Raw genomic sequence first — 115974 nt, forward strand, 5'->3', positions numbered from 1 at the left:
CAGCAGGACTGTGAGAACCTGCCTAAGCAAAAGATCTGAGAATCTTGCCAACAACCAACAGTCAAGGGGAAGCAGAACAGAATATTTTTCTTTTTAAACCTGCTAGAATAGTATGAAATCCCATGTATTCAGCGGGGAAACATTTAAACCTTATAACACTGGTATTTCTCCTCCCTCATCTCTTTCATTACCCATGGGTAGTTACTGCTCCATCTTTAATACAGACCAATTACAAGCACAGGTGGGTCCCAAGCCACGTACACAAAATTCTTTGATGATTAGCTCTATTGCTTTGGTGCCAGTTAAGCACCAAACTCATAGTTTGGATCTCAATCTACTGCTGCCTTTGGGCAGGTCCAAAGGATTAGCTGGCTGTTCCTTTAAGGGTGTTGAAAGTGGATGCTGAAAGCAAGCCAGCTAGAAATGTTTTCAAAGGAGGTGTCATCGGAGCAAGCTGAAATACCAGAAGAACAGGAAAAGCACAAAAACCAAATATAATCCAGTAGCTGCAATACAGACTGGACAGCCAAAAGAAAGACTGGAGATACTAAGAGAGGACCTTTCCTTTGGAAGTTCAAAAGGAAGAGCTCCAGCAGACAAGGTAAGATTATATATGAACTTTGCAAATCAAAAATCCTGAAGTGACAAGGGAAAGGGGGAGAAAAGAAGAGAGCAGTTGGGTAGGGAACTTGGAGGCTGGGTCAGGCTGTGTGGGAGAAGAGCTGACATCCCTGGTGCTAACCAAGAATGGATGGGGGAAATGAGAAACAGAGAAGGTTTTGCTTGAGAATGACACCGAGTCATCCCACCATCTTTCCAAAAGTTAAGAAAAACCCTATAGAGTTATAAAAGTCAAATTGACCATAAGGGGTGACTGAATGGGTACAATTTGGATACCTCCCCCTTAACCACCAAAGTACAGATATCATTGCCAGAGGTTTGTGGTTATGAATGCAGAAAGGAGAAATTATACCAGCAGCTGGCAGAGCTGAGCGGGGGCTGCAGCAGAGCCCTTTGCCCCCAGCAAAGGACTGGGGTGTGAGGCAAGCACGCACCCTGCTGTGGGCAGAGCAGCACCCACCTCCCACTCCCCAAGGGCAAAGCAGCCTGCCCCTGCAAGCCCTCAGCCCACTGCATTTCCCAGCTCAGCAACAATGGCAGGTTTTTCCTGCACAGCTGCTTAAATCAGGTGGGAAACTTCTCATCTGACTTACCTGCCAGCCTGACCAGGTGCCTCAAAGAGGTACATGTCTAGCAGAAAACCCCAAACAGTGTATGTGCTGGGACTGGAGGGATGCAGTGACTGGGGCCCACTTAAAGTTTTTCTATATATAGCTCAAAACAGAAATTACTGCACACGATGGCACAGCCCTGCTACAGATGGGCAGCATCACAGGTGTGGTACACAGCACCCTGCAAGCCCTGGGAATATAGTGGTTTGCCCCTCTCACCTCCCAGGGTCCAGGACATTTTGAAAGGATCCATGAGACCTGCTGCCTTCACATCACACAACCTGCCAGGGGGAGAGCAAACATGGCAAGGCCTGAAACAGACTAGGGCAGAGAATCTAGGCTGGCAAATGAAAAGTATAACCTGGCTAAGTCACAGAGCTAACTTGTACAAATGTTCTTCATTACAGTGCTAGAGATGCTTTTCATCCCTCCTCTTCTTGATGCCTTTCTCAGTACCATGAGGCGCTCACATGGCATTAGGGTGCTGTAACAGTTTAATGATTATGATGTGAAAGGGCAGCGAGGTGACATTATGGTGACTAGATGAGCGTGATCCTGGGCAGGGCCAAAACTGGTCCTGCCAAAGCCATGTCTGCAGCAGCAGCTATTACAACAACTGGGGAGGAATGAGGGGAAGAAATGCTTCTTTCCTTGAGCGCTCTGAATGTGTCTCGCATTCCTCCCATACACATATTTCCTTTGCTGGGGTCATCTTGCCCTCTAGTGGTTCACACTGCAGATAAGTTCATTTATGCTGTAAATCCTGTGATGTCAATGGTTCACCCGTTATGTGTAAAATTAAATATTTCAAATTCCCTTTCATCTGCACACATTTCTTAGTGCATCAGACCATTAGTAAAATGAGCTATCACAGTGTGATGTTAGAAAAGAAGATGCATAATGCCTGCTGCCTTATACATTATATATCACACCCTATAAGAGGACTACATCACTCCAGATTCAATGGACAGAGGATCAACAGGTACATGAATATTTCTGGCTGTTTTGGAAGAGATCTTCCGTCAGCTTTTACAAAAGAGTTTGAGGAAAAACACTGCAAAACAAAATACTTCATTTTTAAGATTAAAACTTTTGCCTGGAAAAAAAAATCTTAGGAGGTAAATAGGTAAAAGTCAAAAGCAGAATGATGGAAGTCCTAGCTGGTAACAAGCACCCTCCAGAGGGCTCCAAAAGATAAACTGTATGCTTTTAGATTCCTGACATTGCCTATACCAACAGGAATATGGAGTATAACATTGTTTTCTTTGTGTGCCCCACAATCACACCCATTTTGACTTCTCTTTTGGCTCTGTCCAGCAGAGTTGCAAAGTTCAATCTATTCCCTAAGTCTCAGGTAGAGACAAGAACAAAAATATTGGTTTCGTTTCATTTTAGTGTGAACTGTTACCTTCAGTGACAACAAATGTTTTTTATAGATTGAAAATGGGATATCTAGATCCAAACTTGACTTCTGACACAGTTAATTCCAGCTGAAGATCTGGCTTGACACCCTTTCTGTATTTATTAGCAACTCTCATCTGCTGGGCTCCAGAGTTACCAACTCTCCATACCAGGAAAGCCATGCACGTCTAAGAGGTGAAGGAGAAAAAACAGCAGCAATTGTGAACTAGTTACTCATCAGTCAACAAGGTACTTGGCTGTCATCAGTCATGGCGTTGAGTGAAGTCTCAGTGCTCAGCTGTCTTCAGTGACTTTTCTCTAGAAAGGGTTTTCCTGTGGTTAGCTTGGTCATTGCAGATAGAATGACAGTGTAATTTGTCTTCCAGTTAAAGATCTTCAAAGTCATTCTTTATAAACTATGTACAAAGACAGAGAAACAGCAGACAAATGTAAGGAAAAGCTGTTTACTTTAAAGTTATGAAGAAAAATGGCTTCTGACTGCCAACCTCTAATGAGCACTCCTTAGCATTAGAAACCACAAAATAAAAATCAGTTACAAGATGTCTTTGCACTTGCGTGGGCAGTATCATCCTTCTAACAACCTTCCTTCTCAGCTTTGCAACAGAGGCCATGGGCTGCTGGAAGCTAGAGAAAAGCAACACCTGGACTTTTCCCACCCTGATCCTCTGCCTCTATGGATTCTTCTACATGATGAAACCATCAGAACCTTTCCTAACACCCTACCTAACAGGACCAGATAAAAACCTGACTATAGATGAGGTATGGTTTTACTCTGCCCTTTCTTTTATATAGAGCAGCAAAAATGAAAAAGGAAAACTTTAAACAGAGTTTTTATACACATTAAAAAAAACAAAAAAGCACAACTGTAACCAGCTTCAGCAGGTTACAGTCCGCAGCAGATGGCATAAATAAAAGATCCGTTTAATGGATTTAAGATCCATTTGCCTGCTCACCAGTCACATGCTGCTTCAGTGTAGTTATATATTTCATGAATTCCTTCAGAGCGAAAACTTCCATATACAAAGCCATTTAAAATAAATGAACTTCATTTCCCTAAGAATGACAACCCAGAGATTTCCTCTTCTCTTCTAGGTTATGAACCAGATTTTCCCAGTTTGGACATACTCCTACCTTGCACTCCTTTTCCCAGTCTTCCTGATTACAGACTACGTGCGTTACAAGCCCATCCTCCTCCTCCAGGGCATCAGCTTTATCGTCACGTGGCTCTTGCTCCTCTTTGCACATGGCGTGGTGGCCATGCAGGTGGTGGAATTCTTCTATGGAATGGTGACAGCCACCGAGGTCGCCTACTACGCCTACATCTACAGCGTCGTCAGCACCGATCACTATCAGAGAGTGACGAGCTATTGCAGAAGTATCACTCTTGTTGCAGCCACTGTTGCTGCCGTGCTGGGACAGCTGCTGGTTTCCTTAGCAGGTGTATCCTACTTTCACCTTAATGCCATTACTTTGGCTTCTGTGTCCCTGGCATTTGTGTGTTCATTTTTCCTCCCAATGCCTCAAAAGAGTATGTTCTTCCACAGGAAAGATGCCTCAGAGCCTCTCCCGGGACCAGATAAAGTTGTGGCTACAGTCAGCTCCGACAGGCCACCGGGCCGCCAAGAGGACAAGGGCTCCGTATCTGCTGACAGGGGACCGACAGCTGAACATCAGGCTGATAATGCCAAGCCCCAGAATCATGTACTCAGGGTACTGGTGCAGCTGAGCAAGGACCTGAGGGATTGCTACAGCTCCAGGAAACTTCTCTGCTGGTCCCTGTGGTGGGCTCTGGCTACAGCAGGCTTTAACCAGGTTCTGAATTATATCCAAGTGCTGTGGGACTTCAGAGCCCCCTCTCACAGCTCTGCAGTGTACAATGGGGCTGTTGAAGCAATAGCAACGTTTCTGAGTAAGTTAGTGTCTAAGCATTGATCACAAATGCAGTCTCTGAAGTTTTACTTTAGAGCACTTCTGAAGTGCCATTCCATTGCAGACGCTCCAGGAAGCCAGTGTATGCATTGTGCAATCAAGGCCTAGTTCTCCTACATACAAAACAGTTAAAATGCGAGCTGTGCTATTTCTTTTTTAGGACTGGGACGCAGACTTTACAACCAGCTGCTAAATCCATTCAGAGGCACCTATGTTTCTTTGGATCAGGTTGTTTGGTTGTTTTTTTTTTTTCCCCATTCAAGAATCATACAGTTCCCCTAACAATGGTATCAGCTTACACAAATGAGAGTTTTTGGTAAATATTTTACACAAAAAGAACATAATCCTCTCATTAAGATCTTTTTCTAGTTAAATACTTTGTGCTGCAGGATGGGAAGAAGAATTTTAGTCATTCCAAGATACAGAGATTTGCAGAAAAAGACCTTATTGAATTCATTTTGCTACTAATGGTAACTATTATGTTTTTGCACCGGAAGCAGATGCCCACACCACATAAGCAAGGTAATGTTATTGAAAGGTAATGTCAAAGGATATCACCCCGATTTGGCAGTGTTTCATATATTCACGTTGTGCTGCTGTAGAGAACTTGCACAAGACATTGGGGTGTGATCCACCAGGGAAAATAAACATGCCTATATCATAGCTGGTCATTCAGGTTACCCTTACAGTCCTTAAGGAAAAACAAATACTTCTAAGATTAAAAATTACCCTCGTGCTGAGGTACGCAACTAAATAGTTGAATGACGCATTAGGAGCACTTAACTCTTGTAGTAACCACTCCTCGATGAATTCCTCTTTCTCATGGAATTGCCTATTTCTCAATGTAGAGGTGTAGAAGTTTTAAAATTGTATGAGAGCCCTAAGATGGATAGTCAGGTGGCTTACATTCGCAACAGAAGCGTCTTTGTAGCAGGCCCACCAAAAGCAAACAGTGGCTATCCTTTCTCGTTTCCCTGAATATGCTCACTTGATACCTCACAAAACTCCCTTTTTTGACAGTTTATCCCCTTTATGGACTGCACAGAGCAAAATTATTAACCTAGAAGATTTACTAGCTTAGCTATAAAGTAAGCTAGTACAAGCTGGAAGACTTGTTCTTCTTGAGCTCCAAACTGTGTTCCTAGTTTTCTCCCTAGAGATACATGCTGGGTACAGACAGCTAAATGATGAATCCTTCTCCATAACAGTTTATCCTGTGAAGTGGAATATGTCATTAAGAAAGGAATGGCAGAGACTTGATTTATGCAGTTGTCTAAAAATGACCATTCATCTGCATGACTTCAGAAGTGATGAGAAATGCTGTCAAAACACTTCAGAACTGCTCCACTTCATTATTCAGCATTGCCTTTCAGCATGTGAGGGTGGCAAGACTTGGCTATAGAACAGATACAACATTTACTTTTTTTTTTCTCTCTCTTTTTCTAGGCTCAGTAACATCTTTCATAGTACAATATATGAAAATTAACTGGGACCTTTTTGGAGAACTGGCTTTAGGGATCTTCTCTGCAATAGATGCTGGTTCTCTATTTCTCATGCACTTCACTACCAATATCTGGGCATGTTACGCTGGCTATCTTGTTTTCAAGGCATGCTATATGTTCCTCATAACAATAGCAACGTAAGTATGAAACCTCTCAGCACTGCAATTATGTGCAGAATACTAACTGTACTTTAAGTTTACTTTGGGTATCCCTCCTTTTACTCAGAGGGAGCTGATCTAACTGTTTAGGTAAAGACAAGGACGCTTAAATGTCTAGTTACGTTGTTTACATTCTTCCGAACAACCATAAAAGAAAGTTATCAAAAAGGACATTGAACACTTACCTAGGCAGAAACTAACAAGGTACAAGGTATCTTTATTACAAAAGGCAATGGTAAGAGCAAAACATATAGTTTACTTTCCTCCTTCTTGGCACGGAAGATGCAAAGTGAACAACAGGGACAAGCATGCCTTGACAACCATCCTTGAAGATCCCTTATTTCTAGACCACCTTGCTGATACACTTTTTAGCAAGCTATTAACTGCATGAATGCAAGAAAGGATTTGGTATAGAGTGTTCCCCAACATAACTTTATACATATAATCCTTAACGATATTATGATGTAAAAAAGGAATAGAAGAGCACATTGGACATATAAACACAGGATAGATCTCTTAGGAGACACCAAGCTATTCTGTTGTCAGAAATAGAAAAATAATACAAAAACCAAAGATTATATATTATGGGTGCAATAAATCTAAAATATTGTTATTAGTCTAGTTATTTTATTGATTGGAGTGTCTTTAGACATACAACACTATTTCATTAACAAAAATACCAGATGTATTTTTATGTCAAAAGCCAAAATTATTCAGATACCATTTTAAAAAAAAACCCTGCTAAAACTATAATGCATGACAAGATTATGCCTGTCTTGAATGAAGCCAAGTGAATCCTCTATTTTAATTTTGGTGGATTGTTAGCGTGTTATAGTGGACCACACCCAGACTATTTCAACATATTCTAAAAAAAAAAAAGCTTGCACAAAAAAATCCTGCTAAAAGTAAAGAGTACTGCAGGAATTACACACTTGTTCAGATAGAAACTTTGGAGGTAAATATTGCAAGGAAAGAAGTTTTGATTATTGTCAAAAAAGATGTTGCAAAGAAAATCTGCAGGCTCTTGACAGAAATAAACAGTATGCTACCTCCACTGTCAAGCCACAAAGCAAAAAGTGTCATCACAGAGAAGCTGGTCAGAAGATACCCATACTGGCCTTCTAGTCTAAGCCCCCAGCAAGGGCAGAACTCCTGCCAATGCCAGATCAGGTGATTGTTTTGTCTGGCCAGGTCTTTGACAGCCTCCAACCATGGAGACTTTACAACCTTTCTGGCACAGTCTGTGAAGGTAGAAAAGGAACAAAGGGGAAAGTTAAAGAGATCTGATATTCTACTAGCTGAAGATGATCACCAATAGCACGGTTTGGAAAAGCAACACAGGCAAGCACAAAAACATCAAAATACATTATGGTAGTCAAGACATTGTTTTAGAGAAAGCAAGGAGGCAAACAAACCAATGCACCATTTACTCTGTCCTTGATATATCATCTGCGTGAATCGCTTCTCTTCATCAACTAAATGGAGAGCAACACCTTTCTACCCAGTGTGAAGTAACTGACCTGCCAGTCTCACATTAGGTTCCAGATTGCAGTCAATCTGAGCATGGAACGCTATGCCTTGATGTTTGGATTCAACAACTTCATTGCATTGGTGATTCAGACCATTCTTACAGTAGTCGTCGTGGATTCAAGGGGCCTGGGTCTGGACATAATGTCTCAGGTAAGTGCTATTAACTTACTTCCTATTTACTGTTTAGCCAATTCATGTTCAGAAGTTTTCCAAGAAAGACATTGCTATGCCAAAGGACAATTTAATTCCCTCGGTCTTATATAGAAATCTAGACATCTTGCTTTTACCTTGTGTCAGCCATCAATCTTCCCTTTTGCCTTTTAGAACAGCATTTAGGGTTACAGATGCTGGTCTTTGACTTTTTAAGGGCAGATACACCTGAATGTAAATAATCAGGCCCTGCTATCTGACCAGCTTTTGCTAATTAACAGAACACCCTCTGCCCAAAAGTTCAGGCTGGTTTTCTCAGATGCAGAATCAACATGACCGTATGTTGTTAGGGGAGTTCAAGACCACGAGACACAGCCTGGATTATTGGAGTTATTTCAGCTTAAGTGAAAAGGACACCTGCCTTCTAATTCCAACTCAGGAGCAAACCTAGCCTGTATCTCAATGTAAATAATAATAGAGTTTTCTGCCCATAGTTTGGGCACTTAATTTGGGATAGGATATCCTATCTCTCAGCAGTGTCCCTAACTTCAGCCAGCCCAGTTCTACTCATGTTGGAGCCAACTAAGACATCCTGACTTCTGCATTTTCTCAGCTGGGATCTCAGCTGGAGCAGCTTCCTACTCCCACGGATTTGAAGACGACTAGAAGTTATTCAGATATTCTGCACAGAGAAGGCAAAATTTACTTAAAAAGATTAAAGATTGACTTAAACTTAAAAGCTTTAAAATTAAGGACAGGAGTATGTAGGACTTCATAAATAGCCTTGCCACTGTTGTGGCATGGCATATTTACTGAAGCCAGTGTTGTGACAGCACTGAAATGTGCAAGAGTAAAAAAGGACCAACTCAGAATCTTCACTTACATTATTCATTATTATGTAGGTGATGAAGCTACGTCTACATTTTGCACTAATAGAAAAAATCCTGTTCCAGTTCCTATCCTTTCCCCTCCCTGATGTTTATTAAGAGGCATAAGGATCAGAAGCAAGGGGCAGTTCTTCATTCAAAGGCCTGCTTTTTGCTGGAAAAGCTAAGATTTTGCTTAATCACAAAACAAAAACTTGAACAGAGAGAATCTGTGCCAGACCACAGGTAAACAAAATACTGGAGTGCCTATCATCTCCAGAAGCAGCGTTTCCCTAATGTGTTTTTCATTAATTCTTCTGCCTTTTTCTCTCCCCCTCCCAGTTTTTAGTTTATGGTGGCTACTTTGCAGTCATAGCTGGGATTTTCTTGATCAGAAGCATTTGCATGCTTGTCTCAAGCAAATGCAAAAGGAAAATCGCAAGATCTTGCAAAGATCATCTGAACCATGCTGAACACGAATCAAAAGAGCAGATTGTAACTGGCTATACGACATGGCTGTAGGAGTCGGGCAGACAGGCTCACATGGCCAGGCCCTCATGGGAGAAGAGCTCTTACTGCAGCATGCAGGAAACAGCAGTGCAAGATGAATGCACAGCACAGCCCTGAAAAGCTACACTGAATAATTACAGTGCTTCATTGCAACATATGCCAGCTAAGATCTCGCCATAATGGCAGTGTGCTAAGAAGAAAAGATAAGTTGCTTTAGAATCTTATTTACTTGCCTATACATAGCTTCACAGCAGTAATTTATACACAAGAACAGAGCAACCACCTTGGCATCCCACCATGCACGATGGCAAAGGTCAGAGTTCACCCTGCCTTGCTTGTTCTAGCTCTTGTATATGGTGTTGGCAAGCTGCTTCCATGCACATTTGCTCAGGCATGTGGGTGAAGGGTCTGTCCTCCGCTTTGCACATACTTTGTTATGAACTAAGGAAGAAGGAATTGCATTTGCATCATTATAGTCTCTCCTACCTAACTACAGGCGATTCTGTGACAGACTCCCCCTTTCTAATTTAAAAGCCCACATCAAAAGCGGGCCTTTTGCACACAACGGTGCAGGAAAGCAGGGTTCCCACAACCTACCTGAGCAGGTTCACTAAAACACTGCTAAGCCACAATTGTTGCTTGGCCCACTATTGAAAGCTGCAACCTAAACACTGTACTGAGTCCATAGCAATCTCAGCCCAGAAGGGAAAAACTTCAGAGTCAAAACAAAATGAAAGACCCCCACTCCTTTCCTTGTGCTTCCAGTAAAATTAAATTCAGGACCGAGTGTCTTCCTGTTTCAACAGAAAAAGAACAAAATATCAAAGAGGTTCACTAGTATGGACTAAAACCAAAGAAGTACATTGTGGAGAAGTTTGGCTGATTCCACACAGGAAAATTCCAGATTAACACAAATATCCAAGAAGATTTATAACTGAAACAAAAAAGCTAGCATCATGTGTGCTTTTGAGTTCCAAATGAGGGAGGTCCACTGAACTTGGCCAAAGATTTGGCAAGGTCAGCGTCTCAGAATTTATCAAGAAGTTAAGTCCTATGGCTAATTTTGTCCATCATAAAGGACAGTCGGTCCAGGAAAAGTTAAAAAGAGACTATAAATGAGTTTGCATAGAGAACGCCTAATTTAATATAAATTATATCCATATGTTAAAGTTATTTCTGTACTGCTGTTTGCTTCTGGCTTCCAATGCCTACATCTAACTAATAAAAATAGAAAATACCGTGCAATTACAGAATAATATTTTTCCTATAGAGACACAATCTATCATTTGAGTGCCATCACACAGCATGTACAGGATAACCAGGCCATCAGGCCAGTCAGTGTGGGTTTAGGAAAGGCAGGTGCTGCTTACCTAACCTCATCTCCTTCTATGACAAGGTGACACACTTAGTAGATGAGAGAAAGACTGTGGATGTTGTCTACCTAGACTTCAGTAAAGCCTTTGACACCACTTCCCACAGCATTCTCCTGCAGAAACTGGCTGCTCATGTCTTAGACAGGTGTACTCTTTGGTGGATGAAAACCTGGCTGGATGGCCAGGCCCAAAGAATGGTGGTGAATGGTGTTAAATCCAGTTGGTGGCCAGTCACAAGCTGTGTTCTCCAGGGCTCAGTGTCAAGGCCAGCTGTGTTTAATATCTTTATCAATGATCTGGATGAGGGAATTGAGTGCACTCTCAGTAAGTTTGCAGATGACACCAGGTTGCGCGGGAGTGTTGATCTGCTTGAGGGAAAGAAGGTTCTACAGAGGGATCTGGACAGGCTGGGTTGATGGGCTGAGGCCAACTGTACGGGGTTCAACAAGGCCAAGGGCTGGGTCCTGCACCTGGGTCACAACAACCCCATGGAACGCAGTGTGCCCAGGTGGCCAAGGCGGCCAACAGCATCCTGGCTTGTATCAGGAATAGTGTGGCCAGCAGGAGCAGGGCAGTGACGGTGCCCCTGTACTCGGCACTGGTGAGGCCACACCTCGAATGCTGTGTTCATTTTTGGGGCCCTCACTACAAGAAGGACATTGAGGTGCTGGAGCGTGTCTAGAGAAGGGCAACAAAACTGGGGAAAGGTCTGGAAAACAACTCTGATGGGGAGCAGCTAAAGGAACTGGGGTTATTTAGTCTGGAGAAGAAGAGGCTGAGGGGAGACCTTATTGCTCTCTATAACTACCTGAAAGGAGGGTGTAGTGAGGTGGGGTTCAGTCTCTTCTCCCACGTAACAAGTGATAGGATGAGATAAAATGGCCTCAAGTTGCACCAGGGTAGGCTGAGACTGGATATTAGGAAATAATACGTCACTGAAAGGGTTGTCAAGCACTGGACCAGTCTGCCTAGAGAGGTGATTGAGTCACCCTCCCTGGAGGTATTTAAAAGATGTGTAGGTGTGGCTTAGGGACACAGTTTAGTGGTGAACTGGCAGTGTTAGGCTTACAGCTGGACCCGATGATCTTAAAGGTCTTTCCCAGCCTATACAATTCTGTGTATATTCAAGAAGCATTTGGACAACGCCCTCAGACACATGGTGTGGATTTTGGGGCTGTCCTATGCAGGGACAGGAGTTGGACTCAATTATCCCTGCAGGTCCCTTCCAACTCAGGAGATTCTATGATTTGTACAGACATATGTGTTTTTCATACAATTGTCACATACTGCAACTGGACAAACTGCCCAGAGGCAAGAGAGGAGGCAGTATAAAAGTATTTGTTTCAAGTTGCACAAAGAAGTGGTAGGATTTGACCAAATGAACCCAGCTAATTTTCTAGGCTTTTTGTTTACTGTTGTGCATTGTGTGGACATTCTGTGTTCTAAACTGGCTCTAAGCAGACAGCTTAACCAACACAGCTGTTAAAGTGGGAGATGTATTTAGTCTCCACTAAGCAGGAAATATCTTTTATTACTGCAGAACTGAGGGCATGATATTCCTACCTGAAGAAATGGAGACAAAGTCCAGTAGAACAAGAACTATTTTGTTTTACTTTTCCTTCTGAGTAGGAATCTTCTTTTGAGGCATTTAGTTAAAGAACTAGGTGCCAGTCCTAGACTAGAAGCTATTGGAGTTTGTGTTTAAATGAAGAAGAGGAACTTATTATTTCCACCTCCACTGTCTTAAACTGCCTTTGGTACAGAAAGTTCACAAATATTTCTCGCTGTAGCTTCTGACAAAAGGAAAGGAATCAGCAATGTATGAAACCTTTTGCTATTATTAAAAAAAATGGTAGTAGTAAACTGGAGGAAGGGAACTAGAAAAACTGATAGAAATAACCATAAAAATTCTTCCATTCTGAGCTGGTCAGAGGTCACTGCCTTACGTGTAAATGGGATAGCACTAAGGAGCAAAGGAACCAAGCAGACACAGTGTATTTGGTTTGCAGCTGTGGAGAATACTATCTTCAGAAAACATATAAGACTTTAAAAAAAAAATCAAAATAATGTATTCCTGTTCTCTCAAATTTCCAAAAGAAAGATTCTGAGGTTGGGAGTTGGGTGGAACATTGGGTGAGGGGAGGAGGAATAGGGAAGGAAGAGGGTAGATCTTAGGAGTATTAAGAAGGACATGACACATTGGAGTCAGAAACAACAGCAAAAGAAAGGTAAGGCCTTACATTACCCTGGGTTTTCAGCTGAAAATTGGTATTAACCCAGCAATCAGTTAAAGATTCCATCCAAAACAGTAAGAGGCACACATCTACCTGTGTGTTCACGTACATACCCACGCACTCTTTGGAGAAGAGGTAGTTGAGGCTTGGCAGGTTATGAGCAAGGCTAGAACCGCAGGCTCTCTAGTTCTGCAGGAAAAGGAAACAGAACAAATCCACCTCTCCTTGCAGCTTTTAGTATTACATGCTTATCTTTCTCCCAGCATGCTAAAAGCTTCCAAGTAAATGTGAAAATCCAGAGCTGAGCACATTGCTTCCCATAGCTACAACCCTCTCTAAACACAACTAACTACGTTTGGAACATTAGCGGTTTTAGGCACAAGTCTTCCGTGAAGATACAGTCCAGCAAACTGATAAGGCCGGTTCTGGCCAACAAGGCAGCAAACAGATTGTATCTTCATATTCAAAGCAAGCAGGTATCAAACCAAGCATTGCATGTGTTACCAGAGAAATGCTAGTCAGCAGCCACCTTTCAGCAGGGCAGATGACCTTCCCAGTGACATCTTCTCCATGGTGGCTCTCCTTTCTCAGAAGCCATTGGTAAAGAAAGACGGAGGTGGAGGCAAGCCTGGCTTCTCTGAACACTTGCCTGCCTGGTTGTACTACACACTAGAAAGAGCATGAGAAGTTTCCATAGCTATGGAAAAAGACCAGGCTCTGTCCAGCTCACAAAGCTGCTCTGGGTAACGTGGGGCCCCTCCTGCCACGGCTACAGCATTTGCTCCCACTGTCAACACACATTCCACCAACAGGCTTCACGATCAACTCCCTCCTCTGATGAACCTTGGAAGACATAGGGAGTCCAGTAAAAAAAAAAAAATTGGGTAAAGGAATGCAAAGCAGCAACATTTCTCTAAAGCAGTTATGTTTTGATTTTTAGATTAGAAGCTTCTTTTCCTGTTCATTTGCCCTTAAGTGACAGATTGGTCTTTATATAGAAGTCATTCCTGGCCCACTCATAATATATGGTATTCTCTGTCCTACCTCCTCGCGCTCCCAGCAAAGCCAGGACAGTCAGCAGAGATCCCGTGAGCCCAGAGGCCACTGTGCTGTGTGCAGGGGAGGGTCAGGGTCAGCCCAAAATGTAAAATGGGTGCTGCATCTTACCCATGAATCAGAGACCAGAGCTTTTAAAGGTGTTCATTAACACAAAAATGCAATCAAGTGATTGCTTTCTTGCCATGTCAGTTTTTATTAATCATTAGCTACTGTGAGTCTTAAAGCTTTATCTTTATATTAGTTTGCTGACAAAACCTGTAAAGGAGAAAGCTTCCCCCACCATCTTCATGGACAAGTTCTGCAAGCAAGAGCAGCTGTTTTGAATTATTATTATTATTATTAAAATTCTGTTAATATTTTATCAAGTTTAGAAAGAACTTTTAGGGAACAAAGACAGAAATTTCTTAGCACCTCCAATCCTAAAGGGTGGTTTCTGACTTCCTTAAGACAGAAAGTCATCCTTGGAGGAAACTGCACGAGTCCACAGCAAATGTATGGCAGCCACAGCTTTGACAGATAATTTACCTTTGGAGTTATTTGGAAGTGTGCTGTCCTCTCACTTGCTCAGTGCATTTGGAAGGGATGTGAGATTTATGCTGATGTCATGGATCAGTTCAGGGTTTAACATGTTTTTATTTTTAAAAGATAACATATCAAAAGATTTTAAAGCAGATATAAAGAGCTAGGGATAATACAGGCTGTTGTTTATATGTAGATACAATGATTTGTAAGAGTAAGATGACAGTCAGAGGCAATCACTTGAAATCAAGTTTCAGGGTTAGGATTGATTTTTGGACCCTTCCTCTGAGGTCATAGAAATAATACCTTAACAACATACTATTTATGCTAGGTTTTAATAAATATAATCTCACAGTGCAAGTACAAGCACTTTTGATAAAGTGCCTGCTATAAAATGGAATTCAATAGTTTAAAAGAAATAGCTTGTAACAGCTTGATTAAATATTAGTCAGTGCTTTGCTTTCATTCTTTTATGGTTTCAGAACATTCTTGTTTCACTTGTTTTCCAGGAACAGTGGAACTGACTTTCTAAAGCAAAATGAGTAAAATCAGCTTTAAAGCCCCAGATCTCTTTAGACTTCTTTTTGCTGCCAACTACAGTGAAACAAAACAAGTTCCATTCTTTTCCCTTTGATCACTTTCAAAAGTGAAGTCAAATTTTTCGTTTCTAAGTCTGAGCAGGTACCACAAGCAGATAGTTTCCTGCAGCTTTATTTACCCACTCAGATAACAGGAGTGCAAGAAATATGATGAGTATTAAAGTATTTTGAAGAAACCAAGCTCACAGTGGGTTGTGAGCTGGCTGGTGGCTTTTATTGTCTACAAAAAGGCTTGCACTTCTGTCGTTCCACTTGGCGCTCGGGCTGCAAATTAACAAAAAAACAGCCTCCTTGAGCATGCTGAGAATGAGCTTTAATCTCACAGTTTGCCCACTCATTTATTCAGAAATGAGACTGTAATGGAACTTTATTCTTCCACTACGACGCATCCAATGAATTCTAAGCACGTCATTAACAGCCTTTGATAGAGACTGGAGTTAACCACCACCAATGCACCTTGATCCAAGTTGTTCATTTACAAGCTGCATCTGTGATCACTGGCAGGTTTAGTGAAACAAACATTAGCTGAACTAGGGTTAGTTAAAAAGTAAATTTATAAATCTATTTTTACCTGCTGTGAAGAGCATATTTATAAATTCCTGGTGTGCTTATTTCTTCACTCTTTTTTTTTTCCAGGTAGATTATGGATTGCTGGAAGGGAGCCGTAGGCCGCAGCTGGATTTATCCCACGCTAATCATCTGTGCATATGGATTTTTCTCCACAATGAGGCCATCAGAAGCTTTTCTCACTCCTTACTTAACTGGACCAGACAAAAACCTAACAATTGAAGAGGTATGTAACTATTCTCTTAAGTAATAACTAAAATGCATAAAGCATTATGTCTTACAGCAATAACTGAAGGAGAGGTAAAGTGTTCAACAATACAGGTATATTTTATCTAGAGACTCATATTTAAAATACTTCTGGAAAAGAACGTAAGGACTCGCCTCTTTTGCAGAACGTTCAAAACTCTAAAGTCCCTACATTCTTAGGACTTTGAAACCACTTTGGTGGATGTTTAAGAAATGGGTACTTTAAGCAAAATCAGGTCAGCTAGTTCCTCTCCCCACCTAGAACCCCAAAGGAGGAGCAACACTAAGACTTATTTATACTTATTGTGGAATTCATTACACTGACAGTGATGTAGTGATTGCAAATCATAAGAAACCAGGCAGACTTCCCTTTATGAGCTGTTAGATTATTACCTACATTCCAAGATTGTTTTATGCATTCATTACCCTCTGGAGGTCTGATTCATATATAAATTTTTTAAATTTATTTTTAACAAAGCATGCATTGCAGATTTCCTTGCTCTGCTCTTCTGTTCAGCACTGGCTGCTTCAGGAGTACACTTGCCAACAAAAGGGGACATAGTTAACAAGTGGCTGAGTCATGGAGCTAATGGTATAATTAGAAAACAGAAGCTTGGTACACCCACGTACAGCTAATACGAAGTACAGTCATTCCTGATGTGCAGTAGCAAATGTAAAGGTAGAACCTGCTAGCACAGTGGGAACCCAAGGTTTCTTCTGAAAAAAGGTATTCATGGTTTGGGTTGTTGGCCTTTTTTTTTTTTAACTACAAAGGGAAATTTTCTCTTACATAAAACACACAAATAGCATGATAGGATGCCTTAATTCTGCTTTCAACAAGAATCCTTAACTCAAACATAAGCGTAGTACAGATACTGGCTCTTTCAGTCAAACTCACCTCTTGTGAGGTTCTTGCATACGTTTCAGTCAAACACTTAAAAATTCTAATTAAGGTTCAGAGAAACAAGTCACCCAGAAAGATATAGTGAACCTGCTCCTCACCATGCAACTCACTCCAGTACCAGTTCAGAAGTAAAAAGATAACCAGCTACTATTGTCCCTCCAGCATTTGAAACAATTCCTTTCTAGTCTAACTGCTTAAGCAGATTTAATGATTTAGCCCGTCAGCAACTAAGCCCCACCCAGCCACTCACTCACTCCCCCCTGCTGGGGTGGGGGAGAGAACCAGAAGAGTAAAAGTGAGGAAACTCCTGGGTTGAGATAGACAGTTTAATAGATAAAGCAAAAGCTACACGTGTACAAGCAAAGCAAAACACAGAATTAATTCAACTGTTTCCCATCGGCAGGCAGGTGTTCAGCCGTCTCCAGGAAAGCAGGGCTCCATCATGCGTAACGGTTACTTTGGAAGACAAATGCCATCACTCCAAATGTCCCCCCCCTTCCTTCTTCTCTCCCCAGCTCTATATGCTGGGCATGACACCATATGGTGTGGGACATACCTTGAGTCGGTGGGGTCAGCTGTCCTGGCCGTGTCCCCTCCCAGCTGCTTGTGCACCCAGCAAAGCATGGGGAGCTGAAAAAGTCCTTGGTTAGTGTAAGCACTACTTAGCAACAACTAAAACATCTCCACATTATCAACACTGTTTTCAGCAAAAATCCAAAACATTGCCCCATTCTAGCTACTGTGGAGAAAATTAACTCTCTCCCACCCAAACCCAGGACAGCAGAGAATGAGTGATCATGAACGGATACCGTAGCAGGTCCAGCAGTTACTGGATAAGACCTCCCCCAAACTTGCACAAAGGGACCTTTCTCTATGACTGTATCTAAGAAGGGGATACCCCTGCCACAGTTGTAGTCAAACTGCCTGGAAGCACTGAGCTTTAGTGGCAACAGTAGACAACACCTTCCAACCTGAATGCAGATCAGGTTTAGCGGGAAAAAAAAATTCTTTTCAGAGCATCTATGCATTGAAGGCCAACTGAAACTTATCAAAATGCTGTTCCATTAAAGACTGATTTACTTCTAACAAATGAAATTTGAAGATAATGTAGAAGGTGAACATAGCATAGTAACAGTTACACACTTACCAGTTCCCCATCGTAAGACGCATATGCATTTTTGTTCTAATTCTAACAAAAAGAGAGGTGATGAAAGGTATACAATGACTCATGTAAAAGTTAAAATTAAATAGGCATTCATTTTCAGCTACTGTGGAGAATAGCATTTGATGCTAGACAGACTTTCTTCTGACACAGTTATCACTGCTTAGAACAGCTGCACATCAAAATCTGCCTTCTTCATAGGCCTTTACTAGAATTTCTTTTTAAGCCAGTCTACCTGTCTATGTAGTAGAGCCTAGCGTCACTATCTTTGCCTTTTAAGGAGTACATTTACAGTTTTGTAGTGTAAGGCAGTTTAAGTCTGCACAATTCACATCATTCAATGTTTCCTGTCATCACAACTACATTCCTTTAATGCTATAATCAAAAAGTATCAAACCCAAAATTTTAGACGAATTTTAAAAAAAATATTTCTTCTTTTATTTTCTTCTAGGTTACAAACCAGATTTTCCCAGTTTGGACATACTCCTACCTTGCACTCCTTTTCCCAGTCTTCCTGATTACAGACTATGTGCGTTACAAGCCCATCCTCCTCCTCCAGGGCATCAGCTTTATCGTCACGTGGCTCTTGCTCCTCTTTGCACATGGCGTGGTGGCCATGCAGGTGGTGGAATTCTTCTATGGAATGGTGACAGCCACCGAGGTCGCCTACTACGCCTACATCTACAGCGTCGTCAGCACCGATCACTATCAGAGAGTGACGAGCTATTGCAGAAGTATCACTCTTGTTGCAGCCACTGTTGCTGCCGTGCTGGGACAGCTGCTGGTTTCCTTAGCAGGTGTATCCTACTTTCACCTTAATGCCATTACTTTGGCTTCTGTGTCCCTGGCATTTGTGTGTTCATTTTTCCTCCCAATGCCTCAGAAGAGTATGTTCTTCCACAGGAAAGATGCCTCAGAGCCTCTCCCGGGACCAGATAAAGTTGTGGCTACAGTCAGCTCCGACAGGCCACCGGGCCGCCAAGAGGACAAGGGCTCCGTATCTGCTGACAGGGGACCGACAGCTGAACATCAGGCTGATAATGCCAAGCCCCAGAATCATGTACTCAGGGTACTGGTGCAGCTGAGCAAGGACCTGAGGGATTGCTACAGCTCCAGGAAACTTCTCTGCTGGTCCCTGTGGTGGGCTCTGGCTACAGCAGGCTTTAACCAGGTTCTGAATTATATCCAAGTGCTGTGGGACTTCAGAGCCCCCTCTCACAGCTCTGCAGTGTACAATGGGGCTGTTGAAGCAATAGCAACTTTTCTAGGTAAGTAAAAGATCGTTAACAACTACTTCTGACCCATCCTGTGCTGATGGCATTCCTCAGCAACGTCTTTGGTGCCTTTCTGTTTGTTTCCTGTGAGGAGCAAGGTCAACAGCAACAGCCTCCAATATGTAACACCCACATAGTGTGCAAAGCATGTTTTTACTGCACAACTTTATCAGTGGGGTCTTCAAAAATAATCTTAAAAAGACTTGTACGTATGTTTTCCTTCTTAGGGCACCTCATTCCACCAAAGTCTTAAGAGTTTGAGTTCACAGCTCTGTTTACATCATTATTTTAACCCCAAGCAAGCTGTTCAAAAGCCCTGTGCAATGACACCTCACCTGTTCCTCCCTCAAATACAACTTTAGCTAGGTGGTTTAAAAATTAGAAAAGAGCATATTAACAGATAGACTGCTCTAGATGGTCTGTTTAGACAGTGGATTCAGGATCATTTCAGTATGAGCGCTCCTGAACAAATACTCTCTGACTGCATCTCTATCCTGATCAATAGTTTGCCTCTGGATGTGACATACAAGGAGAGGCTGAAAGCACTAATTGTTTAGCCTTGTGAGAACACGGTTTCTTATTAAAGTGCATAAGTACTTGAAGGAAAGGAGTAAAGAGGACAGAGCCAGACTCTTCCCAGTGGTGCCCAGTGACAGGACAACAGGCAAGGAGCACAAATTTAAACAAAGTTCCACTTAAATATACAAGAACATTTTTATAAGGGTGATTCAACACTGGAACAGGCTGGCCAGAGATGTGGACTCTCCATCCCTGGAGATGTTCAAAACCTGGGCACCATCCTGAGCAACTTGCTCTCATCTACCCTGCTTTTAGCAGTTCTAGACAAAGTCCAGAGGTCTTTTCCAACCTCACCGATACTGATTCTCATTACAGTTACTTGGTCCATCCAAATGGCATTCCTCTTTGGCCACAGAACAGAAAGCATATGGGTTAAGTGCAACTTCTTCATTTAAATAGCTGTGCAATACCAATGGAGTCTCATTTTTAAGCTCACATTAATACAGTTATATCTCCTCCTTCATAGTAGGAAATTTATCTCACATTTCTACAGGGAACTCTCAGATTCCTCTTCCTCCCTGCAATCAGCATTAAAATGCATTTTACTGAAGCTACCCCAAAACTTCTCAGACTGCTGGCTTGAACAGTATTCCCAAAGGCTTTCTTGCTTTTACACCCTCTGGCACTCGATACTATTTCAGAGTACAGAAAGCACTCACAGTACTAGGAACCTCTGGATATAGCAGTGATAGGCCAAAGGAGTAGGCCTGCTATGACCTTCTGAATTCTGATGAAGAGCACATGCAACCAGTAAATGAAGTTCAATTTTGTACTAGTGCGCTAGCCTGCCTGAAAACATCTGGGCAGCTGGCGCTCTCTGGACTCCCATAACCCGCTGCTGTATAACCTGGCTGGACCAAAACTTCTCTTTGCATTTGAGCTACTACAGCATATTGTGTTTCAACGAGCTTTCATACACCTACAGGAGGCTCTGTGCTAAAGAAGCATAAAACCCCAAAACCATAGCTGGATAACCTTCTTGCAGCAGTAAACAGTTTTTCTCTAGAATTTATATGGAGAGAAAAGTAAACCTCATGATTATTCCAGATATTTAAAAAAAAAATCAAGGCACTGGAGTTTGTTATACCATATGACGCTCAAGTAAGGGCTTTTGTTATACACGATGGTCAATAAGCTATTGACAAATACAGTTCATAAGATTTTTCAACCAGAAACTGGAAAAGATGCTTTCCTAAAAAAAAGCAAAGCATGAAGGACTGCAGTAGATTTTAATTTCATAATGATCTTTACATGAAGGAATTAGCTCCATTATGCATGTTTTGGCAGAAAATGCTTGGTGGGATTGTTCTTCTCTTTGCTTACAGCTTTCAAAAAAATGGAGTAACAATAAACCGTACACTGCTGCCTCCAGCCTTAGGCACGAGGCACTTTCTCTGTAAAGGCTCTGCAAGCAAGGTTAAGAAAAAAAACCCAAAACAAACACACACCACACCCCAAACCCCCCCACCCAAAAAACCCACACCAAACCACCAAACAGAAGACTTCCACACCACTAATACAAAACATAAGCCACACCGTTAACAAAGCCCATTGTGGCTGCAACAGTCTCAAGAGCTCCTGGCATGATCCAGGATGATAATGTTTCAGAGTTTTGATTATTACTTTCAAATTTTTAGGTTCAGCAACATCCATGGCAGTTGGATATGTCAAAGTAAACTGGGATCTTTCTGGAGAGTTGGCTTTGGGAATTTTCTCTGCAATGGATGCTGGTTCTCTGTTTCTCATGCGCTTTACTGACAACATCTGGGCATGTTATGCTGGTTACCTTGTGTTTAAAGCATGCTATATGCTCCTTATAACAATAGCAACGTAAGTATAATACACAACTGTTCTAATTGAATTGATTTAAATCAGTGTCACATTTTAAATTTATCAATTTTACTGAAATTTTTCCTAGAAATAAGATTTTAAATAGGTCATGACAACAGCACGTACTATTTCTAGCTTATATAAAATTATAATCTAGTTTATAAAAAAAAGTTTATAAAAAAAAAATTACCTAACCATTACAGTAGGTTACTCCAAGTCAGAAACTACCTTATTCTGCATTTGGCTGTTCAATGATCTAGGTACAAATATTCCTTAGATGATCAAATAAACATACATAGGTCTTTATTTCACAAAAATATCCACTCAAATAAGTAAAGTAAGTAGGATGCATGGAAGTGCTGAAGCCAGAAAAAAAAAGGGATTTCTGCCAAAATGAAGCTGGTAAAGCTTATTAGCCAAGACTGAAGAGGCTTTATCCTATGAAAAATCCACTGTGCACATTAAATTGTGCCCAAACTTCCTCACGTAAGTCAATTGCAAGCCTCCATGTTCTCCATAGCTTAACCAACCTGTACATCCATTTTCAGGTTTCAGATCGCTGTCAATCTAAGCATGGAGCGTTACGCCTTGATGTTTGGCTTCAACAACTTTGTTGCACTGGTGATTCAGACAATTTTAACTATTGTTGTAGTAGATTCAAGAGGTCTGGGACTGGATATCAGCACTCAGGTAAGTTACGTTACTCACACTGCACTCAGTTCCCCTATCCTCCTCCAAAAGAGGATTCTACTCCAATATTAGCCTTTGAGAAGCTATTAGGGAATGGGCTATCTTAGGACAGTTACTGACTTGGAAAACAGGTTTAAAGTGAACTGGCAGTAGCTACAACCTACTTGTCCTCTAGTCCTGCTAATTTTGCATTTCTCCAATAACTTTAAGAATATTTTCATAGAGCAGAAGGGAAAGACCACCACCTATTACTCACGTGGTGGTTGATTTTGTTTGTTTTTGTATTTAAAGGCTTACTATTCACAAGTTTATTGTCAATATACCCTAAACAGAAGCAGGAAGCAAGCTGAAGGGCAATCTGTGGGTCTATTACTAGGGTAATTCTAAATGACAGTTTCCTTGGATGAATCTTTAAGTTACTGTAATTCAGCAAATTAACAAATCTCATGATTCCCCATTAAATCTCTGGATTTAAAATTTAAACGTACATACTGAACAAGGTCCAAGCCTCCAGCTTTCACCTTTTCAGAGAAGGGACAGAAAGCGCAGGGCAGCTGTCCTCCTCCCTTATTCTCTCCCCCTCCTTTTACAACCACAGACTTCCTACAGTATGAAGGCAAGCAGCCAGACTTCTTGAATCCTTTCAAGATGGGATCATTTTGGGCATGGGTGACCGGGAAGGGAAGGTGACCATGGAGGAACACCCCTTTAGTTATTACCTAACAGCAAAACCAGTTTTTGACTCTCCTTCCTCCCCACCTCCATTTCCCAGTTTCTCATTTATGGCAGCTACTTCACAGTCATAGCTGGAATTTTCCTGATCAGAAGCATATACACCATTATCTCCATCAAATGCAGAAATAACAGCGTGGCTGGTGAAAGCATTGATCATTAACAAAGGAGACAAGAAGAATGGCCGCAAGCAACAGGACAGAAGGCTGCATCATCTGAACAATGAATTAGGAGAAACAATGCTCAACCAATTTCACTGATCAATGGTTAAACAGGCTGTTTATACAAGCCTACATCACAAAGAGCTTCATCAATAGGATGATGCATTTTGCCTATTTTCTTCACCAGTAGCTCTAATACCAAACAACCCTCAATCTTTCATTTAAACTAAAATTTAATGATCTATTAATGCTCGATAAGCACAAGCAAGTGCATACAGATGCCTGAACCTCACAACAGAACAACTTACAGGACACAACCTTTGAACTGCTACCTCTACTGTGTGTTTCAATTAAAGGTAATTTAGTCATAGGTTTAAGACCTTCAAAAATTCCTAGATGTGCTGGTTTTGGTGGGGATAGAGTGAATTTTCTTCACAGTAGCTGGTATGGGGCTCTGTTTGGGATTTGTGCTGAAAAGTGTTCATAACAAGGATGTTTTTGTTCCTGCCGAGCAGGGCTTACACGCAGTCAAGGCCTTTTCTGTCTCTCACCCCACCCCACCAGTGAGGGGCTGGGGGTGCACATGGGGTTGGGAGGGGACACAGCCGGGACAGCTGACCCCAACTGACCCACAGTATGTCCCACACCATATGGCATCACGCTCAGCATATAGAGCTGGGGGAGATGGAGGAAGGGGGAGGGCATTCAGGGTAATGGCATTTGTCTTCCCAAGTAACTGTTACACATGATGGAGCCCTGCTTTCCTGGAGATGGCCGAGCACCTGCCTGCCCGTGGGAGGCAGTGAATTAATTCCATGTTTTGCTTTGCTTGTGTGCAAGGCTTTTGCTTTGTCCATTATTTATCTGTCTTTATCTCAACCCAGGAGTTTCCTCACTTTTACTCTTCTGATCCTCTCTCCCCCACCCCAGCAGAGGAGTGAGCAAGTGGCTGGGTAGGGCTTCATTGCCAGCTGAAATTCAGCCACAACACTAGAGAATCTAGAGAAACAGTTGCCTCACAGCAGCAAGGTGATCTGTTGGAAAGCTTGTCACAGAAACCTTTAGAAAGGCTTAAGACTTTCAGCTGGAAGTTGTGACATGCATTTTGAAGCAAGTTAACAAATAGCAATAAACCTTTTTTTTCCAAAAAACACTACTATATGTTCAAAGGTGGATTACTACAATGCTACATAGCACGGCGATGCTGTCACTTCAGTTTACAAACAGCCAAATGCAGTAATTTCAGATTCCACCCAGACCATGCACTCCTCAGAAATCTGAGGTTCCAGGACTAAGAAAAACATGTCACTACATACAGATAAAGTGCTAGTGATGCAGTGACAGATTTACTGTGAATTTGTTGAAGATATACGAACACAACACACTAAACTTCCCTTTGAGGGTCTGTCTGGATAAGCATATGCATTAGTTCTGTCTGACAACTGTCATGACCCACATGCTTATCTTTGGAAGCAAAAACCCTTCTGAACTAGATATTTATTTTTAAGCCATGGGGAGTCACTTTAAGTGGTGGTATTTAAGTAAGACTGTCTTGTATAGAAATTAAAGATTAGATATAACTTAAAGCTAGTTATGGAATGTTCTTTCAACTATGTTCAGTAACGTCCACTTTGGAGTCAACTATCAGACAACAGCAAATTCCAGTGTGTTCCTTTACCACAACTTACAGATTTGCCAAGAGTCAGAACTAATGTTTTCTCCAATTCAGCTTACAAGTAAAAATCATTAATTCTTCTAAAAACATAATTTTTAGAAGCTGCTCGAGCTTGCCTTTATGCCTTAAAAAGTTTTCCCTTCAAGAAAGCAGAATACTTGCACCACATTTGTAATTATTTTTCAGGAATTCTAGCTAAATTTGGTCCTTTTCAAATTAATTTCTTGCTTCAGCATTCATTTGAACACAGCGCTTGGGAGTTTAGAGCCATTAAATAACTTTGAAGTGCGGAAACTGAGCATCACATCTGCCTTCTAGAACTCGGGATGTACCTCTTACAGCATCTTCTGACACACAAGAGCTGACCTATTAGGAGTAAAAGTATTAATCCAGAAGATCCCAAAATTAATTTCTGTATAAAAGGGCTAAAGTTATCAAGTGCTTTAATGCTAAAGAAGCTACTGAAAAGCTAGCTGAAGTATAGCTTTTTGGCAACTATGCTAGCTGCATGAGCAATTACGTGAACAACTGTAGAGATTTCTACGACAAAACATTTATAATCATGGGTGAAGAATCCATTTTGGAAATACAGCTATTTAAAAAAATCTAATCAACAAAACAGGTATGGTGTCGGTTTCTGCTCAATACAAAGGACACTCAAAACAATAACAAGATCTTCAGCCACTTGTTTGGAGTTTGACAAACTTCAAGTTAGTGAACACACACTAAACAGATGTGGTTGTGTATGACAGAAGTTGCCAACCTTTCTTCTGCATTCAAACTGGTTACAAAAAATAAGGTATTCCACTATTTCTATAGCATCACCTAAAACTGCATGCCTTGCATACTTAAATGAATTTCAGTATCTCATCAGCTTCATTAGGATCACAACAATTTCAATAGATGACCTCATTAGCCCTTGCCCAAAGCTTAATTTGCATCAATTTAGGTGAAGGAAGCACAGGATTGTTCCTCTTCCACAAGGCTATTCCTCATCTCGTTGATTTGGTTGCTTTGGTCCAGTTCCCTGCAATAAGCATATTTAAGCATTCCAGAAGTCCTTCGGAACCCTTGCAGCTCCCCACTCTCTACTACATTTATGTGTTACTATCCCAAACCAGGTAAGGTCAACAACAGGGAAGAACTACAGCTATTTATACTATGCTAAAACACTGGTGAAAGCAAGAGCATCGCTAACACCCTGGAAACCCTCAATTGCTGGAGATTTTAGTGAATTTCCCAAAGAGTCTTGGGAATTAAGCCATACACCATACTCTGTCCAGCAGTCCTCATCAGAAGGAAAAGAAAGACTTCAAGTCTCTTAACTTGAAATATGTCAATAGGACAAACCCAGACATTTAAGCGAGGAACGCTACTATATAAGCAGCTTGTATAACCTGCCTGTCTCCTGCTTTGGGATCTTCAAAGCTTAAAAAAAGTATAGAAATTACTACCACCCCATAGGCAAGCAACAGAAGTCAAAAGCACTGGCATAAAGAGTGTCTACAAGCAGTGGTTGAGTCTTTCAGCTCCCCTAGAAATAAGCAGATCTAACACTCAGGCAGTCAAGTACAAGGGAAATGTCTTACCTTTAAGAATTTTCGTATTTGCCTCAAGTGGGTTTGCACATCCTTTTGTCAAAAGTCATGCAACAGCTGATCTTATTTATTCCTGTTATCTTGAAAGCTGTTAAGAGCTTTGTTCTCTGGCTGGTCAGAAACCTTTAAGCTTGCAGGTTTTGTATTCATAATATATTTACATTATTTTCTTAGCTCTGATATTACACTTGAACTCAAGCCAGTTACGTCTGTGTTTTAAAACACCATCACCAACTACTCTGATGCAAAGTTATATTTTTCTTGAACCTTCTTACTATTACAGACTAGACAAGCCAGACATTTTTTGCCCCCTCTACAAATTGCATTTTAGTATGACAGAAAATATTCCAGTAAATAAAAAAATTGATGAATTTAATATTCCACAAGAGGTCTTACTAATATATATCAATTTTTAATAAAGAGAGTGCTGTTACATGTGTGGTACCTTGGCCTGCTATTACACATACTGTTCTGATCACAACTAAGTCTTGTTCAAAGACTGTCCTTAGCTACCCATAATTACATGTCTTTCGCAGCTAACCATTTCTCAAGTAACTACTCTCCTCAGTGCTTCCAGTGTCCTTCATTGCACAGCTATTCTGTCAAAATAATCCAAGTTCACTTAACATTTTCCTGTTCAATAGGTCACTTCACTTGAGCTAGAACAGCAAGCTTAATCACTAGGACACAAAGAAACATATCCAAGTAAGGCATGCAAAAATTTTAAGCTTAACTCACCTTTAAGCATATTGCTTCTGATACACAGATGAGTTATCAGACTCACAATATGAACATTTTAACACAAAAAAGTGTTATTGCACAGAAATAATGCTACACAATTTTTTTTTCTAATATTTATTTTTTTCACCTGCAAACTGTAGCAAAACATGATCAGCTTTATTATGCAGACAGATATCCCTCTAACATTAGAGATTTAGGCATGTATAAATAGAAGAGCTCTTAGGAAAGGAAAACATTGTGTTGAGAAATGAACAAACCTTCAATTTAACTTCATGACTTCCAATACCAATGGTTAAAATGATGTAGCTCATTCATTCCAAGAGATACAACAGCACCTTAAAGTGGCTGATCTATTTCCCAGTAACATTTTTCACATAACAATGTGTTAAAGTTACAAATACTGATATGCACAAATAGCTATTTTCTAAGAAAAATATGTACAGTACTGCAGCATAATGAATGTGGTATCTGCAATAACTTATTAGCCAATTTTAATATACATGATACCGCTACTTTTTACCTGCCAGTTCACAGGTTCAAGGATGTTACCACAGCCCTCTGTTTTGCACGTTATTACCTGGTGGGGGGGGGTTGATTTTCTTGGATTTTGTGGTTTGTTTGGTTTTTTTAATTTTTTAAAGGTACACAATGCAGGCTTTTATTTTTACTTCTTAAAGACTTCTTTTGTGTTTAAAGCTAATATCAGTGAAACAAGACAACAGTGCAAGAGGCGCAGAGATGTTATGTGACCACATAAGAGTTCTTTTGGGTAAAGTGTCTATAAGGCTATAAGAAAGGATTGGTTGATGAGCTTCCCGTTGGAAATTGTCCTGTTGGTGCACCAGCCTGGGGGAAAATGAAAGAAGAAAAATAAGAAAAATATTCAAGATCTTTTCCATATCATAAATCATATATGCAGGATACATAAAAAAGAAACAACCTATTAGGAAATTTTTCTGGTTTATGTTGCAGCCTTTTTTTGTGGTTCTCTGAAATGACTACTGTAAAAGCATAGTATACAAGTACCTCTGTTTTGATTTTAACAGTCTTAAAGATGCCATGTCATCATAATATTGAATTGCACTTAGGAGATTCACATGCTGCCTTCCCTTATTTGAAGCAAAAACCCCCCTTTGTGTCTCTAAATTAAGTGTTACAGATTATGCCCCTTCAGACATACAGAAGTTATTAATATCATGCAACAACTCACTCACCATAAAAGGGTTACTAGATACTCCAACAGCTGCAACTTGTCCAAAAGGAGTTACTACAGGCTTTGCCTGTCCAAATGCAGCAAAACCTGCTCCTTGGAAAGATAAGTAAAAATATTAATATTAGTAACCAGTCTTCAAAGAGTTCTTTGCTGCAGCTTCCACACAAAAATAAGTGAAAGCTTTGAGTGCACAATCAGGATAATTGATCCTACTTAAATACTATCGGGAATACAAGTGGAAAAAATATGGCTAGGCTTTGTTTTATTTTCAACTGCTCAGAACTAATCAATTTCCAATTTTTACATATGCACTTTTTTCAATGTTATTTTATCATTTAAATTTAGGGAAAAACTACTTTCCAATTTTCTCTTGCCTGTGTTCTATGAAGTTAGCGAAAGTGTTATAATCTGCTGCAGACACTCCAGATATGAAGACAAAACAATCCTTCTTGAATAAAAACCCTTTAAGCCTGGGAATACTTATTTTTGTATCAGATTATGGTAAAAATTCAGTTATGTCACTGCACAGTGCCAAGTCAGAAAGCTCAGCCAAAGAGCCAAAACAGAATGTGGGAATCCCTTATCAATATTATCAAGTTCATATGAAAATAAATACACACCCATTGTTGCTAACTCAGATAATTTTCTCCATGTTTCTGATTTAAACAAGATTATCTAAAATGTATAGACCTACCATTTGGCTGCTGAGCAAAAGCAGTCTGTTGAGGGAAAGCTGCCTGGGTCGGGAACGTGGGCTGCTGGAAGTTGCCACTAAAACTAGTAGGAAGACTGTAGGAGGCAGGAGTTCCAAATCCTGCAGGCATGCTCATGGACGCAGTACCAAATGTTGCTGCTGGTAGGCAAAAAATAATATTCAATTATTTGTAAGAAATCACTTTTTTCATGAGACGAATTACTATAATGTGATGTTAAGAAAAAGTCTCCTAATGCCTCAGTGACGATACAAAGTTAGGTTCAACTTCTACACTGAACTGATTCGTTAGCTTGGATCACCACCAACATGGTGCATAATTTACTTTTGTGCTTTAAAAAAATGAATGAAATGATTTAAAATTTACTAGATCCAGCACATTCAGATATACTTTCTGAAAAGGAAATTATTTTTTATGTTCTCTGTGTTATCATATACTTCCCGCAGAGTTTTTCTGGTAAAAGCCCATACACATCAGAAGCAAGCACTTTCAGGCAGCATAAGCCCCTCTGTTTTTCTCCTTCTGAGAAAAGCATGAAAGGATCTTCCTTACTTCAAGCTGCACTACAAGAAGTTACAAGTGAAAAAAAAGAGCTAAAGGATACATGCATCCCCTCTCTCTTCATCCCATCCTTAATGTCACTTTAAGGAAGTTTTTACCATGCATATTATTTGCACACAACGTTCCTATTGCAAACACTCTTACTGTTGAGGTAAGACTTAAAACAAAAAAACCCGAAAACTTTTCATCTGATTCTCTGCTGAACATTTCAAGTAAAGAAAACACAGCTCGTGTGCTATTCCACATGCCTTCAACAAATAAACAGGAGCACATCAAGTGCAAAAGTGTAGTAACAAAACCATTATTCAGTCTTTTGGGAGTTATTCTTGAAAGGAGAAGCGTATAGAAGGTTTTTTTGGTACAAATACAGACACCAGGCATTTTATTCATGGAACATCAGACAGGACTTTTAAAATATTACAAGTTAGGTTTTATGCAAGCTCAACTGTTTAAAAAAATAATATATTTAATGAATATTGGGATAAATTTTTCAACTGATAATTACACTGAAGTACTCAAGGGCAAGACATTATACACACATAAACTGCTGACAAAGTACACGCAAAACTGATGTACTAACATTGTTCTCAAGTTACAGATAGCAAAGAAACCATTCCACAGGAAAACTTGCTAAAACAGCAAAACAAAAGCACACAAAAAAAGAGCACTGATATCCCAAAAGGCATCAAGCTACTGTTGGTAGAAACTTCAAGAGTCACTCAACTTGTTAGCATTATATTGTGACCATGGAGGAGATCAATAATGGTTTTGTTTTAGTTGCTTAATAGGTTGTCTATGTATGTTCTCTCCCTTTGTCCGTACCCGCTCCATTTTAACACACAAAGTCTTGTGAAATTCTACAGAGAACCAGATAGCTATCAATAAGCTTTTACAAGCAAGAACAATTAGCCACAAGAAACTTGATACCAAATGTGGCCACCTACCAAAATGAGCCTGAGGAAATATGTGAGAGTGCATTGCTCCCGAGAGGCCTTATGGAAGCCACAAAGAGACCAGACAATGTCAAATCATTTATACACTCTTGAACAGTTATTTCTTAATTTTTTATATATATTTACACACACAAAAATATACACACATATGTGTACCAAACAATTTGTCCATAGCTTGACCAGCAATAGATTAAGCTAAGGAAACCATTAGAAATAAAACGCTACAAAACAGATCTCCCATGTAATAAATAGCAAAGTTCATGCAGAAAGAAAGCTTAGCATAAAAGGACAAGCTACAAGTTTACACCTTACACGGAAAGGGGTAGAATGTTATCTTTACTTATAGTCATTATCTCCATTACCTAGTACATATATAGCTGCCAAAGGGTTGGAAACTCTGCAAGCCAAGGACAGCAGTTTAGAAGGTGGAAAGATAGAGTTGCCATATTCGAACAAATTTATCTAAAGAGGCTAAAAGTTCTTAATGATGATCCTAAACAGCACAATTAGAAATGAGATTAAAATAAGGAAAAAGATATTCAGCTATTTAATGCCCCAAGTAAGTTTAACGGCATAATATCTCAAAAGGGACTGAAACCAGAATTCATTTCAGCAGAGGACATGAATTTGATCAACTCAGTTTTAACTCAGCCTGATCAGTTTAATTAAATCTACCTAAAACTCTGAGCAAAGCACAACTCAGTGTTAAAATTAATACATCAGCAAATTTAAGTCTGTGGGAGTCCACTTAACCAATAAGAGTGCCAAAATTTAGCAGTGCCTTTGGAGAGGAAAATTAGCATAATCTAATAGTCATTTAAATCCAAGTTCAGTGTTTTGAAGAAAAGTACAAGTGTGTTTTTTAAAAAGTTACGTTTTTGTCTATGCAATTATGAGTCTACAGAATCGTCCCCCAGAAATTTATGTAAATCATGAGTGTAAAGATTATATTTAAACATGTGCTTTACTGTTTTAAGAGAGAAAAAATAAAGGACACCACCAATGTACTGAGTAAGTGGACTGGTAAGGAGCTAACAGCCCAAAAGCCTTGTCTTTTCCTGGTTCTATCCCCAGCTCTTTGGTTTTGAGGGCTTTAAAGGCTTTGAAACAAAGAGAGGAAAAAAAAAAAAGCAAGTGTACAAGCTTAGCAGCAGGGCTTTCAAGATCCCTGATTTCCAGACAACCTGTGATGAAGCATGCTTCAAAGCCACAGTTACAGTCTTGGAGGGTAGTCAACCCGTAATACACAGACTACAGGTAGCTTAGGTAGTTTTTAGAAGATCTTAAACAGATCCTTCTGACATTTTTCATGGGCACCATTTGAAATCCTAGGATTGGGCCAGAAACAGGAAACCAGTGTCCTCAGCCCAATAAGAAAACATCACTTACCTAAAATAAGTTGATTTCGGCAGCCTATTCATAAATATTGTACTCTACATTGGACACACACACACACAACATGTCAAATAGACTAGACACAGATAATACAGAAAACCTATATGGAACAAAGTTACACACTATGAAAAAAAGAATCAATGCAAGTCTTGAAAGTTTCCCCAACACTCTGGGTTTTTTTTCTAACCTGTTGCTCCTCGGCTATTGGTCTGGAATGGATTTGTTGAAGGTGCCACTGGGGCAACAGGGGCAGCTACAAATGGATTTGTGGAAGGTGTTGCTGAAAGATTAAAAACATTTCATTTAATATAGTCTTTTAAAAGTAGCAAATCTGACTCACATTAGGTTTATACAGCTTTTATAGATACATAAATATCTAAAATTACATAAAAAATTAGGAATTGATAAAATGCTTAATTTGAAATGCATCACAACAATTCTTTTTTGCACCCTTTAGTAACTTCAATATCACTAGTGTTGAAGTACAGCATTATCAACAAAAAATTAGTAAGATATTTGCTTAGAGTCCACAAAGGGTGTTAGTAACACTTATATACCTCCAAACGGAGCAGGCACACTTGAAGATGCAGGCTGTGTCTGTGCAGTAGCAGCCACGGGTACTGTTCCAAAAGCATTGCTGAAAATAATTCATACATTCAGTGAAGTCAGAATTGCTTGTTTAACAATTAAATACAACTTACAATTATTACTGTTGGTATGTAAAAGAAAAGGAATGCTTACGTGCAGTTTGCAAACTGCAATATAATTCATGGTTGCCAGGAACAAAGCCCCTGATGCCAGGGTCAGGGACTGTAACTATTGCTGAGCAATGAAAAGTCCTCTCCACCAACAGCAGGAGAAAGAATATTCAACAGAGGCTATCAGCATAAAGGTTGCAAAGCATAAGCTTCAGGGGTGCTCGCAATACCAAGCAGAGCTATAACAGGCGTTTGGTATTTATTACTTTAATGAACTAAAAAATATAATGTGAATGGTCCCAACTACTTAATTATCTGAATTTTTTTTTGCCAGGGATGATGCTATGATTTTCAGTATACATGCAAATATCCTGTACAGGAAAGTGTTACCATCTAACAGCTTAGCATGTAATGGCTAGAAAGGTGCAAAATTCTGCTGACAGCAGGTATTCTTAATTTTCTCTTATAATATCCTATCAGACAGTACTGCTATTATTTAAAAGAAAGGATGCAGTTTCAGTAGTACCTCTAAAGTCATTCAACATTTCCCTATTTAGATAAGAAATTAAACCAGATTTGAGAAACAACTTTGAGCTGCTTTTCTGCATATTGCTGAGGTCAGTGTAGAAAGTACCTAACAAAGTACCTGCTAACGTTACTGGTGGACGTATATGCGTTACTAGAGGTTGCTGTGGAGCTGAACACACTGTCTAATTCTGCTAGAGCTGCATACTTGTCTGAAGACGCACTTGACTGATTTGGGGCTGATAGTGCAGGACCTGCTGATGCTGACACCACTGTACTGAAGCCACTTCCTTGCTCACTACCACCTAGAAAGAAATCAGATTAAAAGTGATGAACATGGTTTCACTTTCTGCCCTACCAACATTGAGAACTAAATGAAAGTTCATGGACAGTTTAAGCTTCAGGCTTAAAAATTAAATATGCACTATGGCATACAGCAAAAAAAAAGATGTTTAATCAGCCATTAGCTACTAGAAAAGTGTCATCCTTTTATAGATATTCTGCAGCTCCAGAGACACTCTGGTTTCCCTGGAAAATAATGACTCAGTACTACCATCATTTTCAACTAGAAAATTTAACAGAACACATACCCTCAAATTATCCATTTCAGAACAAACATCTACATTACAAACCAATCCAAGTTTTTATATGCCTTTTGAGAAGAAAAACCTAGTTGTTCTTTAATTTTTTTCTCCTTAACTTAAAATCAACTAAATCCAAGTATCACTGCTACTAGTTTATAAAAAACTAAAGCCAACTCTTTTTGTGGCAGAGAGGTAGGAAAGCTACCCTGGCAGTTCTCTGCAACAACTGTACTTCTCCAAGAGCCTCCATTATAGGTTTTAGCACAAATATGAAATACATACTTATATTTTTATTATTGCAGTAATAATTATTTCCACTTAGAGGTATTCATCTTGGCAGCAAGTAGGTTTCCAAAAAGCAGTATCTTCTGACATCCTTTTGGCGCGATGTTAGTCTTAAAACTTACATCTTACATGTTAAGGATACACTGGCATGAAATTCAACTGGTAACTTAAAGAATGGACACTTTGAAATACAGTTACCATTTTGAGATGCACAGCCACCCTTATGGTAAGTATACACATGGAGAATAAGCAAGTCAACAAATGAAGTTTAATACCTTGCCCTGCACTGAAGATATTATCTAAATTAGCAAGAGCTGCATATTTATCAGCTGACTGGAGGTTCGGTTTATTCACTGCAGCTTTACTGGCTGCAGTTGCTGTTGTGTTGCTCTGAGAAGCATTGAAGGCTCCAAAATCAGCACTGGAGGATTTGGGGAAGTTTTCAAAGTGAGCAAAGTTAGCGTTCACCGATCCAGCGCTTCCACCTGTAACAAAGTTAAACATCATCAATGCTCCAAAACTAGAGAAAGTCTCTTCAACTCTAACTGACAGCACAATAATCCCACCTCTTTGTGGTTACATGAGGCAACATGTTCCCCTACCCCATCCCACACATTTAAGACCCTTTCCCATTTCCTTCAAAGTTACATTGGGTCATCATAAAAAATAATTTTTTAATATTTTTTCAGTCTGCAGATCAGGGACAAAAAACCATCAAGCTTCAACAGCTTAAATCACAGTCATAATTTGGTCTTGAAAAACTTCATGCTATTTATTAGCTGTTAAAGTAATTTAAGCTGTAATATTTTGCTAGAAAAAAATGAGTATTTGCCTGAATCCTTAATATTCAAAATACAGAAGCTTCGTTTTTGTGTCATATGTTCTAGTGAATAGCTACTATTTGATTTACTTAATGGTACAATGTTGAACCATTTCAGATGTCAGTCATTGTTCCAAGAAAAAAAAAAAACAGTGCCTAGGATTTCAAAAATAGTATGATTCCATGCCAAGGTTTAGAGAGATAGTTTAATTCTCTGTTCTCAGATTTTTAGACTACATCCAATCAGGAAAGTGATGAGGGGGAAGACACAGCACAGCTCTTTTTATACCAAGTCTCCACTGATGTCAGAGATACATAAATCAATTTTTAAAATCTTACTGATGTCCATACAACTGAACTTCAGTTCAAATATGAAACCAGGAGCTTCCATCTCTTCAGCGTCCAGATAATTTAATCTGGGCAGGTCATATACTTAAATTTAGATGAGTTGTTCCATTAAGCATACATATCACATTTTATAACGGTTGAGGATTCCACTCATACTACAGAATACACAACTTCAATAGCATAATCAAGAAATTAAAACATATGCAACAGTAGGAATGAAAATGCTATACTACAATGGCATAAAAAGTAGCAAGCTGAGTTTTCCACTGCGTGGAACTTACTGTGTACAGCCTGGAGAGGAAAAGCTGAAGTAAATTCACCAAAACTGCAGCTAGATGAAAGCGTTCTGAACGCTGGACAGCCAGAAATTGTGTGTGGGTTAAAGTTAACATAAGAAGGGAGAAAGAAAATTTGAAAAAAAGTTTAAAACGACACCACACTCAAAAGAAAAAAAAAGGAAAAGAAAGTCAGTCAGCCAAAGATCTGGACAAACAGCAAGTGTAAGCTCAAGCAGAAGTTCTAAAGCACGATCAAATTAAAGGAAAGCAAAACAAATCCTAGCAATAGGCTCTACACATGAAGTCAAGCATACTGCAGTGTGTGCATATGTTATACACAGACACACCCTGTTTTTGGTACTGTTATGTGCTTTTGGGTCTACTGAAACATTTCTCTTACAAGATAAAGAGTCAATTCAATATTTCTCAAAAGCAAGTATGGTTTACTTTTTCCATAGTTATTTCAGGTGTAGAGCTAACAAACACATAGTGCCAAATCAGACTTCTGAGTAGCATTAGGAAAAAAAAGAAAAAGAAAATCAACACCAAACAGAAGGAATTAATTTTGAGTTTCCCCAGAGCTTCAGATGGCTTGATTGCATTAAAGCAAGCAGATGCAAGAAATAAACTCAAGTACCTTCCAACATAAAGGTAAGGATTATTTCAATGAAGTATTAATCAAAAGTGCTAGGAGTTCTACCTGTATTTTGGGGCTGAAAATAAGACTGACTTGCTGTGGGGAAACCTCCAGAATTACTCGAGCCACTAGACTGTCCAAATGCATCAAAGTTTGCAAAACCTGCATTTGCAGAGTTCTGCGCTGTAAATTGCAAAGGAACAAAACATGTTAATGGATATGAGAAATAAACACAAAAACAGATGTATTAACTGAATTCATGATCATGACAGCCTCCAAGGGTTACGTCCTACCTTGTAGTTTCTTTTTACATGAAAAAATGTGATATTCTACAACTGAAAGTTGTCTTTCAACAAGCTTTTGCAAATCACCTTCACGGAGTGGTACCAGTTATTGCTACTTCTCCTCATATATGCTACTACTCACAACTGCATGACCTGATGAAGTCCAGTTCAGCTTAACCCTAGAGTGTTTGCAGTGGCTGGTCAGGGAAAAACAGCCCAAAAGTACAGAATACTGACATATACCAATAGAATCAAAACCACATATCATTTTAAATGCTAGTTTCTAAAATGAGAATTTGTGGACTAACTGAACACTTCTTTGAGACTAAAAACTAGAAGGTATTCTTGTAACATAGTGATGATTTGAACTCCTCATATACAAAGAGCTTCTTCATTGGGTGAATTTAGTTTCGCACCAACTTGAATAGTTTTGGCTAGGTTTATAAGTTAATTTTGTTGAAAAATTCATCTTTTAAAAAACTAAATCAGTACAGAAATATGGAAAAATCAATACCAATATCAAGCAGATAGCAATCAAACTGTAACCACAACATAAATCTAAGGAAGTTTCAAATAGAATTTCAGTTTTCACCTTCCTTTCATGCCATACTATAGGAAAAAATAAAAGCTAACACCCATCTAACTTCAAAGAGCTGGACGTTCAAACATCCATAGATTCAACAGGAATTGCATGCCTAAGTAATAAGCTCCACAGAAAGTCTTGAACATTGTTATAAGGGAGAAGGGAGAAAAATGTTTTTAATCAAATGCAAACCAAACCTATATATATAGGTAACTTGAGCTACCATCTAAAGAAAGCCAACAAAACACCTTCTGGAATAATAGATGCAATGCATTGTATTTTTGGGTCAGGATTCGTTTAATCTGCAGAATCCCTCCAGGATAAGTATATACATTATGTATTATATGACACTGTACAGATTATATAACTATATAAATTATGCTGATTGTTTAAGTACTGTTACTTAATAGCCACATAATGCTAATAAGTTGCATTATTTCACTTCTATTTAAAAAGCACCTGTACTACAGATTTATAAACTAAAGGGAAACGCAAAACTACTGTATTCCACAATGCTGCTAACAAACAGAAGCGCAAGTATTTCTTCACAGGGGATACTGGGAGAGAGGGTGAGGTTTGACTTGACAATACTTTTTATTAGAAGTGTGTATACATGTGCATACATATTGGGTTTACATGGCACGGTTTTGGTAGCAGGGGGCTGCAGCAGCAGCCCCTATGAGAAAAGATCAGAAGCTGGCCCCATTTCTGACAGCCAAAACAGACCCACTGCTGCCCAAAGCTGAGCCCATCAGCAATGCTGGTGGCACCTCTGTGGTAACATATTTAAGAAAGGGTGAAAGACACTGTGCAGCAGCTGTGCAAGAGTGGAGCGAGAAAAATGCAAGAGAAACAACCCTGCCAACACCAAGGTCAGTGAAGGAGGGGGAGGAGGTGCTCCAGGCACTGGAGCAGAGATCCCTTTGCAGCTCATGGAGACAACTTTGGTAAAGACTGTGGTTGCCCTCCTGCAGCCATGGAGGACCATGGGGGAACAGATACCCACACTGCAGCCCATGGAGGACCCCACACCAGAGCAGGCAGAGATGCCCTGAAGGAAGATGGAGCTTGCAGAAAGCCCACGCTGGAGCAGGCTCCTGGCAGGACCTGTGACCCTGTGGGGGGCCCATGCTGGAACAGCCCATGCTTGAAGGGCTGTACCCCACGGAAAGGGCCCACGCTGGAGCAGTTCTTGAAGGATCTATTTGTATCCTTTTGTTTGTAGCCTATTGCAGGTGAGGGACACCACAATGGAGCAGGGGAACAGCATGAAGAAGGAATGGCAGAGATTAAGTGTTATCAACTGACTAATTCTCATCCCCCATCCCCCTGCACCGCTCAGGGAGGAGGTAGAAGAGTCAGAAGTGAAATTGAGCCTAGAAAGAAGGGATGAAGGTGGTTTTAGTTCTGTTTTTATTTCTCACTATCCTACTCTATCACTAACTGACAATAAATTAAGTTAATCTTCCTCAAGTCTGTTTCGCCCATGACGGTAACTGGCGAGCAATCTCCCTGTCTTCATCTTGACTCAAGTCTTTTTCATCGTATTTTCTCCCCTCATCCTGCTGAGGAGGGGGAGCGAGAAAGCATCTTGGTGGGCACCTGGCAGCTAGCCAAGGTCAACCCACCACAGCACAGAAGTCAGTAAGCAGGGGAAGGGGAACACAAAACAAAAGCCCAAACAAACGAACAAAAACACCAATAAGAAAGCAAGGTCTCAAGAAAGTTCTGTCCTAAAATGTTACCTTTAAAGTGTGCAAGGAGAAAAAGCTGACAGAGGAAAAATAGTTTCTATTATACCCTCTGTATTGGTTCAAACGGCATTCTACAGAAACTCCAAATTCCATAGTTTGGGTTTTTGTTTGTTTTGTCTTTAAACCAGGAGCTTTTTAAGAGGAATAGATTAAGAATTTAATTTGCTTTAAAGTGAAAGCATTGCTTTAAACCTGATGCATCAATTAGACAGGGGCTACATGAAGACTGACATTTAATTGACCAAATATGATTAAGTACATAAACATCGCTCCTAGAACTGTGACAAAATTTTTCATTTTAACCACTCACACAGACTATTATGCCACGAATCTTAAACGAAGTATTTTTTGGGTCTAGATTAAAAACTAGAACATACTATATTACAGGCCACTTAATTTTATTGCAATCAGCTGACAAAGTATGATTTGCAAGTGGACCCCCATTAAAACAGTAGAGCTGTAGACTCTTCTGCAGAGCATTCAGATGTTAATCTTGCTTTATTTTATGTGGTAAAGTTCAAACTTATGTAAAAGCGGCACAAAGGTAAAGACCAGGTAAAACTTGTACTTTCTGTACCTGAACAATATGTAGATTGACAATTCCAAAATGCAGCTCTCTGCAGGGAAACCCAAGAACAACCCTAAGTTAAGGGACTGCAGTGGATTGCAGATCGGCACAGATTTACAACTGCTGTTGTAACTGCAGGTCAATGGGGCAGTACAAAAGCTAGCTGGCTAAAGCTGGCTCAAGTATGACAGCACCATGGCAATGCAAGCTGCCCCTACAATCTTTGCATAGTTTCTTCTCTGAGGTTTGCACTAGGTAGAATAAAGGCATGAAACATTGCAAAGCCAAGAAAACCTAAATAAAGTCCACATATATTCAACTACAAAATTGAAAATAATTCTCCAGAAGACAATAATTATGTCGTACTATTTTATTTCTTTTGGGTAAAGCCTCTTCTCCCCTCTTACCTATCACAGCATTGTGCTGTGTCACTACGCTTTTTTTGATCTTTTGTGCAGGTCTTCTATTCCATTAGTTAATGGAAAGTCTACATACTAAAAATTATCTTTTTGTTACCATTACCAGTCTGTCAACTACAAAGAACAGTTACCATCATCTTCAAAATCTCATTATTTTGCAGAAGTTATGGAACTTTGTAAATTAAATAGACAGTAAACGTAAGGTCAGCATGTTTCCCCTTCAACACGCAACAACATCCTGTGCCAGCTTAGAACATTAGAAAACTCAGAAAAAAGGAACACATCAAAAGTTGCACTTCCTGCATAATTTTCAAGCTTTACATATACACTTTACAGATCACAGCACAAGTCTGTTAACATTTTCCTATCAGCTGCTGCACTCAGGTTGTGCCTTAATTGCAGAAACAGTAACTTATACTGGAAGACCTTAAATTTGCTGGTGCTCTTCAGTGATTTCTTTAGTTAATCATAGTGAACATGAAGGGAAAGAGAAAAGTTCATTCCCTGTAGGCATATCTAAAACCAAGTCCTAAAACAAGAACACTGGACCATAAACTGCAAAAGTAGTGCTGCACTAAGTGCAAGTTCTTCCATCCTCTGCTGTAGCATGTGATTGCTAACAAAAATTACATGTTTGTACAGCTCCTCGAATGAGCATTTAAAACTCTTTTTTGCCAAAGCTGGCAGACTGGTCAGCTCTCCTTGTGTTCCAAAGGGAAGAGTCTATAACGTTTCATTATTAGTTTCAGTTAACACTACCCTGTGGTTACTGCACATAGCACAAGCCTTAGAAATGTTTTACCCTTACAAGTCAGAAAACACCTTCAGATAAACCAGTCTGCAATATACATTCAACTACCACATGCTCAGAATTAGATTTTTGTCTTTTAGAAACTGATTTACCAGCCCTGAAACTGTTTTGGGTTCTAAAACTAATGGCAAGGAGTAATGGGAATTACCACAAAGGTTAATTATTGAAACAGAAAACAAGTCAGTACAGCTGAGCATTCCTCTCAGTTTTTATTTTCATCACTTATTTCAACCAGAAATTAAGACTTTAAGATTGTATTTTTTCTTGAGCGTTCATATTGCTTTTTATCCTTTTAAAAATTACCCAACAGAGGTGCAGTGGAATTTTACCTGGATTTGGAACATGGTATTGAAATGTTGCTTTAATGGAATTTCCATCTCCTGAACCCCACGAGGAGTAATTACAGGTATATAAATACAGAATCATTCAGCAACAAGTTTGGAAAGAGTGAGTTATTAGAAAGAATTAAAGATATGCAGCCTCTTCAGTAACACTGTGCTGACTGGCCAATGTTGTACAAGGTCTCCCAGTTAAATATACCTCCAAAAAGATGATTAACATGAAAACTTATGTTAAGGATTCTACCAAATCTACTGCAACAACAATTCGTATTCTGTATTATTGAATTCAGCCAGCTATTTCACAACATACTTTTTTTTGAAGTTAACTCTGAGATAGCCTTGATACTTTGCTCAGTTCCCCGGGTGGGCTTTAAGTCCCCTCCATCACACTTCTTCCCAGCTGTTAACAATTTCAGGACTGATTTGCAAGAAATATCTTATTCTTGTTGGCTTAGCAGCATCAGTTTCTCTCAGAAAAACTAGATGAAAAGCCCATTCAGACAAGGCAGGCAAAGGTACTTTCCCACAATTACAATGCAAGTTAGCAACAACATAGTTCAGTGACCACAAAATCAACTTTTTCTTTAGGAGAGACTTCTATGGCTCAAGATCTTTGGCTGAAAATAAACCCTGAGGGCTCAATATATTTTACTGAAGTCATTCTTTAAGAATTCAAGGCCTACCCCCACCCTCAGTCAATACATATGCTCAAAAAGCTTGTTTATTCTTCCTGAAACTACAGAATACTACCCACACAGATAGTATTCAGTTTTCAAATAGACACACACACAAAGAGGAGGTCATTCTTTAAACTGAGGAAGCCTTTGTTTTTCCTTTTAAAAAATTGACAGTTATTGTCAATACATTTGAACTCCCTTAATATCCTTAATATCTGCTTTCTTTCCATGAACGCTCTTCCTAATAATTTTCAGAAAGAAAATTGAAGGTCTAATATCAGCTTCTCCCTACATTATGTTACTCATCCTCTCACTCTCTCCCCTGAAGAGTCTAAAGTTCTAGTAGTAGGCAGGAACAGTCTAATCATACATATAGAAAATAGCTATAGCAACTCCCGCTTCAAAAAGCAGGATTATCAGCCTTTGTCTTCAACCTTTCTTTATAAAGATCTAAAGGAAATCTTGAGCAATACAATCTCAAGGCACAGAAGTTACATATACCTCGTGAATAAGTTTTAGTCTAAAAGTAATCAAAAATTAAAATTACATTTTACACTATTAAAATGGATACGCTGCTCAGAATACTTACCTGTATGACTGTTGAAGTGTGCAAAATTAGCAAAATTTGCTGTAGCAGTTGACTGAGGCGGAGCAGCAGCAAAGATATCTGAGCCAAGGTCACTGAGGAGGTCAAATTGTTTCTTTTCTTGTTGCTGCTGTCCTTGAGATCGAACTACAACAGGAGACTATAAACAACATTTCAATTAGCTAGTACAAAAAAGCTGATATTTTACCAAACTGATTTTTAGAAAATACTAGAATAGACTACGCATATTTAACAAGCTATTTTTTCCTGAAGTTCAAGATGCTGTATACATCACAGACCCTCCTTTTACAGTATGAGGAAGACAATATATTTATGCTACTATGGTGGCTTTGAAATTTTCACTGCATTGGGGAAACAAAAGTCTTTAGCATTCACTATAGGAGAAAAAAATTGAAGAATTCCATAGCAAGGCTGCAAGCTGCAAACTTCTACTATTTGAGTCTTAAGAGGTCCATTCAAGAGCTGCCTGTATCCTAGAGGTAAAACATTTTTAAAAACCTGTCTTCCCTCCAAAATCTAAGTACATAGTGTTGTTTGGCTTTATATAACAGCATACAGACACTCCCTGAAAGCTTCTTAATAAGACAGGTCCAGAATTCATAGCAAGTAATAATGAGCATGCATGCTTTTCATCCACGTATTCATGAATCTCATAGTTAACAGTATCAGCCTTTGTTTTTTTAAATAAAAAAGAAACATAAAAACATATCACATTAGATTCAAAGTTTTAAAGCTATTTAAGCAAAAGATATTCATAACTACACTTGTCAATCACGCTGGAAGATTCTGCTTACTGAAAATAACTATTAAAAAAATCTATTTGGTCAATAGAAACAAACTTAATTTAGAACCTGATCTGCAAACATCTGCATACTGCAATAAAATACATGAAATAAAGTTCTTTAGCGATCATATTATTAGACAACAGTTCTTACGTCAAAAACTCATGTGCCACTAAAAAAAAAGTACTGCTGACCAGTTCTCTGCTCTTCAGCTGTCATTACTCACTTGGCTAGGTGTGCCCTTGTTTAAGTGCAGTGTGGGTGCAGCTTCTCCCAAGAGGGATTTGAGTGGCTTCACCTCAGGTGTGCTGCTTGTACTACTAGCAGAAGACCCCGATATGGACGCATGGACTGATGCCACCACCTTTGCTTGCTCTGGAGGAACATACCTACATTCAAGGAGAGCAATGTTTTTAGAGGCTTACCATGAAAAGTTCTGTTCAACATTCGTAAGACTCAAGTGAGAGAACTGGAAGATCTCAGCTTTGCTATTTTAACCACTGATGCTGCAAAAAGTCCTATCAGTAGCTTGCAAAATACCCATTATTTAAATATGCCAGATATTTTTTTAAAATGAACTAGAATTCCAAGTTATCAATATTTTATAGCACTTTTATAGCACAAACCACACTGCTTCCACCTCTTAGTAAAAGCCTGCAAACGCCTTACTTTACACTGTTGTTGACATCCCCTTAAGCCACTTCTGTTCCATCAATATGAACTACACAGAGAAACTTCAAATAGTTTGTCTTCTCTGAGCTCTGAACAAAATCCAGAAATGGTTTTACTTTACAGAGCTGTGCAATCTAGTCCACTGAGCACACAAGAAGGAAAGCACGCTCAAACACACGATGATAACAGTCCGTCTTCACTTGTCATAGATGTAGTCTTTATAATTGTAAAGCTATCTTACCATCTTTTCTTCTCATATTTTTCCTGTAGAAATTCCTTTACTTTCTGTGGATCCCTGAAGTCTGGAATTGCTGATGATCTATCGTCAAACAGGCCTAGCCAAATCTGTTTGCACACCTTATAAAAAAACACAACCATGGGTTAATCAGAGAAAATACCTTCATTGAAAACCTATTTAAGTTTACAGTTGTTAATACATGAAACCATTAAAAAGTGTGTGGCTGCACATCCTTTGTTCCAGACTGAGCTGCTTTAACAACTTACTGGTGCACCATGTACCGGTCTGAAAGACCATCTGTCACAGCAGGACAAGCAAATGCTAGCATCCAATTTCATGAGTACATACTACAAATATTTTGCAAAACAGTATTTGATGGTGAAGGGGCAATGCACCTGATATCTACTTGTGATCTTTAAGACACTTCTCCTTCATCTAATTCTACATATTACCTTACCTGTACTTCAGGATTTCAACTGTTTCAACAGATTCCATATGCCATAAGCCCCAGATGGTAGCTTTTAAAGGATCTGACATTTAGTATTTATAATTACTATTTGAGTATAGGAACTTTTTTTAAAAAACAGCCTTTCTTACCATGATGCAGTTTCTATGGTATCATATACACTTAACTTGAGTGAAGATATGAAAGAAGGGGGGAAAGTATTCTTGCTCTGCTTTAATTTTCTAGGTGTAGTTGTGAGCAAGCAAAAGTTGAAGCAATTACAAAATTCTCAGTATGCTCAGCTTCGCTTCCTGACCAAGACAAGAGGAAAAACGTGACTGTTCTCTAAACAAGACACAGGAGTTGCCACACTTAAAATATTTTCTTTAAGCACTTTAAGACTATTCTGCAAGTAACCTGACTATGTACCCAAACGATATACCAAACATTAGCTACCCTCCAGAAACAGACTCTTACCATTTTAAAAGGTTTTTTCCAGAGAAGCAGAGTCAAAAAAAGCTTTGTTTTTATGATGTATACCCTCTCTTCCCACATGCTTTCTGAAATAGTACTGACCATCCCTCTTACATGCCCCCTACAAATGTTGCCCTCTCTCCCTGCAATAGTGGCAGGTTTTCAGCCTTGTCCCCATGACCTTCAGAGGAAGCACATGTGCTAACAAGCAAGAGCTGCATAAACCAATTGCCCTGAATGTTGGCAAGTCAAGGTAGAAGCTGTAATACTTCCACTACATCTTCCCCAGAGATGTTTTCTTCTTCTCTACCTGGCCAGCTAACGTCACCAAACTTGCAGCAACGTAGCATCTTCAGGAGCACTAGTTATCAAGTGTTATCTTATAGGTCATTTCGAAGATTGCTTAGGATTAGAGAGATTAGACAGACAGCGTAAATATATATTTTGTACTCGATGTCTCAGTTTTATATAGCCTGCTTGTATGTCCAACACTCCAGTCCTTGCTGTCATCTATTCACTAGAGACACAATGGGAAACAGATCTAACTATCAAAGGATAGCTCCAAATTAGTGATTTAAACTCTCATCTAAAAATAAGTTCAGTAGTTCTTACTTCAAATACACTCAGCTATTCAGCATTCATTCAGCAATTATACTCCACAAAAGGGTTAAGTTCAACGCACTAATTACAGTTTGCAAATTTAAACAGTTATTTGCGGTATGGTAGTAGATTAAATGAAACTGAAGGTATTTAATACTAATACTTGTTCATACAAAGTTAGAAGATATAAATTCAGTCAAAAAAGTCGCACGTCTGTTCTAAAATAATAGCCAATAGCATGAAGCGCTATTTTAATAGCAGTAATCTTTCACATAAGAGCTACTTTTTGCTGACAAAATTTATAGTCAGAACATTTATCAGTATAGCTTTAAATATCTGCAGTCAATAGTCTGATGTGGGCCAGCAGTAGTATTTCTATACTTAGATTTGTGAGTATAACTGTACCAACTAGTAGGCACATGATTGCTAGGAGGAAGAGAAGTCCTGCTTATGGCTAATTACAGAATACCTGGCAGCAGGAGTTGGTGGTGTCCAAGTCTACAGCAGTCCCCTCCCACCCTGCCCCCCCACGACACCCCCAACTTCAGTATCGGGAGGAACAACAGGAAACAATACAGAGAAGAGTTGTGCCTAATTTCAGAGAAGCAGAGACAGATGTTGGAACAGCCCTTACTTGATCCCGGCACCTACCAGAATAATGCTCAGGGCTATATTATGATGATCAGTTTGCATCCAGCCTAAGATGTGCTAGCAAATGAAGAGGGGGTCCTCTTCCCCACCCATATCAATCCATTAAATTATTCCTCCTTCTCCTACCACCCAAAACAAGTCAGATCAAAGAAACTCATCACAATTACCATATCACTAGTACCACTCAAACCTGTACTGAGATCAGCTCACAGCAACAGCCAAACCACAATCCAGTTTTTCACCTTTCTCCCTCCCACTTTTCTGCTTCATCCTCACCCTGAAGTGCGTAAGCATTCAAGGACGGGGGAGGGAGGACGCCAGAAAAAAAACCCACCTCCACGTCAAGTACTCTCACAGCTTCCTGACCACTACAGGCGATTGCTACAAGAAATTTGAAAACAAGGTCCTGTGTGACTTTAGATCATTTACCAGCTATGCAGATATAGTAGATAAGTTTATGAGTATGCAAACAGGTATGACGGACCGCACTGCCTAAACGCACTGTTGGTTTAAAGTGATGCAAGCTTCTTAAGGGCATCAATTCTTGCACTGCATTGCAATTTTTGGAAACCTTCAGAGCGCAGGCTTCTAAAAGCATTTCCTGGAGCAACTAATTTCTTCCAAATACTTAGAACAAAAGCAGTAACAACTGAAATATGCCTTAAGTCACTATTATAACTTACTTAAACCTGCCGGGCACTGCTTATCGGTTCTCTGTTACTGGTAGCAGAGAGAACAGTATTACTAATGGGCAACACACAACCACCAAGCAAAAGAACCTAGACTTAGCTGCACACGCTTCAGCAAGGAGTTCTCATTTTAACAGAGTCTGACAGCAGTAGCTATACAAACACAGGTTAGAACGCTTACTTTACCACACCAGAGATGCAAATTAAAATTTTACGTAGGTTTCTTTACCTAAGAAGTTCGCAGAGAAAGTACGATTTCTTACAAACCTTAATTACAGACAAGTCCTTTAGAAAGCCAAATTTTAAAGCTTTAATATCACACAAGAAACTATTAAAAGGCACAGTTTTGTCTGTTTCTGTATGAAGTACCACACAATGCTTTGATCATCAGCAGCCATTCCAAGCAAGCATTCAGAACACAATAAAAGGCCCGTTGTCTTTCCTTGTTTGCTGGTGACCTGTCTGCTCTTTCTAGCTATACTTTTGTTACTATCATCTGACTTGACAGGGATCTACAATACTGCATTGATTATGCTTCAAGCGAGCCATAATACACAATTTTCAGCTATCTACAAAGAAGAAAATGGTAGTGTGCTGTGCAATACCGTAGGATGAAATCAAAATTGGAAATTTAAAGAAATATTGCCAGAGACAGAACTCACCTCATCATACAACTGTTTTTTTGAAACAGTTATCTTTCCACAGTCTTAAAATAAGTCACTAACAGTACTGAAATTTGTTCAGAGAGTTTGCTGTGAGAAATGTGAATATTTTTACTGATCAGGCCATCACCATTTTTTGTTTATTTCAAAGCTATTTAGAAGTTACTCTTATGATAAAGATCAAGGAAATTTATGCCATACAACTTGCTGTTGAGTTATGGTGGGGCATGATCACTCAGCATTTAAATCTTTGCTACCCCTATTATTTTATTCCCCACTACTCGTAGCTTTTAAATCCACTATCCGAATTTGACAGCACTTGAGATACTAAAAGATTAATCATTATAAAAAATTAGTGGATATGTAGAATAATCTGCCAATCCTTCAACATGAGCTTCAGTGCTGTCTGGCCTGACAGCTGCCTAGGCAGGACACCTGAACAAATTAGCACACAGTTATGCACAGCACGTGCTGACTCTTGCCCAGCCATTACTTGCAGGACAAGGGGAAAAAAGTGCAAAAAGGCAATAAAGGGCATATAAATCTGCACAAAACCAAGCTTTAAGCAACCAGTCACTCTATTAAACATGAAATTTTCTTCTTAGTTTTCTAATACAAACACTATTTGAGAAAACAAAGAAGTATTTTTCAAAAGAAGCAAAAATTCAGAACAATGCAGGCTTTGAGAAGTTTGACCTAATATCCCAAAGAGCACATATTTCAAAACATGTCTCCACTCTAACTATTCCATATATAAATTAGATTTGCAGAGCTGACTCAGAAAATGCTACTGCCCAAGTTTCATGATACATCTTAAGGTCCACTTTAAACAAATTACTCATTCCTTTGCTTTTACAGATAATAGATGAAGCAGCATCCCAACTCACCACAAAGTTACACAAGATTACTATTAAGGTACCAGGCCTAAAAATTCTACAGCTTTCTGAAATCCTTCTATATTGCACCATCTTCTTGGTAACACTCTGGTTCAGCCATTTAATATTGTTCTTTTTGCAACAGCAGCACAAATAAGCCTCTGCTCAAAAGCTCTGTTCATTCACCAGAAGCCTTGCTATACACCTCCTTCTGATAACCAAAGCTCTACTAAACAAAATGCTCAGCTTAGGGGAGAAGAGCCTGGCAAGCTGGAGCCAAGAGTAAACATTCAAGTTATGTGGAAGCCCCTAGAAACAGTGGAACACATCCAACAATCCATAATCATTGTCCACTGTCCCCGAAAAGTATAATTAGTCCATGTCCCACTGGTTCACCAATGCAGCAAGATGAAAAAAGACAGCATTGAAGTCAGAATGATTAAGCACATGCAGCATTTGAAAGTCTACTTTTGTTGAAGGGTTGACAGAAGCAAGACTTTGAAGTTTCGCCTGCCTCTACTACATTGTGGGAGCTGCAAAGTAACAAGGCAAAGCAAAGTTTTATCTTGTCAGGTAACAATAAGTAGAAAACAAGATTCAGCAGTTATCTTCATCAAATTTGAAAGCTCATGAGAATCCTTTTACAACTAGTTTGGGAAGAACAGTACCTGTTCTTTGCCAACAGGCTCCAATCCTGCAAGGGATGCCATTAGACATTTAGCAACTAGATACAGGGAAGTTCAGAATTAGATCAGTAAGTACAACATGAAGCAAAGAGGGAAAGAGAATCACAACCAGCTTCAACCTACTCACCCTGACCTAAATAAAAACCCGGGAGGTAGCAAGGCAGAAACTGTGAGTTGCCATAACTTAAATATATCTTTGAAAGGAGAAATTGGGCCAAGTGCATATTGTATGTTATAAAAGTCTTTACCTATATTTCTCTTCATTACCATCTGCACTCAACAGCTATTCTATTTGAGGGAGAAACTTTTTCCTAGCAAAACTGCATTTACCTGTCTTGTTTTCCGCACACTATTTACATTTGTAGTCCAATAGTTTGAGTAATTACCCTTGTTTTCTGCTTTAACACCAAAGGAACAAAGAACTCATCCTATTCATTGCACATCTGGTAATCCACAAAAAGTTGACCAGAAAGGCTTCCAGTTTAAAACTCAGCCTCATAGTAACATTTCATGCCTTCAGGAGTTCTAGGCAGGGCTCAAAGGCAGACACGAACATAAACATACCTGTTTTCCACAGATGTTTAGCTTTTGGTTTAGTTTCTGGGTTTGTTGTCATGTTTTGGGGCTTTTTTTGTGTATGTTTTTACAGAGTCAGGAACATGGGGAAGGACAGGCACACTAAAAAGCTGTAATGAAGAAAAAAACCCTCACTCAGCAGCATCCATCAAATTTTGCAGAAGGCCTCTGACATTCTGCAATTTCAATTATTTCTATTTCAGTGCTACATATTTCAGCTAGCAAACAACACTTTACCATGTCATAACTATTTCACTGATACAGATCTCCAGTGTGTGTGGGAAGACGGATATGGGAGAGACAAAGGCCTTCTGCTTACACAACACATTGAGCCACCATACTTTAGAAACTCCTGTTAGCATGGCTGTGCTAGTTAGAAATAATAAAAATTCAGTTGGGCAGCAAAATTAAGTTTTTGCTCATGAAGCCACCTTCTCTCGTATGCAGTGAAGGCAGCACAGCAAGGAAAAGCTATCATAGGGCAAGTTCTTCTGCTGGTAGAAGCTGCATTTCAACTAGAAAAAACACCACTAGACCTACAGCAACAGAACACTTCTTGTTTAGACCCAGACATACCATTGCATAGAAATTACACTTGTCAGTCTAGTTTAAAAAGTTCTAATGAGATATTGCATTTCAGGAGTCCGGTAAATACCAAATTAGATTTCTTCTTCTGCCCCCCAATAAAACATCCTCAGTTATGCACCAAATGTAATGCTGACAGTGCAAAGAACTACAGATTACAACACAACAAAACTATGTTCCAAAACATAACACTCGCCACAGGAAGAAAGATTTGGAAACAGTTCCCTTATGTAAGCAAGTTATAGCTTTGTTTAGTAATTCAGCACTTCTGATGTCAATATTATTCATTAATCTCTGTAGGTTAAAAGAATTTTATACCACCAGTATACTGATTTCGAAGCAAGTTTAGGTCCAGAAACTATAGCTGTTTTCCTAAGCACAGAGTCCAAGCTAGTAAATCCTTCTAATGAAGACATTGTTCTATACACAATCAGCTCATGTATCTCTATATCGCATTAGCAGAACCAGGGATGTACTACAAGGACACCTGACTGCACAGCACATTCTGTCAGGACGCGGCAGCTCTTTCCAATCCAAGGTTTCTAGGGCACATCTCGTATTAAAGCAGATTCTAGGAAAGCATTTTGGTCAGGCCAGACACCAGCTCTGAACCAGACCCATGCAGTTCTGCAACTGTAGGTTCTCCTGGAATTTAGAGTGGTAAGAAACACTTGCACAGGTACTATCAAGAGTCAGAAAGACTGGCACAAAAACAAAACTAAGCACTGATAAGGTAATTACAAGCAGCTGAGCATACCCACGTAGTATTCTATTCATTAGCTCAGGTAAACATGCTCTTTGCCCCCAGGTGAACAGATTTTTCCAAATCCGAGACTAACCAAATCATTTTCTTTCACCATATGCGTATTAGGCTATTTGGAAAGGTTCTAAAACATATGGCACTTTTCAAAAGTGTAGTAGAAAAGTTAACTTTGTAACTGGTTTGCCTCATAATACTATCTTTCAGCTTCAGGGGAAAGCTTCTGAATAAATATTCACAGCTATAACTGCAACATGAGATGAGTACCACCTCCACTTTCTGCAGTGAGTTCACTTTCTACTATCACTGCACTACTGAATCACAGGCCTAATCAACATTAGCATCATTTGATTATGACTATTCAAACAGAATCTTCTCCATACCACTCTCTCCTCATTATTCCTAACATGAAAATACAGTGTGAAAATACCTCTCTTCATGAAGATAATGAGGATGGGGAAAATCCTACCCAGTGAGTCAGAATTGCCTTTATCCTTCAACAGGACTTCAGAAGGAGCTTAAGGAACATCAGGCTGAAGATGTCTCCATTCTTGCTGCAAAAGTGAGCTAACCCCAACATTACACAAAACCAGAGTCTGGACTTCTGTTTATAGTTGCAGATGAATAAGCAACACCAAAACATAGATGTCTTCTAGTACAGTAAAGAGGTTTAAAACTGTATTTTAAGCAGAGAAAAAAAGAGTTCAAGTTACCCGTGCCAGCAAGACATTCCTTGGAGGTGTATATACAAGGAAGGAGATGGTGTCTCACACCTGAATAATCTCTTCCCTGCTCTGAATAACCTCTTCCCAAAGCAGTTGCTTTGTGGAAGGCTTTCACTAACTGAATGTTTTACCCATGTCTGTCAAAGATGTCACTTTGTGACAACCGGGGAAAAATTATTCTATCAGAGATCAGGAATTTTTTTTAATTAATTAGATAACTTAGATAATTAGATAATCCTCATACAATACTCTTTGAAGGAGTGGAAAACTACTTCCTCTAGGAAGGACTCACCCCCACCTTAATAACTACCTTATCTCAGGGAAGCTTTCTTGCTATCTTCCTTTCTATTCAGAACAAGCTCCCTGTTGTACACCATGATCTGCTCATCTGGAAGCAAGAAAGCTTACCACAGAGACCTTGGCCATGCTGGAGAAAGACTGGGAGGACAAAGTAGGAATGAGAGTATTTTACAAACTACAGAAAAATGGAAGTTAAACATACTAGACTGTAAAAGGTTGATTTATATATATAGAGAGAGCTGCAGAATGGAAACAACTGAATGTTACAACACCTAAACCATTTAGTGACTGTAGAATATGGACGTGTGAAACGAAGTAAAGTTTTGGACAGTTCCATGTTTGAACAAGTTTATCCTAGAAAATTTCATTTCTTAATATATACACAAGAGCCACCTATGCTGAAAAGCAAGATAAGCAAAGAATAAGTTTTTTTGTGAGGTCAGATGAACTTAATCAGCCCAACAGGTTATCTTATCTGCAGGTGAGTATTCCAAAGTCCAGTACCAACAAGAGAAAGCAAAATGCTTATTAACTACTGCAACATACACTGTGACAAAGTGAAAACATGTTTAACTAAGTTTTAGATCTCTAACAGTGTCTAAACCAATATCACTTCTGTTCAGTATTTGAGCTCCTGTTAAATCTACCATCTGCGATTATAAATATCTGTTCAGTGTTACTTCAGAATTAAGGCAATGCACTGCTATCCAATAACCCAAAATTAAACTTAGGACACCTTCATTTATGAGGTAACTCATTTAAATCATTGCAAGACTTTAGAGGAATAAGTACTAGAAACACAAAGACCCCTGCTTTTCAAACATAGTATAGCATTGGAGAGACATGAATTTTTTTATGTCAGTACTAAATTATGTATCAACTAAATCATTATGATCGGCAGACTAGTCAGGTCTGTAATGAGAAGGGCAACTATACTAATAGGGGATCACTTAAGGTTTCAAATCAGTGAAAAATGAAACCAGTAGCATTCTCTAGCCATTGCAGATTCAATGAAAAACTGAAATGAACACAGATGCGGGGGGGGGGGGGGGGGGGGGGGGGCACGACACACATTTTCCTTTACACTTGTGAAGCTTAAAGCAAAGTTTGAGTTTACAATCTAATCTTATGGAAAGAGACTCCAACATACTATATTGAAATCCATGAAAGATTTGTTATTATTCTCCCTGTGCAAAAAGTCAGCAATATGCTATATGTGTATATACACACATATGTACATACATATATACGCAATGTTATACAGCTTTAACATGCCAAAACAATTAAAAAAACAGTCAGAGCCATTAAGAGTATTTTATGATGCCTGGAGGAGTTTAGACTTTGTTGTAGCCATGTCTAGAGGAATCATCCACTAACAGTCATTTCAACAAATAACACACATTTACCAGGACAGAAAAGGAAATTGCTGCTTCTATTTTCATTCTTCAACCTGACAGTTATGAATGGGCCAAGTTTAAGAACGTCAAGTATCAGCATTTTTGCTAACGATGGGATTTATCCCCACAAAGCTTCACAAGAACACGTTGATAAGACAGTCTGTAGCCTACAATCAATAGTTCTACTAAAACAGAATACAGATGCAAACAAAGTGAAATAGAACTTTTTCTAATTCAGAACCAAAGAAAAAGCTTCCTCTAAAATCCTCAATGCTATAGTATGGTATTAAAATATAAACACATCATCCTCAAATTGAGGACAGCAATAGCCACGTCCAGGATCTACATGCTCCATGTGTCCCCACAGAGCCAATCCAACATTTACCTCAGATTTAGTTTTTACCTATTAAAAAGACCAAAAAGGCAGTATGCTAGAACTTCTTGTCTTCAAAGATGCCCCAAGCCACTCTAAACATAGACACTTAAGAGATAATAATCCTTAGATGAAAAAAATTCTCCCTTTCCCTGCTGTCTTCAAGAACCTTCAACACTGATATACTTTCATTAAAGAAAGAGGCTGTTGAGACTACTAGAAGACTTTAATATCTACTCTGAAGAACTACAGCTATAAGCAACAAATTTGTTTTTGTCACAGTATGCTCTTTCAGGAAACTCTGCTGCAGTCAGTCTCAAGGTCTGGGCTTGCAAGAGAAAAAAACAACACAGATGCATGTTGCCTTACGCAAAAGCTAGAGAAAAACTAATTCAGAAACACTGATCATATGAATCTAGATTGTCTGGGTTGGGCAATAACATGTAGCTTTATGGTGATAAGCTACCCAAGTGAAACAAGCTCTTTAGAAGCATCACTTCAGATGATGTTGGCTTCAAAAGACTTCTACTTTTTTCCACCAAAAAGCCAAGTTTTCCTTAAGTAGTGTTTTAAAGTTTAATTTAATATTAAATTGCCAAAACCTCTTGATATTCTCCAAATGATACTTACTTCATTTCCATGTTTCTGCAGAAACTCTATTTCCTGTTGTGTGAAAGTAGTCATTGAAATTGACTTCACTCTGTGGGGTGGATTCAAGCCCCGTCTAAAAGAAGAAGCAAGAAGTATTTAGTCAGTATTCAGGAAATCTGTCATTATACATTTATAATGTTCAAAGTGATTGTAAGTCAGTTTTAAACTCAGGCGCCATCTCTGTAAAATGCACTCATTTTGGTACTGCCAAAGAACTTAAGGCTGTGTAAGCTCACCTCAAAATAGCATTCAGCATGCTAAGTCTAACTGAGCTTTCAGGGAGACCAATGGTTCTAACTGCACAGGGCAACTCATTCTGATCCTTTCTATTGAAATTTATGAAAGCATAATTAGACTTTTTTAGAAAATGCTAAACTAGTTCCCCAAACTTGTTCACCTTTGCCTCTACCTTTCATCTCTCAATCTTGGGCCCCTCTGTTGTAGTTTTCTTTCCCACCAACTCCTCCCTCACTTCAGTCTATTCTTACTACAACTTCTACCCAACAGCTAGATTTCTTCAAGCTGAACTCCCCAGATCAGGTTCTTTCTTCTCTTGCTTTAACCCATGCTTCCTGTTTCCTCCCAACACCCTTTTCTAGTTTACTTTTTGCTCCTCCATTCACAGGTCGGTCTGTCTTCCTCCTCCTGAACACTACACAAGCAACAGCAACAAAAGCAAAAAGACAGTGGTTTTATTGTGCTCCTGAATGAGAGATACCATCACTAATGCAATAGCTCAAATCTTCTGCAGCTCTGCCTTAAGCAAAGACTGGCACCATTCTCACATTCACACCAGACTGCTGCAGCAGAGCTAACAGAAACTCAAGTCACTTGTGCTGCCAAAGCCTGACATTGTCAAACCCAGTTCAGTCAAAACCTGCAAGCATAGAGAAAAATCCTGCTGAGCAACAGTGCCAGTGTAAGGAAAAGCTTGCTTTCTTTTCAAGCTCTTTCTTTAAATACATGCTAACTACTGCTTTTGCCCACAAATACTTACAATTAAAATCAAGCCCTGTTTTGCTCAATGGAAACAAAAACATTACATCCCACACACGCCAAACAGTGGAGACACTAACTCAGGCAATACAACGGGGTTAGTTTAACACTCAAGTTAATCAGGCCTGGATTTTTGCGATACCATCTTAAAAAAAAAAAATATATACATTAACTATGAGATATCAAAGAATACAAAATTCTGTGGTTATGCATATGAGAAGAAAGTTTCCTGAAAGGAAGCTGGGGGAAAACTTTCCACGGATGTAATACAGGGCTAACAAATTGCTGACAAATCAACTGATGAGATTTAGCTTTATTGCTTATTTTTGTTACTTCACTGTAATTATAAATATGCTACAGATTGCTTTTAGGAATAAAAAAAATAATTGACATCCAAGTTAAGATGACTAGTAGTGATTATTCCAAGAACGCTAACTATAAATTAAATTGTTATTGATCAAAACAGTGAACGGCAAAAAACTGATGTTCCAAATAAAGACTTCCTATTCAGCTTTCAAATATTTTTAGTACTTTGAGTTTCTAAGTACAATAAGAAAAAAATTGTTGTGTATTTAGCTTGCAAATTCACCTTGACACAGAAATTCACACTGTACCTGTAAGACGACAATTCTGATTCTGTGTTAAAAAAATTTCCACATTTTTAGTTAAGACTTGGATACTGATTAGTATACTAAACAGTAACATTTTAGCCTAAGTTTCATTAAAAAAATAGATTTAAGATCCTCAATATCTGAAACCCTTGGATAAAAATACATTGCATTTTGCCAAGAAATGCAATGAACTTAAGAGTAGCTTAAAAACAGAAGTCATATACAAACCTATTGGCATATGAGAATTAATTTTACAGAATGCTTAAGCAAATTTTTCAAATCTGAGCATCTAAAATTAGACTCCATGGTTCAGCATCTCGACAAGGCCGCAGAAGTTTTAAGGTTATGAGAGAGGTTTCAAGAGAGTTTATTCAACTCAACCATCAGCAAATTTATTTCTTGCTGCAAAGTTTAAATTTCATGCTAAATTGAAAATAGCAATTTAACATCTTTCATCTAGTTGTAAATCAAATCCACATCTACATCACAAATAAACAACACTTATTTAAATACTCTATTATTTTCTAAGATTTTTTTAACTACATAGTAATTTTAAGATGATGCAACTTCAAAAAGTCTTCAAGAGTTCTATGCAATTAAAATTCATTGTTTCAGAACTGGTGCTAGTATTAGATGTAGTTGTTTGGGCTTTGGTGGGTTTTTTGTAGTTTTTTTGTTTGCGTTTTTTTAAACACCTTCTTGGTCTGTGCATGTGTAATTACATTTCACTAAGTGACACTGTAGAATTGCATATTAAGTGACAGCACAGAAACAAAGATGGCAACGGCCTGGCACTTCGCATAAATATTCTCCATCAAATATTATATGATAATCACTGTTCCCTTGCTTCTACAGTAAAAATAAAAGTGGTTCTGTCTACCTTAGCCTGTTCAGTTTAGTCTCCTCCTATTAAGATACACAGACCCTTGTAAACTATTTAATGACTATTTTAAAAGCTCGGGTTATTCACTAACACATTCACGTTTTTCAGCACAGGCAGTATATCTTAACTTTCATGCTATCTCCTGCTGGAAAATAATTTTTACAATAAGTATAGTTCAAGTGCTATACTGTACCTGTGTTTACAATTTAAAGGCACTGCACAAATTATTTAAGCCGTATCTACTCTACATTGATCTACAAGGGCTCTTCAAAGCATTTACATCAGCAAACACATATCTTCAGTTCTGTTAAGCAGCAACATTACACATCCTTAAAGCATAGACTAGATTTTGTTTAGGCTAACTAGAGTCTTCCTACATGCCTCTCTCTCCGGTGAAGACTGCTCTAGAATTCTAAGGTTCAAGTTATAAAGTTCACCGATTTACACATTGTATCTATGATGTGGGATAAGATGAATTCTTATTTCTTTTACACCCTCCTGCTGAAGGAGGAGGACATGCCCCACTCCTGAAGGTCAGATCACACCACAAAAGTGTCAGATGGCTTGTGTTATGAAACACAGCATGTCACCACATCAGTGGTCCAGGAAGATGGGAAATCCTGAACATAACTTTAATAACCATAAGTACAAAATTAACTATCAAGCTGCAATGCTATATGTACAAGTAATTTTAATGTTTATTTTACATGGCAAGGGTGGGGGAAAGCCTATGAAAAACCTCCTCTTATGCTAAACCAGTGCAAGAAGTCAGACTGGTACAAGGAATTCAAGTCAAGAGGCTGCATTACGCAGCATACGAATACAACCCAAAACATAATGCGTTATGTTCCTTAGATAAATTACTTTGACTCTACCATTAGAACAGCTAAAACCCTGGGTTTTTTATGATTTCTAACTAGCATGAGCCACTTTCTAGTCAGTTCATGGGTCTAATGTTATTGAATCTCCCTAAAACAAAGCAGTTGTCAGACTTATGAAGCAGAACTCGAGAAGCAAGCTGAAGTACTAAAGCTACTCTTACTTCAAAATCCTAAGATATTTTTTACCCTTCCTTACCTACAGAGGTTGCTTGATGACCCAAATGATTCAGAAATAACTCATCTGCATATGGGGGAAGCTTGCTGGCAGACAGCCAAGTACAGTTACACCTTATGAAGGATTAACAAACCTTTTTTATAGGAAAAAACAAGCTACCACTTGCTTTGTTTGTTTCTTTCAATATATTTGACAAGTGTTTTGCACAGTTCTAGCACTTTGCAGTATTCCCTATTTAACAGTAGAGAAAATGGATTATAGTCCTAAATTTAAATTGACCCTGAACAAATACTTACAACCTGTACCCGTGCAGTGGTACCAGTTACTCCTTTTTCTACTGGAGTTCCGAGGAAGACAGCAACCAAATGCAACCTCAGCGCTTAATCCACATCACAGCTATCTCCTAAGAGGCCTTGGGGAAGATGACCAAATATGACTATTCCACCATCTGCTCTTATCCAGCACACCAAAGCTAGAACATCCCACATGTAGATCCCACTCATCGCTGCCAGCTTCTTCATGCTCATCAACAGTTATTTCTGTGGAATAGCACTGTGACCAGAACTTCTAGCTATGAAACTATCTTCCACTGACCCTCCACAGAATCAGTCAGCCTGAGCTTCTAGTGACAGAGCCTATCATAGGGGCAGGTACAAGGAACATGAGCAGAACATGAGATATCTCTCCTTCAGAGAACATTGTTAAAACTGGTGCTGCCACAAACAAATAAACCTTTAAGGCCACTGATGCAAGATTCTGAAGTCTGGCGACTGAAATATTAAACACTCAAAACACTGTCAACCAGCACTGAATGTTTGTTACTACCATAATTTAGTAGCAAATTATGGTTGAACTTGTGATTGTTGGCAGAGCAGCCATTCCTGCACTCATCTCAAACAAACATTGGCAAAGTTGTTGAAGGCAAGGGTGGAGAAAAAAAAAAGTGTACTCCACTGGGATAGAGGGTCCCTTCATGGGAGGAATGGTGGGCAGATGGCTACTCAACACCACTAATGCCCCCCTGTATCAGATTCTAACACTATCTGAAGTCTAAGCCAGCAAAATCTGATCCCTTAAGAAGCAGGAAGTTAATGGGGCGAGTCAAATGCCAAGCCATCGTAGAGCACCTACATCCCCAGGTGTCTGGAAAACAAGTTTTAAAAAACCCGATGTCACAGCATTCATTATTATTTCTATGCTACTGTTATTAGCAAAAGAGAATATAAGCAGTACTGGCCATTGCTGATACTTGTAGGCCTCCCTGGAGACCCTCCACCATCTCACAAGCTCATTTATTTTTAACAGCAAAAAGCTCACATACACACTTAGAAGGACAGTCAAGGCTAATTTGACTTTTTTTTCTAGGAAAAAAACACCAAAACACACAAACCCCAGAAACAAAACAAAAAACCCATCCTTTCTGAACTGCATAGTATTCACTGTGGTATAGACATTTCCTTTGCTCTCCAGCCATGACACTGAAAGCAAGAAATACAGTAATATAGGAAATACGCTTGGAAAAAATACATATATACACACATGTATATAACACATGGAGCCATTTTCCAAACATGGTCCAAAGGAAAAAACACGACTGGTAAGTCATGCCAACACAGCCAAAAATCACCTTCACTTTAACACTAGACAGTTTTCATTTTTGCAGAGCTTCTTTTGAGGAGAGGGACAATAATTCACCACCATTGCAAAGACTTATTTTTAGTCTGTTACTAGTATCTGCCATCAAATACTCCCATCTGGCTGACACAGAAGTCTCTTAGCCAGGAAAATTTTAAATTTAAAATTTCAACTAGGAATATCATAAGCAGCCAAAGGAAGGCCACATGATCCAATAATTGTAAGAAATAGCATAAAAGGGCTTCAGCATTCCGCACAGCGACCGTATGTTCTAAACATTCTTTGTTGCTCCTTCCTGACACAAGCCAGAAGTGCAAACATCTGAACAAGAGACTTCCTCAGTAAGTTGGGAGAGTAAAGAGGGCACCAGTGAGGGAAAGGGTAGAAAGAGTGTCCTAACTATCACAGCATTAAAAAAAATATATTTAAAAAGTCAAGATTAAATACAAAATTTCCATAGTACAAAACATGTGGAAGTGGACTCTTAAGTCAAACAGCAATAGTTTCCATTCAAGAATTTAAAGACATGTTAATTTTATGGAAGTTAGGAGCAGACTGACCAGGAGTGGTACAGAAGTACTTGAAAGCAAAGATATGCACAGACAGCTGAGAAGTAAGATAGAGAGGCCTCTGATAAGACAAAGGGAAGGATGTCACTGTCAGCAGGACACATGGTAGCATCCAGAAACACAACAGACATAGCTACCAATGTAATCCTTTGAACCAAAGGACTTCTGACAAACCAGAGGAATCTCTCTGCCAACATTTCCTGAGATGCGGTTTTGCTATAATAAAGAGGAGTCTTCTGGTTTGCTATTACCATAATACTTGGCCTGAGAAGACTGATCCTCTAGAGCATCTCCTCCCACTCTCGGGAAAGAGGAAATTGTCTGTATATTTCTACACATCCTATATTCTTGTCCAACACCAAAAAGTTGAATTAGGCACAGCTTGTGTGATGCTAGTGTGCTCCCCCCCGCCCGCCACCTCCAAAGCGAACAGGGAACAAGCAGAGGTATTTTACCAGGAAGCCACTATCCACACCACTATCCATGAACCTTCTCCTGCATGCACCATGTTGCACAGCAAAACTTTTGGTCTAGTAAACCCAATCTGATGGGAAACTTAAGACTTAGGTATTACAGAAAAGGACCTCCTCCATGTTATTCATTCTTTTAACTTGCCAAGACTCACCTTCATCATTAAAATCAGATAGATCTTTTTAGCAGAGTCACTAGGTCTTTAATTTTTAGCAGTCTTTGAATAAGGGATACATACTATTTTTGGAAACAGTTAAGAAAATTGTAGTTTTTTAAAGCCAGATCTAGTAGTAAATAGTATCGGTCTCTTTCTACACATAGAATCATTCCCGGAAATTTATGATGGATCCAGAATGAAGGTTTGGGTTTGAATAGACTGTCCTTACTAGGGCAGTGAATAAACACTGCAGAAAACTTAAAATCTGAAGTCTAACTTTTTTTTTTGCAAGTTTAGAGTTAACCATACCTAGAACAACATGCCTGTCTAAGACTGATGTTAGCAACCACTTTTAATTAATTAAGTAACCTTTCTGAAGGAGACTTGTTAATGTACTAGTACTTCAACCTTGCATTGGGCACTTCATACTTGAAAGAACTGGTCAACTCGACTCCAAGAATACTTCCTGTACCAGATTAGAAAAAATTAATTAAAACAAGAAGCAATGCAAGTCCTTCACATCGCATACAAACAAGATGAAGTAATAAGATTATTAAAGCCTTACAGTAAAGAAAGTATTACAGGGTAGAATGTAAGCAGCCATTAAGCACTAAGAAGCAGCAGTACTTTTACACTTATTTGCCATTATGTGGTTTCTTCCCAAGTAATTTCCCTCCACTGTGGAATTCTACAGTGAAAAGCATTTGGAAATAAGTTGCATGAAGGACTATTCTGATAGAAGTGTTAAAAATAACAGTTTCTAGTTATGAGACAGATACAACCCATCTCTACACTAAGTCTCATCGCTAACAAAGATATTCCACTGGCTAGGTTCTAAGGTGTTAACCAATACATATGATCTTGCACACACAATTTATGAAAGCATTTCCAAATCAACATGAAAGAACAAGCCCAAATTTATTTCAAAAGAAAGCTTTAAGTCCTCTTAAGTCCTTTACTCCAGCTTTAAGGGTAGGTGTTACTAGCTGTAACAACTAAAAATGTTGTTTGAGGTTTCTTTTTTATAGCAATTAAAAATCACTGCATATTTAGAATGAAAGAGCTATTTGCTTTTTATGAGAATAACAATATATTAACAACTGTTCTTCAGAAAAGGTCCTCCTCCTCCTTTAAGCATGTTAACATCCAAATGATGGCCAACTTAACAGCCAGCGACAGCTGTCCCCTGCTTACTAGCTGTTTCACCACATCTACATCCTTTTGGTTCCTGTAAATTGGACTATGGACTTAGCAGTCCATACCTCCCAGCCAACAGATAAAAGGAACAAATCCCACAGAACCCACACTAAACATCTCTGCAGCACTCACAATCTATTTGTCTATTAAGGTCAAGAAACTTGAAAAATAAAGGAAAATATTTTCATGAAGCAGGTTTATCATGCTGTCAGTTTAACCAGTAAGAACACGTGCAACCATTAAATAAGCTCTGTGCAGTAGCTTAAAATAGTTTCACATGCCAGCACAAATAACAGTTTGCTAACAGAGCAAACAATAGCCAGAGCTGGCTGATTAAGTAGCACGTATATGTCAAAAACTAGAGTCTCTTTTCAGTTCCACAACCTGAATGCATTTTGTGTATTTGCATCAAGCCTGTTCAAAAGTCTACACAAAGTAGAAGTTAGAAGGAAAAAAACCCCAAGACTAATTAGCTGTCTAGTAATATAAAAGGCAGCTTGTTCCATGTAAATTCAGCAGAGAACTAACATGTTTGCTTTGGTTTGAATCTCAATATAATTACCAACCTTGTTCTAAGACACCAGATCTTACTTGGAAGGCCTGTGCGGGGTACTTAGTCCTTCTTAGTACGGGGACAAAAAGTAGTTCAGGCTCCTGAATGTCTTTTATGAACTCAAACCCTTAAAAACACAAGCCTGTATCTTCTGACATACTATTTATTACCCACTTTGGCCTCTCTTTGATTCTGCTCCATTCCATAAGCACAAGACCACAGTAACGTGAACAAGCAAACAGATTTAGCTACAGGAACAGTAATGCTGAAGACAGTAGGGTTTGTTCCCCCCCCCCCCGAGTTATGCATATGTAACTGAGCTTCAGAACTGACTGATCTCAGCTCTTAGTTCATAGACACTATCGCGGAGGAGGAAGGGTGGAAAAGGGAGGAGTGGAGGGGAGGCCCATGCAGGAATGAGGAACAGGAAAAATGCAATCCACTTTATCAGAGCCAATCCCTTTCGAAGGTTTATATATATAGCTTGTAGGAAGTAACAGATGTAAGAAAAAACCTTCTACTCCTTTTCTGATCAAGTATATTGAACTATTAAGGCTAGAGTTTATCCTCTAAGCCGGAGCTTAGAGAGTTATCTTACAAACTACTGCCAAGCACAATTTGATACACAAAAGGCGAGGCTGGTGAGTTAACATTATAGTAAGATTTTTAAACGTTAAGCTCGGCGTTCACTACAGGGTTAGTCTCCCCGGCGTCTTCAAGAGTGCCACGAAAGTGAACCGCTCAGCCACGTGCCCCCTTCCCTTCCCAAAACGGTTCTCCAAACGCTTAATTAACGGCACCTTCGATGACTTCCAGGGGAGTGGCGGTGCTCCCCACTCCCCGAGCCCGCCGAAGGCAGACGCTCGCACTCCCTACGTGCGGGGAAACACCTCACCAGCAGCAGCCGCAGGACGAGCCCCGGGCTGCCGCTGCCCGGCCCCGCACACACACCCGGCTAGCAACCCGCACCGCCGGGAAGCCCCCCTGGCTGCCCCCCGTCCCCGGGCAAGCCCCCGCCGCGGCTGCCCGGCACAGCCCTGCGGCAGGCAGGAAGGGCAAGCCCATGGGGGGAGCGGCCGGCGCAGCGAAGCCAGAGGCGAGGAGCTCCAGCCCCAGGAGCCGCCGCCCCCGAGCAGAGGCGTCTCCCGGCGGCGAGGCGAGCCCAGGGGGCGGCGGCGGGCAGGGGTCCCCCCGCGGCACCGGGGCCGCCCTCCCACCCAAGCCCCCGGACCGGCCAGAGGAAGGCAGCCGAAGGCCGGCACCGGCCGCACTCACAGGATGCCGGAGCAGGAGGTGCACACGAAGCTGCCCACCGTCATGTCGGTGTAGGTGGGGCCGCGCTGGTCGCAGTCGAAGCACTTGCGGTTGGGCGGGAGGCTGCTCATCTCCCGCAGCAGCTTCAGGTGCTTCTCCTCCTGCTTCCGCTTGGCGCTGGCGGCCATGGCCCCGCCGGCGAGGGGACGGCCCGGCACGGCGCCGGGCCCCGCTCACAGCCCGACGGCGGCGGTGGCGCTCCGGGGCCCGGCCGGCGGGAGAGGGGGCCGGGGCGGGGGGGAAGGGGGGGGAAGGGGGGGAAAAGGAAGGGGCGGGGAGGGCAACCGGCGCCCGCCGAGGAGCCGGGGCGGGAGCGCGGTCGCCGCTCGCGCCGGCCAGCGGCACCGCGAGAGAGGGCGGGAGGGGGCGGGCCGGGAGAGGCCGGCGGCGGTGCCAGGCCCGGGGCGGCTGAATGACGAACCCAGGCGGAACCTGCGCGACACCTTTATGAGATCAGCGAAAGAGATGGCGGCGGAGCCGAACGCGCTTCCCCGGGGGCAGCGCCCCCTCTCGGGTGGGAGGACGCACTCCCTCCGCTACCGCCGCCGCCCCGGTCCGGGGGCCAGGGCACAGCGAATGCCGCCGTCGCCCCCCACCCCAGCGCTCCCACCGCCCCCGGAACGGGACGGCCCTCGCCTCCAAACGCCTGGAAAGCCCGTCACGGGAGCTCGCGAGAGCGGGGGCTGAGGAAGGTGGTCTTGGAGGAGGCTCAACAAAGCCTCGCCTAAGCTCCCGGGCGGGAAGGTTTCACTGGGGGGGCTGCAGTGTGGCGTCCGGGGAACAGGCTGGTGGCCGTGGTGCTTCCCGAGGGCCCGGGTGTACACTTAGTGCGATTTTCACAAGGCAGCGGGATTTGTGAGGGGGACGTTGTTATGCGTCTCTTTTTCGTAACGGAGATGAAAAGCGCTGAGTTTCCCCTTGGGAATTTGGCTGTCGGTGCCCGGCTGGACGCTTTCCTCATCAAAGGAAAGAAAACAGAGCCAGCAGTCACGTATATCTGCTGATATCCTTGAGGAACCCTTGGCTCTGCCTTGAACTCAAATCTGCCGCTGATCTACAAAATATGCGTTTGTTCCTTACGAAGGTGCCTAAAGGAATATTCTTCAACAGAGCACAAAATATTCTGATAGAAAAAAGAAATTCAGTGTACTTTATCGGTGATTTAATTTGCAAAACTTCCTGGCAACACTGTGTGATTAAAATATTTTAAGGTTAAATGATTCCCAATGCTGTCTATTTAAGGTCAAGTTTTGCACTTGTGACATCAGTGTATATGTTAGCACTAGCTTTTGTAGTAGGAGCAAGATCTGATCTGCTGTATTTTCCTCATAGTTCTAGTTATAAAAAAAATGTAGGACTAGGTGTTCAGCATCAGTAGTTTGGCATTCCTCTGATTCCTCTGGATGTGCTGATTTACATGAGCTGATCAACCAGTCCTAAGTTTTAAACCCAGAGTATAATGCACAGATTTCAAATTTTCCTGATACGGATGGCAGGAGCTGTTAATACTGAAAAATCAACATCAGGAAATAATAAAATAATCACAAATGCTTAAACAGCATTCTTAAAACTAAACATGAAATATTTCCAGTCTTGTAAGGACCAAATTCTCACTGCTTCCTCTAATTTTTCACTTCTCTCTGAAATGCTGACATTCTTGTTTTTCAGAAGTTTTCAATTTTTTTTGCCTTGTAGAAAACATGCTAACATTGGAGATTTGCCAATGACCTAAATGACCTAAAGTAGATGACCTAAATTTAGAAAAAAAAAGTTTAAAGGTTAAAAAACAAGGGTTTTTTCCTGGAAAATACTTTGGAGAGCAATGATCGGCCACACCACCTGCTGCAGCAGAGAGTTGCTACATACAGTTGGGTTTTGCTTCATCAAGAGTCAAAGGTGCTTTGTAACTGAAGCAAGAATGTCCAACTTCAATTACTTGTGTTGCAAACGTGCTTACTTGAATAGTTCTTCATAAAAACAATATTGTTGTCATTGAAGTTGTCATTAAAAGGTGGAACTGAGCTCCCAGGGAAAATCCTGGTACTGTTTAAGTCAATCATGCAGATCAATAGGAGTCTAATGGATTTCATATTACTCTAGAGCAGGCTCTAATTTGCTTCATGAAAAAACAGTACTGACATTATTCACAGTCAGCCCCAAGATGGATTTATGCTAGTAGATAAATGACCTTTATTAACATTAATTTGGTTTAGAAATCACTTTTTAAAAATACCAAGCCTCTCCATTCTATCTCTTATAAAGCCAATTTACCCCAGCAAACTGCATAAAGAGACTTCAGAGGGTTGTGAGGATACACCCTTCTACAAATATCCATAAGCTCTCCAAGATCTGGATTCTTCTAGAGACCGTGAGCAGATCTGCTCCAAATCTTGGGTTCCTACAATCAAGCATCTAAATCTCACCATCTTGTTTCTCATAGGAACCAGTGCTTGAGAAATACAACTACCTATGTATAAATGCATGTGTTACACTGTTGACTTATATAGGTCTGAAAACTGGCTGTGTTAGCTTCCAGCCCTGTTTCACCTCCCCGCAAGCAATAATGTAACTTGGGCTGCTCTTCCACTCCCTCCCTTTCTATTTTTTTGTTGCTCACAGCTAGCATTAATTTCCTCAGAACAGATGGCTTGTGTTTTGCTAAATTAGTAAGGGGGGAAAAAATCAATGAATAAAAACTCTACTCTTCAGCTTTACTCTTTGGTTTTCTTTGCCTGATATATTCTTCTGTTCCTCTACCCTAGGACCGGAACTTCCTTTCCAACAGCTCCTCTGTCCAAATTTGTTCTTCATTCTCTCCTCCTAACGACCAGACTTTTGTGGTTGGAAATATACTGGCCCGCTGTTTATTCTGGAAGTGCTTAATCCCTGCTGCACCTGCTACAGTTTTTAGCATTAAAATTAATGTCTTAACAAGAGGTAAAACAATGATTCCCTATGCTTGCAACATAAAAAACAGAACTTAAAAGTTAGCCCAGTCATGGGTAATAATATCTGAAAGTCGTTGCCTCAGTAAGCCCTTAAATATGGGCTAATAGGGTATAAATCATAATATACAAGCACATAATCTAGGGGACTTATTGTCAGGACCAAAAGAAATAAGAGTCTAAGAACATACATTTGGGAGATGAATAAGACATTCTCTGTTTGTCACTAGGATTGAGGTCAATAATATCCATTTTAAAGCAATTAACCCAGCAGGCTAAGTGACACGAAAATTATCATGCTGAAAGACTAATGGGCTATTAAATCCATCTTGCTTCACTACTGATGGGCACACAAAATTAATCCTGGGATTAGGTATATCGGATCTGTGGTAAACGGGTACTGCAATATTTGTATCTGAAGGGTTTTCTGAAAATGCTAAAAGAGAACACGGCAAGTGTATCTGGCAGGAAGGCTCACTGATATGCTCTATTAAAGACTCAGTCGACTGAGTAGAAACTAGTGTGTCTGTGCCTGGCCTTATTTAAGCAGTAGCTTTTTGTTAATGAATAGATATATTTTAGTAAGAGAGCAAAACAAGAGAAAGCCATAGTAATGTTTATATAAATCATGATTAATTGTTGACACTTATTTAAAGCTAGAAAATGTAACTGCAGGAAATGGTCAGACAAATATGACTGAATTACAAAACTGTTTTTATTTGAAATTCCATTTCCCTTTGACATTTCCCACCCACTGCTGTGACATTAACATAGTAGAAAAGGTAAATGATCGATAGCCTCACCTTTACCCATAACAGCTGTTGGTAGGAAACAGAACTCACAATAAAGAGCAAGCCACAGCCATAGCAGCTTGGGTTTTTGTAATGCAGAAGTTAGTGGTCTTTATTTTTTCCTTTTTAAATGTCAGGTTTTATTAGTGTGGCATACACCGAATTTGTTTTGAGTAATGTCACGTAGGAAGTGATTTTCAGCCACCACATCAATGAAAGTCTGAGATTCAAAGCCGAAATGCTGGCTCTGAGGATGACGTGGAGGAGGTTCCAGGTATGGGGTGAGAGACGCAAAAACAAGAGCTAGCAGAAGAGCAGGAAGTATCAAAAAGACCAAAAACATAGACAGAAAAAGCAGTTCTTCTCTAGACTCTTCCTTCAACAGTTTATGGCCTATCTACTATGTCTTTATTACTAGAATAGCTTTTACAGTTTCCAAGTGAGACAGACTGAAGCTGTGTAGAGCCAGGTATCAGGCATTCATAGCAAGACACGTACTCTCCTTGCTGCAAAGTAAACTAGAATTTTCCTGTTAATCTGAACAAACTAGACAGGTTTCAAGAAGAGGACCATAAAAGGTGTAGAATGCCTTTCTGAAGTTAACACAACAGATCAACATCAGAGGTGGTTAAAAAGCCTTAAGTATCTATCTTTCCCCTTAGCTTGATGTTCTGCTCTTGGTGATGATCGCTAAGAATGAAGGTTCCATTGTCAATAATAATTTAGATGGGCTTCTTGCAGTCATTAGTTTGAGTGGAAAATTTGAATTGCAATGAATCAAATCAGTGACATCCTAAAGTTAGTGTTGTTAAAAATATGGTTCCTTTTGTCTGAATTAAATCTATTACCTTGCAGTTCAGTTGAAGCTATTTGAAGTTTCTCAATGGGAAGGACTGAGATTTCCTGGATGGACTCCCAGGTAGCACTAGTTATCCTGTACACCTACTTCTCTTCAGTTTTTCAAGTTAACTAAACTATTAACATCTCTCTCATGGAAATACACTCCTTGGGCTTTCTTCATCCTCTACTTTTGTTTTCTTCTCATGAAACTAAGAAAATGAAATAGAAATCCATTGATAAGATAAAAAAATAAATTCTGTTATTGATTTTTAGCTGTTTAGAAAGCAATTCAGAAGAGTGAGCAGCTCCTGCATTACTTAAATTGTGCTTACAGTTATTAACTAAACACTGTGCTCTCCTGGCTGGCCTGGAACTACTAGGGGACCTTGTGAGCCTGTCTTGCCTAAGATTACAATTGGTTTACTGCCTTAAGATTTACAAGCTCCTTTGGGCACTTGTTTGTCCTCAGTGAAGAACAGATTTTATTATTTTTCAGTGAGGGGTTTTTGAGTGCAGGATTTTCCCAGCTCACTGTGTAATCCAGTCTAGTTCAACAGGAGGTTTTCATATCCAGGGAGGACATTTCAGCAGATTGACTTGTTCCAAAGGTACAGGAATTTTTCGTTTTTTCATTTTTTCGTTTTAGTCATAAGTTTTGGTAGCTCAGGAGGCATTATTCTCTTCATGCTTTCTAGCTTCGTCAGTGATGTTAAAAGGTTATCAATATTTCAACCTTACCCCTTTATTTGACAAAGATCTTGAATTTCCATCGTGCCTTAAGTGTACAAGATCATATTCCAGTTTGTAATCACAGACTAAGTACTGCAAAGAACACGCCTATATACAGTTGCAGTGAAGGCAAAGCATCTGTCATAGCAATATCTTGTACATGATGTAAATGTGTTTTATTTTTAAGTTCGTCTTTACAGTACCTTTAGTTTCAGGCTACGTGCCAAAGTTTCTGTTACTGATTTTGATTTGTACTGGTTTATCATTACTCTGCAAGATCCTGTAGTTGAATGACGCTTTATAAACCATACCACAAATCACAGGACTGTTTGTAAAATGATTGTTTCATGCATCCTTTCAGAGGAACACGCCAGAGGAGAGTGGAAGCCTTTAAACTTAAAAGGGAGTATATTTATGTTTGATCGTATAAACAGCAATAGAAAAATAACAGTAAGCCAAATCATATTTTACATTTGCTGGAACTGCCCACGGGAATGTTAGCAATACAAAAGGCAGCCTAGAGCCTGTAGGAGAAGAGAGAGGTTGTGGAGCTGATATGAATAAAGCGAGAAGGAAGCAAACAAATGTCCTTAGGAGGCAAAGAGCTGAAAGACAGACCTCAATAGTGGAAAGACAGTTTAAATCTGTCTAACTTTTGGTTCTAAATTAGAAGAGGGAGAGATGGAATCAAAAGATATCTAAACCACCAAAAATTTCTGTAGCATTTGGCTACATAAAGTACTAAACCAGCAAATGCTCTCCCAGCTCTCTTTACAGGAGCAACTTAATTTTCACATTAAAATTTATATAACTTATTTCTTGACCTATGAATGAGATTTGTATTTAAAAGCCAGTGTTATTTTCAAGTTCAATTCTTCCTTTTCTACTTGATGTTGAGCATTTCCTGCCTGTTTTCTGTAAAACTCCCATGGGAATGAAGAGAGGCCTTTGTTCCTCTCCACTAATGAATCTGAATTATTGATTAGTCAGTCTAATTTGTGGGAACTACTCTTGGTTAGTGCTGTCTTGGAACTGCCTTAGATTTGGCAAAAAGAATTACAGGTAATAGGACAAGCATCTTCAAAGAGGGAAACAATATTAAAAGAGAAGTAATATTCTCAACCAGTGTTCTTTTATTTGCCTACCCTTCACAAACCTCTTCTAGTCTCCTCCAGACTTCCCTAAAATTTTAATTCTTCTAATAAACATCACTTGAACACTGATTTGGGGAACACTAGAGCAGGCACCCTTTATTGCTCGTGGTAATCCTGAAGCGGTGTTTACAACTGGAATCTACACACAGGAAACAGCTCCAAAACTTTCTAATTCTCTAAATCAACCTGAATATATAAAGAATGAAAAAGGTCAAAAAGGAAGGAAAAAGTGGGCCGAGTCTAAGATGGCCAAGACAAGCCATGAAATACCTATCATGCACTCCATTAGCTGAAACACTGAGATGGTAAATCAGTGACTCCAATGTAGTAGCGTTTGAATCTTGCCTGATAAACAGTTTTGTACATTGCACTGAACAAATCAATGAATATAACAAGTATCACAATAACTAAAAAATCAGAAAACATCCATTTGGATTTGAAATGGGATAAAAAAGAACTATCTTAAAGCAATGGAGATAGACATAAAATAGGGACATTTTGGAAATAGAGCTTTCAGATATCATACCAAGAGAAGAATAAATAAGCTATGTAATGTGAGTATAGGAAAATTCGGTTCTTCAGCCATCCCATGTCTGAAAGAAAGTATTTTAGAAGTAGACTACAAAAGGAAACCAAATCCTTCAAATTTAGTGTAATGTTTCTCATTACTCATTTAAAATCTGAGATATTGGCACCAGTATTTTTCCCATGAATCCTTGAGAATTTCCTCTTTTTCCAAATTGCAGAGAGAAGGGCTTTACAACTGGTACTATTAACAGGTTAAAAGTTGCAGGGATGAACGTCATGGACTCCTGACAGATGTTCTGCAGAAGACCTTTATTGTCAGCTTTTCACTGCTTATATATCTTTTTGACACATTCCTCACGCGATCACGCGCACAATTTCTGTTATTCGTCAGCTAGCTCTAAGCACTCGCCTTATGCTACATTCTGATAGGCTGTTCTATTTGCGCTACTTCGTTTTTGCTTACTTAAATTCTTCTTGGCATTTCCCACATTCCTGTTGCTGTTTTTTACTGCCACATTGCTTCAGTTCAAGGACGTGTCAAACAGTGCTAAGTTACTTGCAAATTCATCCCCCACATCTCCCCCATTTTTATTTTGTATTAGCCAGACATTTTTTACTATTCTCTCTCTTAATCGCTGCAAGCACTGACAAAAGAATGGCAAAATTAAAAGCAAAATTAGGAATATTATTAGAAATACTATAGCCGTTTTTACTATTTCCTTGAACCATCCTGTGATTCCCCATCCAGTCAACTATGAGTCCCCACAAGACATGTTGTAAAGGGGTTATCCGCGCTGGCTGAGGACAGGCATATCGACTCCTGTCCCGTTAAGTTTGCGAGGGTAACCCAGATGTTTTTTCGTGGTTGGATGGAGACCCACGAATGGCAGAGGCTGATGATGGTGAGGAAGGTGATGAGGCTGCAAGCCTCACTCCTTTTGCTGGAATCCCTTGGGGACCGCAACCTGTGGAGAGACAAGCATGCCCTCTCCCCCAGGTTATTAGCGGATGAGGGCCTTCCCACAGGCCCGCGCTTAGATTTTTTGTCATTACTACGGGCTGTTCTGGATGTTCAATAGACGTTAGGGCTTTGCTTAAGGATTTATAGTGTTTTACTATAGGTGGGATATCATTTTGGAATGGTAGTGACAAATGGTTCATCACGTATAATATGTTTGCTAATTGGTTGTGTGGGGTTTCTTGGCTATCTCCCCCTTTTTGGTTTTGGAGCAGTTGTTTGTGCGGTGTGCTCGTTCTACTATAGCTTGACCGGTAGGGGAGTGGGGAATGCCAGTAACATGGCAAATACCCCATTTGTGAAAAAGGGTTTTAAGTGAGCTACTGCTGTAGGCTGGGCCATTGTCAGTCTTAACTTCACTTGGGATTCTGAGTGCAGCAGAAGCGGCTCGGAAATGGGCCTGTATATGCCTGCTAGTTTCGCCAGTGGCGGCCGTTGCCCATATTGCATGAGAGAACATATCAACGGATACGTGAACATATTTAAGTCGTCCAAACTCAGGAATGTGAGAGACATCTGTTTGCCACAGGTGGAGGGAATGTAAACCTGGAGGGTTCACCGCTAAGGTGGGTAGACACACAGGCTTGACGGTCTGGGCAAGTTTGCACAATTAACTTGGCATCAGCAATGGTGATAAAGAATTGTTTCGCTAAAGCCTTTGCTGATTGGTGGAAAAAATCATGAGAGAGTCGTGCTTGCGGCAATACATTCGGTATGGGAGCAGCAAGGGTTACATTAGTTAAAATGTCAGCACGGGCATTACCATGTGTAAGAAAACGCGGTAATTGCGTGTGACTTTGAATATGAATTATACAATAGGGGTGTTTCCGCTGTTCGATTAAAAAAAGAAGTTCTTTAAATTTTAAAAATAGGGTTTGCTTTGTTATATGTTTAAGATGAGCTCTTTCTATTCGTTGAACCATGCCTACCACGTATTGGGAGTCAGAAACGATATTAAGAGGGGCGGTAGGCCAGAATCGGAAGGCCATTATGACTGCGTGCAGCTCCACTATTTGTGGTGAGCCGTGAAGAATCTCGACTTCATGCTTCCAGACTCCTTTCTCTTCCCACATTACCACTGCTTTGCCTGACTTCCCTGATCCATCGGTAAATACCGTACGGCCATCGACCGGCTGTCTTTGATACAATGGTTGATTTTCTATTTTAACATTATAATAAAAGGTAAACATCTTGTGTGGGGGAAGATGGGTATCTAGCTTTCCACTAAAGCCCGCTAAGGCTAACTGTAGTTCAAGACTATGTTGAATACTCCAAGTCAGATAAGTTTTACGATAGGTAACACAGTAAGTGTTGGTTCTTCCCCTGCAAGCTCTACTGTTCTCTCCCGTCCCTTTTTAATAAGGTTGGCAAACATTTCTATTCGTGTGGCAATGGTCTTGGTAGGTTGGTGGGGTAAAAGGACCCATTCTAGAATAACGAGAGGGTCGTTACGTCGTGGATCCCACTGTCCAATTATAGCAAGAGGCTGCTCGTCTTGGTTACAGACAAACAGTGTGAGCAGGATGTCTTCGCTGCGACGATGGCATTGTTGATTCGACAGTTTGTCGCTGATTATCTGTAGTGCTTGTTGTGCCTCTGGTGTCCAACTTTGTGGTGCGTTTATATCGGTGTCTCCCTTCAAGAGGTCAAACAGGGGAGTAAGAGTGGCGTCATCAACGCTGCATTGAGTTCGAATCCAATTAATATTACCTAATAGTTTCTGTACATCATTTAAGGTCCAAATATTGGCGGTTACTCCCATGTTTTGAGGCTGGATAGTTTGTTCCAAAATTTTCCATCCTAAATACCTCCACGGAGGTTCTGTCTGTATATTTTCAGGGGCTATCTGAAGTCCTGCATCCTGCAGTGCTTGCTTTAAGGCCTGAAGGGCCTCTTTGAGCACAGTATGAGTTGGCCCCACTAACAATAGATCGTCCATGTAATGGTACATGTAAATATTTGGATAACATTGTCTAACTGGCTGAATTGCCTTTGCAACATATGACTGACACATTGTTGGGGAGTTTTTCATTCCCTGAGGGAGTACAGTCCAGTGATATCGATCCATTGGCTCCCCCTTATTAAGTTTTGGCACTGAAAAAGCAAATTTTGGAGCATCATCTGGGTGCAGCAGGATGGTACAAAAGCAGTCCTTCAGATCGACAATGATTATATTCCAGTTGGATGGAATCATTGTAGGTGATGGTAGGCCGGGTTGTAACAAGCCCATATCCTCTATGACTGCGTTTATTTGCTATAAATCATGAACAATCTCCATTTTCCTCTTTTCTTTTTGATTACAAATACTGGGGAATTCCATGGACTGTTTGTTGGTACCATGTGTCCTTGTGCAAGCTGGTCCTGGACCAGCTTCTGTAGGGCTCCGACCTTTTCCTGGGTAAGTGGCCATTGATCCACCCGTACGGGGGTCTCTCTTGTCCATTTGAGGTGGAGTGGCAGTCGCGCCTCGATGGCCGCTACCGAAAATTTTCAGGGGTGGAGATGGTAAATCCGCACTGTCCCATCACATCACGTCCCAGCAGGCTGATGGGAATTGGTGTGATATAAGGACGAACAGTACATGTCGTTCCCTCTTGGGTCTTTATCGTGAGGATTGTAGAACTCTGAAATGCGCTGGACAGGCCTCCGACTCTTACTAATCCGCTAGCTGGGGATGCTGTAGGCCATGTGGAAGGCCAATCTTCGGCTGTGGTAACTGTAACATCTGCGCCTGTATCTACTAGCATTGTGCATTGGCTCGTCTGTGGCTGCTCAGTAGGATTCCACAGGGTTACACGTATGGTTGGACAACGTCGCGTGATATCTGACGTCCAAAAAACAGCCTGTTGCCCTGTGGATCCAACCCCAGCAGAGCCACAGCTTGTTTCACTGGCTGTTGGTACTATTGCTGGAAAAAGTATTAATTGCGCAATCCAGGTTCCTTTCAGAACTGACAGCGGTGGGGCCGGTGTCCAAAACAGGCCTCTGTGTCAAACATTGTCAAACAGTGCTAAGTTACTTGCAAATTCAACCCCCACAAAAAGTAATAGCACTAAGCAAGACGCACAATAAATAAAAAGATTCCCTGGAGAGTGTAGCACAGGCCAGCGCAGTTGCAGTGAACAGATACAGATAATCCCTGGTGGCTGCAAATATCCTCTTAAGGGAGGCTTTCTGCAGGAGAAGCCTAATCTCAATCCAGACATGGGAAAAATACTGCAAAAACTAGTAACACATTCGCACTTTCTTGCCATGTCACTTAGTTTGGAAGTAAAAGGGCAAACCCTCAAAATGTTGTTTAGAATAATTAATTTAACAAGAAAAGTGAATCCCCTGACATTAAGGCCTCTTGTACATTCTGCTGTGCAGCAAGAACATCTGCAGTTTCTTGCCTTGAACTATTTTCAACACTGCAAGCCATAGTTATAGATAAAAACAGCTTGAAGAAAAAATTAAGATTCCTTTCAAGAATGCATTCTCTGGGTAAGTGGCAATGACGGGCATGTCTCCCTGAAACAATGTGGGTGAATTTCAGTTAAGAATGCAGATTTTGAAACTATTTGCCAATTAGAAAAACTCCTTCTTAACCAAGAGGAAAAAGAAAAATGCTCATCAGCATGTGACTTAACTAAAATGACTTGACATGAAAAAGAAGCTTTTTCCATGACATGACAGGAATATTTCGTATTTACTGGTTACATGCTTAAATAAATTAAATTTTAAAAAAACCAACCAAAACACAAGAGAGGCATAAACAAATTAACAATTAAGGCATGGTGGGCATAGTAATATTCCACCTACTGTGTTTTGGCAACTGGAAAAGGGTAAGCGTTCAGAACATTATTGCAGCCTGACTAGAACAAAACCTTGTTTTGGTTTTTTTTTTCCAGTTTGGTTTGTGGACAAGGGAGTTCATGGACGAGAATGAATAAATATGCTGAAACACCACAGTGAATGAAAAATTCAGGATGTTGTCTGCTCAGAGCAATACCCTAGTTATTGAAGAGCAGCGTCTCACTGACGGAAACACAGGGATTTAAGAAATACAGCCCCCAATGCGCAAGAGTTTCAAACAAATGGAAAAAACTAAAACAAGTTCCTCCAGAGTACCACGAATGAGAAAAACTGGCAGGGAAAAGGAACCTGACAATTAATAAATCGCCACAAATACGGAAACAAAAGCATGACAGAAGCTATTAGGTATTTTTTACAACTTAGAACTTTTAATCAAGTCTCTTGTAATTGTTAGAATATGTGACACTGTTACTATCACTCCCTTACAGGTCTTTAAGTGTACCCTGACCTTCCTAAATTATCGAGATCCACTTTATGAATACATAGGGGGTTTTTGCATCCTGCTTCTCTTTCTGTGGGATTGTTTCAGACCTCAGTACTTTACTACTTAAGGTCCAGTTTTCCAATTTTTCAGGTTCAATGTATTCATAGCCAGCTTATAAATATTGCTCTGATGCCAGAACTACCCTTCAGCTTATTTTTCCCTCCCTGTATGTACCTTTGTGCACACAGATAAATGCCCAACTGAAATGTCAACACATGCAGGCAAGAGATACAGGAGGTCTGTGCCCAGCCGTGCTGATTAGCGAACAGCTGCCGTTCAGTGCTGTGCGGCTGGCTCTAGGTGCTGACCACAACTTTGTTAACTCAGTGTGCTGGTTTTGGCTGGGATAGAGTTAATTTTCTTCACAGTAGCTGGTATGGGGCTCTGTTTTGGATTTGTGCTGGAAACAGCATTGATAACACAGGGATGTTTTAGTTCCTGCTGAGCAGGGCTTACACAGAGTCAAGGCCTTTTCTGCCTCTCGCCCCACCCCACCAGCGAGGGGCTGGGGGTGCACACGGGGCTGGGAGGGGACACGGCTAGGACAGCTGACCCCAACTGGCCCAAGGGATGTCCCACATCATATGGTGTCATGCTCAGCACATAGAGCTGGGGGAAGAAGGAGGAAGGGGGGGACATTTGGAATGAAGACATTTGTCTTCCCAAATTACCACTAAGCATGATGGAGCCCTGCTTTCCTGGAGATGGCCAAACACCTGCCTGCCCATGGGAGGCAGTGAATGAATTCCTTGTTTTGCTTTGCTTGCATACACAGCTTTTGCTTTACCTATTAAACTGCCTTTATCTCAACCCACTGGTTTTCTCACTTTTACCCTTCTGATTTTCTCCCCCATCCCACCGGGAGGAGTGAGCGAGTGGTTGTGTGGGGCTTAGTTGCTGACTGGGGTTAAACCACAACATTCAGGGTTAGGATTATGAGTGTAATAATTCAAAAATAAAACAATATAAGCAAAGTAATTATTAACAGAGAAAGACTTCATATTAATAAATGAAAAGTTTCAATTGTTTGGAAATAACTATATCAGAATCTAGACATTTCCCAGGGTAAACTCTTGTTTTACACTCCTCTTTCCATCATTGATGGAGATCACTGTGCAAACCCACCTGTCAAAGGGTTTAATTCTATTTCACCCTCATTACAAACTAAGCGCCCAACAGTCAATGAATTTTCAGAGTATTGTCCACAATCTCAGCTTTGCTCTGAAGTACCACATTTTCTTTCTTTGCTAGCGCCTCTTAGCACTGCCAGGCAATGGCCACAATTGCCCTCGTTCCTCTTTACAGCGAATTTCATCCCCTTGTATAATGAAATCCAAATAACCATTCGTCAATGCAAACTCTTTGGAATGACATCTTCATGGTAAAAGGATGTATTGTTATGCTTCAAAAATGGAAATTATGTTGAAGCATGAAAAGCATTCATTGCAGGTTTCAAAAAGAATCTGGCACGAATCAGGTAATTCAGCAGTGGATTCTGTCACTAGTAGCAAATCCCATCTATAACAGGGGGAATCCTTCTCTAAAGGAAAATTTTGAAGCTTATTGCAAATTTTATCACACTTTATTATTATTAGTTATGATTATTTTATTTTCATCTAGTCCCTGATATTTTTGGTTACTAGGAAATTATTAGTATAGTACTCCAGTCCAGAAAAATGTTCAAATTTGTTATTTTTAAATTGCCCGTTTTTACCTCTCATGAGGTAAGGAGATCACCTAAATTCAATCTGATCCATGATCAATCATCTCCTAATCATTTGGTCTTACAGCCAAGCTCCCAGTAGGCAGCTGAAATAACCAGTTAAGAACTGACAAGTTCAAAACTAATCTTTCAGAGAAATAAACCATGAAATAGATTACCTACCTCTGAAACCTGGCAACAATCAACAGTTTTGCTACTGGTCTAGATTTCAATGAGCTTCCACAGCCTGTCTGTTGTTCATGCGGCACACAGACTGAATCACAAACCTCACTTTGACATCATACCTGAAGTCACAGGACACTGAGCGTCAGTGCAGATTCCCAGCAGCTGGAAGAAAAATATGCAATGCCATGGGTCTTGAAGTGAAACTTTATGGATATGCGCATCTAGGGTAGGTTCATCCTAAACTAATAAAAGCAGCAATCGAAGCAATAATGAATTGCCATGTGGGCATCTGCTAAATGCCAATGTGAATGTCTTTTTATTATTTTTTTTTACCTCCAAAGTATTTTCTCTACTTGGCGGATACAGGCTGTTGAACATGTCTGCCTGACTGAAAACATGCTGAAACAGCACCACATCGTATTTGAGATAGAAACATTTAACATATATTTCTACTGCAAAAGAAACATAAAAGCAAAACTGAACTGTACTCTGATATTATAAGCAGGAAATGATAGGTAAACCACTACAGTCTAAAACCATTAGCCCCCTAGTGATGAAAGCCCAATCAAATTACAAAAGTAGTTCTACTAAGCTCATTGCCAGAGTCATTACTTGATGCAGGAAGCCCATGTAATGGAATGAGCAACCTTTGGATACACACTTTTAGATTAGGCAACCATTTTTTCTTCTGATGGCCTATAGAAAAGGTTATTTTGTAAACATTTTCAGTTACTATAAATTGAAATTAAAGGGAATTATTTCCATTAGTGTTCAGCTAGCACTCAGCAAATGAAGCCATTTTCTCTCTGGACTCTTTTCCTCCTTACACGTTCTCTGACATTGGAATTGCTTCTACAAATCATTTTGTTACATTATCATCATAAGCACTGATAATTTTGCCCCTAACTTAGAGGATGAAGCTGTGCCTCCTAGTTCTTTCTACTGAAATTATCATTAGAGCAACGAAATTTCTTTATTGGACCAAGCCAGGACTTTCAGACAAATTATTGCCCTCTGGTGGTGGGAACGCTTCCCCCGGTTAATCCTCTGCGCTTACAGGGCTAATTCTGTGACACCTCCTCAGTTTCATTACTATTTTCTTAATTATGTAGGGTTGCCTCCATGAAGGAGATACTCCACAAGAACAGACTGCAGAATGGCACCCATGAACTCCAATTACTTGAATTTTCTGTCATAGGCTTAGATCCAATGTAGGACAGTAGTGTTGCACTAGTGTGCTTCTTCCAGACTCGAGGAACACATGATTTTCATTCAACTAGGCTTAATTATTTGTTTGATCCGGCAATATGCCCTGCATTGCCTCAAAGATATTTGTCACAAATCTAGATATGTCTCCACAAAACTGTCAGCTCAACATGGCAGGGGGTCTGTTATCACGTACTATGGAAATGGTGGCACCATTCTGTAGAAATGGTCAAATGAGCAAGAGCAGAACATTTTAAAGCTTCCAAACCTAGCAACTTCAGGAACTGACCTCCCACACCAGGCAAAAGTATTTATTTTCTCACTTCTGTAAGGTGGAAAAATTGCCAGCAGCACTTCCCACCACCCCCACCCCCTAAGTGCTAGCCACAGCCTACAGAAAGAGACAAATATACTGGCACTGATGAACCAAAGATTTGATTCAATACTTTCCTAAATATGTGTGAATCATGAAACTATAGAATCTGTTCCCAGAAGTGACGGACTACAGCTAACCATTGTCTCTCTCTACTGAAACAACTTGCGTTAAATACTGTTAAAGGTTATTTGAAGCTGGATATCAAAACATTCTTTCAGAATTTTTTTTTTGCAAGTATGCATGTTTTTAAGTTAGTTATGCTACATAAAAATTTACCACATCATCTGAATGACTATTGAGAATACGGTCTTTTAATAGACACACCCACCTGTTGATGCAATGAAATTTGGTTGCCTGCATAAAGTACCAAAATGAAGTACTTCAAACCAAAATCATGCCTTCAGGACAAAGAGAATTAAACTACAAATGTCAGGTAATGATTAGTCTAAAATATGTTACTCAAGTTATAAAAACAAATGTTGCTCTGATTTATGAAAGCATCCCAATCTAATCAGGGGAAAACATAGCACTGCAGAGCTACTGAGATACCCTATAAAGGGGAACTCTCAAGCACATTTGAAACTCGATGAAATTTTCATCTCATTGAAATTAAATGCAAAATTCTCCCAATGTCAATAAAATTAAGATTTCTTCTGATAAAGAACCCTGGTATAAGAACAAGTGAACACAACTGGCAACTAATACTTACAGAGGTAAAGCATAATTTTTAATTTCCGTATCAGAACAGTGAGGTTCTGTAATTGTCCCCAGCTGGAGCAACAGGAGCAAAATACCTAAGGCTTCTAAAATGGAACTCAGTCTCTCTAGGAAAAGGATCATGACATAGCTATGATGATGACAGATTGTCTTGATGATCCAGGAGGTCCCCGACAGTCGTACAATACCTGGGCTGTGGTAATTCAGATAACATATTTGCACATGAAACTGGAATTTCAAGAGCACAGCCACAAGCATAGCTGCCACAGATTGGCAGAAACATTACACTTATTACACAAAAATAGGAAGGGGTGATAACATTTGCCTTCTCCCTAGAGCTACCCTTTTCCCAAGGACCAGCCCCAGTTTTTAGGTGCACCATGAAGTGCTGCATTACAGTATGACCCAAGATTTAAAGAATCACCGACAGCCCTCAATGCTCTGATTCTGTCAGGCAGATCAGATGTGTTTCCCCTGTGCAACTTTGCACTATGACAGTGGCTATTTACTGACCATTCTATCTTCCTAATTTATCAACAATTTCTTAGACAAGCTGAAACAGTAAACACACAAAACCAGTGCCATTAGATCAGCGGAATCAATTTGAAAAGATAAAAACAATCTGTCCTTAGATGCTTGCTTCTCTACACTAAATGCGTCTCTTTAATATTAAACTTCAAAGCTCAGATGTAAGAGAAACCAAATAGTTTAGAGACTGTTTAAAGTTTACCTCAGCGCTCAGTAAACTTAAGAACAAGAAAAAGTAGGGCTTTTCTAATGTTTCTGTACTGCATCATCCCTTTCCCCCGCCCTACAAAAAAGAATGACAACACATCTTTTGATGTTTTGAATTCTTCATGGCTTTTTATAGCAACATAATACCAGAGCAGCTTATTTAAATTTTTGATTTATCATAAAAACCAGGAGTTTGGTATAAGAAATTTCAATTCAAGCTTTAACTTTTCACCAGCAATTTCAATCTCTGAATTAACATGGAGATAACTGTAAATTGATTGTATTTTAACATCCTGCCTTTAAGTCACAGCCACAATTAACAGAGGAATTATTCCTGAACTTTTTCTTTACTGAACAGCTTGTGACACATGAGCAAAAGCACATACTGGGAACAGAAGTAACTTAATAAAAGAGCATGAAAGCATATTAAGAAGTTTTTCTCCAATTACTTAGCTGGGACCAATACAGTAGAACTTCTTTTACCTTTCTCAAAATCACTCTTAAAACACTTTCAAGAAAAAGACAAAGGATCTAGATGAGAGAAACAGAATAATCTAAGATGATTCACACACCAAATTTATTTAACATTTGGAGTAAAGTCAAGTCTAGACCAAAATCAATAGCAAAACTGCCACTGCTTTTAATGGATTAATGACTAGTAGTGCATTTATTTCATAATTTGACTGATATCTGCGTCTAAGCATATTAGCACACTTATGTGAATTAATACAAAGATCAAGAAGGAAAAGAAAGCTAAAAAAAGGGTTAGCTTATAGCACGGTACTTTTGTCAAAATGAAGCTGTTAGTACACACATGACATCATATTTTAAGTTAGCACAGAAATATTGTTATTTGTGTTCTGGTTTACCAATTATAACTTCACTTAAAAAAAATCTTGATTATGAGATAAGGTTTGAATGAGTTAAGGGAAGGATAAATGCAAATACAGTAACAGAAATGTCTGTATCAGATAAGGTTAAAAGGTAGCATACAGAAAACCATAATCCAAAATGACTCGAGATGATGTTAATGTATTCCAAAATTCCATAAATGCTAAAGAACATGTTTTCTACTCTTAAGTTTACAAATGTAATATTCATAACAATAATCAATGACTTGTTCAATGGGCTGCAAGAATAAACTGTTCTGATTCCTTTCTGTCAATTATCGATACGCTGCTTGATCTATTGTCTTCTCTGAAAAATAAATAAAATGTGATTTTAAGACAGAAACAACCACTGGGAGATGTAAATGCACTTGTACACAGCACCTAGGTCAGAACCAATGCAAGTAGCTTACAAAGTACTTTTCAGACAACAAAACTACCATGGAATTTCATGAACAATGTTTCGAGTAGAAGAAAAGCTGCCATTCTCACCAGAATTTGTAGATACTGATTTCTGTAAATCTAAGACATCTTGTAATGCCACTTAGATATTGTTTATGGCTACTGAATCAGGAAAAAAAAAGGAAGAAAAAAAAGAAGTTATGAATCTGAAATATGTAAGCGATCCCACTACTGCAACAGTAAATCCTTAAATATATGCTTGAGTGCCAGAAATTAAAGCACAGATACTATATAAAATGCTTTTCTGACCTTTCGAAGCTTGAAAGTAGGACACATTTTCTTATAAAGACTCCTTTTTCACTGACACCTCTATGAAGACCCAGTCCTTTCTTTCTATGTCCCCAAACTGTCTTTCCATTTGAACTCAAGACATTCCATACATGTACCACACAATAAATTCGTTTGTGTTACTCATTTTTCTCCCAGCACGCTATTCAGTAATCCATTTCTCCTAGGATTTATGCCCATATTCCAAACTGGAAAGACACTGTAAGCAGATCTTAAATATTCTTTTAAGGTAAACTGCCTGAAAATTGCTTTTTTCTCTCTCTCAAAATACATAAACTTGTATATATATATAAAAAAGTAGGTAGAACAAACTTTGGATGTAAAGAACCCCACCTTTACTATTGTCCTTTTAAAATAGGTAAAGGTAAGAGAAATACCTCATCTGGAAACTAAAAATAGCATGAGTAATTTCTATCCTCTTTTCAGATTTTGCTGTTATTCCCCTGGAATATAGTGACCTTATTGGCTTTGCTTATGTAAGTGATAATAGATTACCTAGCTAGAATTTTTCACTTAAGCAATTTTATGCTAGACTGATCTTTCTGCTCTCTTTTTGATATTCACGCTTTCGTGCATGTGAGCTCTCATGCCAGAACACAGAAGAAAGGTTTCACTTCTATCCAGCCACATAAGCGTTTTATACACACTTAAGGTGTGGGTCACACAAAATACTGAAGACACACACAGATCACAGACAACGAGTTCTTTTGCTTGAATACGCTAACACTGTTTCCATCAAGTAGACCAGAGTCAGAACTCATTCTCACCCCAGGGGCAGCAGGGAATGTCCCACCTGCACTGTACGCCAGATCTGCTTAGAAGCCACAACTGCAGCTGGGGACCTTTCGCTGCTACGTGTCCCTCACATAAATCCATCCTGGGGGACGAAGGCAATGGATGCTTGTTGCTGTGGACAGTAACATCCAACCTGTCTGAACAGCCACCTGCATATTTTTTCTCCCCCAGATTAATGAAGGCACATTTACCTGCTGTCTGTTTTCACCACCAGGGCTCACAATGGGATAAGGAAGGAAACACTTCTTTAACCACCGTCCTACATTCAGCTTCTTCCTTTGAGGGCTCAGTCCCAGTTTGTAACAGATGCTCACTCAGTTTAAAAGGAAATTATTTCAAAAGAGTCACAGCCCTCATGCATCTGTTGTTTTCTGGTACACATACTGAGTTTCTATGACATTTAATAGGAACACGGTACAGGTACCAGAGTTATTCTTAAGTGACCTTCCATGTACTTGGAGTTGCACTGGAAGAGCTACAGCTGGTGCAAACAAAACAAACACTGATTTCACTGAATCAAACACTTCAGTCATGTGACTGCTTAAATTAAGCAGCCAAAAGACAGGAAGAAAATGAAGTATCTGGAATAAACAGGAAAAGTAGCAAAAAGAAAAAAGAAAATCCCATTATTAAATCATGTTCTCCAATTTCTCTGGGTTCAGGCCTTCATGATCCTTATTTTCACTTATTCCTAGTTTTGCAACAGAGAAATTTCTACAAGTTTTAAAATTGAAAATACACCCTCTTCCAGAGTATGCTCCAATAACAGAAACCAATGTGTACGGCAAACAAAATTCGTAATCAAGCAGTAAGACCCCTAGAATGACATCTGCACTTTTTTTTTTTTGAATTGGATCACCAACAGTGTCAGTATCACCAACATCATATTTGATGTTTTCACAGGGTCAAGGACAAACGAATCCAGATGCAATCCACAGACCAATGTTGCATATGTAATTCAACTCATCTTATTAATAATACCCTCAAAACAATCTCCAAGTAAGCATTCATGCAACCTCTCTCTATACAGTGAGATTTTGCCACACCTTATTAAAGAACGGTCTCCTGTGACATATGGGAAAAATTCTCAGCCAAAGGTAAAAAATTCAGAATAAGGGTACTTTTGTTATGTTTAGGAAAATGAGCAAATATTAAACATTGTGCAAAAGGAAAAGACTTTATTTTAATACCATGTTTGATTTGAAAGTTTCAAGCACTAAGATCAGAAAACCAAACTGAATTTTGCTTTCCAAATTACATATATTTTCAGCATGGAAGCCACTAATTCCTAAGAGAAATCAGAAATGTCTTTTATCACCTAGTTACTGCCGATAGCCTTGTCAGCTGCAAATCCCTGTTTGGGTCTCGAGTAATCCCAAGGTCTCCTGTTCTCTGTATACCCATATAGCTTCCGCAGTGCCACGCGGGCAGCTTCTTCCTCTGCAGCAAGCAGCGTTTCACCAGGACCTTCAGCTATAATCTTCTTATCGCTTGGGGGGAAAAAAACAAAAACAAAACATTTTCATCATGAAATCCTGAGCACTGCTCTATGTCATGAATAAGGGTTGCTAGATTTTTTTTTTTCTCTATTGTCTGTGAATACTGAAGGTAATTTCTATATATACACAAATGCAATCATTTCTGTTGGGCTTTCCTGCAACGGTAAGTGATTGTATATTCAGTCGTGGAAACTCAAATCAGAAATGCGTCCATTTCCTGGAAGAACACTATACTGTGTTCATTTAGATTCCTAACATGTCACTGATTCTTTACAGTGTTCAATTTGTTAGCCGTGTTAAAAATATGCAAATTCATTACTCTGATTAGCTTAAATGAAGAAGTGAAATGCTTCTGTCTCTTCTCCTCCCCTGGTAATAAAGCATTTTAAAACTTCTTCAGAAGGATTCACAGAGAAGTTTATTTTATGAAGTATGTTCTCAGCTCTATTTAATCAACATCTCTAGACACTGAACAGGAACAGTTTGTGAAGGGACACCGTGGGTTGCTGAGAAAATATAGTCAAAGTTCCTTTCTTTTATGTAAGATAATAAATCTTTGGAGGCATATAAATCAAAGCATGATAAATCAGAACAAGCTAAGTCAATCTTACCATGCATTTATCTGCAGCTCATTTAGCAAAGCAACAATGTGGGTTTTGGTGCAAGAAGGTCCTGTCCTGCTCCAGAGGAGCAATGTTAGCCCTGGGCAAGAGACCAGGACAAGCACTGACCACACCTGAGACAAGTGCACCAGGGATGACTGGCACTTCCTAAGCCTTGTCTGGATACAGACACTCCTCTTGCCTAGTTTACAGTGCCCATGATTTGAAAATTAAAAAGCTTATCTGGAATATAAAATAAGTCTCTCTTCAACCCCACCTCTCCTGATGTCTATGTCTCTTTACCCTTCTCTAAGCCCTGGATACAGCTGTGGACCCTCTGAAGCCATTGAGTTACAGTCTTTGCAAAGTTCCAACATCAGGTGACCCAGAATATACAGCCAGACTCTCCTGTGCACCCAGCTTAGACTTTGAAGCCCTTTCGTCAGATACTGTCTTTTTATGCATCACCACAGCAAGCTATGGCCAACACTTAAATGGCTGATTTTATAAGGATGTCACTGTGAGGTTTCTTTTCTGTAATAACTTAACCAAACAGCATGAGTAGATAAGCAAAAGATCATCATCTTCCCTCCTCCCCTTTCCCCCAGCTTAAATCCATTTCACTTTAATATTGTACTAACCAGTACAACCCAACAAAGTACAGTGGTAGAACCGTGCTGACTCCCAACTGCCTGGTAATTCTTGGTTCTGGAGAAGAGATATTCCTCTTGGTCAGTTCTTCCACTAGTAAGCCCATAGGATTTACAACTTCCCAGATCTCAAACAGGTCTTTTCCAATGAGTTCAGGAATAAAAAAATCCTAAACAAGAATATTTAGAAGTTACAATTAATGGGAAAGCTAATGAAGGCTCTAGCTTCTGGTGTCTCCTAATAAAAACACAATATGAAGAGGCATTAATACAGTTGACAATAAATCGCTGAGATGAATGATGAAACTGCTCAGCGCTCCATCACAGCTAAGCACAGCTAACCAGTGTCGCTACACATTGCAGCTCTGGTTCCAATTTAGCCCCTGACAGGGTGTGTGCCTTGGGCAAAGTCAGCTGCCCAGACCTCAAGAAGGAGCAGCACCAGCCCAAGACAGGGGTTATAACAATACTTATGCACAGCTCCGAGTACGAGGTAAGCAACTCAGTGCTGCTACCAAGCAAGAAGCTGTACATCAGAAGAGTTCTGCAAACAGGTTGAAGGGAACATGCAAACCCATGGGACTTTTCACCTCTTGGTGAAAAGTTTGGACTGCTCTCTTGCCTGTTAACGGTTACTTGCTCTTGGAGACCTCTTAAGGGGCTTGTATCAGAAATAAGATTTTAACAAATATATCTCCATTTCAAGACTAGAAATAAGTGAAAAGGACAACTAAAAGGACAGTAGCTGCTAAAACTCTTTTGTAACGCTACATTTTAACTGAACATTTTTATGTGAAATACCTTTAGGTGCTTGCACTTCTACATGCAAAGCCTATGAACTGAATGCCTGCTTTATATAAAATGTTAATTTTTTTTAAATTGAAGATATATGTGACCTGACATGGAATAATTTCATTATTTGCTATTATAGTGCATGGAATATAATGCTTTCCCTTGGCAGGTGTCAGCAAATACTGAAATATCACCATTATAAACCCAAAGTATATAAGTTTATATACTTGACCAGCCTGTGCTTCCTAAAGAAAACAAAAAACCCACAACTCCAAAACCCCACCCAACCATCGCCACCAGATCTCATTGTCAAATTGTCTTGTTACAGGTATTACCAAACTTCTGCCAATCTCTGGCCATCAAGGTATAAGAAAATATTGGGGGGTTTTTGCCTTCTTTTCCCCTGTAACTTCTGAGACCCTTAGATGTTGTTTTCGTCAGTACAAAAACATATAAGTAATGACTTACCCTGACAAAGATCCCCGTTTTCTCAGGCCCACTGCTATTGAGCAAGGCTCCTATTACAGCAAAGAACGTCCTCTGTAACACATTTGGTGGAACAGGAAACTCTTTGCAAAGCGTCAGGTCCTGTATAGACAGGTTTTGAGCCACATAAGAAACAAGTTCCTGACTGGTAAGAAAATCAACGAGTGCTCCTATCCCCTTTGCAGGCAAAGCTGGGTAGGCACCTTCAAAGCACTGCGTCAGGTAAGAACGTGAAAAAGACATCCCTTGTTCAGCAAGTTTACTGTTATCTTGTAGATTAAGAGCAGCTGCTTCTTTGTCTAGCCCAAGTTCTTGGCGTCTTGCCTCTTCACTTTCAACATAACAAGAATTAACAAATGCAGTCTTGAGAAGATCCAAAGAAAAATTTTCATGTAGCCGGTGGCTGAAAGCTTGTATCTCTGCCTGGTAATCCCAGTTGGGCTTCTCCGATCTACAGGCATGGAAAACAGATTCAAAAACAGAACAAGGAGTTACCCGTACTGCAAGCATCGTGCCTTTCAGATGACTGAAAGGAAATGAAAAACTAAATTGGCTTTGAAGATCAAAACTGGTGTTTAAAAACCCTAGCGCCAAGCACTGCTTGCCTGCCACAGGACTGGCCCCTGCCACGGTCAGAGACGCGGCTACGCTGACCTCCGGGGCTAAAAACATTCTGCTCCGAAAGGCGACGTGGTGTTTAAACGCTTTGATTTTACCTATTTGTCAGCCTGTTGCGCTCCCCCTCTCCCCCCGAGCCCCGCCGACACCGCCACCGCCCTCACCCGCCGCCGCCCGCCCTCTCCTGAGGGCCGGGCCGGCTCTCACCGCCGCTGGGGGGGCGCCTCTAGCCGCTGCTGCTCCAGGTAGGCGCGGAGCCACCGCTTCTTTTCGTGGGGCGGCGCGGTGCTGAGGGCAACCCGCCCGGTCCCGGTCCCGGTCCGCAGCCACTGCGAGGCCCGCCACAGCAGCCGGGCGGCCATGACGGAGGAAGGCCCCGTCCCCTGTCCCCCCCGGAAGCACGGCCCCCGCTCCGCTAGTTCCGGGCGGAAGCGTTCCTGGCCGGGGACAGCGGCGGCGGACCAGCTCCGTCCCGCCGCCGGGGCGGGTTCCTGCCGCCGCTCGGGGCGGGGCCGCGGGGCCGCCGTGGGCGCAGCCGCGTTGGGCTGTGCGAGCCCGCAGCTCCCCCGCCCCGCCCGTCACCAGGAGCTCGGCCCCCGCAGGGCGCGGTGCGAGATGTTTTTAAAATCTGCTCTTTGTTACTTGGGTTTCATTTCCACTTGCAAGGCAAAGTCTTCCTTAAAAGAAGCTTTATTTCTTCCTGTTACCCATACAGCTCTCAAATCTCTAATCTGTAACCTTCTTTTGCATCATCAGAGTTCATACAGTACACCTTTAGCTTAAAGGTCGTGGTATAAACGCCAATACAGGAAAGGTGCAAAGTGGGCCCCTTCCCTTTGTGTCTCCATCCCCTAGAAGACAAAGGTGCGCACTTTCACAGTGAGAAATCGTGCACAGTGAGTGCCCTAAATAGCCAGTGGAGTCACGTAACAGTGAACAACGCTTAATATACGCAACAGAAAAGCGCAAGGAAGCATGCGCAGCAGCCTTATCAATAGTGCAACAGCCCGTGACACCGGGTATGCGCCCTGTTTTAACTTGAGAGCACATGGAACAGACGAGAGCAGCATTCCTTAACCAGGCACTCACAGCCAACGTTACCAAAATCCGCAGGGCTCCACATACTGATGCTCCCTGATCAGCCCATCCTTACCAGGGCACAGCTCCACCGCCGCCAAAGCCGAGCGTGCAGCCACCGGGTGTCCAGGCATACCCATGACCTCCGCAGCTGGTGGGGGTCTCTGCACAAAGGTAGTCCTGCTACTGTTCTGCGGCCTCTGCTGCTGCAGGGCAAGCCGAGGACATCACTGATAGAGGCCCCACATCCTTCTCTTCCGCAGCCACTTGGTACCATCATCTCCTCACCAGTTTGTGCACTTCAGAGCCCAGAAACGGTCCTGTGGCTAAGTGGGCTAAGTCTAGCTGTTCTAGGAAAGGTCCCCCCTGAAGTGTTGTTTTGATATCATGGCACATTCTCTCACACACCAACACTACCAGTTGTTTCATCCACCCCCAGGGAAGGGGCTGTGGCCGCTACACCACTGCGCGTGAGTGGAAGCGACAGCTGCAGCCATGCAGGGGCAGGAAGGCTGAGATCTCCCCAGCAGCACCGTGTACAGCTCAGCACTCCCTGATAGTAGCCACCAAAAATGTAGTAGGTCACGGGACTGAACAGGGGATGTTTAAACTGCCCACAACACGTGGGGATGCCAGCCAAGCTTCCCATACCTGCACACTCACCACACGCACAGAGAACAATCCCACACGTGCAGCGGGCGGTAGCCTGCAGCAGGCTGGTAGATGCCCACCTGCTACTTCTAAGTTGTTCAGGTGCTACTTACTTCAAAGACCGATAGTTTAGATGAAGCCTCAAAGAAATATTCTTAAAATAATATTAAACAATGGTTTGGGATTTTTTTTTTTTTGAGAATTTTATTAAATATACTACATCAGTATCTTGTACTCCATAATCTTTTGATCACTCACGGACTGACTTTCTTAAAAGTGTATTTATAGAAAAACATATGCAAAATTAAATTAAAAAAAATACATATTACACACCTCTGAACAATCTGCATGTTAGCAAAGAATACGTTTTATTATTTGACCTGAACATGTGCTTAAACAAGGAACATACTCATGAGACAGGACACACTCCTTGAATATGGCACACTTCAAACTACTCAGACTAAAGGAAAACTAGTGCAATCATGTTTAATTGCATCTAACAACAGAACAATAAAAACTACTTTTTATTCCTTTGTTTTTATATTTTTTCCAAACCCATTCCATTTGTTCTCTTCCCACCACAACAAAACATCCAGTGGTTATTCCTGTAATCACTGTCTTTACATTACATGAAGCAAACTTCGTATCAGTCGATCCATATTTACATCGAAGCATGCAAAAGAGGATACTGCAAGTATTTGCAATACAAATTATTAAATACATTATAACTGAACAACAGGTGTCCTTTTAACACTGCAATTCTATAGCCTTTATCTGTGGTGGAAGTTTCCAGTGTATGAATTATAAAACAGCATATAATTCAGAAACAGAAACAAAGAATTTTGCAAATTGTTTGTATTTTCAACTATTAAATCCTTCCAAGAGCTGCATCTAGCGCCGAAACCAAAGCCAGCTGTTGAGTAGCCAGAAAGCTACAGTAATTGAATACATGATCATTTCCCTTTTAGCACGTTCTTTGTTTTCTTCTTCCAGAAGCTGTAGACGGCGATTAAGTTTGATTATCTAAAAATAAATAAAGGCTTTTAATATTTCATTAAAAGTTGCCAGACTTTCTAAGCCATGTAAAATTAGTATCTCAGATAAATGGATTTTTAACACTTGATAATTTGGCTTTCTATCTTCAGTCGCTAGTGATCAGATCTTGCTGTCCCTAATAAGTAGAAACAGAAATGGAGTTGGACTCTCCGGATTCCCAAAGAACACAGGATACGTGAGGGCAGTCTGGCAGGGGTTCAGAGGGGATCTCTCATCATATCTGTTATGGATAGCTTTGCAGCCACACAGAAAACCTGTTTCCCCCACTTTACAACTACAGCTTTTTCTTAATATGATCAATTAATGCGCTTTACATACCTGTCTTCTTAAGGAGGCAGCATCTACAACTGTCATGTCATCTGGTGTTCCTTCAAGCGTAGTATCCAAGGTGGAAAGACCATATCTATCAAATAAGGGAGATAGCTTAGCTGTCTCATCCAGGCAAAGATAGCAAGTGCCATATTTTATCAACATTCTAGTAGATGTATTTGTTGGTGGTGACGGAGAGAAGAATTAGAAAACTTTTTTCCCAGCTTTTAGAGAGTTGTCTATTTCAATAGGATCCTAACTAAGTAAAGCATGAACACATATGAAGTGGGCAAGTGCTTGATTGAATCTGGGTTTATTGCTCTCCACGCTGAAATATTTTTGAAGAGGCTCCATGCAGACAGACTTCTTGCTGTCACTTGGTCTCTCAAAAGACTGTTTCCAGTTATTTAACTGATTAATGAAACCTGAAAATTGCCTGAGCTAAAATGCCAAAGTTGCAAGAGACCTGGCAACAGATTAGAAACAACCAAATGAAGACTTGGAAAGAATTGGGTGTCTTACGCTCGGTACCTACTTAAACACCCCAAGTGGACACCTACTGAGATTAATGATCTCAGTCACATTAATCTCAGTATTGTAGCAGAGAACCTTGCAAATAGAGTCTAGTGTGGGGTCACTGCTTGCTGAACTTGGCATGCCTTAGAAAGTTTGTTCCCAGAGCACCTCTCAGTTTTCTTAATGTAGCAATTCCGAGAAAGCATTGTTCTAACTCCATGGCAGTTAATTAAATACAGCACGTTTATTACCAGTTGGGAAGTGGCAGAAAGTCTACGTAAAGAATGTGTTTTCATCGTCCAAATGCTACCTTTTAACCAGATACTTTTCCAACAACTAACAGGTAAAAGTAGTTCCTGATGCTGCACCTACCACTGAGTTTCTCAAACCTCATCTTAAAACCTCAGTTTCCAGTATTAGTTCCCTTTGACTTGCTTTCTCATTAGGACATATGAACAACTGCTGGAAACAGCTTAGGAAATGGAACAAAATAACATGAAGGCTACCAAATCCACAACAAAATACACCTAAAAGAATGTTTAGCATTTAATGACAGTTAATGGTCGAATACAAGTAGAATTCCTGAAGCTTGCAGACTGCACTGAAGTGCAGATACTACTTCTGCACTGCATGCTCTTTCACTGCTTCCAGCAAACATCTATAGAACGCCCTCAGCTCAGGCAAGATTCCCCCCAACCCCAACAGACAACCTGTCAAAAGTTTCCCGGTATCATTTTTCATTAATATGTTGTTTCTAAATAAGAATTGCTGTTTGTAGATGAGAGTTGCATTAGTCTGGACTTCAATGAGATCCTTAAGCAACACTGTATACAAGACAGGAAGTTAATTACATTTTGATCTGTGTGGTTTTTGGGTTGAAGGGTATACAGGGAGAGGGAAGCCTTCTCCAGGTAAGATTAGGATAAAAACAGCTTTTAGTAAGGGAATAGTCAAATAAGCAACTGTCTGTCAACAGAGCCATAGCTGTTTTAAAACACAGTATGGGACGAAAAAAGAAAAGTTTTGGCAACTTCTTTTTTTGGAAGATTTTCTCATTAAGGCTATTAATTTTTTATTCTAAGGAGACTTCAAACATTCACTTCACTGTAATTTATGCTATTTACTACATGTATTTCTTTCAGTTTGGGCAATATTAAAAGACAAACTGTTGGGTTGGTTTGTTGTTTGGCTTTTTTTTTTTAATTTCCACAGTACTGTGAAGCTCACATTGCTAACTCAGCAGTTATTCTGAAATAAACCTGTTAATTATAAAACAGTTAGAACATTTCTACTGTTAAAAAGAAGTCTGAAGCTTTGCATACACACACAAAAAAAATATCACGTTTTCCTTACTGCTACAGGTCCTCTGAAAGCCAAAGACATTTCCAGGGAGGGGGTTTTTGTAGCCATTTTAAAAAATTTGTAGTAGGAGGTAAAAAAAAAAATTAGAAAACCCCACCAGATCTGCAGCATAGATGTCCCTCACCATCTCTTGGGAAAAGCAGAGGGTCATCATTTCGGTGAGATGGGCACACCTCCCTCCCAGGTCACATAAATTTAATATGAAGTCACAGTATGTCACTGCCACTCTACCAACTTCTAAACCATTCCATATATTAAATCAAGGAGGTTATCGGCAAGAAATCCCTTGACATAATCTCTTGGACCGTTACAAAAACTGAATTCCTGATTTAGAGAAGAATCACCTGCTTGAATCCAGTGTCTACTAAGCACAAATGTAATCTCCATTTCGATGAAAACAGAGGTGTAGTGGCCAATGGGAACAACAGATATGGAAGGAACTATTTTTTTCCTTCATCCTGACCATGAGATTACGTGCGAATCTTGTATCCAGCTTCACTGGAACGTCATCAGTCTGCCAAGATAATGGCAGTGAAAGGGCATCCAGCCACAACTAACAACCACAGGCATGTTACTGAGAACACCTGGAAAAACTAAGGTGATGCAAGGCCAAATTTTCTAGCAATAAAAGTATAAAACTCACTACTAAATAGAAAATACCTGAAGGACACTGCTAATGTAATTTAAGAGCCTCCCCTCACACATTACTTTGAGTCAGAATTCTGTAGCACGTTGTATCTATTAGACAAGTGAGGTCTTTGCAGGTGACTTGGATGGGTAACGAACAAAGGCCTGAAATATCTCAAGAGCTGAGAGGGAGGATAGAAACAAGTATTGTGTTTTAAAGTAAGGACACTAGAAATTAGGAAATAGAAGTCTGAATTTTAGAATCTAAATTAGTGGATCATGACTAACAAAAAAACCCACTCTTTACCTGGTGTTGTCATGATGAGGGTTAGAGGAAGTGGTAGCAGCTGACCCACCACGTAACACTGGCCTACAGCAGGTTTTTGTAGGTGGAAAGAACAAGACAGAAACAGGAAATGACAGAGATAAGAGGTAAAACACACAGAAGAAAGGAACATCAAAATACTTCCAGTTACATTGTACAATGTTTCATTACAATATAGTATCTATTTATTTTGTTGTAAATTGCACTTTCATATTTCTCATTCAAATTTAATCAACACTGAATGTTTATGCAGCTAAGACATCTAGGTAAGCTTTCCATGCTATAAACTCATTTATGGAAGACAAACTGTTGGAACAGAGATTTGGGAGGAGGTTGTCAGCCTTATTTTTTATAAAATAGCCATGCGAAACTTCAGGTTTTGTTTTTTTAAAAATTGCTCCCAAAAGTCAAAACCCCACCCAAGTACAATGGAAAAAAGTAAAAAATATGTGTCTATACACACTTATAAAAGCCTTTTTAATCATCCTGTCCTCCCTCTAGGGAAAGGGGAGATTTGTCTTTTCTTTATTCATCTATGCTAGATGTAATACAGAAAACCTCTGGGAGTAGCCTAAGGACCAAAAATAGTCCAAAAAGAAGCAGATCTCTCCAGGAAGACGTGACTAAAAGCTTCAAGTAGATGGTATGAACATAAGTGTTGCTCTTTCAATTTCTTTTCATTTTCTTTGTAGGCAGAGAAGAAAAGGTAGAACTTTTTAAGTTGCTGCAACTGTATATACAGTTATATACATTAACTTCGCAATTAGAAGTTACTGTGTCCCAATCTGCAGAAGACACGAATACCAGCAGAGCTTCTGACAAAGCCGGTACTGTGTCTTTTCAGTCCCTCTGGTAATGAGGCATTAGTGTTCCACATCTATGACGTGTAACAAACTGTTCAAGAGACTGAAAACTTTTTTCAATTCCTTCCATTTTCCCCATGCCAAGAGGAGGTACTTGTACCACACATTTAACCCCTGTATACTCCAGGCTATAAAATTCCTAGAGAGGCTAGAGAATCTAGGTGTGAAGATCCTTACAGCAGGTACATGTAGGAGGCAGAGGCTTGGTGCTGAGGTGGCTGGGAGAACGCTGTAGCCTGGCCTACAAACGAGCAAGAACCGTGCAAAAATATCACAACCACTCATTTCCTTTAAAAGAATCAGGATTTAGGAGCCTTAGCAAACTCTGCAACCCAATACAATACTTAGTGGGATTAGGTCCTACTCTAATCAGCACCATAAGTGCATACCACAATGTTTTTCCATCTAGCACATGAAATAAGCCAGCATGATGTGTTTTACAAAGCAGAAATTTCCATTCCCAATACATACAGTAAAAGAATATTCTTACCTAAATGCATGAGGCCTTGCAGAAAGTTATGAAAAAAGGTATTCCTATTTTTTAATCAGAGTAATAATTCATCTAGTCTAAAGTCTTGTGTGACAGATGCTAGAACTAAATACTTTGAGAAAGCATAAGAAATTCAGCAAACAGCAGCTATGGAATAGGTCACAGAACTTCTCTGCGAATAAAAGTCACCTGTAATTAACTAGCAGATATGTGACACCAGCTTGTCAGTATCCAGCAGGCATTTCCCATACTGTCTGACACGGGACAACAACATTTGGATTTTGTGTAATGAGAATGATAGGTCTGAAATGCTCTCTAAACTCTTGGCCTCTGTGGTATTTTGTGGCAAACAAAGTTTTACAGCTGTTGTAGAACTAATCAATACTAGCTATTTCACCCTACCCTTCCAAGGAAAGCCATGGGCTTGGAAGTAGCTGAGGGCTACAGCAAGAAACAGAACTAGAGCACTCTGGGATCTGTGTAAATCAGGAATTTAATCTAAACTAAAGACAAGCCTTCAATCCCATTTCCCAGCACAGCCAGGCTGTTAAGAAGCTGCACAATTTCTTCCTTTTCTTTGCAGTTGACATTTTATTTCTTTACACATAGGCCCAAAAGGATCACCAGAATATTCCTGTGCCTCTCCCACACTTTTTACTTGCTTGGTTTTATATATCCACAAAAGAATTCATTATATAGATCAAAGTGGCCTCATAACTGAGAACACCTTACCCCAAAATCAGCAAGTTTTTGGTAAATACAGAATGCACAAGTATAATATCATCAAGCTATTAAATACATGGCCTACATTAAAAAACTGAGTAAGAGTACATTAAAACTTTGAATCTTCTGGCTACTTCTGTCAATTTCATCCTAAATATTAACACATGATCAGAAGAAGCCATAACTCTGAGGTCATATAAACTCAACACTTAACTATTTCACTGCAAATATAGCGGAAGCCTGAAACATGAAGGGAATGCAGAGTAATACAATTTAATAACAGTGGGAAAACAGGTGATCAGGCAGTGACCAAATGAATCTGGTCTGTCTTCCTCTGCTTAGAGCAGAGCATGCAATGGAAATACCACAGTAATGATGCAATCATAAACATGTGGTCTGGGAGGAAAACAAGGTGTGGACAATCCAGGTAACAGGGTCCAACTTCCATTGCTTCTGTGCATTCACGCAGGGGACTGAGGCCAGCACGTTCTCTTTGTTCAGCAGAGGTATCAACTGTGTTCACCTCTCACTGTACTTTAAAACACCTCCAGAAATCTCAGAAAGGCCATAAGGATAGGCACTAGGACATTACAGACATGTTCTGGACATGAACTAAGTGAGAAGCTCAGCTTCTAAAGTACAGAAAGAATTGCTGAATTGAAGAATCAGTGATGGGCTGAAACTGCTCTCCTCGCTTGTCTTGGTGCTAGAAGTGGTTACTTCAATAAAGCAATAGGCTACTGGTTTTCCCAGGCTCCTTCACATTTGCAGACCCATTGCATTTTCTTCTGAATTATATTACCCCAATCCAAAGTCCTATGTAGCCCTCTTCAATGCTTTTAAGTCACATCCCATTTTATTTCTACCATTAAACTTGCTCAATATAAAAAGTTATCTCATAACACCTCAGGATATGATTATGTGGATGAAGTTCGGCATTTAAGAAGGATAGCGGCTTTTTAGAAAGGGCTATCCTGAAGAAAGTGAATAGTAATAAATTTCCATAGGTTTTTTTCATCCTAAATTAAAAGATATTGATCCAAGAGTTGAAAAATAGTTCTGATAAAGTACAGATTTCAACAAAACTCTATTCAGATAGGAAATAGCCTTTTTCCTTGCATTTAAGGCATCGCTAAAGTATCTTTAAATGTAAAGGGTTTGCGTTTTGGGGTGGGGTTTTTTTTGTTGCCTACAGCATAAAAGTTCAGTCTCTAAAAGACACTAGGTATAGGCCCTACAGTCATTCAATAGAAATTGAAACAAAAATGGTTAGAACTGGAAAACAAAACTGACCTACTGTCCTTGTCCAAGCTGAAGGAAATGCAAGAGTAAACAGATAGCGTAAACAGTGATCATTAAATTGTGCCCATTTAAATAACCTATTATGCGAGCAGTGCCAGCTAAACTAGGCATAATTCATGACCTGCAGCAGTACAATCAGCACCTGAAGTCAGCACTTTCAGTGGATTGGAAAATATTTGGGAAAAAAAGAAAAGCAAGCCATGAAACAAGTTTAAAATATTTCCAGTGAGTAACACATAGTCAGAGCTTGTTCATTTTAAAAGATCTCTTCTAGTATTAAGCATTAAATGTTAAAATATATAAGGTTTGGAGATAGAAAGCACATTACACCGAGCAAAAGAACAGACTGCAGGTTTGGAGCAATTTAAAATGAACAATATTTTGCAACCATGCAAGTGGATCATCCAAATTTCACATTCCTACGCCAGCTGTAGAGTAATGGTGGGTATCTAAACACCCAACCACAAAGAATACACTTTCACCTTATTGAGAAGTTAATTTTTGGGGCACCTATTTTTTCATAGGTGACTATAAACAGGTTTCCCATTTCTTCTAGGAAGGTTAGTAAGAACACCTCAAGAATTAATCCAAACCAGGAAGACTAATGCAGCTTTTGAAGTATTCAGAACCCTAGAAATTCTGATAATTGAAGTAAGTTGAAAGTGTATGTATGCACACATGTATGTTTTCCAGAATCCAAGAAAACATGGGCAAGAACATGCCTAATGGAAGCCAGGAATAAAACCTGTTAGCTTCACTGCAGGCTAGGGAAAGGGCTAGAATTTCAGTTTATATTTTAACAAGGACTCTGAGCACAGCATCTGTAAGTGCTATTATTCACAGACAGTAGAATCCCTCCTTATCTGGGAGCTTTAATTTTGTAAAACAAAACAGACTTGTAATTCTGTCTAAACTTTAATATTGACAAGGAAAAAAGGTATTGCTGTCCAAATGTTGACAGGCACCAAAATGTTAACAGCTACAGCCTGAAATTTCAGAGTCAGGCATCCAACATTTTTAAGTCCCAGGATAAGAACATAAAGGCCAGCAAGACTGGGCTTCTATATGATTCAGGAATATTAATATGGGCATTTATATACTGTCAGGTCAGCAAACATGGTGAGCTACAGGAGGTGCCAGTTTCAAAAGTGACTGCAAACACACAGATATTCGCAATAAGATTGGATTGATAGTCAGATGTTATTACCAAAACAACTAGAAAGCAAATAATTTAACTTCATGTTGCAAAATATTAGGAGTGCTGCTGGGATATTAGCAACCAGAGGCAGATGGCAAATTTCAAAGAACTTCCTAGCACAGGCCACACTGAAGTGCTGCAGGAGGAATGAGCAGTTCCTCACAATGTTCTTGCCAGCTCTCTCCTCTAATTCAACCTCTTGGCAAGCCCTAGAGGTCTCAGCTAGCCTAGACTAGAGTCTAACTGTGTGTAATTTTTACCTGAACCTCTGTGCTAGCATACTATTGAAATGAGAATTACTTTTGGTAAATTAACCTTGCCATTACTAGTCTTTATAAATGTTTCTGTAGCGTTCAACATGCCATTCTTGTAATGCTTAGAAGTGCCAAACCAAAACAGTCCAAGGATACATCAACTAGGGAAAACTCCACTGAAGAAAATGGAAATCATAGAATCATTTAGGTTAGAAAAGACCCTTAAGATCATTGAGTCCAACTGTAAACAACACTGCCAAGCCCACCACTAAACCACGTCCCTATGCACCTTGTCTACACGTCTTTTAAATACCTCCAGGGATGGTGATCAATTGCCATGAGGCTTGTGTTGGCTCTTCACCTCTCAAATTGTCAGTTTATCCATAAAAACAGAGACAGCAACAGAGACAGAAACAGAGGAGCAACCAGCTTCTCGGTATACATTGCCTTTCTTGCTCTGAGCATCCAGAAAAGTGGTCGCCAGCAGTCAGGTATCAACCAGAGATAACTATTCCCAGAATAAACCGAAACAGACTAAAGTCTCAATCTCTTATCAGAAACAGTGTCTGCAATGCCCTGCATAATATTCTACCCTGTTTCTGCACATTTGTTTTAATGATTTATGACAACATCAACCCAATCTTATTGATTTGCACCATTGCTCACCAACAGAAAAGCAGAAGACAAGGCTAATAAATTTGCAGGCTCAGGGTCAAGTATTAATTGCAGAGAACACTGACAATCTGGGAACAGCAAAATCCTTTGCAGTCACAGACTAACACTTCCTATTTTGATTTTTATTTGGAAGGAAACCAAAACAATGCTATATTTGACCAAAACAGAAGCATTTTGAAATGTGAAATTTTGGACAATTAAATTGCTTATGAATAGTGAAAGCAAAGGAAAGCAAAAGCAAATAATTTCATCTCATTATTTTGTAAACAGAAACCAAACTCCACTAAAAAGGAGAAAAGAAAAAAAAAAAAGCAGCAAAAGCTGGCAGAATCAGTGACAACCAATCACCTGCGGTTTTCATCCAGCACATCCAAGACCTGCTGGTAAGCCCTACGAGTGGAAGACTGGATAAACGACAAAATGCCACGAGCAGAGTAAAGATTAGTTCCATCTTCAGGTAACATATTGGGAGGACAGACACGAGCCTGTTGCAGTGATGGTGTCACACTGTTCGTACAAGCATAGTAAATGAAGAGAGAAATACTATAGTCAGATTTTAAATTAAAAAATGCTTTTCAGATAGACCCGATTCCAAAATGCTCATCGCTTGCTTTCGGTTTACCCTTCTCCCACCACTATAAGGTAACACTCCCAAATTCTAGTAGCATAGGGATCATGAGCTACATTTATATATGTTGTTCAGAAACAAACACAAGTAATAATCCAAGGACACAGTAATGATCTGTTACATAAGTTAGTTTTAGAAAGTCCTTGTCGAGCTAAATCTGTACCTGTTGAAGTCAGTATTCAAGTCCTCACTGACAATCAGAAAATTGTTTTTACAATCAGTGGCATTTTAAAAAATCCTACCCATACTCTCTTTCAAAACACAAGCCTTTTTCAATACAGAGAATCTCACACAGAACCATCAATAAAAATTTTTCTACAAGCTGTGACTAATGATGAAGATCATATTTTGAATTGCACATAAACAAAGTTTAAAGGCAACTGCAAGAAATTAAAAAAAAAAAAGACACAGAATCCATATACCAGGGACAACAAATTACATGATCTGAGTTTTTGACTATGATGCAAAAATATTTAAAATACATGGGATTGAAATTCAAATGTGACCATCTGGATTATACAAACTTCAACTCTGTCTGACAGAGTTTAGTTCTGATAAACTGCCTTTGATTTGCTCATGTTTACATCCAACCTGACTATACACCTTGTCCGTCACACATCAAGATTTTTTTTTTTTTTTTTTTAAATCAGGAAACTTTAATGAAAGGTGAGATGCTTTATCAATAGGAAGTAATTTATGTTAACTTAGTTGTAAATATTAACACAAATGCAAAACAAAGTGAGAGTCACTGTACCCTTTAAATCTTGGGATAGTTTTTATTCCAAGATTAGCATCCCTAATTCAACACATTTTCTTTCAACTTGCCACTTGTGCTTTGCTCCAACAGTTTCTGAAGTTAGAATGCCAATCTTCCCATTTTTGGCATTTTTAAGAAATTAAGTAAAGCATTAGTGGCCAAGTGCTTGGAACCAGGTTTGATATTTGGAAAATCTCTAGATGAGTCATAATTCTATCACTACTCTAATCTGGGTTAGAGTTGCTCTGCGAGTGGCTGGCCCCAAGATCACAAAACTGAGTAAGGAAGAAAATTCAGTTGAAAAGACAGATTCAAAGCATGTTACATGGATGTCACTTCACCTGCAGAAAAGTTCAGCCACCCTGTGCTTCAAGACACATGGAAAGACAGCAGTGGCTGGTGCCTGACCAATACCGGTCATTATTTATTACTTAAACTGCAAATATCTTTTCATGTTGCTGTAGAGTACATTTGGACAAGAGAAGGTAAAAAGGAGAAGGAGACATTAATGAATATCCACTTTTCTTCTTTACAGCTTTGATTGTTCTCCAAGACTTGTAGGATCCGTCTTTCTTTTATATCTATTATGACTTCTATTTTGCAATCAGTGGTAGTGTTCACATCCACAATTTTACTCTTGAATTGCATTGGAAATGTCAGTTTTCACCAGAAAAATACCAAGAAGCAGGAGCAAGTGTGGAAATGCTGCCACTAAAGTGAATTTATGAGAATTATTACTCCTTTGTGGATTTGCTGGCTTGAGGAAATAAGGTGAAGGCTTGAACTCATAGTATGTTTTATATTAGAAGTAATTTTTCCTGTTCATCACTTCAGATATTTACAGAATAGGCTGAAAACAGCTTAAAAACCAAAGGTAACAAACAGTGTTTAGGCATATTGCAAACTGGAAGATATTGTGGAATTCCTGTTGTCCAGAATGTATTACTGTAAATACCACAGTAATGTTATTTGCATACAAAGTCTTCTGTAGATACTGAAAAAAATCCCTTAACAACTATTTAACGAAAACAGCACAAAGTTCTCTAGAAGAAAGTTACATGTGCTGATTAAATGGAAAGTGCATATAATAAAGGAAAATCAAAGTGGACTCCAGAACTAGATAATTCCTAACCCTATAATCTAGTTCCTGAACTATTTTATGCTCGTCATTTTATAGGTGGCTTGTAAGAAAAGGCAGTTTCAAGAGATTACTTCATTCATTTTAAGATATTATTTAATTCTTACTGAAGAAATGTTTAGTTTCTTAAATTATTTAATTATTTAAGAGACTATTTAAATCTATTTGCTCCTGGATATGAGCTAAACTGTAGCGCTACATGAAATTACTCAGATTTTCTCCATAAAGGGTATTGCCTTTATGAATAAAAAAACCAAACAAACAAATAGAAGCCAAATTTTTCTTCTATCCTCCTTTTCAAGATTCAAAATTATTATCCTGTAAACATGTGGCAGTCCTTTGGACTATGTCAGAGACCATGGAGAAGAAATATTACAAGGCAAATATCTGATATACAAATCAGCCAAGATGACATAAGAAAAAAATCTCCAACATAAGGAAAATTCTCTAACATTTAGTATGACTACTTAGCATTAGACATCGTGGCTATCCCACTTCTCTCCTCCATTTGTAGTTAAATGGTCTTAGTCCTAGGTACAATTTCCTTTCAAATTTCTGAAAAGAACTCTTACATACAGCTCCAGCCACTTCTTTTAGCACTCCCTGGTAACAAATGCCAGTTAACCCCAGAGTTTGGAACCAAAACAAACAACATGGAATTACAAAACTTACTATGGAAGAGCACAGTAACATTCTGCTATATGCAGAGTTTTTAGCTTAGCAGTAATCTCCGCTAAACCTTCTCAAAACATTTGTGATATACTCAGGGTTTATTTCAGATATTTCTCTGACTTACAGTTCTGGAAGCATCAACAAGAGGTAAACAGATTTAACTAATCAAGGTTACTTTAAATTCAACCACACAGGCAGACTGTATTTTCATTAAAGATGTGCACACCATTACCTTTTCCCCCACGACTTGCATCAAGAACAGAATTTCTCAAACTGTTAAAATGAACTCTCTAGAAAGATGTGTTTTTCTAAGGGAAAGGCTGGAGCAGAAAAATAATGAAATGCTGTCCTCTTTTCTGTGTGCTCTCGGTCATTGTTGACTTCCAAAGCAGGGGTGGGATCCTCACATTCAACATTGGCTGGCAACGGCCCACAAAAAGCTTTGTTTCTCCAGCTATTCAAAAACAGCCAAAGAACCAAACAAACTAAAGGTATTTTGAAATTTAGTTTTTCTTTACAAATTGGTTCTTATTCAAACCTGTCCCTTTCCTTTTGCTGCCAAGTGTTTTTCCCTATGTTCTTTACATAGGGAAATGATTTGGGAAAGTTTGAGAAACCCTGAAGCAAAATTAGAAACCACACATTCAGTGTAGCAAAGGCTGTTTTAAATTTTATAGTCTAAACTACAGATACTTAGTCAGAAATTAGTATTGCAGAGAGCTACATAATTAAACACACTCTTGATTTTCATATACCAGGTAACATTTAGGCTTACGTGCAATCCTTAGTAGAAAGACGTGACTGGAACCGTGGCATTTTATTTCTTGGAACAGTATCTGATCTGTGCCACCTTGAATAATAATTGTAATCTCTTAAATATGCATCCTTATAAATAGAGGGATTGTAATTTAGAGAGCTGTCATTATTGCTATGCAGATATAGTTATTGTACAAGCAGGTGCCTACTTGTTAGTCTCGAGTTTTTTAAAAAAAAATTTGAGAATTGCTGTCCTTAATAAAGCCCAACTCCCGAAAAATTATCAGAACTGTCTCTGCATGCAACTGGATGACAAGAAGAGAAAAACAACAGAAAAGAAACAACTATTTGTACCATGCAGAGAACACTGTGATAGGGAGACCAGCCAATTCTTTCGCTTTGATCTGACAATCTATTCCAGAATGTTTAATTTTTTCACTTTGTAGGTCAAGCACTGCAATTCTGTGCAGTACGTCTGAACATTTTGTCCAAGGAGGACAGTAGTGTCCCAGATTAAAACTTAAGTATTATAGTCCTATTTAGAAAGCAAAGGTTTTAAAAGGCTGTGCTCCGTGTGCCTTTCCAATGGGGTCCTCATCACAGCATCCAAGTAGACTATCATGTCTAAGAGGAAGCTGAATCAAGGAGGTAAGAGAAACAAATACTAGAAAAATAAAAAAAACTTAAAAAAGGTATTTTTTGGATAGGTATTAAATATTTGAAGTAAAACATGGACCATCTTTCCTATTTGAAAATGTAAACCTGACTCACACAAGCTCAGGAACAATGAGCTGATCTTTGCCAAGTTAGAGTACCTTAGTATTTGCTACTGCAGAAGTAAACTACTTCGACATGATAGGAACTTAAAAGTCAAGCCAGTTTTGATGAAGCAGCAATGTATCACTACAGTAATTAGAACAAAGACCATTTCTTTCAACCAACACCACCGGAAACAGGAACTTTAGGAGCAGCTGGTTTCTTGTGGTTTTGTACCACTGGAAAAAAAATATTACTAGATGTTAAAGAATTTTCAAGATGACATAAATGAGGCAACAGGTGTACAATTACATTTTCTGTAGTGCAAAGAATACATTTGTAGTAGAACTTATCTACTTAAATGGTCTAATTTATCAACAAGGAAGCTAAACTTAGAAGACATGCATCACACTTACCATGAATCTCTAATAGAAATAGTAGTCTACGAGCTAGGTGATACCCAGTACCATCTGAGGTAGCATAATTTACATTAAGCAAGTTTGCCTATATTGCCTATTTTGAGCTATACAATAACACTTCCACATGGGTAGCTTCTCTAAGTAGCTACCACAGTGAAAACAGAATGCCAGGTTATCAAATTTGTTTGTAGAATGGCTACTTCCGGTTTTATTTACATGAAACTTGCAAATTTTTTTTGCTCTTTATAGTATATGTCCTGTGGGCCTAAACTGTGAGGAAGCAAGAGCCAAGAGATATCTTTTTCACCAAGCACAAAAGACTTGGCTTTCCCGCATTTGTACAAGCCGTAGAAGTTCCACCGTGAACACAGTGTTTTCATAAGCTGAATTCACATAACATTCTCCTGAGAGTTAGCCAGGTATGTAGTCACATTTTCCACTTGAGGACTGACAAAGCCTGCGTGAGGGAGAAATGCCAGACTAGGCATCACTGAGAATGCCACAGCACGTTCAAAGTGATTTCTTTTTTTGGATCGCACTGAGTCAGAAGAAGCAATGATGACAGAAAAAGAACCAATTTCTAGGAACCTCAATGATTTCAAAGCAGATGATCTACACGTTAGGCACAGCATAACTTCTGTCACAAGAAAACAAGTACTTGCGAGGACAAGAGGCAAATGAGATTCTACTAAAATATGTTATCTGCAGGTCAGCAAGTGTGGAATGCTGCAGTGAAGAAAGACAGCTTTTTCCACATGGGCAGCAGAGAGCACAAATACAGCAGGCTCAGTATTTTAGCTAGCTGATATTTTTCATACAAACAAAAGAGAAGATATTGTGGATCAATCTACAGTTTATATAATTTTCCTAAAAGACACTCATAATGCAAACTGCTTGGCATCAGAAGTTTGATTCATTTGATGGACATTATGCAGGCACTAGCACTGGCAGCAAGAGAGGAAAACTAATCTCTAGAGGTGTCATAATTTCCCAGCTTTTGTACATGATAAACTGAGTCACACAAGCTACCAGTTTTATGTTCATTGATCATATCCTTTTTCAATTTACAGGATTCCAAGTTCGTATTGCATTGCTAAGCCTCTGAAGGACTACTTGTAGATTAATAAATTGTGACAGCAAATAATATTCAGACCATTTTAAACCAGTAATTCTATATGTATCTACTGAGCGACAGCAAAGCTCACAGGTGAGTGTTAGAAATTTATGATTTTGGGATTCAAGAAGTCCAAACATATGTGAGAAATCTGACAGCAACTGGATAAATCCGGTCAGGGCTGATCTTGCCAGTTTCTGAGGTGGCTGGCTGGGCAGACACAGCCCATGACTGTTGGAAGACTAAACTAACCTGGGGAACAAGGATGAAGTGATTTCAAGGAACTGCAAGAATTCATATACCTTCTGTTTCTCGTTTAAGGTCAACACATTGCAAAGCAGAGCTGGTAACACCAAAGGGGTAAACTTTTTCACAAGCAGCTTCCAGCACATGAAGACCATCAATTCCAGCATGCATCATGTGCAAACTATCAGAGAAGTAAGTGAAGGCCATTTCTGCAGTGAAATTCTAGTATGACTGGTCCAACAGGACATAACTGGATGACCGAAACCACAAGGAACTTGGGCACTTAGTAGGCCACTAGAATATTTGGAGACTGAGCTGATCAGGAGCTTATGGATGTGAATCTGGTTTTGCCAGCTCGGTGAATATGTATGACTCAGAAGACTTGAGTACCTAGACACATGCAATCTATAAGCTTGTATGAACCAAAAGCCTGATTAGATAAGAAAAGGAAGATATGCAACAATATTTCCATGAAGATCTGGGAGGAGAATTGAAACGTGTCTGGAACATGCATCAGAGTACACTTCACCAGTTTTAGACAAACCAACAGGTAGACAGATATGTAGTACATATAGTACCTCCTAGTGCCCCTGCTGTAAATAGAAGAAAACAGACATTTCTAGGACATAATTCACTTGATCTATTTTAGACTAAGAATAGGTAGACCTTAAGTAGGTCGTGCACTTATTTTCCCTCTAGTTACTGAAATTAAGTTTATGTTGCTTTAGCAATAGCATTATACAGTCTACATTAAGGCAGATGAACCCCATCTTTTAGGTCTTAAATCTAAGATCCTTTCAACAAGGGAAAACATTCTTCATGGTAAATGTATTAGGAATCTATTATATAAGAGTTTTAAGTGTTACATTGCAAAAACAGTTACTGCCAGATGGAAAGATGCTGTCACTCAGAATAAACTGTAACTAATCAAAGACTATCATATCTAATAAAAATATGCAGACCTGTATGTCTTCAGAAAGCACCACAAGAATTGCTACCTCAGATGGTATTGATAGATGAAGTTTCCTATTCTAAATGCTGCTTGCCATTTTGGTCTCAAAAAATTAAGGTATATACTCACAGATTCCAAAGCATTAAGTACATTGACACCAAAGAAAAATATGTATTCTAATATTTATAATACATATTCCTTTTCCTATGAATGAGAACTGTCACATAATATCAACAGTGAGAGAACCAGGAGCGTTTTCATGCACAAAGAACTTAGTTTCCTGAAAAATCAGGGGAAAAAAATATTACACCAGCTCAGAAACTGAAAAATCCCCTTAACTTCACAATAACTGGTGAAACCAGCTGTGAGCCCACAAACACTCCCACCCATCCACTGCAAGAAAACACTTCACAAATGAGTGAAATGAGTGACCCCACCGAACAAAAAGCATAGAAATGAAGAAAAATGCTGGCCTTATAATATTTAGAATTATGTACTTGCTACAACATACAAAATATTAGTGGGAGAGAACAAATAACGAGAAGATAAGAAACAAAGGAAATATGTAATCAAGCCATAGTTGTGTCCCTGCACCCTGTTGCTCTACTCACATGGAATCATTTCGGGCCAGCTGGCCATTCTGTCGAGTGGCGTTTTCACTCATGGAACGTTCCCTCTTCAGTCTTCCCACTGAGCGTACCTGCATACAGGCGGAGAAAAAGGGAGATAAAAGACAGGGGATTCCAGGAGACATTTAATAACTTGCATTGGAGACTTGTAAATTAGATCTGCCCTCATATGCAAAGGCACATTTTCATGGGTTTCACAGTGATTAGGAGGAAAACAACTGATGACAGGATCTGATACTGGTACATGTAAAACCAAGGTCCTAACTTATTACAATCCTGTCGTTCTCTATCCATATGATCCAATTCCAAAAGTATGAACAGAATTTTTAATATGTATGAAAGCACTATTGTGTTTAATATTACTTCCTATCACCATAAATAAATATATTTCTTTTTTTATTTGATGAGTCTATAGAATACACAGCCTTATAAATATCCTTCTGTTTTTAAGATGTCCATTACACATCCTCCACCTGGATGCCAATGTTATGTCATTCTTGGAAGCTGGCTTTCAGTTTTGTTAAAACTCACTAATTCTATGTGGTGTTATATCATCTGGCCACGAATTCCAAAGGTTAACTACACTCACTGAAAGACTCTTAGTTTGTTTTCTGATAACCTGCAAATTAAAAAAATCTTGCAGCTTTCTCTTCAATCACAAGAGTATTTTTTTTTCTTAAAAGTATTTTGAGTAGTTCTAATTATGACTTTATTTTTGTAAGTACTGTGTAAGCTTACTGAACATGGCAACCCCTAGCCATCCGCCAGTTAAATATGGACTTCAAAGTCATAATTAGAACCACTAGAGTGCTAATAAAAATATTTCTACACTTCCCTAACTTATTTTAACACCAAGTAGATCTGCACCACAGTAGAGAAGTAATTGGTCACTTCACTTTCTTTAGTAGAATGCTTCTCAACTAAGGCAAAAGCAAAATAAGTACTAGCCTCTTCATTTTGAGGTGTTTGCTGTGGAGGTTTTTCTAGGTCCAAAAAATCTAGCGGTCGATCACTAAGAGAAATAACACGGGGAGGAGTTTTCAATGCCAGCGGTTTGAATGGAGTAGACTGAAGAAGGTCAAGGTCTGGTGGTCTGGAAAATGGAATGTCTTCACTATTACCTGCAAAAACATCAGTTGTCAATAGAAAGCAAGGTGTTCTGAGGCCTGAGGGCCAATGCTAAAGTTCAAAGAGACATCACATCAGTTACTTCCCCTGACTATGCCAAATAATTAAGTATACCTTTCTTTAACAGGGCTTGTATGTTAAAACCTATAGTTAAAGCTCTCATAAAGACCACATTAATTGACAATTATTTGAGCAGTTTCTCTGAGAACAATGATCCTGAGTAATCCTGAGCAACATCAACTGTTATTGCAAGTAAGGGCACTTTTAATCTGAAAACATAGTCCTATTAAAGGTGTATTTGTTTAGAAATACAATGACTGGGGATGTGAAGATATCACTCTTTCAAAGCATCAAATATCTGCATGTCACACATTTTGCAAATTGTAAGGCCTTCACCAATTCCAGGTCTGTCACTGTAAAGCCCATGACCATAAATACTAAAGTAGTACTGATAGAGTCCACCCAATTATAGACAGATCCTTAATATAATTAGCACTCTGACTATAACAAAACACATTTTGCATGGCTCGTATATAGTACATCCCCAAAAAACTTGTTATAGTTACTATAGCCTTTAGTTAATTAAGAAAAATCAAGTGTAAACCAATAAACATGTTTTTTGCTCCAGAAGTGGTTCAGTAAGATGAAAAGTCTGCATTTAAACTTTCTGTTCATAATTCACTTAACTGTCTCGACTACAAGCTATACCAAAACTACTCGTGAAACATTTTCCAAGTTTAAGAAGCTTCCTAAGTCAGAGTTGATGAGCAGCAACTTGTCTGAAAGCCAGAAAGCATTTTACAGGTTCTTCTTTTAAAAATATATCAATATAAATTTTGTCCATCCAGAAATTTGGGGAACTAATTTAAATTTTTGCCTATTTTTTTTCTATTGAGACGCAGACATACCTGCCACTACAATCCGCTCTGGAACCTGCATAGTTACACTGGCATTTGGAAATCCTTCTTGGATGCCCTTCTCAAGGTCAGCGTTTTGAGGAGCTACTTTGAGTTTTTCTGGGACCCTCATGCGCTGACTGATTCCTTCGGTGTATTCCATTTCATACTGAAGGCGATTAATTTCTGCCATCTCAGCAGCTGGAGATGGAAATGCAGCTCCACTCATTCTGGCAAAAGGAAACCAACAGTTATAACAGCAATATAAGAAACCAACAGAAAGTGCATAAAGAAAACTCTTTGTTCTGATTACTAGGTAAGTGGTAGATGACCTCAACTGAACAAACTTAGAGAAACAAATTATATGATAAGATTCATAGGACACATAGTCACAAGAGGCTGAGAGTTAGGGGCAATGACAGAAGAACAAAGCGATGCTGTAGGCAATGCTGAAAGCTGCAGTGAGGGTCCTCAAATTGAGCTGTGACAAAACACACATAGAAATTCTGCATGTAATGTACTATCCCTGCACTGGCTGGCAGGAAAAGAAAAACAAACAAACTAACAAACCAAACAGAATTGGCAGGATTGGTAGGAAATCTATTCAGGATCGGTAAGAAATCTGAAATATTGATCTGTATTTACACAGATCCAGTGTACCAATATTTGAGAAAATGGACAAAGCCTTACAAAACTGCATGTTGATGTAGGGGAAGAAAAGAAAGGGCTCAGCTTCAGCAGCAGCCTTCTGCTTGCTGTCAGTCACCCAGATCTCACTTCATCTTACAAGGACAAAGTACCTTATCAACAGCCTGTCAAATCAGCTTGAAAACCTAGCATATTCACAACCAGTTCCCAATCGCAAGCAATTCTGCAGACTTCTCACTTCTGAATTTTTCTGTAAATGAAAATCTTACTTTCGCAGAACAGATACAAGATGGGCAGAGAGAGAACAAGACTTTATTTACACTTAAAAGGGTTTGCCAATACTTTATATATACACATTTTCCTAGAAAAGCAGGGGAACTTCATACGAAGCAGTGGGGGGAATTTCATAGAAACTGGGTTGTGAGAAACTTGCTAGAACAGCAATTGCTGGGAGATGTATCGAAGACAAAGACCAAGATAACTGGGTTTTTTGAGGTTAATTTTAAGGTTGAGACAAAAAGAAATCCTAGAGCTGTACTTGGGCTGGAAAGGGGCTGCTGATGGCAGCTGTGGGCTGGAAAGGGAACCTGGATGGCTGAGAGAAGTTGTTCACCCGGGCAGTGGCTAGTGGACCTTGTGGATGGCTCAGGACAAGATTATGGTTATGGGCTCAGTCAAGAACAGAGAGACATCCTGGAGCTGCAGTTAGAGGGGGGCTGGAAAGGGGCTCCCACAGGAAACTGTGAGCTGCAACAAACTTTTCATCCAGGCGATAGCTGGGGGGTCTTGTCAACAGCTCAGACTTAGATAACAGTTATTTTTAGGGTTAGGATTGAGAGAAATACATATTTCTACACATATATGTACCCACTCAATATGTAAATATAGTTATCCTGGCAAATTCACCTATGGGAAGCACAGCTTACTCTAGCAAGAAATCTTTTAGTGGTATTGCTTGAAGTCGTTCCCTAGATGAGGTAATCTACCCTGGCAAAAAGGCAGGTTTTGCCACTATAATTGCAACTACATTCTTTTACTATTTTTGGCAGCAAGGCAAGACTATGTCTGTTGCTGCGTGCGTGCCTTCCTAAGCTGAACGCACTGAACGTTGCAAACAAAATACCTCAGTGCGGACCATCTATGTGGCAGGTGAGATGGACCAGAAGCCATTCCTCCCACCATCACGCAGAGCAATGCTTTCCATATTTATCAATAAAACCTCAAACTAATAGTATCCTTCAGACAACAGAAAGAAGCACACAGAATGATCTGGAGCATGTAACACTATATTGAATGCACTCATTTAGTATATTCAAGATGTGATCCACTTGGCAATCCATCCTGGGATCCTCAGTGTTATTTTCAGGACTTCCTATCACCACAGATCAAATGGAAGAATCTCATTCATCTCAAAGTCTCACTTCAGCACAGTAGGAGAACTGGGGTCAGGGAGAAGGCAAGAAGGTCACTGTTCTATGTAAGCTTAAAAAAAAAGTAGTTATAAAGGAAATACCTGAAGCGATGCAGATTTAATCTATCTGTACTAATTCTTACTGTTGGTATGTATCAAGTAACTGGAACAAACCATTTAATTAAACTCTTCATAGGAGTTCAAGAGGTGCTTAAGCAGCTCTGTCACTTCAAAATTCTTAAGATTTCACTCTGGGGCTTTTTTGTCCCTGCCCTTTGGTCTTGCGAGCTAGATTTGTCCCTCTTGCAAGGCATTGGCTAGATCAGCCAGTGAATTGAAGAAAGTACACAGTCTTCTGACACTTCCACATTCCAAAAGGTGCTTTTCATTTCAAAACCTGATCTATGACCAGTAAAGCACTTCCAGATCAACAGAAGTAAACATCATAATGTCAATACAGAGACTGAATTTTAAGAACTTGAAGTACCCAGAATATCCACTGGCAGCAGCTTAAAGAATAATTATTGCTCAGAAGACTTGGCAAAAGGTGTTTCACTGCTTGTTCACCTTCTCATTTTGAAATACCTGTACAGCTCTAATTTTTACAATCAAGTATCTACAATCAAGCTACACTGCGGCAGCTTCCCTAAAGTTTGGCATTGCTTTTGTCTGCATGACAACTGCTTTCCAGCTGTAAGGTAAAACACACACAAAAAAGGACAGGATTAGAACAGTTGCTTTATAAACTATTTATAAACCAAATATCACTGCGTGGGCTTGGCTGTACTTGCCAAGGACCTATAGATACAATACCACAACGCCTTCCTACTCTTGCCTAACTCTCATCTACTTTGCAACATTGAGAATTGTATTTTCTGTCAAAGTGATTTCAATTTTTACCCCTTTTTACAAGACAACAGCAGAACAAGAAACAGTGAGGTTACAGCAACAGAACACTTAAAATACTTAAACAGGGCTTGTTAACAAACCCCCCCAATTATTTAAAGAGAACGGAAATCAAAGTTATATTTTTTGTAATGTTCTTGTTACACAAAGCATTTTACAGAACACATTAATAATAAGCAGGGAAAAGGATTTTAAAATTAATATTTACAGAACCAATTAACTCTAAAGAGGCATGATAATAGAAAAGTCTGAGAATAATGAGACAATAAAGGTATAATCACAAATACAAATACAGGATAAATAAAGGACAGAGAGTAGCTGAAGCACAAATGAGCATCAGTGGCATTTAATAAGAGAAAGGAAGGAGAAAATCCAGGAGAAGAATAAGGGAAGACAGAGGGAGTGAAATTATATAAGGTGAATTATGTGTGTTCAGAAAGACATAGGGGTCCTTCCTTCCCCCTCTCCTAAAGAGGAACAGCAACAGAAGAGAGGAGGCTGAAGCAATGTTTAGGAATCTGAAGGATGACTTTTTGTCAGCATTCAGGCAATAATCAGACATTGGCCATATCTGTGCTGCAGCCAAGAATGTTATGCACAGTATGAATCACATAATTACAGAATGGTGGGGGTTGGAAGGGACATCTCGTCCAGCCCCCCCTGCTTGAGCAGGGACACCCAGAGCAGGGGGCACAGGCAGGGTTTGAATGTTTCCAGGGAAGGGACCCCACAGCCTCCCTGGGCAGCCTGTGCCCCTGCTCTGGCACCCGCACAGGGAAGAAGTTTTTTCTCATATTGAGGTGGAACTTCCTGTGTTCCAAGTTCATCTGAGACACATGAAGATGAGTACTGGTAACACTACAGCTGTGCCAGCACCAAGATCAGAGCAGGTTTTACAGCCTACACAGAACTAATTGTAACTTCTCCAGCTACGTTACTGTTTGTTCCCGATGTGGCTACTTTACAGCTAGTCTGTTCACCTGCACCTAAGCTACAAAGTGCTCCTTTGGCAAGTGTCTAGATATCCTTTGGCAAGTAAAAGGGGAAGAGGAGGGCTTAGAGCCAAGCTGAGAACACGTATGTATTATAGGATCCAAAGGACCCTATTTTGGGACCCTAAAACCATCAGAACATAGATCACAGAGGTATTTGGGGCCACAGGCTATGAAATAACAAAGCACTAACGGAACAATTTGAGGGAAAGAAGAGCTAGGGGTAGGCTAAATGCTGAAATCTGTTCTGCATAGTACAGATACATGTGTTGAACTTTTAAAATATATTACCTCCTCTTCTTGGTACAAGGATGACGTGAACAAAAAAATATCTATCATACATAAACAAGGCTATGGGATCACAGAACACTTAAGGCTGTGTTCTTTCGTTTGAAACCTCCAGCTGGAGCTTTTAAAGCAAAACACTTTTTAAAAAAAAAAATAAGAAAAATACTGGAAACCTTAAGAGGAAAAAAAATTGTCACGGTCTAACAACCATTTCTCTGAAACACCCAAATACTCATCGTGTTGCGGCAGCCTTAGGAGCGCGCGGCGGCGGGCCCAGCCAGCCCCTGTCAGAGGAGGGTCAAAGAGGAACCGGGCGCTCGGGGGAGCGGCGCGGGGGCCCCGGGCCTGCCCAGCCCCGCCCGGCACCTGCGGCCACCCCGGGCGGCCCATCAGTCGCCTCAGGGGCCGAGTCCCCAAAACGCGCTCCCGGGGCCACGGCAGGCGGCTGCAAGCGGCGCTCGTCCCGCTACTGAATTTACGCTTGCGTTAAGGCGCGGGGAACACAGAGCTGGGGCCGCCGGGAGCGTTCGCCGGGGGGACGTACGTCACGACACGACACGACCCCACCCAACCTAGGCCGAGGGGGCGCTCAGGGGGGTGGCCCCCAGCCCCCTCGGGACAGTCCGGGGGTGCTGCCGCCAGGCCCCGCAGCCCGTACTCACCCAGAGCGGCGGGAAGCCGGCCGGCCAGCCCCTGCCCTGCCCCAGCCCTGGCGGGGCCGCTCCTGCCGCGCTCCGGACCCCGGCGCTGCCTCAGGCGGGCTGTTAAGCGGCGCGGCGAGCCCCCACTACGCTCCTCAGGTGAGAGGCACAAACCGGGCCGCTTGTCCCCATCGGGCTCCCGTAAGGGCTGCCGGGCCGGGGACCGCGCGTCATGTGACCGAAAGAGGGCGGAAGCGGCTCTCGTTGATGCCTCACGTGCGAAGGAGCCGCAGGGCATCCATTTTTAGTGAGGGAAGGCGGGCGCCGCGCAGGCGCGCTGGGAGGTGTCCCCGGCGGAAGGTCATCCGCGGGACGGGGGCCGGGCCCGGGGCTGCCCTTCGGGCGAGGGGCCTCCGGTAACCCGTGGTGCCCGAGGGGAAGACCCTCGGCTCCCGTTGCCCATCGCTGGCCGCGGCTCGCGCCTCGCCGCCCGCCCCGTCTCTTCGGCAGCAGGGCTTCGCGTGGAGCCCGTGCGCTCCCTTGTGCTGCGGGGCTGAACGTACCGGTGTAACAGGGACACGTGGAGATGTAATTGTGCGTTAAGTGGGTGGAAAAACCTGCCGGGTGTGCGATGAACCGGGCGTGCCGCCCTCGGGCCCCAGGGCAAAAGGCCGGTCACTTCAGGGCGCCGTTTCTGAAGGATGGGCAGTTGCCGAGCTGCCGCTCAAAAGCAACCCCACACCTCAAAAAACCCGGCTGCTAGCGAAGGTTCGGGTCTTACCAGCTGGTGGACTTCACAGAGGCTGTCCTGTTAAACAGTGTCTTTGCTGTATCAACCACCACCCCGTTAGCCGTACAGAGAATTTGTGAGCAAATGTGGTTGACGGAGCCATCCGTTAAACCCAGCTGCGGGTCAGTTCTGACGGCAGAGCGCCCTCTCCTTGTGTTCGCAAAACGCTTCCAAGGGCCCCGCTCGGTCACCCTTCCTGAAACTGGCTCTGGCTGGCAGCAGAGGCTGCCTAAGAGCAGCTGCCTCCCTGTGGTGTAGGTAACGATCAATCTTCCAATTCCATACAGAAAAATAAAAAATGCTACTATATACAGAGGTTCATTTTTTAACGAGAGGAAAGTAGCCTCTGAGCTTTCCTTATATTTTCATTTATGGTCAGAATACATTTTGGAGGTCAAAATGAGTAGCAATGCCAGAAGTATTGAAGGGTATATTGATCCAAGGCCTGCAATTTGCTAATTCAGTTCTTCACAAATACCAACACGCACTGTATTACAGACAAAAGTAGCCTGAAATATAATCTCTTACTAGATAAAAATAAAAGTTGTGTAACAT

General features: G+C 40.0%; 5 protein-coding genes across 13 annotated transcripts; 2 read left to right on the forward strand and 3 right to left on the reverse strand.

The window, feature by feature from the left end:
* Nucleotides 1-3251: 3251 nt before the first annotated feature.
* On the forward strand, nt 3252-10433 carry LOC104040629 (thiamine transporter 2). The gene is made up of 5 exons (XM_064457737.1): nt 3252-3413; nt 3747-4563; nt 6030-6222; nt 7782-7923; nt 9132-10433. Exons 1-5 carry the CDS (start codon nt 3264-3266, stop codon nt 9309-9311), a joined length of 1482 nt encoding a protein of 493 aa, XP_064313807.1. The 5' UTR covers nt 3252-3263; the 3' UTR covers nt 9312-10433.
* Nucleotides 10434-15557: 5124 nt separating this feature from the next.
* Nucleotides 15558-28089, forward strand: LOC104048809 (thiamine transporter 2). The gene is made up of 6 exons (XM_064457742.1): nt 15558-15618; nt 15720-15876; nt 18414-19230; nt 21453-21645; nt 22194-22335; nt 23108-28089. Exons 2-6 carry the CDS (start codon nt 15727-15729, stop codon nt 23228-23230), a joined length of 1425 nt encoding a protein of 474 aa, XP_064313812.1. The 5' UTR covers nt 15558-15618; nt 15720-15726; the 3' UTR covers nt 23231-28089.
* On the reverse strand, nt 27856-64301 carry AGFG1 (ArfGAP with FG repeats 1). Of its 4 annotated transcripts, none has more exons than XM_064457739.1 (14): nt 63841-64301; nt 54417-54510; nt 43992-44107; nt 43305-43467; nt 42279-42435; nt 36316-36435; nt 35619-35690; nt 34445-34654; nt 33422-33605; nt 32635-32714; nt 32265-32357; nt 29150-29305; nt 28457-28548; nt 27856-28088 (listed from the first exon to the last, which is right to left on the reverse strand). In XM_064457739.1, the coding sequence occupies exons 1-14, from the start codon at nt 64005-64007 to the stop codon at nt 28029-28031; spliced, it is 1764 nt and encodes a 587-aa protein (XP_064313809.1). In that variant the 5' UTR covers nt 64008-64301; the 3' UTR covers nt 27856-28028. The 4 variants fall into 4 exon arrangements, with proteins under 4 accessions (XP_064313809.1, XP_064313808.1, XP_064313810.1 ...); XM_064457738.1 differs by having other exon boundaries at nt 29150-29308; nt 63841-64298; XM_064457740.1 differs by lacking the exon at nt 35619-35690 and having other exon boundaries at nt 29150-29308; nt 63841-64293.
* A 20434-nt stretch (nt 64302-84735) lies between these two features.
* MRPL44 (mitochondrial ribosomal protein L44) lies at nt 84736-88612 on the reverse strand. The gene is made up of 4 exons (XM_064457743.1): nt 88432-88612; nt 87589-88057; nt 86320-86498; nt 84736-85067 (listed from the first exon to the last, which is right to left on the reverse strand). The coding sequence occupies exons 1-4, from the start codon at nt 88584-88586 to the stop codon at nt 84896-84898; spliced, it is 975 nt and encodes a 324-aa protein (XP_064313813.1). The 5' UTR covers nt 88587-88612; the 3' UTR covers nt 84736-84895.
* A 1676-nt stretch (nt 88613-90288) lies between these two features.
* On the reverse strand, nt 90289-114874 carry MFF (mitochondrial fission factor). Of its 6 annotated transcripts, none has more exons than XM_064457758.1 (9): nt 114651-114874; nt 109756-109973; nt 108668-108840; nt 107702-107790; nt 103623-103697; nt 100001-100159; nt 94130-94192; nt 91327-91411; nt 90289-90975 (listed from the first exon to the last, which is right to left on the reverse strand). In XM_064457758.1, exons 2-9 carry the CDS (start codon nt 109970-109972, stop codon nt 90844-90846), a joined length of 993 nt encoding a protein of 330 aa, XP_064313828.1. In that variant the 5' UTR covers nt 109973; nt 114651-114874; the 3' UTR covers nt 90289-90843. The 6 variants fall into 6 exon arrangements, with proteins under 6 accessions (XP_064313828.1, XP_064313829.1, XP_064313830.1 ...); XM_064457759.1 differs by lacking the exon at nt 114651-114874 and adding an exon at nt 113992-114496; XM_064457760.1 differs by lacking the exon at nt 103623-103697 and having other exon boundaries at nt 114651-114872.
* Nucleotides 114875-115974: the final 1100 nt, after the last annotated feature.

The sequence above is a fragment of the Phalacrocorax carbo genome, chromosome 7 (genome assembly GCF_963921805.1).
Source record: "Phalacrocorax carbo chromosome 7, bPhaCar2.1, whole genome shotgun sequence".
NCBI lineage: Eukaryota > Metazoa > Chordata > Aves > Suliformes > Phalacrocoracidae > Phalacrocorax > Phalacrocorax carbo.

What these genes read in the sequence shown, in the direction of transcription:
- LOC104040629 (XM_064457737.1), top strand. Translation starts at nt 3,264, where the DNA reads ATGGGCTGCTGGAAGCTAGAGAAAAGCAACACCTGGACTTTTCCCACC. An exon ending in TTCCTCATAACAATAGCAAC is followed by an intron (nt 6,223 to 7,781) that starts GTAAGTATGAAA and finishes GTCTCACATTAG; the next exon opens with GTTCCAGATTGCAGTCAATC. An exon ending in GTCTGGACATAATGTCTCAG is followed by an intron (nt 7,924 to 9,131) that starts GTAAGTGCTATT and finishes TCCCCCTCCCAG; the next exon opens with TTTTTAGTTTATGGTGGCTA.
- LOC104048809 (XM_064457742.1), top strand. Translation starts at nt 15,727, where the DNA reads ATGGATTGCTGGAAGGGAGCCGTAGGCCGCAGCTGGATTTATCCCACG. An exon ending in AAAACCTAACAATTGAAGAG is followed by an intron (nt 15,877 to 18,413) that starts GTATGTAACTAT and finishes ATTTTCTTCTAG; the next exon opens with GTTACAAACCAGATTTTCCC. An exon ending in CTCCTTATAACAATAGCAAC is followed by an intron (nt 21,646 to 22,193) that starts GTAAGTATAATA and finishes ATCCATTTTCAG; the next exon opens with GTTTCAGATCGCTGTCAATC.
- AGFG1 (XM_064457738.1), bottom strand. Translation starts at nt 64,007, where the DNA reads ATGGCCGCCAGCGCCAAGCGGAAGCAGGAGGAGAAGCACCTGAAGCTG. An exon ending in ACAAGGGCACACCTAGCCAA is followed by an intron (nt 42,436 to 43,304) that starts GTGAGTAATGAC and finishes TGTTGTTTATAG; the next exon opens with TCTCCTGTTGTAGTTCGATC. An exon ending in TGTGCCTGCTCCGTTTGGAG is followed by an intron (nt 32,358 to 32,634) that starts GTATATAAGTGT and finishes TTAATCTTTCAG; the next exon opens with CAACACCTTCCACAAATCCA.
- MRPL44 (XM_064457743.1), bottom strand. Translation starts at nt 88,586, where the DNA reads ATGGCCGCCCGGCTGCTGTGGCGGGCCTCGCAGTGGCTGCGGACCGGG. An exon ending in GAGGCGCCCCCCCAGCGGCG is followed by an intron (nt 88,058 to 88,431) that starts GTGAGAGCCGGC and finishes CCATGCCTGTAG; the next exon opens with ATCGGAGAAGCCCAACTGGG. An exon ending in TACTTTGTTGGGTTGTACTG is followed by an intron (nt 85,068 to 86,319) that starts GTTAGTACAATA and finishes TTTCCCCCCAAG; the next exon opens with CGATAAGAAGATTATAGCTG.
- MFF (XM_064457758.1), bottom strand. Translation starts at nt 109,972, where the DNA reads ATGAGTGGAGCTGCATTTCCATCTCCAGCTGCTGAGATGGCAGAAATT. An exon ending in CCTCATCATGACAACACCAG is followed by an intron (nt 91,412 to 94,129) that starts GTAAAGAGTGGG and finishes CTTATTTGATAG; the next exon opens with ATATGGTCTTTCCACCTTGG. An exon ending in CTGCCTCCTTAAGAAGACAG is followed by an intron (nt 90,976 to 91,326) that starts GTATGTAAAGCG and finishes ATTTATTTTTAG; the next exon opens with ATAATCAAACTTAATCGCCG.